The sequence below is a fragment of the Mercenaria mercenaria genome, chromosome 4, assembly GCF_021730395.1.
Source record: "Mercenaria mercenaria strain notata chromosome 4, MADL_Memer_1, whole genome shotgun sequence".
NCBI classification, from domain to species: Eukaryota; Metazoa; Mollusca; class Bivalvia; order Venerida; family Veneridae; genus Mercenaria; species Mercenaria mercenaria.
Genome location: NC_069364.1, coordinates 53,427,541 through 53,550,321, shown reverse-complemented (window position 1 = coordinate 53,550,321; position 122,781 = coordinate 53,427,541). Strand labels below are relative to the sequence as shown.

The following is a 122,781-nucleotide window of genomic DNA, read 5'->3' as shown; positions in this document are numbered from 1 at the left end:
ACTTCTGCTTATACATCACTTGACTTGGAAGCAGACGAAACAGTTTGACTCGATAGTGTAATTCCGCTAACGAACATTTAACATAGATTATATGAGTTAACGAAATTTCGCTAAGACCAAAAATGTCGTCAGTTCACCAGAAAAGAACTATGAGTTATTGGAATATGATACCATGCATAACATTGAAAATGTGTCAGAACAAAATTCAAGTATTGATGTTAACGGTCAAAATGTGGATATGTTTGATGGAATATTATATAATGTGTTACAAAATGATTTGCGCACTACTGTTACCTTTGTGTCGAGACCATTATTCGAGCTATACACAGACAAACTCAAATCGGATTTTGGATTAACAACAGATGAAAGCCTCAAATTCACAACTCATGTCAGTGGACTTAAATGTGATGTGTCAATCGACAAACCTGGTGCATGCATTCATGTGATAGGTACTGGTCATAAGCTTTGGCGGGAAACAGCATTCATTAAAGCAGCTAAAACGCTACTTAAACAATACAAGTGTGAGTCAACTTCATTTATGGAGAATAAACAATTGGAATGTACGAAAATTGAATCGGACCTGAATGTAGAACAAAGAGAAAATAACAACGAAAATATGTGACACTCAGCCAAATTATACCAGCACACCAATTGTTCATAGACGAGATATCCAACTTGACAAACTTATATCTGTTATTGGGACATTAGAAAAGGAAGTGGACTCGCTAAAAAAGGAGGTGACCAGGCTAATAAATGGCAGATTAACACAAAACTGCTCGTATGCATGTACGGTCAACAAACAGCCACCTATGAACAGCAATCAACAAGATAGCATGAGGTCCGATGTAATTGTGCAAAAAACGAGCGAAAAATCTGGAACGCTACAAAAACAGCCGACAGGAACACAAATACCCGTCATCACCAGCAGGGTGCCATTACATCAAAGCGGACAGCCACATAACCAACAGAGAGCGAATAACGCACCAAACAAACAAAATAAAGGGAAACCCCACAGTGCGAGACCAAGCCCGTCAAAACATAGCAACATAGAAACTACCTCAACGTAAAAGGGAAGAATACTCCTAACTGGATCGTCTATTCTGCACGGGGTTAATCAAAAAGGTCTTCAGTCTAATATACACAAACATTCTCGAAGCGGCGCAACAGTAAATTCAGTATCTGATGACATAAAGATGTTCGACTTACGGTCATTCAAGGAAATTATCTTACTTGTTGGTGGAAATGATGCTTCAAACAATTCAGATCAAGCACTTTTTGAACAAGAATACCATAAATTGTTAGAACAAATCAGAGAGCAAAATAGTGCCATAGATATATCAATATGCAAGATTTGTCCAAGGGGTGATACAAATGTAAGAACCTATAACGATTCAATTATGAACATAGCTAGCCGATGGAACATCAGGTGCATAGATACATATACTCCATTCATAGGTAAAGATAATGTGCCAAGTGGCAGATATTACAATGAACAGGATGGTGTTCATCTTTCGTATTCAGGAACGAAACGCCTGTTAGGAACAATAAATCGTGAAATTGATGTTGTGTCCAATTTTGACAAATGTACATTTAAACGTACAAGTTATATACATCGGAATACCAATTATCAGAGAGGATATAAACAAGGTGGAAACTCTTTTCTTAGTTTCGCAAATCATCAGAGAGGTTTTACACAGCAGGGGAACTCTCTTCACTGTGCAATATGTAATAGGAACAATCATGAAACACAGGAGTGCCGATATCGCCCAAGGAGGTTCACGGGGAAATGTTACAACTGTGACACCACAGGACACATGTCTAGAGACTGTTTCTTTAATAAATAGGACATTGGCCACAGTGCCATATCTGACCCAGGTGTTAATAATGAAAATCGCTTTCATATCTTAAATGATCTATGTGTGACATGTGATACACTTGTCCGTAATTGCACCTGTGGATCTGTTACAGCTTTATCTCAGCCGTCACAGCAGGGATCTGTCAATCAGTCAGATAATGATTATATTGATAGTAATATTAATATATCACTTTCCGATGCATATTCTGTTACTTCTAAGAGAAGATCTACAGAATATTCTTTTGATTTAAAATTAAGAAAGAAAGGTTTAAATATTGGTCATCAAAATATTCAAGGTTTAAATAGCAGTGAAAAGTTTAATGAAATAAATTTAATGCTTACATCACCAAATATCAAGATTGATATATTCGGTATTTCCGAAACGAAATTTACAGATGACGTTTTAGACAGCGTACTTAAGATTAAAGGTTATAAGGGTCCTTTTCGGCGAGATAATGTTACCAGAAATGGGGGTGGAGGTATAATTGTTTATGTTAAAGAAAATATTGATGTAAAACGGCGACAAGATCTTGAAATAAATGAAATAGAATGCATTATCCTAGAGGTATATTTGAAAATTCAAAATCGTTCCTTGTTTGCCAAATGTATCAGCACCCATCCGCGAAAGTAGAATGGAAAGAAAAATTCGAAGACTTTGTAGATAATATTTACATGGAAGACAAAGAAGTAATGATATTGGGCGATGTGAATCGAGATTTATTAAATGAACAAATTAACAGCGACTGCTCAGCTTACATAAATTCAATAGGATTAGAACAGTTAGTCTCTGAACCTACAAGAATTACACAAGTAACAAGTACATTAATTGATCATATTTATACCAATTCGCCTCAAAATGTAACTGATGTTAGTGTTCCCAAAATTGGAAATAGTGATCATTTTCCAGTGTTTTGCAACAGAAAACTAAATGAAAAAAATAAATGCTTTACACATGAAACCATTGCATTCCGTAATTTCAAGCATTTTAATGAACACGAGTTCTATAATGAGCTTTTAAATACAAACTGGGATATTATTACAGAGTGTAAAACTGTTGATACTATGTTAAACACATGGAATGAATCATTTTTAAAAGTAGTTAATAAACATGCGCCACTTCAAATCAAACGTGTTAAACGCAAGTATCAGCCGGACTGGTTTACCACAGAAATATCTCAAGCAATACGAGAGCGCGATTTACTGTCACATGATAAAACCTCGTATATATATACAGAGAAACGAAATGCAGTACTATCAATGATCAGACAACAAAGGAAATGTTCATATAAGAATAGAATTGAAGAAGGTAAAAATGACCCGAAAACCATTTGGAAAATATTTAAAGAGTTTGGAACAAATAAAAATAATAAAGATGAAGTCAAAATTCAAAAGATATCAATTAACAATCAAATAATAACAGACCCACAAGAAATTGCAAATAATTTCAATGAATTTTTTGCTACGATTGCTGAGAAAATTAAAGATCCGATACCACTTTCAGATTTTACATGTATTAAGAACCTTGTTAACTCAAAGGTTCCGCCGGAAAATTTCTTTAACATTCCACCAGTATCAGTTTTTAAAGTACAAGACTTTTTGCAAAAACTTGATGTCTCTAAATCAACAGGTCTAGATAATATAGGACCAAGACTGCTGAAAATGTCTGTCCCATTTATATCTCATAGCATTGCATTTATTATAAATCGCAGCTTTAGTGAGGCCTCTTTCCCAACTGTCTGGAAAAGTGCAAAAGTTAAACCAATGCATAAAAACGGGGACCTTGTTAATGTAAATAATTACAGACCTATCTCAATTCTGCCTACCTTATCTAAACTAATTGAGAAACATGTGCATGATACACTTATGAGTTTTTTAACAAATTTTGATTTACTACAAGATAAACAGAGTGGTTTTCGTAAAGCCCATTCAACAGAAACAGCACTTACTCAAATGTTAGATTCTTGGTTGAAAGCTATTAATGATGGTTATCTTATTGGTGCTGTGATGATTGATTTCAGAAAAGCATTTGATTTGGTCGATCACGGAATATTATAAAAAAAGTTGGAACTATATAAATGTAACAAATCCGCTATACAATAGTTTAAATCTTATCTGTCAAAGCGCCATCAAGTTGTGCAAATAAACAACTCGTTGTCAAACAATGAAAATGCGATAACATGCGGTGTACCGCAGGGGTCCATATTAGGTCCTTTGCTATTTCTTTTGTTTATAAACGACTTACCGATAACAGTCGGCAAAACAGTATCATCTACAGATCTATATGCAGATGACACCACGTTTTATGATGTTCAAAAAGATAAACTTGTCTTGAAAACTAATTTAAACACAGCCTTATCTATTTTGGACAAATGGTGCCTAGAAAACGGTATGCAGTTAAATACTGATAAAACTAAAGTAATTTTTATAACAACTCAACAAAAACGCCGCTTTTTGGAAACTAATGATATCGCACTTTCGTATAAAAATGTAATACTTGGACAAACATCTGGTGAAAAACTCTTAGGTGTTTATATTCAACATGATTTAAAATGGGATTCACATATAAAAACTATCTGCAAAAAGTTGTCGTCGTATATTTGGTTGCTATCAAGAATCAAGAGTTTTCTAGACACGAGTTATAGAATTTTGTTTTACAAAGCTTACATACAACCACATTTAGACTATTGCTCTATCATATGGGGAAACACAACGTACACAAATATACACAAATTAATACTATTACAGAAACGAGCGTGTCGTATCATTTTAGGTCCGGAATATAGAGATTTTAACCAAGCATTATGTTCTCTATCAATACAGCGATTTGATCAGCGTCTTTTTTTTAAAAAGGCCTGTATTATGTATAAAATCGCAAATAATTTACATCCCAACTATATTTGTGAAATGTACATGCAAAAACCCCAAGTAAATAATACTTCTTTTACTTTGCGATCAAACACAAACAAGAATTTTTGTATACCAAATACGCACACAGAATTGTTTAAACGTAGTATGCTATATTCTGGTCCAATTATTTGGAACTGTTTACCTATAGAAGTTAAATCTGCTCGTTCATTACAATGCTTTAAATCATCATGTCTCAACTGGATGAAAATTACATAAACTATTACCTTTTTGTTTTCTGATATGTATTTGTTTTATTTTTCTTATGTACATGCCTTTGTATTTTCAATGTACTCATGTTTATTATGCATTATGTTCTGTATATACATGTGTTTTCTTCTTGAGAGGGCCTCATGGAAGATTAGCATCAGCTAAATGAGCTACCCTCTATAAATAAAGAATTTACTTACTTACTTACTTACTAAGACAATGCTAAGCTGGTCAAACATTATAAAAATAGATGTTAAGGTTTACTGTTTCAGTGTAAATACTGTAACAATAATTGAACTCTTCCACTCGTTTATACTACATGATTTTATTACATGTATTTGTATCGCTAGACAGATAACGTAGCGATAGCTTACTGAAAATTTTAAGAATTTAAACATTAACATTTGAAATTTTAATAAGCTGACATTTTTATGAAAACGTTCAGTACCAGGAACTATTATGTTCTTTTTTTTTAGATAACATGTGTAACTATAAAAAGTCAGGATAATAAATGCAAAATTATTTCTAAATGATTTGCTATCAACAAAGAATCTATAATGTCTTTTATTTCCAGTTGTGATTTAAAAAAAAGATATTGCATTGTGCAATCGTCTACATTCCGATGAACAAAGTCCATCATGTTGTTGTTTTTTTGTTGTTTTTTTTTTAAATACGGAAATTTACTCCTGTTGACTACATTGTCTTCCTAAGTCCAGTCAATAGTATATTAATGCAATAGTTACATGCTGGTATACAATGTATTATTAATTAAATATAAACGGAACAATTATAAGTGCCTAAGCTGCACTGAATACGTTATTTTCTACAAATTATATGCATAAAGATAGATACAATATCTTTTTTTTTGTACACAGACAAATTGGAGTATAACTATTTATCATATATCTATTTTATTTATCCATTCTTTTACGTTTATTTGCAACAAACAATATCCTTACAATATATGACCTATTGAATGCACGTACGTATACCAAAAAAGCTGTATTTTTCCAGTATTTGGACGGTTCAATATTTTTATGTTAAACATACGATAAAACCCGAATCGCGTGAAAATGTTCGGAATGTAATTATAAATCGGATGAAGTAGGCGCTTTATCTATAGCGTTTGATTATGGATGGACAGATTAGTAAGCTTTACAATGAAACTCTCGTTAATACATGAAAGATAATTCTTAGCATATATCCATATACACAAAAGAAATATTTACGCACAAGAAACAGTGTCTGTAAATAAAGATAAAATCCAGAAATTACATAAATTATACAGCACCACCGAAATATGTTTAACACAAAACACGAGTCATGAATTAAAAGACTTGAATAAACGATTACATGTATAACTGGTGCATTTTTCAGACGTTGGTATCATTTGAAACCATACAAATTCTTATTGATACACTGTCTTCTATATCTTATCTGTAAACTTTTACATAGTAACACTTCAAAATGTGGTCAGGTTAAATCAAATACATGTAGTACAAATAAAATCCATAATATATTCCACTATAGAAAATCCTGAAAATGATTCTTTGTAGACTAAAACTAAAAACATTGATGATTTAATAGTGCCTGTTTAGAATTCAACTGTTATGCAATGAGTTTTAGAATAACACAATGTACTTATTATCTTCCGTTTTTCCTCAATCAACTCAATTCTAGCAGTAATTTATAATACTTCCTCTGACCTTATGTACTTGTGTAGCTAAGATGGTCAGTCAGGTGATTCACCTGGATGGAACAAACTGACCGTTTCTTGACCTCACTCGCATTCATGTATTTTAAGGAAGCTCCTAATAAACCAGTTAAACTGACCGTCAGACCATCTGACCTTGTCCTGCTGCTGATCTTATCACTTATCTCAATAAAACGATCATTTCTGCTGTAAAATGGCAATTTAGACGTCGAGCCAGTATTCAGACTAATGAACAACAGATGTAAATAAACTATCGAGACTGTATTGTATACCAGGCGTCAACTTTTCGACAATATTTTTTCTTGCACAACTTACTCTACAAGTATCATAATCTGTTTTACTTCATAAACAAGAATGTAACATGTAACAGCATTTAAAATGTGTTTTACCAGTTATATGCGCACTGAACAGATATTCATACGCTGTTTAATATCATTAAGATTACGTTAGGTTGTATTTAACATTTATGAATATTGTCACACTCTTGAAACTTTCAAAACCAGTGAATCAGGAAATATTTAATAGACTATTTTTCATTATTTATAGTACGTCAAAACTGCAGTTTGATAAGAACAAATATTTTGCTTTAGAATTTGTGAAGTTTGTAAGAAATCAGACTTTTAAATTTCCCTTAAGATATTGTTAATTGTCAATCATGTTTTTGTTAAATTTTGACGACAAAAACATTATTTTGTTATAATTGCTGTGAAGTTTAAAAAATGGATAAATTAAATGATCATCAAAACACAAAACTTAAGTACATCTGGAACGTTGAAAGTTTGATATGTTATATTAACACTATTTTCTTTTTCTTATTTTTTTCTTTATCTTATAGTGAATACATTGTAAGTTAGAAATAATCTTCGGAATCTCTGAACTATAATTATAAATAAAGTATGTAAGATTCCTCAGGATCGGAGATAGAGGTTATAACCATTGTCTAATTTACGTGATCTTGTTCATGGCAATAATTAAGACTTAATTTTATAAAATCAGAAATATAATTTACTTTATATTCTAGTATAAACTTCTAAAATGGATCGTGAAAGTCAAAGTAATTACATGATTTTCTTATATAACATTGTCGCCGAATTTTTGTATTCTGTATATTCTATATACAACACATCGTAACTGAACTAACTGAACTAATTAAGTCGATGATAAAAAAAAAATTGAACATTAGTTTCTCTTGACCTCTGGCAACAGTTTAGACTACTCGTCGGCAAACCATGTAATAAATGCACACTTTTGCCTGAAATACGGACAAAGAGCAAAAAATAAATAAGTAAATAAAATGAAATAAAAAAAAAAAAAAAGAAAGAATTTAAACTATAGGCAACCTTTGCTTTTTAAATAGTTTAACATACATTTAACAATCTAATATTAAATTCTTGGGCTAAAAAGTGTTATTAATTATATTGAGTGAATAAAACGAAGACAATTTTATAATCATGTGACTGATTTCTGCCGTCGTTATGGCCCCGCGCTCAACGTTGCCCCAACAAATGTGACCAAGAAAAACGAGGCCTTGCCGAATGTCGCCCCACAAAAATCGCCCCGCTGAATATCGCTCTGCCGAACGTCGTCCCTACGAAACCTCACCAAGACTGCCTTTAGGGCCGAGACTTTGCATTGCACTATCCGTATAATAAATGAAATATGTTATCTTACAGCAAGGATTTTTTATGACTAAAACGAAAAAGAATCTAATAGTACAACAAATAATATTCACACGGAAAAAATATTCACAGGCAATCCTGTTCTACAAATACGTCCATAATGCACTAGAAATGCAAATAATGTTGTCGGAAAAATAGATATCACAACACTGAGAGGTGTATGTTAACACTACAAACGACAAAATTTGCAAACACGATTACCCTATGAAATAAGTTTTACAATATAATGGTTAGGTTTGTTCAGTTAAATATCTTTCTTTGGTGAATATCACAGTTATATTTAACTCTTTTCGGGTTGATAAATCCTGATATCAACCTATGAAAAAGTCGATAATTGTATAATGTTGACTTTATACAGGTGGCAGTGTTATAACGGCATTCAATTGCGTTGAGTTAGGTTATGTATTTTGCACGTTTATGTAATCCCGTAAAACAACGTTTTTAATCGAGAAAATTCATATTCTATAAGGATTGCAACTTTCATTCGAGCATAAAAATGCAATGCTGTTTCTGTCAATTTTCGAGGAAGTTTGAACAGGAGATAGAACGTGTGTTAACAGAGAGATTCTTGCGCGCACGTGCTGTTTAAACACCATTTTTATATATGCGTGCCCCGTGACAAAGCGTGAACATAATACGGCCTCAAAACGGATAGCTCAAAAGAAAATGACGTCAAGATGAAAAAATACGGCCCCAAAACGGATAACTCAAAAGAAAATGACGTCGACATGAAAGAACAGCTCCAGCGCATTTCATGAAAATTTAATGACGTTTAGAGATAATGTAATCATTTCCCCCCGATTTTTTTGCAAGAATAGTGTAAGCGCATCGTGTTATAACATCCTCAGAATCCTTCAGGATATTTAAGTACCCTCGCTCAACGGGCTCGGTAACCAAATCACCCTTTAGGATTCTGCAGATGTTATAACACGAAGAAACAAATGTTATAACACAAAAAACCATGCGTTATACGTACAATATGATTGTTTTGTTGTTGTTGTTGTTGTTTTGCTGGGTTTAACGTCGAACCGACACAATACAGGTCATATGACTACTTTCTAGCTTTGATTGAGAAGGAAGAGCCCAGCTGCTTTACAACGAATGATTTCATTACGGATGGGCACGTGGTAGAACCACCGTCCTTACGGAAGTCAGCTGGATGGCTTCCTCACTTGAAGAATTCAACGGCCCGAATAAGGCTCGAACCTACATCGGTGAGGGGCAAATAATTTGAAGTCAATCACGGAGGCCATCATACAATTTAACTAACTTGTAATAAGTTAAAAATATGCACTAATCTACTATATAAATTGTTTATTAGACGTCCTTTTCAGCACTTGAGTCAAACCCGATGGTGTGTGGGCGAAGGTAAAACTACACTAAACGCGAGTCCGACGTACTTGATATTATACTATTTGTATAAGGTTCTTTCCATATCTATTCATATTCTGATTTGCAGTTGTTGACAGGGTCCTTTCATCAAAGGTATATACAAATGCAGGACACATTCTAGACCACTTTCGTTACAGATCGCATTTGTAACAGATTTCCTACGCACGCGATCGCATTCGTAACAGGTAAAATGTGTTACGAATGTGTTTGTCCATCATGGGGGTTGACATGAGAAGCACAAATGTATCATGTTGAGTTTTAATACTGCAAATGTTTAATCCGCTGATTGTCATCGCAACATTAACAAATAACTGCCATCAGCACCATCACAAGTTAGCGTCGTCGTCATCGACGTCACTGACGTCACAAAATTAATTGAGCCGCATCATGAGAAAATGGGCCTTCGGGAATCTTTGAGGCTTTGCGACCAGTGTCGGCCCAGATCAGCCTTCGCATCCGCGCAGTTTGATCCGGGCCCAAACCGTTCGCTGTTGTTTCAAAGACGACTTATTCTACCTGATTATGAAATTTTCTGACCCTAATTCAGATGCATAAATGCACAGGTCAGCCTTAATATACACTTTCGGGAAATTCACGAAAATGTCCGAAAGCCAATTTTCCCATGATGTTACTAAATTTTAATTATCATTTCTGCATCCATTGTCACAACCACTATAATATGACTACAACTTCAGCCACTTCTACTGTACCTCGACTAGCTGAAATGTAGACCCACATGCTCAGGTTACTGGTTCGAACCCGGTGGCGACATACATTTGTAGCTATATCCGTGAAATGTGGAGTTTGTGCGTTCGTGCAGTTATATATATAGGTTCTTGTCCTTGGTATAACTTGCCCAATAAAGTTCAATGGGACACATTTCATTTGATGCATCCGTTGTTGTCAGTATAAGTATTTTGATGTTTAAAGCAATGCGAATTGACAAAGATAAACAAAACGAAAACGAAAAACATATCGGACGCCGATGACATCCGGATCAGATTAGTAGCCATAAGCAGTCTTCGAATTGTCAAGCTAGCCACTATTTAAAAAAAAGAATATTTACATAAATGTATATATACCCGATGTTCTATGGAAACAAGCTTTTATAAGACTATGTTAGTTGAGACTGTCTTGATCTTGATTTAGCATTTCTTTTGTTGTTGAAGCGATAAAACAAGCTTTTTGCCGATTACAAAAATTGAACAGGGATTGCGTGTGATGTGCATCTTCCCCTTTAATCATACATATTCATATATTCATGAATTTAGTAAAAATGAAATATTACAAACCAAAACCGATATAGGAAATTTATAAGTGACATGCACATGTAGTACAATGCTATTTTGAACAGACCTGTCATGATAACGGTATATTTGCCAAGTTTAATTGCCAGATAACAAACTAGTACCAAGATATTTACCTGACCGGAAATATTCCCTCTAATCAACAAGAGGGTCGTCATGGCCCACTATCGCTCAGATGAGTAATATTACACTATATCAATGATATCTCGGTTCCTTTCGAAAACCTGCCAGAACAACTTATTCGTCTTGGAGTTATGGCCCCTGAGTTGGCAATAATTACTGATTTTGGCCTTTTGGACGCGATAGAGACAATACTTTTTGTTTATTTTGACTAAACTTGCACACAACTTATATATCTATAAGATCCCGGTTCCTTTGAAAACAAAACCCGTATTACACCATTTCACTTGGAGTTACGGCCCCTGAACTGGTCAAACATGCTGATTTTATCCTTGTCAACACAATGGAGACTACATTTATTATTTGATTTTTATTAAACTAATATAGGATCTCACTTCTTTTTAAAACAGCCATATCTCGCCATTTGTCTCGGAGTTAATAGCTGAAATGGCAGTTTGCTTATGTTAGTCATGTGAACACCCATCATATCTATCATTTAACTATAACAACATCATTTGTTCTTGAGTTATGGCCTCTAAAATGACAAATTTTGCTGATTGTAACATAATGAACATGACAGAGATCACATTTATTATTTGATTTTGACCAAACTTGCATTGAAGTTATAAATCATAAAATATCTAGCTTTTTTTCCCTCAAAAAGTAGCCATATCACGCTATATGGCATAGAGTTATGGCCCCTAAAATTACAGATATAATAACATGTATATAGAGGATATAACACGAGTATCTTTTCATATTGAATATATACAACGAGTTGAATGAAATGATAAAATGCGAGGCTCTGTCGAGCATTCTATCAATTTTATTCAACGAGTTTATTAAATTCAATGTGGAAAGTCACAAATGTTATATTCTTTTTATCACATGTTTTCTTTTCCTGTCGATACATGAAACATTCTACGTTCTTTTACTATATAAACAAGTCAGTTTGACCGACGTCTCCTATACTTTAAACGACGTCGACGTCAAAGCTTTATTACACTAGTGTTCTCGTATTATCTTTTTTATGTAATGACTTTATTTCACTCCTGCGACATCAAAGATGTGATAAATATAAGTTCTGTGTAAGCTTTGTCAAATCAAATAATAAATGTAGTCTCTATCGTATTCACAAGAAAAATGTGAACGGACGGATGGACGGCCGGAAGACGGACGACGTACAGAGCTTGATCACAATAGCTTACTTTGTCACTTCGTAGAAGTGAGCTAAAACATGTTACAAATGTTTTCCAGATGTAAAAACGCAGCTTTTGTTCCTTTTTTTCCGATCGAAAACGACATGTGACAAATGTGATCAGATGTCACTTCAAAGTTCGGCACCGATCACATTCGTCTTAAAAACTGTACTTGATTTCTGTGACATATGCGATCTCATTTGTAGCACTCAAGATGTGCGTCGGATATTTTTCATGATACTAAGTCGATATCATATAAATATTGCATTTCTGAGAGGTTGATATTTATAGGTTATTAGCTTTGTATCGGGAATATGCACGAGTTCTCAGCGGAAATATTGCACGACTTTAGGAGTATGTAATAAGAATTAAATATCAGCTCGAGATATATGAATATGAGGCGTCAGTTGAGATATGTATACACATATTTCGAATGTTGGACATTTTTCATATAACTTTAAGAAATACAGTATTTATTTCATTATGCCGAAAAAAAGGTAAAAATATTTACTGGAAAATCAATATAATTAGTCAAATAACTGATTGAAAGAATCACTGAGATGTCGATTATTAACACCCAGTAAAATAAAGTCTAAACTAAACAGTTGTGTAAAACGTGGCGAATTTGTTTCTAAATACTAGTACATAATATGATGTGAGAAGTTTACGTGACGAGAAACCCCTATTTCAGCGTTGCGTAGATGCCAAAAACCGACCTCAGCTTCAATGATAATTCTAATGAAATTTGCTATTGAAATTAAGGAGATTCGGCGCATTTACATAACTCTAAATCTCCCCCTTCCCACCCATTTTTCGTTGCAGTTCTGCTAAAATGTTAGAGAAGTTTACCAAAATCTACCAGGGGCTTATCAACTGGGCAAATAGCTGTAACTTTTAATATCTCATAAATCTCCGTGGCCTGCTGTGCTGACTGACATCACCTCATTAAATGCCTGCTGTTTGACCTTATTTTGATTACATGTTTTATGCGTTTTTACTAATCATAGCAGAAACAGGATCCAGAACTTTATAGAATTCTTATATAGGAAATGTTTTTTTTTCTATTTTTAATATTATTTCCAGAATGCTATAAAATAAATTTGTTATTTCTAACAGGTGAGTAATTATATATATATTTTTGTATTTATCAGTTATATTCTTGAAACAAAATGTATCGTGCTAAACAATTGGCAGTACAGTTATTTTCGAGGAAGTATTTTTTAAAAATTAATTTACAATAAAACTAAGAAAATTAGTTTAAATATCTACCTGTTTCACCAGAGGGTTTTTCCGTTTTATAGTCTTACTTTTAATACGACTCGGTACTTATGTTGTTACAGGAGGCGATACATAAAACGGTAAATTCAATTTATTCCCCGATTCTTATTATGTGACTAAAACTTGCGTCAGGTGGCTTAAAGTCCGTGGGCCAGAATGTCCGTCTAATTGTTTCAATAAGTGTACAAAAAATAGATAATGCATTGGGTTGAACTTGTTTGATGAAACTTTCTATATTTTAAATATATATATATAAAACAAAAACAACATCAGGTGAAAATGCATACCATTTTGATTTTTGCCTAGATATGAGAATGTAAGAAACTATATATCCCGAAATGACTTAAAAAGTATATGGTAAGGTTAGTACAACTTGGTATACTGATAGAAGGCACGCAATTTAATTTTTGCAATTTGTGTGCCTTGTCGTGAGAAAACTTTAATAAAACAGCTCTGGTAATAAAGTGTAAAGCATTTGAGGGAGATCAATGAAGGAACCTTTGTTTACAGCTTGGTACACACGTAAGGCATTTAAAATATTCTGTGCAAAAATTATGAAATTTTGATAAAGGGTCATACGACAAAGTGTTTTGGTTTTATATAGACAGGGGATATTTAGAAGATAGTGACTATAAACCCTTACATGCCTGAGTGAGACCAGTTTTTCCCTACCCAAGGGACAGTGTTGAATGAATAACCGAGCGTTAGCGAGTTTTTTTTTATCAAAACTATGCGAAGAGTAAGGAAAACAGCTGCCTTTCATATTCAGACATGTAAGATAATTTTCCTTGCCTATCACGTTCAAAATAGATCGTGGTGACAAGTAAATTTCGGTATTTCCTTACACTATTTTTATAGTTTATGACGTCATAATAGTGCCAGTACTGTTTGACGTCACCAAAGTGAAGGCTGTTTTAGACAACGTTTTTTAAACCCCCTATGGAAAGACAGGAATATTCATCCCTGGCGCATGCTCAATCAAATCTATACTTTCCCCATTAGGTAGGCAAGGAGCTCCACCTTTCGAAGAAAAGAATAAGAAAAAAAGCTTCCGTGCGTCAGAATCGCGTCATTAATGTTTTGGTTAAAGTTTTGCGTGAAAGTTCATATCTCCGATACTGCTGCATGCATTTGGTGGAAAGTTCACACATGTCTTCTATGTTATTATGTGAGGTCACTGGCCAAGTCCCATAACTGTTACCTGTATATTACCAGATTTATGTTCCTTTTTATACTTAGAAAATAAATTAAGTTAAAGTTTTGCGTGTGAGTACATATCTCTGTAACTAATAACGATATTTAATTGAAACTTCACACATGTCTTCAATGCCATTAGATTTATGTAAGACCACTGACTATGTTTTATAACTCTGACCTACATTTTAGCAGAATTTTGCCCTTTTTTGTACTTAGAATATTCTGGTTAAAGTTTTGCATGCAAGTACATATCTCTGTAACTACAAGATATACTTATAGTATCGCGATATTTACATACCGATGAGAGTATGTTCCAATATCCACCAATTTTATGACAAGATTATTTTTAATGCAGCTTTCAAAAGAACATACTGGAAAAGCAAATAGTATCATATCCTCGCTTTTAACTTAGTGCCTAATTAAATTATATTGGTATTGAACGCATACAAGAACGTAGTCTAATGCTGTATATTCTAATTTATCTATAAATCTTTCTTCTCCACTTCCTTACAACATGCTTTTTGGTTGATCACTACTACAAAATAAACGGGAAATGATCCTACCGATCCTTCTACCGTAAAATGCGATGTACAGATCGAAATTTATACTTAGTCTATCGAATTAAAAAATGTGTACTTCCGGCGCGAGCACAGAGCGCCTGACTATGGACTTTTTTGGAAGAATACGCTTTTTCCTTGTGCCGAATAAGTATCCGCATAACTTGTCTGAACCGCAATGTCTTGCTTATTATTACAAATACGGGCAGTGTTGTTTTTTATTCCAAAATCTTCCTTTAAATTGATAGAGAACCGATCCTGGGCGAAACTACGAAAATCGAGATCGGTCCCTCTACGGTAACATGCGATATACCGAATGAGACATTTACTATCGACTTGAAAATTGTGTACCACGGTCCTTGCCATCATCAGACAGTTCTTTTCAAATGTTACGGGGTGAGTTGAAGTCCGATCGATTCCCGATTAACGCAGTGCTTTGTTTTCATATTATCGTGACATGATTGTTTTCTTTTTTAAAGGTTCAGTAACACTTATAAATAACTTACAAAAGATTATTTTTTGTTAATACATTTTAGTTTTAAAAAAAATCTACTTTACTCTAAACATGTTACAATATATTTTTGTGACATTTTAGTTGTTTCTACACGGAAAACAGTTAATAGAAGACATTTCTCTTTTTTACAATATCATTGAACAAAAATACTATGCTATATTTCTGTTGTATAATTTCAACTTAAAAGAGCAACACTACAATTATTTTCTCGGCCAATTTCGTCGGAAAGATTAAATTTCTTGTTAAAATAAATGCTACTTGTGATCATTACATCCAAAGTGCTACTGGACCTTTAAACTATCTATTACTATAACTCCAAAATGGACTGCTAACTGTGTTTAACTTTCATTGATTCACATGCTATACTTAAATTTCAAGTGAGCATTTCATTCAAAATACATTTTAAGTAATACATCAATTGTATCCTTTTCCTGGAGCAATCTGTTATTCTCGTGCAATGAAACCCATTAACAAATAAACTGACCTAATGTTCATCTCAATGTCAAAAGCTGACCATGGAGAAGGGTGCTGGTAATTTGATAGGGCTATTTAAGCCAATCTACAGATGCTATCTGTAACTCTCTGGAATTCCATGTTGTTATAACTTCGCGCTCTGATCAGAAATTCTGTGAGAAATTGAAAGCTTCAGACATTTTAGTAGGAGCAGTAGCCTGGCTTCCTGGCTGCATGGTTACTTTTTTATATAAATACTGCAAGCAAAATAAGAAAATCTTAAGCCTCTAAAATAGCACATTTTATCTGATGGCTGAACCATACCCATGTTTGGAGCCAGGGGCAATAAAAATGTCAATGTAGAAACAACCTGTTGAAGTTACTTTCCTCTTAATGAATAAACATATATATGTAAATAAGAACAAACATAGGGACGGGAGCCAGTCTATAGGAGTAGCTACATTTTAGCCGTCCTGGGACAAAGTGAGCTCTAATCGTTCATAAATCATGTCAATTAAAGAGTATTTATGTACACAAACCTGGGAAAGACGGCAAGGTTGACTATACCGTTGCTTCTTTGGTCAATATCCTGCAATTTACAGCCTGCTTCCGGCGATGATTTAGGATCAAAGTTACACACTTATATACTAGATTAATGGAAATAAGTAACGCGCACTCAGACTTCAACGTAATAGTGTGAAAATGAGATAATTTGGATACAAGGTGAGGTATAAAAATGTTAAAAATTCATGTAATTTTTCTAAAATATTTTGAGTTTGAAATGTTAATGTATTACACTAAAATTCGTTTTATTTTGTGTCGTGAAACTGTGAATTAACGTCATTCAAATCTGGTTAGTATAAAAGCAAATCAACTTAATTTTTGTTAAACGGGTATTAGGACATATTTATTTATTCAGTATTCTAGAATTTCTCAGTAATATGAGTCCATTGTACCACTTATAATTAATACATGTATTCTGTAGAGAAGTTTGACAATACTGTACATTTATATTATGTTGTCTAGGTTTTCAAAATCAGAAACGAAGCAAGAAGAACTTTTCTGAGGCTTAAGTGTTGAAGTTCAGTTGTGATTGTCATGCCCTAGGATATGCTAATGGATTGATGGAGAAGTATATTGATTCTGTTTCATTGCATTTTAAAAACAAAATTACAAATATTTCATTTTCTACAGATTTTTATGGCATGTGTTTAACGAGTAAATTTAGTAGTTCTGAAACTTATTAATTCTCGCTGCTTACATTTTTTTATTTCTGGTTTTGAACAATATTATACCTGAAGCGATTACTTTACTAAATACACAAATTATTAATACTTATCACAAAAACACCTAACTTTATTTCCAGCGCATAAATCAGCCATTGCGTTTCCCATACATTTTTTACTTGAGTCTGAAAAGTATTTAATATTACATGGTCATTTATTTTTTCTGCGAAATATGTATTTTTCAAATTTGTTATTTGCAGTCTGCAATGTATATTTGTTTGATTTTTTTTGCCGTTTTCAACAGTATTTCATATAAGTAGAACTTCACATATAAGTTTAATTTCATTTTTAAACTTTCCTAGTCAAGTTTCTATTTGAAAAAAAAATTAAAAATGAAAAATTACAGAAGAGACTATCGAATTCTTTTACTCGGCCCGCCACTTTGTAGACATTTAATTGATTATTCTGCATGGCTGTATTTGTTCAAATAGGAAATTTTGCGCCAATGTCTGTTTTCCGTTTATTTTTTAAAAGGTTGCGCGTTTTTTTTTTTCAGGAACGTCTGGATTCAGATACAGAAATAACATGGCAGACAAGTACTCATTTAAAGCAAGTGGAAACCTTGAACGTACGTAAAATATGTTATATATCTTTATTTCTTTTTTAAATAGTTGGAATGTTTGGACAAAAGGTTATATAATTTCATAATACTTTAAGTTTTTACCTTGGCGTGTAAAAATGTACATAAATTCTAGATACAATCAATTATGTCCTAAATACAACATCTGAACACTAACAGGCTCATTAAAGACTGTCGTTTTTTTTTGTTTTTGGGGTTTTTTTTGTTTTTTTTTGCTGACAAAATGTATTTTACCTGTCAAAAAAGAATTCTCATGAGTGAAATTTACATTTCTTTTTAGAGTATTAAATTAGTAGAAGTGCACCATATGACGTAAGACCTTTTCTTTTGATAATACAAAGAAAATTCTAAAGCACAACTGACATACTTAATACTTGTTTAGCAATGCACGTAAATTTAACGAAAACGTCAGTATTTAAAATATCGGTATGTTTAAATATGCACTCCTCAGAAGTGCTGAATTTCATACGTGTGTATTTTTATATTGTTTTTAGAGTACGAACAACTAAACCAAGAATTAGGTACACATCATAGGATATTGACGTCAATGGAAACAAAATGTTTGTACTAGTTGATCGCAGGAATATTGATGAAAAAGTTAAAAGGTATGGATATCACGATAGATGATTCTAAATTACATTATTACAACTTGTTACTACATGTATTTCAATATCATGAAACCCTAATTCATAATGATATTGTATAAACATTTGATTAGATTTGTCTAGATACGAGAGGAAAATGAAAGAGTTTAAAGGGATAAAACAAGTTTAAAAATTAGAGGTTAATTTATGTTAGAAATTGAAAAAAAGGAAAAAAAAAGAATGACTAGAATGTTGAATTAAAATCTAACAACTCACAATGAACTTACTGCAACTTTTAAGCGAATTCAAATGCCAGATACTTTTAATATAATTTTCTTATAAATAAGATATTTCTTATCTTAATTCGCCTGGAAAATTCAATGTAATTTCGATAACAGGATTAGGTACGCTTATTGGGAATGGACATTATGTTTGGTGCATTCCTTGTTGTAATACCTGGTTTTAATTATGGGGAGCTTATAAAGGCAGAAAAAAATAAGAGGTGATCAAAATTGTAAACATTAATGTAACATTAATTAGTGATATGTAATATATGGATGTAATATGGTTACTGCTTCCGCTAACCGCCCCCCCCCCCCACCCCCGTCCGTCTTATGACTTGATCTAAATGTTTTGCTGTTAGCTGGCTCTTTCAGTAGGTAGAGCGCAGATTCAGGATAAGCAGGGTAGTCCGTTCGATCCCAAGGTGAGAGGGGTATATATTCATCGGAGTAATTTGATAAAAGACAGTAGGGTTGGTAAAATGTGAAATCTATCTCCTGCAGCTCTGTATAGATCGGAAACTATATCTTTTAGTTGTTAATAGTAACCTTAGAACAAATGTTACATAAATGTATTTACAGACATTCAGTGATGGGGATGAAGTGGAGGTCTTAGGCCTCACCAAATTAAAAAGTTGTTCATCGGATTTGCCGCTCGTATATTTTCAGAAACACAAAAAAAAATTATTTTTTTTGTTTTTGGCTTGCGCTCGCCCCATTGAAAAAAATCAATCCAAAATTTTTTGGTGCGCTACTTTTTACGGACGTAAAAGTGTATAAATGCTTATACTTCCAGTCCCAGATTGTTCTCAAATGGATTTTAATCAAAATAAATACATACTACGCACACATCGTCTATAATAAATCATAATACTTATATTTAGTTGCATTAAAGTTATTTCCCCTTTATGCAGTTACGCCATTTTCTTCAAATGTTTACCAAATTACATACTACAAAAAATCGATTTATTTCATTGAAACTGGATGAAGAAAAACATACTAATTTGTTTGATAACATCAATCTACATTATTTTGGTAAGGGTAAATACTTATTGATGCATGTCACTTATCTGTTATCTGTTTTTTTCCTGTCCAAATGATCAGCATTTGCATACGAAAGTTGGTGGGGTAAGGGATTTACATTACGAGTTGTTCAGGACAGTTTTGATTTTCACATTTTCCAATCATTTAGTAGACTAATGTTAATGCACGTTAATCTCCATTTCAGACTTTAATTGAGACTTTGTTTCAACAAATTTAATATGTTATGAAAGTTTAAAGTTAGAAAAAAGAGCTGTACATAAGACATCATGCTCGACTTTTCTAAATCAGAGCTTTGCCAGTAAAAGGGGCATAATAGTCAGAAGCTATTAAAGTACAGAGCTACTGGTCATTATATAAAACTTAATTAAAAATATTCTATGTTAAAAAGGGGCGTAACTCTGTCTAGATTCAGACTTAAGAGTATTGTTTCTCCTGGACAGTCCTGGTGTAGACTTTGACAGTAAAAAACTGTTCTAAGTTTCAAATCAGAAGCTTTAATAGATCTAGCAACACTCACATAGATATTTGATGTATCAAAAACTTTGTAAAGTAAGCTAAGAATGCTACATTTTCATAGCAGTAAATATTCGATTCGATATTTGATTACAGTGTACTGTATGACAATGTTAAATATTACCTTTTTTCACGAGTTCGCGTTGTTGTGCGTCTGCGGGTTAGATTTTCTCAATCCCTGGGGACTTACTTTTTAATTTAAAAGGGCTATACATTCTATTTTAAGGTTTTTATTAGTCAGTTGAGAGCCAAATGAAGACAAATGTATTTCTTCGCTCTTCGCTCGCTCCTGATTTTCTCAAAAACAAAAAAAAAATATTTAAATTATTTTTTCGCTCGCCGCCTCAAATTTTTCAGAAAAAAATCCGATGAACAACTTATCAATTTGGTGTGGCCTTATCGATAAACAAAGAGTCCGCAGTTCAGGAAATGGTACAGCGCTGAGAGTATTCTGGAAGTTAAGAAAGGTTGGTAATTGTTATTGCATTAATTCATTTCTTATTGCTTGAATCTGTGAAATATCCGCATTTTTAGCTCACCTGTCACGAAGTGACAAGGTGAGCTTTTGTGATCGCCTGGCGTCCGGCGTCCGGCGTCCGTCGTACGTCAGTCCGTCCGTCCGTCCGTGCGTAAACTTTGCTTGTGACCACTCTAGAGGTTACATTTTTCAATGGATCTTCATGAAAGTTGGTCAGAATGTTCATCTTGATGATATCTAGGTCAAGTTCGAAACTGGGTCAACCGGAGTCAAAAACTAGGTCAGTAGGTTTAAAAATAGGAAAACTTTGTGACCTCTCTAGAGGCCATACTTTTAAATGGATCTTCATGAAAGTTGGTCAAAATGTTCACGTTGATAATATCTAGGTCAAGTTTGAAACTGGGTCACGTGCCTTCAAAAACTAGGTCAGTAGGTTAAATAATAGAAAAACCTTATGACCTCTCTAGAGACCATATTTTTCATGGGATCTGTATGAAATGAAATTTGGTTTGAATGTTCATCTTAATGATATCTAAGTCAAGTTTGAAACTGGGTCAACTGCGGTCAAAAACTAGGTCAGTAGATCTAAAAATAGAAAAACCTTGTGATCTCTCTAGAGGCCGTACTTTTCAATGGATCTTCATGAAAATTGGTCAGAATATTCAACTTGATGATATCTAGGTCAAGTTTGAAACTGGGTCACGTGCCACAAAAACTAGGACAGTAGGTCAAATAATAGAAAAACCTTGTGACCTCTCTAGAGGCCATATTTTTCATGGGATCTGTATGAAATGAAATTTGGTTTGAATGTTCATCTTAATGATATCTAAGTCAAGTTCGAAACTGGGTCAACTGCGGTCAAAAACTAGCTCAGTAGGTCTAAAAATAGAAAAACCTTGTGACCTCTCTAGAGGCCGTACTTTTCAATGGAACTTCATGAAAATTGGTCAGAATGTTCAACTTGATAATATCTAGGTCAAGTTTGAAACTGGGTCACGTGCCTCAAAAACAAGGTCAGTAGGTCAAATAATAGAAAAACCTTGTGACCTCTCTAGATGCCATATTTTTCATGGGATCTGTATGAAATGAAATTTGGTTTGAATCTTCATCTTAATGATATCTAAGTAAAGTTTGAAACTGGGTCAACTGCGGTCAAAAACTAGGTCAGTAGGTCTAAAAATAGAAAAACATTGTGACCTCTCTAGAGGCCATATTTTTCATGGGATCTGTATGAAAGTTGGTTGAATGTTCATCGTAAAAATATCTAGGTCAAGTTCGAAACTGGTTAACGCGGTCAAAACTAGGTCGTAGGTCTAAAATAAAAAAAAACCTTGTGACCTCTCTAGAGGCCTACTTTTTAATGATCTTCAGAAATTGGTCTGAATGTTCATTTTTATGATATCTTGGTCAAGTTCGAAACTGGGTCAAACTGCGATCAAAACCTTGCATGTAGGTTTCTAAAAGTAGAAAACTTTTGACCACTCTAGAGGCCATATTTTTCAATGGATCTTATGAAAATTTGTCTGATATGTTCACCTTGATGATTCTAGATAAATTTGAAAACTGGGTCACGTGTAGTCAAAACTAGGTCAGTAGGTATTAAATAGAAAAAATCTTTTGACCTCTCTATAGGCCATACTCTTCATGAGATCTCAATGAAAGTTGGTGTGTAATGTTATCATTGATAATAGCTAGGTCAAGTTCAAAAACTGGTCATGTTCCTTCAATAATAGTTCCTTAGGTCAAATAATAAAACCTCCTAGGTTGATCTCTCTCAGAAGCCATATTTTTATTGGATCTTCAGAAAATTGGGTAATGTGGAGACAGAAGTGAGCGATTCAGGACCATCAATGGTCCTCTGGTTTAATAGACAAAATGCTGTAATAAAATTCAGGATGACAGAAATGTGAAGTCTGACCGGGTCGCGAAACTTGAGCTGACCGGCTTGCTTGACCACATACTCTCTTTACGTGACTATAGTCCGTACCTCGTCCCCCCCCCCTCTCCAAAGAATTGTAAATTCGTTCCTCGGTATTCCAAAAGAACACATTATTGCAACGTTGCAAAGATCTGTTCCAAGCAAACATGCTAAAGACCACTTTTCTGGAGCCAAATTGTCAATATGTATGCGTTCAGTTAGGGACTCGAACTTTGGACTGTCCCTTAAGAGAGAGAGAGTTGACTCTACCGGGATGGGCTAATGGCTGATTACACATATTCTCTCATAAACGTAACGTAAACGTAAAGTAAAATCCGTACCGAGAAAATGATATATCGCGATATTTTATTACAAAAATATATCTAGAATATTTGTTAATCGTGTCTATCTTTATAGGTATATACTAAGATTTTTTTCCATTAAGCTTGGTCAAGCACGATTGCTAGACCATACTTCCTTAATCATGCTCGATTCCGGTCCAGGCTGTATATATTAAACTAATACTTTCATCCCGACACTTTCATTTTTAAAATTGTTTCTTGTAGAGAATATGCTTATCATTTACGGAGAAAGAAAAACCACGCCGTTTTGTTTAACATAATTTTTGTTAAAAAAAAGTGGTTTTATACACAGAAACAAACAAACAAAACACGGGTTGTCCATTTTATCTTCATTCTTTATATTTTAAATATTAAAGCCGCATTATTTTAAGGTGAATGTATATAAAGTGAGATTTAATTGAAGATGGGTCCTAGTAAGTCCGGAATATGGCTCGTATTCGAAAGATAATTGTGATTGTTTGTAAATGCTGTTTACTGGAAATATTGTTTGAGCTTTTTACTCAAAATGTTGTTCTTTTCTTTATATTCAACGGATTGTTTTTTTTTTGTAGTGGCAAGTTAGCATAACCTTAAAAAGAGATGCAGGCAAATACACTGTTGTTAAAGACCACTCTGAACAGAGGCCACCTGCCTTACAGTCACCATGTTTGTTTCCAGTTTTAACATTTATTTAGCCTGTGACTACTCCAAATAAAGACCAACATTTGGGCTCTACTCCTAGGCTCTGTCTTTATAGACAGGGTTTGAAAGTATATGTAAAGTACCTACCCCGAAGTTTATTCTGCATTAGTGCAGTGACTGACCATAAATTTTGGTTCTGTCCGTTCTGTCTTCGTATGTCACAAAGTTTAAATGGGCATATCATTGTGAAACAGCCAATGCGGATTCACACCAGTTCATTGTTTGTGATCAGAGCTTATAATACTTTATTTTTATGGGCCCGCTTTTTACCAAACTTTACATGACTAGGCCAGTGCCTATAATTTTCTCATTGGAGTTATGGCCCTAATTTGTCATTCTCTTACCCCGTATTGGGCAAACTCATTTTAAGCGATATCTGTATACTGAGCACGTGTTTGGTACCAAGTTGCGAAATCTTCTATATTCATGTAATAAACATAAACTTTTATTTAATATGATTTATATTTATCCACAATTCAAGTGTAGCCTGTACCGACTGAAAAGCATAACTGGAGAGATATATTCCATCCCATTTACTTTCATAATCTACTTAAACATGATGTTTAAGCGATGGAATTGTTTATCTAGCCAGTTGCAGCTGGATATTATATCATAATAAGAATAGGTTACAATACATTCCAGAACTCGAAAACTATTCGGCGTGATATAACTGTTGAAAGCAGAGAGGGGCACGCGAAGTCTTACTCCACCAAAGAAGGCTGAAAAATCGCCATATGAACTTATTTCTGCGAGTGACCAAACAAAGAATTTAAACTGAAAAAAAAAAAAAAAAAAACACACAGAAATTGAATGGCGATTTTAAACGCAAGAGAAAGTAAAATCAGTAAATATCTCCAAGGATTCCCTATCAATTAATTTTCTTGCAATGGATGACGTGATCTAACGTTTTTTTTTTTTTGCAGCGTTTTTTTTAGCGGAATTCGCTATTCTCAACTTAAAAATATTTCTTCATCAAAATGTTATACTTGTCCGATCCGTCTTTTCTTGTGTTGAGGGTAAGCGCATTATCATAACATAAAAATTATTCCCTAACTAGCGAAAGTGTGCTATTTTAACATCTTTATTCCAAGGGTTAAATCCTATTCGCTTTAGCGAAATTCGTTAAGAGGGAGGGACGTTTGCAATGTGAAAATCACTCTCTTTTCTCAGAATGCCTTAGCGAAATTACGCTATCTAGATGGGATGAACCATAAACTTTATAGTATTTTTTGCGAGGAACATTGTATAAACGTTGATGATTATTCTTGTCTAAGAAGAAAGTAACGAATTCCTTCAATACGTACATACATTAGAACTCTGATTGAAGTAGCAACAGTCTCGATTTTAATGGTTAATTTACTGCATTTTTTATGGCAAATTGATAATACCGCTTAACAATGTTGTAAAAGTAAAGAAAACATTCCAAAATGTCAGGATAAAACAATTTGTATACCAAATTGGCATGTTTTTGACATAACTTGACAGTATGGAAACTGTCAACTGCAAATGGAACGTGTTAACTGTGTATGTATGTTTAAGAAGTTCATTTTCGGTACTTTGATATAACTGACACGCTTAATCGTCCTGGTAACATTACACACAGACTGAAATAAACCAATTACTGATACCCAAAGATAGTAGTGAAATAATTTGACTTGCACGTGCTTAAAAGGAAATTACTTTTAAAGAAACGTCAATAACATGTCCTATTATTATATCCAGAATGTTTATATAACACTCTGTACTGATTTCCTGAATATATGTTTTAATATGTTCGGACTGTTTGTGACTACCGAGACCGAGTTAGATTATAAACACAATTCAATATTATAAGAACTATTGAATATACAATATAATTGTTTTAAACAAATATCAAATAACTTTGGCGATGCTGTGATAAAATCTAACACAAGTATTCCTTTCCTGTTATGAAAAGCAATTCTTGCAAAATGTTATAGTTGATACTGATATTTACAGTTTACTAGCATTTAGGAGTGACCTGTCGCTTTTATTAATAGATTTGAAAGGTTACTGGAATAATCCACTTCAGTAAAGGGGTACCCTACCTTTATATAACTTATTTTTATAATAAATATTTAAATGACTGCCTCTTCGACAATTAGACGCCGTGGTGCAGTGGTAAGCGCGACGCCTCTAGAATCTAACTTTTGTGAGTTCGAATTCCAGCGGAGATCAATATATATATATATTTTACATTTAATATTTTTTGTTTCATTTTATATTTTGGTAACATACATTTAAAATGATAATAATGTTAAAGATTTATTTTGAATTGCATTACTTGTATCATTTTGCTATTTTCGCATATAACATAGGTTTTTCAAATATCTTTATGATTGTGAATTATTCAACATGGTTGACATAGCTCTTGACGATTTAGTCATTCAACTAGCTGATGACACTTATAAGGAGGAAACCGACGCCGCCAGCGAGTGTGAGGATGCTCCATTGGGCGTGTGTGTTTGAAATGTATTGAATGTATTTAAATTGTATGAATGAAATTAAAAATGAAATTGAAATGATGAAATCAAATGAAATAAAAAAAAAACAACATGAAAAATAAAATAAAACAAATTCAATCATAAAAAAGTCGCCTTGTGTGGGTTTCGAACCCACAGCCTCTTAATCGCAAAAGTTAAATCACTAGCAAGATTCCTCAATTCTACCAACTAAACTATCAGTGCAATGTCAATCTGCTCGGTATTTGAAATATATTTATAGTTTTAAATAAGTCAAATATCTTTCAAACCCTTATTTAATAAATGGAACAGTCTGGAAAATCCAAATCTAAAAATAAAAGCGACAGGTCACTCCTAATTGCTAATACTAAGATATTAACAGTGATTTATCAAAACATAAACAGCGCGTTCAACGGGTTTATCAGAACTGTAAAATTGTATAAACATAGATATCTTCTGTATTTTTAGATTTGTATGAGGGAAGTAAAATCCCCGTTTTACGTTTTGTTTTTGTGAAATGACATTTAAATAACTTGTTGTCATACGTTAACTAGCATATGAGAAAGTTTGTTTAAGACTGACAGCATTATTGTAGGTTATCAACTGAGTCTTCTGCCATGTTGCGGCTTTTTGTATTATAATAAATGGTCAATATTACCGGCTAAATAAATGTGCACCACTGAAAATTTAAAGCAAATACCATATGTACATAATGTGAAGGAAACTTTTTCACTTATTAATAAGTGTCTTTCCGAAATCTAAGAGAAATAATACAGTAACTATGATTATGGGCAAATGTACTTTTTGCCTTACAGTACGTAACGATTGCCAGAAGACAGTCCCCGTTGCCTTTAAGAACTACCTATCAATGGGTATTCAACCTGTTGCGCAAGATGCAAAGAAAGAGGAAGGCTTAGAATAAACTTTCATGCATGTTTGAATTAGAAATGGTATTCTACCATGTGAACTTAGAACAGCTTTGATTGCTGATTCAAAATCCCATTCAACTTATTCCTGAGTGTTCAAGCAGTCATAACTGTTGTCTTTCTCTTGGCTATCTTTTCGCAGAGATTCATAGCACTGAAACGAAGCGTTTTTATATTTTGACTCGCACTTGGCTTCAGTTTGGTTTCGTGATTCATCTCCTATCTTTGAATTTTTCACATTCTCGTAGTTACGTTGGAACCTCTGTATATCGTCAACAGTATTGTAATATGCGACACCTAAAGATTCTAACTGTATACGTTGACTATCTCTAGTGCCTTCATATTCATTGTCTGATTGTTGTGTATTATGTTTCTGGTTTTCATAATAAGCGGAAGAGTTCTGATTCCATGCATGTTCATCATCCAATGTGTGCATGCACTTCGATGGACTTTTCCTGTATTTATTAACATTCCAGCATTACAATAAAATCATTATCATGTTCTTAATAGAGATCAAAGTTAGTGATATTATGTCCACTGATTACAACTGTCAGCGCGTTATATTTATCTACTATGCACATATCAATACGACAATATTTGTACTGAAGTCTCATTGCGATTTGTCTTAAAAACTTAACAAATAAATTATCATAACATTAATAATGTAACAAGAAACCCTTCGTTTCGAGAAACAGATACTTAATTTCTATCATTTCCTTGCATTAAAACTAATTCATTATCACACTTCATGTGGAACTGACCAACTTACCGCCAGATAAAAACTGTAAAAAAGATGGCTAAAGTAATTACAATAACTGGAACCAGAACGTACACGGCTATCATACCATTATTTCCTGAATCTATAAATAGAAAAAAATAGTTTATATCAGATTTTGAAACCCTCTAATCGTGAAAGAGTAGCTCTCTTGACAGTTTTTATTATAAATTTACACTATACAGTAAAACGAATTAAATAATTTGGAAATACAGTGATATCCGGATATAACGTTTAGCATTTTAATTCTATAACGTCTTAGATAATTGTGAATTTAAAATGAATTTAAACATACATAAGATTCTAAACGTACATACATAAGGAGAGGACAACCGTAAGCTGATATAGCTTTCTGTCCAATTCCTTAATTAATTGTTTGTAAATGTTTCATGTATTACTGAAATAAAATATGTTTAAACTAAACGTACATACTTTTGCACACCCTTCAAATAACATTTTGTACATTGTTATCCAGTAAATTTGTCCGACCTATTACCAATTGCGATTTATGTTTTAAGTTAATATTTTGAAGAATTGAATTTGTGATAGAAGAATGAAGAGTAAACGGTATGAATCGGATGATATATAACAGAAAGTGGAAATGTTCCAGTAATACTTCAACAATATCATTTGAATATGACAACCATGTCAAACCTGTCTTGGCAATTTCATCAACATTACATAGTTACATGGTGAATTATTTATTGAGACGCTCTTGTACTCTTCATTCAAACTGTAAATTTGTTTGTTTCTTTTGTAAGGCTTTATCAATCCGATGTGACCATCCGGAGAATATTTAAGACCTGCGCGGGTACCTGGGTAGAATCGCCGAAATAAAAAAGTCTAAAAAGACTAAACTGTCACTACTGATTTGTGAGACATGAAAACAGACATGTACTGCTAATCGCTTTGCCGTAATTGGTCTGGTATATTGTGGTGGTGATTTAGTTCGTATAAATTCTGTCTACTATATATGTATATATATATCCAAAATGTATTGATTGGCAATACGGATATTCAGTAGCGGAAAAAAAGATGAATCAAGATGCCTTGATTTTTTTTACATATTTAATTAAGCTAATCCAAGTAAATTATATAAAATAATGTAACTCAACCGGTTTCACCCGTTTACGGGATCTTCAGGAGTAATACTGTACTGTTGACGTTAGCAACGTCGCTTAGTAACGACGTCGTTTTATAGTAATAAGGGACGTTACTCTTCGGAGTTTTTCAAGGGACGTCACTTTGTAATTATTAATGTGTTATTTTGCATTTAGTTCTGGACAAAAAGTATTAATCAATAATGTTTCTTTTCTCCTTCTTTTAAATCTGTCTGTTTCTTGTAATTTATAAATTGGCATTATTTTAAATTTTTGAAGTAAATCTTTTGAGCATTCTGCAATGTGGCGACTGACTGGTAGAAGAGCGTTTTCCGGATTCCTTATATGTTGATTATGAAGAGTTACTCGATTTCGTAAATTAGACGTTTCTCCAATATAGTCTTTTGAACATCCGGAACATTTCATTGCATATATGACATTTTGTATTTCACACGTACCGGAAAATTTTATATGGAATTGTCGGCCATTTTTGAAGTGGTATTTATTTCCTTCTATCAGACATTTACACTATATATGTATATATATATATTTAGAAAACTCGTTTAGTATGAAGTGTATTCATGTTTTTAGCTGTCTGTACATCGGGCCTTACCGATACACAGCTGTTGCAATACGTAACCTATAAAAGATTTACTTCGTTATTTAAAGGGAACAGATTTTCTCATTTTAAGTGACTATCACTGTAAATATTATATCATATCTTAATGATGTTTTGACCATTTTGAGACACACCGCATGCTTTTATATTTGCATGCTACGCATTTCTGCTACGTTGTCATAATATGACAAATATGACAGTGTAACAGTACGTCAATATGCTTACATGCAGTTTACTATTTCCCTAGAGAAAAGGCATGGTTAGCACCTATCTTTCCGAATGTAAGGATCTTATACGGCTGTTTTACCTCCAAACCCGAGGGACAGCGTTTGATGGAAAATCAAGCGTTAGCAAGCCTTTTTATCCACGTTGCCTCCAAAGTTAGGAAAACACCTGCTTTACTCAGGCAGATAAGTTAGATCATTTTTCGCCTACCGTTCATACTACTGCAACATATACACTATGAAATCATAGCTAGAAACTATGACACCAATATGCGCAAGTTTAACTTATCTTCGTGTCTTTGTTACCAGTGCATTTGTAACAGATATATCTGGCGGGGATATATCATATTTACACTGTCCTGTGACTTAGGAACAGGGCGGGTCTAAGCTTCAGAGCTACGTTTTTTTTCTACTGACCGTTTAAAGGCGTATTTATATATAAGTATTTTGCCTTCTTTATAAGATTATCAAAAGTCTAATGTCATAATGGTTGTATCACTAGTTATTTTCAGATGGATTTTGTGAGAGAAATTATTTTATGCATAAAATAGGAAGGGTATTAGCCTCCTAGCAACAACTTAGGAAATATTCATACCTGATACCGAGTTTGAAGTTACCGTTACAGTTACCGATATTGTTTGTATCCCTGTTTGTTGTATTGTACTGTAATCGCTAATAACTGTATGTGATGGAAGAACAGATGTCTTCATGGAACGTGTCGCTGAATATAACAAACAGAACATGTTTAGTCGGGCCTAACAAGTTGTCTTTGCTATACATTTATATAGAATTGAAAATCGCGAAGTCATAAATTGAACTTTCAGTATGACCCATCACTAATGTAGATATGTGAACACATTTGAGGTAAAATCCGCTCGTAGTATTTGCAAGAAAGTGGACTGGTACGTTAAAGTTTACAAGGCAAAATGTTATAACTATTCTAGCATATAAATTGGTATAATTGCTGTTATTTTCACTTTAAGGGTGTTTTAACAAGAAGGTAAGTGCACACCATATTGAGGTTCCAGTGCTCACACCCTCCTTTAATTAACACCTGTTTTATGGTATGGGTCTCAGTGTGCTGATACTTTATACGACCGTTTGTTAAGAACAAAATATTTAACATTTCGCGAAAAAGGAAATATGATTATATCGCAGGACGAGCTCCATATCTTACCGTGCTGGACACGATTGATTCTGCCTTTGCGACCAGTGTAGATCATGATCATTCAGTCAGTATCATTTTGGTCAGCACCCCTTTTAAAAGCTAATGGTAAATTGACAAGTTCATCACAGAAATTCAGCAGGGTAAGGGTTAAAACATGTTAGATTAGCTTAAAGCTAGGGAAACTGCATATATTATAACACGAAAGAGATGCATTATCCGTTACACAAAAAATTAAAGCTTAAAAAATAGAAATGGCCTCTGTAAAGTTCCGAGCGACTATAAAATTCAACATTCTATACTCCCTCCAAGCTAGCAAACATACATTATCAGTAGCAACAACTAACTAACTGCGTAACTATTGAGTAAAAGCATGATTACTGTAGAAAAAAGTGGGCCATGATGGACCTAAATCGCTCACATGAGCCGCGCTGCTTGCATGAACATTATTGGTAGATAGTTATACGAGGAAAATATCTGTAAAATTATATTGAAATAGAAAAGGAATATTTTAAAACTTTTTACTAAATAAATATGGGCAGGTAATGTATAGGTGTGTGTCGGGGTGTGTGGGTGAAGCCGGGGTAAGAAAGTTGGAAAAATAATGTGATATGTCAATATCAAACAAGAAGATTTTTCACTATGTACAGGGAAAAGTGACTATACACCACAGAGGATATGTTTTGACGAAACAGAATAATTTGTACAATCTTGGTAAAAAGAACCCAGGAAAAATTTGTTAAAAATGTTTTAGAACTGGGCCTGCTGTTTCACACAAGAACCTTTATTAAGTTTCCAATATATTCATATAGAGAAAAGTGACCACGCCCTCTGGTAGCCATGTGTTTTTGACGAATCAGAACAATTTGTAAATCTTCGTAGAGGGTCACACAAGGACCATTTATGTACAGACATAATTTTAAAATCGGATCAGAAGTTTCATATAAAAAGATGTTTAAGCTTCTATTATATACATACAAGGAAAAGTGACCACGCCCACTGGCAGTCATATTTTTGGCGAATCAATATAATTTGAACAATCTTAGTAGAAGGTTTTACATGGGTCATTTGTGTGAAATTATTTTAAAAACAGGCCAGCTGTTTCACACAAGAAGATTGTTAAAGTTTCCACTATATACATATAGGGAAAGTGACCACACCCTCTGGTGGCTATGCTTTAAAATAAATTAAAATAATTTGAAAATTTTGGTAGAGGGTAATACAAAGACCATTTGAGTAAAATATTTTAGAATTGGGCCAGCAGTTTCACAGAAGACGATTTTTACAGTCTCTACTATATATTACATATAGGGAACAGTGACCACGCCCGCTGGTGGCCATGTTTTATGACGAATCAAAATAATAAAAATGGTAGAAGCTTTCATGAGGACCATTTGTGTGAATGAGAGTAGATGTCGTTTGAAGATTTTTCTATTTCTGGCTCTGGCTGTTTGCAACCATGCGAAAGCGTTTGAACAACTTTGGTAGATAACCATCCAAGGAACATCCAGACCAAGTTTCATAAAAATCCATTCGGTGATTTTTGAGATGTCGTTGGGATGTCGTTTAAAGAAATCGTAATAACGGACGAACGGGCAACAGACGCAGCGTGATCACAGTAGCTCACCATTAGCAATTCGGACTCTGGTGAGCTAAAAATGGTGACTCAGAATTTACACATAAAATTCACCGTGATGTCAGACCGATTTCTATACAGAGAAAACTCTTTTAAAGTACAGAGCAATTTAACTGGATGTATTCACCTGATAAAAATTCTGTTTCGAACAAACTTTTTTCTGACGGCATCAAAATTGAGAAGGTTGTACTATACATCGATTCTGTCGTGTCGAATTGTGTTTGAAGAGATGTCGACGCAGGCGTCGCTGAAAAGAACCTTTATATAAAAATGTAATAATGATGTACGCATTATATTTCGTTCTTGCAAAATAAGGAAGAATATTCAAATTAAAAAAACATTGTTACGGAACTGGGAATCAAACAGTAGGTCTGAATATGATAGAAAATGTGGTTTAAGTACACATAAGATTAAACTATTTGACATTGTTTTGATTCTCTCTTGATGTATGTAACAGCATATATCTAAACGATCTCTGTACAAACAAAGGATTCACAGCGTTAAAAGGATGGTTATAAAAGCTTTAGACAAAATGGATAATTATGTTTGTTTGTTTGTTTGTCTGTTTTTCCACAGTAGTACCGTTATGTAACGGTGGGCAGTTAACTACCTAACCAGTGTTCCTGGATTCTGTACCAGTACAAACCTGTTCTCCGCAAGTAATTGCTAACTTTCCCACATGAATCAGAGGTGGAGGAAAATTGATTTAGACACAATGTCTTTTATCAAATCGTCACGGAGAACATACGGCCCGCCCGGAGATCGAACTCGCGCCCCCGCTATTGAGTTAAGCGGGCGGGTAATTACATATGTCACCTTAAACAAATTGATTTAGAAACTGGGCCACTCAATGACAAAATCTGTATTAGAGACAAAAACAAAACAAACAAAAAAACAAAACAAAAAACACCCAAAACTGAGAGAACAAAAATATTCATGAAGAACACTTTTCTTTACCTTTAAAAAGCTGAAGAAATTGTCTTCGTTATTTCATCACTTTCAATGCATTTAATTAAGTCGCTGAAAGCACTTAGAAATGTGACGTCGTAAAACAAATATGACGTAGTCGTACAAATAAATTATGCAACAAATTATGAATATCGCAAACTTAAAATAATATCTTCGGAAAGTTAGAAACAGAAATTTAGGAAACATTGTAAAATGATTTAATTATTATTAACTAGTATTATTGGTCTCATGAATGACTTTTTCTATTAAAATCTGTCCCCTCATGGTGCATTGGGATTTTGGAATGTTGATAAGGGCACATTGAAATGTTGCATTTACTTTGAGGGGCTTCTGTTCATTTTGACTCTATCATTTACAGCTAGAATATTAAGCAAGTTAATTTGTTCGCAGATTAGTGTATTATTTGAAAGAATTATAAGGAATAACATTTAATAACTTATGATTAAAAATGGTTCATGCAAATGATAGCATTGACTAATATTTTTCTTTTTTGCTGAACATATTGTTTGTCAGACCTTTGTTTATAAGACTAAGTTAATACAAATAGCTAATTGTCAATTCGAGATGGATAATTTACATACTAATGACATGAGTCAAACCATCACTAACACAAGCCTGACTGTTTCCTCCAGTAAAGCATGCTGTTATCAATAGGATAAAAATGCCGTGAATCGCAAAGGAAATTGCCATTTAGTGTTTGCAACTTGCAGCATAATCATATCAATTCAGTATATTTCTTTTCTAAAAAATAGCCTTCTGTAAGGATTTTGAAATTTAGTAGTTGGTAAATGATAAGGGTTTGTAAAATTTGTTTACAAGATTTAGCAATAGGTTACTTCCTTTATTAAGTGTACACATAGTTGCATTGATTGACTAACGTCCACTTAATTAAACACGTACTGTACAGTACTGTAATGATATGCTGTTACCTCTCGATACCCGTAAGAAATTGTGAAATGTACCTGTTGGTACACATGTAGGTGTAACTGAAGGTGTCCAGTACTTGCTTCCTTGCACAACTGTACATGTAAATGTTTGGCTGGTGTCAAGACTGAACTTGTTATCACATGAAACATATGCAGAAGATCCAGTATAACATGCTTTGCCGTTTACAACCGTAAGACTTCCACACCAGTTTTCTGAATACAGAAAAGCACACATGATAATGCATGTACAAGTGAAATAAATGTACACTAAAGATCAGTTGAAACAGACTTTTTTCTATCAGCGTGGACTTTTTTTCAGAATTTGTGGTTAATATATCTTGTTTTGGTGAACTAATCCAGTTTATTGTAACAGGACTGACCAATGAATCAACTTGAACAGGATTTAATTGGACGGACAGACGGACGAAGAGTGGTCACAATTCCTGATTTAAATTAACCCAGGTTCATTATTGTATTAAATTGAAATCTATTTTGTTTGGCAACTAAAAGAAAAACCAGTTCAGAGTACACAAATGCTTTATTTTACCTATGATGTTTTACTGCATTTTATCCATGTTAATTATCTGAAATACACTCGAAAATAAAATCTGAATTATAAATTTAGTGAGAAGAAAGAAGGATAAAGGGAGAAATGACCAGCCGGGCGACAATAGGTAAACGTTACCTTGAGCGTCTGTTGATCTGGCAAAAGTATACGCAGAAAATTCAGTATATATAGCAAAATATTCCCGCCGCCAAAATTAGAAAAATCATACTTTGCATGAAATGCAACCTGCTGATAAAATTATCTGAAAAAGGGATGATACAAAAATATCTTTATACTGACTGTATAAAATGACATATAAGTATCAAAATGCCAAAGAATAAAAGTAGCTGTTTGAGAGCTTATTGAACTGCCCTACTTGTATTTACTAATTCAAATAAAATGAAGAAAATGATAAAAGCAAGAAATTCATGCGCTTTTCACTGTAAAAATACAAAAATAGGTAGAAAAGTCCCAGTAGGCTGAACATGAATTACCTACACTTAAAATATCTTTGTTTAAGGCCTTATAACTGCCTAATATGATTATTTAATAAATGGTAAGAGTAAATAGTAAGTAATTGTTTCTAAAAATAAGCATATCCGTTACATTATTAACATTACAAAGCCAGCTAAATAACTTGTAACTAAAGTATTATGTCTCCTTATAGTCGAAACACGACTGTTCTAAATCTGCAAATATCAAGCACTTAGCATCTGACTGTTTAAAATTTCTTACTTTTAGTCTTCTACGATTTTTATAAAGAAAACATAATCAAAGTTAAAATGCTAAAATAACGATATAACAATGTAACCGTTGTATTTGTAAATTTTCTATCGATGTGATGTTGGTATTTACTGAATAAACACTTAAACAGCGTTCCCTGTTCCATCTCTTCCTTTTGCGGAAAAGCGATATTGTTGCAAATTACATTTGTACTGTAACAACTCAGGTTTTATTTTAAATTTGGAACACTGGTACAATACAATTTCAAGAGAATTTTATACGTTTTATTGTTAGTTTAGTCTTAAGCCGAAACGTAGGAGCAATAAAGGTGAAATGTTGTTGTCTTTCTTATATATTTCTTAGGCATACTTCAAGCTTTTAATATAGTACTGCTTGGATGACAGATTTAAAATAATTTTACTCAGTTTAAAATTTATGAGATGAACTGATATTCAAATATTTCCCTTTTCTCTGATATTTTAAAACTGGACTATATTATTGCTCTCATTTTACTACTAAAACGACTGTAAATAGGTTTAAGTTTTCTTGGCAAATTGAATGTCTCAAAATGATTACATAGAAACATATCAGAGAAATGTGGAGCAGACTTTCAAAAGAATCATACTAGTAATATAAAATTTGCATTATAAAATACTAGCCAAAACTATAATAGTGTAGGAAATGAACCAGCATATCATGCTTATTTTGGGGGTCAACTGGTCTACGTCTGTAAACAGTAACTTTTATATACCAAAATGTTTGTCAGGGTCTGCAGAATACGAAACAAAATTTCATTTTAATCAAAATGGTCGAATAATCCAGAAATTCAAGATGGCGTCCAAGATGGCCGCCAAAATATGAGGAAAGTTGTCAAATACACGTGTTGTAACTGGTTATTTATTTGTCTAATTATTGTAAATAAATTTGTTTTAAATGTGTGTATATCGAACATCACTTGACAATCGTATCCATGCATATAAAAAATATTCAAGGTCAAGGTCAATTTCAAGGTCAAAGGTCACCTTTATGTCAAAAATATTATTAAAAGCGTGTAATATCTGCAATTTAATCCTCTTTTTTCGATTTTTCGCCCTATAAAAACTTTTGATTGAAAGAAAACAATAATATCAATATTAAACATCAATAAGGTTGTCCACTGCTGGTAGGGGGATACAGATATGGTAAATTCGAAGTGGTATCCACCAACCTGCGAGGTCACGAAAATCAACATGTACGTTAATTAGATATGTTTACTTTACGTCACAGCCACAGACAACAGTTACTACAGTGCATTTACAAATTAAACTGAAATATGTCGAGGTTGTATACCTAGAATATTTCGAAATACTGGTCATAAAACATACATTTAAGATTTTAATTATTAGCTAGAAGGTTACACGCCACTAAATTTGTATTAGGGGTACATGATGATAAATTTTACACGTGACTATTTTAGTTAGCAAATTGACATAAAATAACTAAGAACTCATCTTATTACCATTATTCTTTTCATGTTACTCACAAAATTGTGTACATATCATTTGTTACATACTTTCATGTATACATATTTAAGACATAAGACGTAAGACTGAACATTAGCGACAGTATTTGGTGAGAACATACAGTACTGAAAAAAATAATTGTAACTGACATGGAAACATTTAATGATTATATTTTTAAATAAACAATTTACATATTAACTTTCTGTAGTGGTGTGTGGCTCATAACATGTGATAATAGCCAGCAGAATAAAGTTAAAGGCATTATTTGCGTGTATTTTCGCTTGCACAGTTACTTCGTTCCGCTGTAGAAGTCATACATTAAACACATGGATATAAAATGCAACTACAGTTCAATTGTTTTGGAAGGCGATTTATTAAAATCACATTCTCTATGTAACCGCGCAAAATTTAATCAGGAATGGATTGTCTCGCAACTATTTCATATCTACCAACTGTCCAATGTAGTCCAATGAGTAATGATTTACCAAATCTAAAGTCATTACCGTTACAGACCGAAATATTTGGCCTACTCTAACACCACATTTGAGGCAGCCGTGAACTTGATCATAAACTTACAAACTTACAAGTTCTTATGCCAAATAAAAACAGTTCATCATACTTTGAATACATACGAATAGTGCAGTAATTAATTAATGAATAATTATCGGCTGCATGTCTTAAATTCACAACTTTTTACTTTACGTGAGGTTTGAATAACTGTATATATCACCAAAGCGCAGTATCATATTGACAATTTGGTTAGCCGAATCAAATCCTAAATATATTTGGTTTTCTAATTGTCAAAGCGCTTGGCCATTTTTGGAATGGATTCTTTACAGAAATCACCTTCCATCAGTACTGTACTGTCAGTACTTTGATTTTGTTATCTACCAATATATGACAGCGCTTACACGTCGTAATTAGAATAATAGCATTTTCTAAAATAGGCAACTTGCACCCGCCATAATGTACATATTTTTAGGTGATATAAAATCAGTGATTCTCCACTAAACATCCGACATTGTGAAAATCCTGCCCCACGTGTGTATACATTTGCTAATACAACTTAAAATATGTTGAGCCATTTATATGTGTCTCACTATCGTACAGGAAGAAAAAATCGGATTAAATATGTGTTTGACACAATTGAGCAAACTACATCTTCATAATGATCTTCATATGGATGATTTTGCCTTGTCTGCCACTCGAATGCACATATTTGTGTTAAAATAACATCACTTTACCCGTATGTATGACAAATAATTAACTTAGTTTTCCTATTTACCTATAACTTTCAAAAATTAAGTGGAAATGAATCTTCCTAGACAAAAAGGCTTTTGCCTAAAATGCGACTGTTAATTGTTTGTCCCTTGAACATCAGACAGATTATAAGTTATCAAACTCAGAGGAAGCCAGAGAACCACATACATGAACATAATATGCTTTAATATTATGTTTTAAAATCCATAAGTTGTTATATTCCACCATGCAACAATCAATATTTTTACCATGCAATTGAAAAAGCAACGATATTGTCTCATAGGCGACGTTATATGTATAGTACTCTAAATCAAAATAGATACTTACTACTTTTTCCAACCGAGTATCATTAATATTACCATACAAGTTTTTTTAGAAAAATTCACACATATTAAACAGTCACACGTTTTTTATATCACTAAATGTATTTGTTTTATAAACGTAACGATAAAAACGGATTATCAGATTTATGTCTTTTTCACAATAAATACGCTATATAGATAGATTCTTTACCAATTTTTATTGATCAAGCCTTTTGTTGACTTTTCCATGTGCCTTAATGAAGTTGTGTGATTACTGTTCTATCACAGTATGAAAGGCATTTTTATGATTGTTTTACTAAACCTGTCAGATTAAACTGAATTTGGATAACGTGGTAGGTGTATTTTTCTAAAGCTTCTTATACAATAATGAAACAAGAGCTTTCATTATTAGGGACAAATGCCTGTGGACCGGACACGAAACAAACCATGTTAACCTTTAACCTGTGTGTATGGCCTTGACATTGGAGCTAGGAGTCTGGTACTTCTGCATGGCATGGCGTCTCATTATGTTGAACACTTATGTAAAGTCATTTTTAAAATCTCTTTAAAGATAGCAGCGTTACATCCCGGAAAGAATTCGGACAACGGACGGGCGGAGCAGACATGATTGCAATTTTAATATGGCCACCTTGTGGGGAGAGGCGGGGGGCGGGGTAGAAACATAAATATTGCATTTACCCAGTAATAATATGTTCTCTTTATATGTCAATATTCAAACTTGCTTGACGTGATTTGCAGTTACATGAAAGAACTGAGCCGATGTCACTATTGGTAACGTATCTATTATTTATTGTAACATATCTATTCCATATCAGTTTATTAAGTAATGTGTTTTACTGCAGGATACGGCAAGATATTCTTTTATATCTCTGTCTAGATTATAAAACCGTAACAGTAGTTAATTTTCTGATATAACTATAACTTATATCTTTATACATCAAAATAAAGGGCATATAGTGACAATGTACAGAAAAAAAAGATTGGTACTTCTATCTTTTAATCTGTGAGAGATATCAATGAAAGATATATATTAAAGCCTTGTCTCAAAACTGGCGGCCATCTTGGACGCCATCTTGGATTTCTGGAGACTCCGACCATTTTGGCCAAAATGAATTTCAGATTGATATACTACAGTCCTTGACGGATATGTTGGTGTATAAAAGTCACTGTTTACTGACGTAGACTGGTTGGGTCCAACTAACCGGTCTTCGTTTCCTACATTATAAGGAGGGACATGCTTGAATCAATTACTTTTACCTTTAATTGTGAAAAACTGTGTATTGCACACTGAATTCATACTAAAATGTATTACATACTTAATCATAAACTCCGTTCAGTTACAGCGGAACCTGAGACGTCAATATTTTTAAAATTTTCTCCGTCTAAATAACAGATTTATATCATTTGTATAGAGAATAAAAGGCTGGTGCCGTGGATGGAGAAACTACGGCTCACCCGATAAATTCTGGAGCCAATCCGGAAATCTTTCTCCATCCACGGCACCTACCTATTATTCTATTTATCCTGAAACCCTTTTTAGGGTCGCTACCTTTAAAACGATACTTTCAGAGTTTATTGTGATGTAATATGAGACGGCAGTATGGCGATATAATTTTCGTGCATGAAGAAATAATTCCCCAGATTTGATAACTTTTCAGGTTTAAAAATACACACTTTAAAGGCATAGTAAGCGGGAACATTGATAAAAGGTTAATATGTAGTTTGCTAATTTATTGAACAATCAAAATATTATTGTTTTTAAAGATTCGTGAATGAATTCAAACAATTGTCTATTACGGTCAGGTCACCGGCCATCATGTCAATATAATTAGATTTAATAACCAACTATATTTCATGAACATGTTGAAGTTTTGGATATTCAACACAGCACCAGAAAACAGAGAATTCATCTGTGTGTTTAGAGTAACAGTGTCGTTTACAACTGAAATGGAGTTTCCCGCAGAATTTGAAGAAACCATACATGGGAGGGGTACTTCCACTGGCACTGTTACATGTACGTTAGGCTTACTTTGACATTCTTGTGCACGAACTTGGTGAATATTAATGTTCAATTTAATTTTTTTATCTCATAGTCACTTCGTGATTCAAGGTTTGGAGGCGACACATCATGTGACAGTGTACAAGAACTTGTACTAGAGCTGGCAGTAGCACATGCCACAGACTGAACAAATGGCTGAGAATGAGATGCAGATTGACATGGTTGAGCAATGCCAATGGCAGGAAGGAAGGCCTCACTGACACTTGAGCAGCTGGCTGAGGATGATGGCCTGTCAGAACTTGGTCTTACAGTGGAAAGTATTCTTGGACACTACTTGTGCTTTTCTTCGGACATGGAGGAGTAATTCATCACAGATTGAATGTTTTTGTGGCCGCTAATTTGCATGATGTCTGTAGGTGCGATTCCCGAATCGCGAAGTTTCTGGACAAGATGCTTGCGAGTTGAGTGATTGGTCAATCGTTTACTTTCATCAAGCCCTCCATCAACAGCCATTATCTTCACTAAACTGCCAAGTTTCTTTTCTCCAAGCTTTATTTTCATGAACCAGGTGTTTCACCATCAGTTTTCTGGGAGCTTGCGCGAGGTGCAGTACAAAAAGGATGATCTGGTTCACAAAATGTTTGCGGTCTTTTACTCTTGTACAATTTGTACATTTCCACTGGACAGCGTTCGGGATCATCATCGGGAGCAGTCGCGAAGATTTGTGGTGTAATCTGTCGCACATATTGGATGTTACTTCCGGTTCTTGTTTTCGTTTGCCTTTCTTGCAGTCGGAGATATTCAATGCCATCTGATCCAGTTTCTAGCTGTATGTCACCCCATCTGAGGAAATAAAATGATACGTACATTCAAAAGTGTGAATTTTGTGTTCTTTAATAATATCTCTTTGGACAAGAAATACAATTTGAATGTTTCAAGATGGATGTATTTTGAAAAATCAAAAGAAGAAAGTTAATAGGTAAGAGAACTTGTATTATAGTTTGTTATATGATGTAGTTAAGGTAGCGGACCTGTAGTGTAATGACAGTCGGTAATTTTATTTTAAAAAATAATGCTATCCCCTAAATATATTGTTTTTTCTGGAGATGCAATTACAGCTGAAGAATATCGAAATTGGAAATTGCCCGATGCAATTATAGGTGCACTACCTTAACATATGAATGAAGACAGCAGCAAAATTATATTTATCGTTTTAATAATATTTTTTAAAGATTTCCAACACATTAGTACAAAATTAAATAAGGTTTAATATGAGGTTGGAGACGATGATTTAGCTATTATTTTACTATGCCCTTTGTACTAGATATTGGTTGAAACATTAACTAATAATGACAAAATTTATTTAACATTCATATCAAAATATCACTTGAATACCGTTCATTATATTACTATATTTTGACTCATGACTATGCCACTCGTTAAAATATACTTGAATTTTAAAATCAGATTCGGGGAGAAAACATAACTGTTTTGCTTGGGGATTACCTCCTTTTACCGGAGGTAGATTTTTATGGGGAAAATACCTAGACGGTGTTCACTGGATGAATGTTTTTTTTTTTGACTTTATAGTTGCACTGAAACAAACATTAAGACAAAATGTATTCCCAGGTTATTTTTAACCTTCTAAATAGGGTCTTCCCATCAGAAAAAAAATCTTTTAGATCATGCAGTTTCCCCCAAAATTGACTTTACATCAGGTTTTGTATTTCCCTTTGCACAAATACAGAGCTATTTTTTCCCAAAACACAGGCCTAGACCCCTTCTCCTCTCGGTAAAAAGAAACCTGATTCCCTATGCATTTTTTTTCATGTAATCAAAATTTTGCATTGAAATGTTTGGCTGAACACAATAGCATGTCAACCTGCGAGTGACATGATAATGTTGAATATATTTTTATTGAATGAGTTTTATATAATATAATTATACATTGAGTCTCAATTGATTCTTCTTTTCTTGTAATAATTATTAAATTAATAAATGTCTGAAAATGCATATGCTACTTTTTTATCGTTATTGTGTTCATGACAACCTTGTATTTAGTACAAAATGCTCCTATAGTTCAATTGGTAAAACGCCTCTGGTTATGCTTTATATGCTTGACTGAGAGATATTCTGAGTTCAAATCTCAGTGGGAGCGTTTTGTCGTTGATCCACAAAGATTTATCCGTAAATTTTAAAAGTATTGACGACAATTGTTTTTATTTGGTATTAGGTAATTTATACCTCAAGTCATAATTTTCCTTGGTTCCTCTTAAGCCAAACAGGATGCAGTTGTTCATCCAAACACTGTTTAGAAGAGCTTTTGCATTCTTCCCACCAAGGATTTCTTTTTGATACAGTAGGTCAATCTCATGGTCAGAAATTGGACTGGATTTCATTGGCTTATTTCCTTTAACAAGGCGCTTTAGTGACTTTTGTTTAGCATACAGTGCGTCTCTGGTTAACTGGAACGCATTTGTCTGTTCAGGAATGATTCTGTAAGGGTATTTTTGCCGTCTTAACTTTCTGTCAATGCTTGAAACCATGTTTGAATGCTGCATGGCTCATATTCCTCGCCATTGGACATTCTTACTGACAGATAAAAAATGTGCCAAATATTCGTCTAATAAATCTGGTTCGATTTCTGTAATGTCCTTATTTTCCCCTTTGGTGACTAAGAACCTTAATTTTATTACATCTGACAGAGTCTTTTTCAGGGTGTTCTTGTTTTCTTCATTTACTATCAATTTTCTTACATCATTAGATGAGATATCCATGAATTCTGATAGTTTATTTGTGGGTTCTGGCCCAATAATTGTTGTAGGTTCTTCAGTTATTATGTTAGTAGGGTTTTCCTGGTTAGTGATCAAGTTGTTTTGGGATAGTTCCTGCACAAGTGACTGTGTGTTAGTATTTTGGGCGTTAGCGTTAGTAACAGTAGGAATTTCTTGGGCTACTGATTCTGCTGGTATTTCTAAATATTGGGAAGTACTAGGAATATTATTTGCAGAACTGCTTTCTTCATTTGTTTCATTCTCATTCATGTCATTGAACAACATATCAATATCAAAACCATGCTCTGTCATAAAGTCAGCATTAGTCATTTCTGTTACAACTGTGGTTGTTTTGTCTTCAGACAGTGTTCTGAGTAAGATTTGCAATTGAGCGGAGTACAGATCTTCCCAAATCACCTCAAATATCCCCTGACTTAAATCATGGGACATCTCTCCTGTATGGATTGACAGCCGACACTACTATTTGTTATTGTTTACTTCTGTTACTCATATACTACAGGCGCTTGCTTCGGGTCAAAATGTGTAACAATTGAGATTATTATTCATTTACAAAAGAAAACAGAACAAGAATCAGATGAACATAATTTTTATTTCATTTTTTTTTCACCGGACAGTGGAATCTGTACTGAAATGCACTTCAAATATGATAATATCTGTTTTGAACGCAGCAAAATCCGGACCTTTGCGACACTTGACAAAAAAAGTCCGGCTAGTCACGTGATCACCTGACGTAGGTCAAGGTCATGTAATCAAGTGCCGTAGATCGATAAAAATATACGGTGTAATATGTGTATGTTATAGATAGATTATTAGATTTCTATAGAAAAATATGAACTCGTTCCTTCGCGGAATAATATTGCGCTCATAAAGTCTCACAATATTTCCGCAACATAACTCGTGCATGTTTCACGACCTATAAGTATAAACAGATAATCAAAACAGAAAATTTCCCATCATTTAACTTTTTGAAATAACACAGGAAAGCTTACCTACACCTTGAGGTACTGTTGTTGTACAAACATTCGCTGTCACACCTGAATACAAACAAAAACATTATGCTTTATTTTTTATTAAAATCTCACCAATTACGCATGTGTCAAAACCTCATAAAATACTAATTGTATTATACACTTTGCAACTTCTTGAATAATAATAATAATAATAATAATAATACAGGTTTCATTGTACCTCGTGCGTAATAATTTCACAAGGGCGCGCAGGGCGGATGAAATTATTTCCTACGACATGTAACCGCACGAGTGTAAAAATGGTGTTTAAACATGGTTTTGCTATAAATCATTTTTATTCTAATATATATTTGATAAAATATGATAGAACTGTTTATTGGCGCATGTATGGCGTCAAACGATAGGTCGTCGCGCTCCTTTGTTTATACACGCCAGGACCCGAAATGGTAATCAACAAGTGATGCAGCACATAATAATGAAAAATTATTTGCGACTAAAAATATTTTTTTTTTATTTTCGAGAAACAACTGCGTCGTTCTTGTTGCTAGGCAATTTCTACTTGTTCCACTTTTTGACTTGTTTCGGTTGTTTTATCGATCCATTAAATCGGGTACCAGTTATGCGACATGTACATCGTATAGCCGTATAAAAGCGAAAATATCGTGCTATCTGCTCAGTCAGCTAGTCTAAATTTGACAGCTAACACAAACTTTAAACGGAAAAGTTATCATATCGCCATTGGGAAGTATCAGTTCCTAACAATGCCACGTGGACGTAGAAGAGCACTGGCAGGGCGTAGGCAAGCCCAAGTATTAGACCATGGTCGCAACCGGCGGAAACCTCGTTTGCCTGAGGCTCGGCAAGATCATGGAGATGAAATTCCGCCACAGGACCCTCCAAGGAGGAATAATCGCCGCCAGGCTCGCAATCGCCGGTAACCTCAGTTACTTGAGGTCCAGGCAGATGCATTGCCGCCAGAGGACCCCCAACAGCAAGACCAGCCGGACGCCAATCCAGGGGCGGATAGAGGTCAGAAAAGGGCAGCGGAGGCGATGGACGAGTTGGTGGACGAACGGCTAGTTCAGAATGCCGGTGAGTTAAATACTATTGATTTTGAACAAATATTACAAGAGTAACAAATGTTAATAATTGTCCGCAAAATCGTAGGGGGTGTGGCGTTACCAATTCGTTTAGCGTCCCGTTTTCTCAAAATTCAGAGAATCAAGTCGGTACAAATACGAGTATCAGCATGGTCCGGTTGACTGATGATGATTTGGCTGCACATGTCCCCGCTTCTTTAAAGCAACAGATTTGTAAAGGGGAATACGTCAATTTATCTTTGTTGCTTAAAGGCGCCATAGAACTATCTGAATTCTGCTCAGGAACAGTGTTTCGGACAAAAGTTTGAATATCGAGAAATGAACAAATGCGTTCATTATCTATATGTCTATTTATTTGTCAACTCATGCCGACATAGTCCAAAATATTAGACGTGTACATGCTCATTTTACCTTCAACATTCATTATTTTATTATTTTACATTTTATTTTCAATCTGCATTGTAACGTCTAAAAGGGCCCTAATCAGTAGAATGTAGCATTTTCTCACACGAAAAATATACGATATACGCAGGTTTAGACAGTCCAGCCTACCGTTATTTATCATATTCTAGTAATATATCGTTTAAATTTACCTTTAAAAGCCCTCATATCCAATATATGTCAATTGTGTACAGTTTTTCAATACACATTCCGCCATTTTTCAAGCATATTCAGCAGGTTATAATATATTTAGAATCGACTTAGACGAAAACAATTTTCCACGTGAACTATTTGCCAACTGATCCAGAGGGAAAATATTTCGTCTAAAATTTATTCTCAAAATAAACTGTGTTTACACAACATTCGGAATAGACCGGCAATGTTGCACACCATAATACAGATACACGGCAATACATACAGTGGAAAGAAACAACTCGATATTTATATATGAAAAGTAACTTTTATTTTATAATTATTCACATGTGCAGTTGAAAAAAGGATTATTTTCGGTGTAAGTAGTGTTCTTTCACTTCGGATTGGGTTATGTTGTTCATAATTTGAAGATTAGAGGCGACATGAAGTGTGTTCGCTTCTCACTACTGTTATACATGGCGATCCGATAAGACTTGACATAACCGATAGATGTCAAAATGTTAAAATATGTTATGTCAGGTCTTATTGATAGGACTAATGCCGACAAGGTTTATGAAATGCTACATTATATGTTTAACATAAGGGAATGCGCTCTTCGGCCCGGGGCCCCTTTTGCTTGGCGAACATACGACGAACAATTTCGTTTGCGCCAAGCTATTACACCAACATCTTGGGCTCGGATCAATAATGAGTTATGGTGGCGCTGTATGCAAAACCCAAGTCAGCCAACTCATACGATCGGTAATTCTGTTTCAAACTCTGGCCAATATACATGTCATGACTATAACAAAGGTCAATGCACGTGGTTTAACTGTAAATTTCCCCATGTCTGCTCCATGTGCGCAGCGGCTCATCCAGTAGTTGCTTGTCCAAAATCAAAAGGGGGGACAAAGTTCAAACTGTTCAGCCGGGTCAATTTCAAAACACTTTTCGTGGCAGACCCTTTATCCGAAGAGGCGGGGGCAGGGCCCAAAGGAAAAACTAAGGAAAGTTCACATGCGTCAGACTTTACCGACTCTGGTAACTGGGATATACATGGACTGGCTAACTCACCCATTACGGTTACTTCTTTGCAAAAATATTTACAATTGTATGATAAAAAGGAAGCAAAGTTTTTATTAGACGGCTTCTTACACGGCTTCCCTGTTCAGTATACGGGTCCTCGGGCGCCACGTGACTCTAAAAATTTACGTTCAACTTCTTTAAATCCAGATATAATAAGAGGGCAAATTAAACAAGAATGTTTAAAAATGATGGTCGGCTATTTGTAAATAAAGAAAGAAGTTTATGAATTTTTCATCTATCATTCATCTTTCATGTAATATTTTTCAAATTGCAAAACTAAACACCGCACTTTAACAATTTAAATGGTTCTCTTTTAATTTTTCGCAAAGGTTTCGTAGGGTATTCAACACTTACAACACTGCTGTTAACGCATTCGAAAAATTGCGTTCCTCTTATGGGTTGTTAAAACAAGTCCCAATTCCGGTTCAACACATCGTTTTATTTGTATCTTATTGCTTCGAGAAAGGCCTATCTCCTAAATCAATCTCAACCTATGTTGGGGGTATTAATTTTTTTATCACAAACTTAATGGATTCTATGACTTAAGTCGTATATTTGTAATTTAAAAAATACTGGAAGGCTGTCACAAAAGCCGCATTACACGTGATAATCGGGCTCCACTTACAAAGCCCGTATTAATAGCTGTGTGTAATTCTTTGTGCCAAGTTTGCTACAACAACTATGAGGAAAAATTATTTAAATCGCTTTTTACTTTGGCTTATTATGGTTTATTTCGGGTCAGCGAGTTAGTTTCTACCAACAAGCATGTATCAGAGTATTACGCCTGACTGATCTGAATGTCGCCAGTGACGAAAGTTATGTAGTTATTCGTCTATGCATTTTTAAAACCAATCAGAATGGAAAACCCATTTTCTTAAAAATACCTCGACAAGGAGATAACACATGTCCAGTATCTGCGGTTAAAGATTTTATTAAAGTAAGGCCGAAAATTCAGCCTCCTTTATTTTGTCATTGTGACGGCTCGGTTGTGACTAGGGCTCAGTTTTCAGCTGTGTTGTCGCAAGCAATCCGTAAGTCTAACCTGGCAAGTGCAAATTATACAACACACAGCTTCAGAATAGGCAGAGCTACAGATCTGGCTTCTGAGGGTTACGCTTTGGAGGTTATAATGAAACTTGGTAGATGGTCGTCGACTTGTGTTAACCTTTACATCCGGAAGTAGGTTTAAATTTATGTTAGGATACGTTACCACATAAATTATCCTTTAAGCAGACGGGCTAAGTACTTAGTTACTCGTCAGAATCCTGAGATAAAAGTTTTATATGACAAAGTCCTGAACTTAGATCTGGTAGATCTATGCCTAATTTGTTCTAAAAATCTTTCTTTACACGATTTCTTTTTTCATACACTTAAATTATTTTTCTAACCTAGATGTGTGGGTGTTGGGAGACTCCATCCCTTACTGGGCAGGCGTGCACACAAAGTCTCAAGATAAACCAAATTTGGGCCTTCAGGACATATCGGTGGCATGGTGGGGTGTCCGTGGCCTATGTTGGAGAGAATTTCGCCACGCAGAGGAAACACAGGTGCTGTTTTCGTCTCCCCCATCTTTGATTTTTATACATCTGGGTGGAAATGACTTAATTTCAGAAAATACCATTGAAATGAGACACATGATTGAAACTGAAATAAATTATCTACGGGACGCTTTCCCAGAAGCTATTATTGTCTGGGTGGACATTTTACAAAGACAGCATTGGTCCGGTTCACTTAATGGTAATAAACCTATAGAGAAAAAACGCAAGCGCTAAAACCAAATTGCAAAAAAAATAGTGACGTCATCTCGGCCAAGTGACATCATTAGGCCAGATATTGATGCGCGGAGACCATTCTTTCGTCACGATGTTATCCATTTAAACTTGGTTGGTCTGGAGTTTTATTTGGAATACATTCGGGACTCAATAATTAAATTCTTAGGAAATTAAAATTCATCATTATTTAATTGCAGTTTAACATAAAGAATTTTGGGGGATAAATTGAAATTTATTGTGGCGGAAAAATTCTATTTGTAATTGCTATAAGGCTCGGCTAAATGCCATATCCCGTCATAAGCACCGTACTTTGGCGTATTGCTTTCAAATCAAGTTCGTGGCTAGGTGGCTCGGGTTGAATAGTTTTTGCCCTCGTGTTAGGCGAAATCTAGTTGGTATTGCTGTATTGCTATTTGTATTGCGTTCTCAACCCTTTGCATGCAACTATGTGCTTACCTTCATGCAGTGGTCCGCATGATAGTTGCCGGCCGTTTGCAGCTACCTACGGGCGGGCGGTCGGTCCCTGTCGTGTGACACCACTGGCTCCGTCGTTGCAGTGCACAGCCATCCTGTTTTTGGTGTACTTGTGTACATCTGCCACGTTACTCGGTGCTTCACTGTTAAACAGTTACCTGTGGGCGGTCGGTCTCTGTCATGTGACACCACTGGCTCCGTCGTTGCAATGCACAGCCATCCGGTTTTGGTGTACTTCAGTTCTACCGTATCATTCAGTGGTGTTAGTGTCAGTTTAAAGTATTTCTTGTATTGCACTGTTAATTATAACCCTGTAGTTTTGTTGTATTGCTTTGACGCGCCTGGTCTCCTTTCGGTTGAACAATTTATCTTTTTGAGCGACCAAGAAAACCCAATCTTAGATACTGCTGTATTTATAAATATGTTTAAATACATCTCATTGCCAATAAGTCATTTGCTCTATATTGTTACATATACATATTATTTAATGTGATGAATAAAATTTAATGTTGAGCATATAGCACAGTGTTTCTTTGTTGTTTTGAGTATAAAAAATAAATATTACAAACTAAGTTAAATACTACTACTTTCAATTATAAACTTGCTGAACGTTTAGACCTTTTTGAATACTTTGATACCATCAGATTGATTAACGAAATTGGATATTTGAAAAAAAAACGCAGCTTCTTTAAAAAGTTTCATTATTATACATAATGGTTCACGACAGTCATTGGCGTACTTTGTCAGAAAATTGTTTCACACTATAAAAGATTAAATTAAATATATATGTAAAAACAAGGACAAGGATGTGACAGACTTTCTTTGTAGGGTTTATATGTAGTTCTTTTGCTATAAAGGGTCGCAACTCCAAACACGGTTTCAATAGAGATACATTTATGTTTCATTTATCACCCTTGTCAGCCAAGTCAATGATATAACAGCGAATTATTTGTATCAATATATCATTTTATTATAGTTAGGCTGTCACTATATTCTCAGGTAAATTCATATAAAAAAAAAAAAGAATTAAATGAAACATTTGACATAGGCTTATAAAAGAACGACAAATGATGGCAGAAATATTTCTTTCCAACAAACAAACAAAATAAAATATAGTAATTGAAAGTATTTGTCTCAGTTAGGGAAACTTATTTCTTCCTGCAAGTTTAAATCATATACACCGTGTCCATCGTGTACGTCGCATTTACGACGGGTACGCTAAATACACGGTATATTGTACGTTCCATTACCGACATTTTCTGTTGATTTTGTCAACATCCTGCATGGTGAGGTAAGAAAAACCACCTATTTTCATTGGTTTAAACAATATTTTATTCAAGAAATACCAAGTAATTACAATATATACATATGGCAAGGGATCAAGCAAAATGCTATTTTCATTGAAGTTCAACGTGTTTAAAGAAGCGATATTTTTATTACGAGCGACAGATCATTCACGCTTCCCATGGTAATCTAATTTCTTCAAACATTCAAGTTAACTGACGTGTGAAGTCGATTTCACTTCTTTCTATAATTATATTTGACAAGTGTAAAAAGTAATGTCGCTTATATAGATGTATCCGTTTTCTTTTTTTGCCGGTATAAAAGATTTAAGTGTTTATTGCTGTCGTAAACACCAATAATAGCTGCTATATAAGTATCTTAATCTTATTAGAAAATGTTTGTCCAATACACGTAATTATAACTTGTTTGTCCGATACACGTATCTTATAAAATATTTTTCGAGGATCGGTGCTCATAAATTAACGAAATTCATGTTTTTGTACATACCTGTATACGGGTTTGAAATGACATGATAATAGTATTGCATTTTCAACATCAGTTTATATTTAATGCTGTAACACTCTCATTAAAAATAATCACTTCCGGGTATACCATACTTGGTGACGTGCATTACTTTATGAAAATTGAATAAAAGTAAATGTTCTTTTCGAAGTGGATACATAAAAAATCGTGTCAAAGGCAATTTGCAAAGGAAACTTCTCGAACTGAATGCATTACATGTAATATTTACACTAACGAGGATGATATCGAAACCAACATATGTTTCAATACCCTTTACGAAAAGTAAATGTTGACTACTGTTCTTATCATAAACATGTTTGATTAATGATACGAATGACGGGAAGTTAACCACACAAGACATCGTATAGCTTTTATTGTTATACCGTATTAACCTTTAGCTTTCTAGCAGCATTGGGATTGGTGCAGACCAAGCAGACCAAAATCAGCCTGAGTGCTGATCATGGTCTGCACTGATTGCTATTCAGTCAGTAAATTTTCAGTGAACACTCCTTTGAATAGTAAGTGGTACTGCTAAAATTAAGTGATTGACCTTTCCATTTTAGAAATTTAGCAGGTTAAAACCCCAAAAGATCCCAAAATAACAGTACAAGCAATTAGGTAAACAAAACATCCTTGAAACAATAAAACTAAATTAGTGACTTCAGCAAAAATACTAACTGAAAACAAATGTGTAGGACAAATGTTACATGTTAATATAAAAATAACATACCCTCAGTAGAATATATCAGAAATATAAGTGTAACAAATTTATTTCCCATCATATTCTCACGTTTTCTCATTTATGAATAATACATGAAAGTTTAAGTACGGAAGTTTAAATGATGTATTTGGGCTTGTGGATAATGTTTATTTAGACCATATTCGAATACCGTAAAACATGGCGATGTAAACACAAAGTATTTGAAAACGATCGTATGATAATTTACAATGCGTTTATTACATACCTGGGTGTATTTATTTGCAAAAGAAAGTCATTACTCAAGTTATTTATATGCCGATATACACACAGCAAAAACTCAAGTCGTGCTTACTAGTCCTTTGTCTCTGTTCACCTAAATTTGTAATAATTATTGATGAATAATGCATGAAACCATCAAAACCCAAACTACACCCCCCGTACCAGTTTTAAATTTTCCAACTTCTCAGAATAAGTGGTTAATATTTTGAAATGGACACCTTTACATGTTTCGGCGAATTTTGATAATTGATCTGTATAAATTGCTACATTTGTTATCAATGGAACTACATGTATGTGGAAATTAACAAAATACTAACAGATAATGTGACCATTAATGATGAGTAATTAAACACCATAGTACGGTGGTATGACATACATGATTAAATTATCTCATGCGCACGACATCTTATATCGAGCGTGCGACATCCTATCTAATCTAATTTAATCTAAAAAAAATAAATGCATGTCCTAAACATACCGCCGTAACATAGCTATTGAGCAAATAATTTATTTTTCACCAAATCGCACTAAAAAACGATAAGAACTTCACATCCGTAGTTTGAAATATATTGTAAATGTTGAACTGAATGTACCTATTTAGCATAGATAAGAAATAAATATGCGGGACATATGTTGGTAGAATTAATGTATTCTTTACAAATACATAACATTAAGTTAAAAAAGCTGTAACAGGCCCGGTACAAACCTTTATCTTTTAGACTTCAACTGTGTAAATGACCTGCACGGATGACATACATATTTTATATTACACCGGATAATGTTCTATTATTTGACTTCTAGTAAATGTCATCTGCTGATACGAGGCATTTGATTGGAACGCGCACCGCTAATAACAATCATTATCACTTGTATGTCATCTTGTTCATGGTAGGTCAATTGCACTTACGGAAACTTACGAAGTTTTGTTTTGTAATGCGTTGCTTAGATACTATTGCTGCGACCAATGAAACAATTGTTAGATCTTTTTACGCGGTAAAATGTGCATAAAATGTGTAAACGATGATTGTTCGAGAGGGTTCTTTCTCTCGCTGCACAAGCGTCGAGTTCCCTCACTTGCTAACGTTAACATGTAGGATTTTTTGAATCGGTCTAAATATAAACCCGGGTAGATAATTATTGTATAGGTAGTACATTGAATTGGATTACATAATGATTGGGTTAATTCAGTTGCTCGTACGATTTTCGAGGATCGGTGCTCGTAAATTAACGAAATTCATGTTTTTATACATACCTGTATACGGGTTTGAAATGACATGATAATAGTATTGCATTTTCAACATCAGTTTATATTTAATGCTGTAACACTCTCATTAAAAATAATCACTTCCGGGTATACCATACTTGGTGACGTGCATTACTTTATGAAAATTGAATAAAAGTAAATGTTCTTTTCGAAGTGGATACATAAAAAATCGTGTCAAAGGCAATTTGCAAAGGAAACTTCTCGAACTGAATGCATTACATGTAATATTTACACTAACGAGGATGATATCGAAACCAACATATGTTTCAATACCCTTTACGAAAAGTAAATGTTGACTACTGTTCTTATCATAAACATGTTTGATTAATGATACGAATGACGGGAAGTTAACCACACAAGACATCGTATAGCTTTTATTGTTATACCGTATTAACCTTTAGCTTTCTAGCAGCATTGGGATTGGTGCTGGTTTGGTTTGTTGGTAGTGCAGACCAAGCAGACCAAAATCAGCCTGAGTGCTGATCATGGTCTGCACTGATCGCTATTCAGTCAGTAAATTTTCAGTGAACACTCCTTTGAATAGTAAGTGGTACTGCTAAAATTAAGTGATTGACCTTTCCATTTTAGAAATTTAGCAGGTTAAAACCCCAAAAGATCCCAAAATAACAGTACAAGCAATTAGGTAAACAAAACATCCTTGAAACAATAAAACTAAATTAGTGACTTCAGCAAAAATACTAACTGAAAACAAATGTGTAGGACAAATGTTACATGTTAATATAAAAATAACATACCCTCAGTAGAATATATCAGAAATATAAGTGTAACAAATTTATTTCCCATCATATTCTCACGTTTTCTCATTTATGAATAATACATGAAAGTTTAAGTACGGAAGTTTAAATGATGTATTTGGGCTTGCGGATAATGTTTATTTAGACCATATTCGAATACCGTGAAAAACATAGCGTTGTAAACACAAAGTATTTGAAAACGATCGTATGATAATTTACAATGGGTTTATTTCACACCTGGTGTACTAAAAATATGTATTAGCAAAAGACAGTCATTATTCAAGTTATTTATATGTCGATATACACACCGCAAAAACTCAAGTCGTGCTTACTAGTCCTTTGTCTCTGTTCACCTAAATTTGTAATAATTATTGATGAATAATGCATGAAACCATCAAAACCCAAACTACACCCCCCGTACCAGTTTTAAATTTTCCAACTTCTCAGAATAAGTGGTAAATATTTTGAAATGGACACCTTTACATGTTTCGGCGAATTTTGATAATTGATCTGTATAAATTGCTACATTTGTTATCAATGGAACTACATGTATGTGGAAATTAACAAAATACTAACAGATAATGTGACCATTAATGATGAGTAATTAAACACCATAGTACGGTGGTATGACATACATGATTAAATTATCTCATGCGCACGACATCTTATATCGAGCGTGCGACATCCTATCTAATCTAATTTAATCTAAAAGAAAATAAATGCATGTCCTAAACATACCGCCGTAACATAGCTATTGAGCAAATAATTTATTTTTCACCAAATCGCACTAAAAAACGATAAGAACTTCACATCCGTAGTTTGAAATATATTTTAAATGTTGAACTGAATGTACCTATTTAGCATAGATAAGAAATAAATATGCGGGACATATGTTGGTAGAATTAATGTATTCTTTACAAATACATAACATTAAGTTAAAAAAGCAATATGTAATTCTAAACTTTAAAAAAATGCAAGTTTAAGTGATTCAACCTATATAACCAGACATTGAATTTGCCCTTGTTTCAGTTTGATAAGAAATTGAACAATGAAATATTTTCCGTCTTTCCTAGAAAAGGGATATTATAGCGTAAACTATCACTGAGTGACAGGGAAATAACTACTCTTGAATTTGTTAAGACGCTAGAATCAAAATTATATCATATCCAGCGAGACTGCAGGTGTGTCGCTGCATTTATGAGAGTAAAGGGTGTCCGCATTTTGCGCAAAGACTCTTGCAAGCATTACAAAAATGCTACTGGGATCGCATGCTACATAAAAACAGCAAACAAACCTCGTCGTAAAGATTTTTTACATGGAACCTATTTATTAACTTGGACGTGGATGGGAGTTTTTGAAAAAAACATTGAATGAGCAATAATTTGCACGATTCTTGATTCAAAATGTTTTCTAAGGTGAAATGTTTCTTGAGTCTTCCTCGAAACTCGGGTTGCTTCTCTAACAGGGCGCTATCATCATATTATATTATATCAAACCTAAATTAAATTAATCATTTGGATGTCTTTTTCATGTCACGCGACGACACAAAAAGAAACCAGTATTGTGCAGTGTGATTTTAGATGTATTTACAGTCTTTTAAATTGTATATAGCAAGACTAGAAACCTACCGTCCAAAAGATCATATCTTTTGTATTGGACTAGAGTCCAAAATATCCACGTGTTTTCGTACTGAACTGGACAACTTCTCTAATGTAATTAGTATTTCGTCTGCATAATCTGTAATTTTGTTATAAACGATAACTTTCTTTAGTTATTTCTAAATGAAACATTTAAGTGTGAGGACTTAGTTCCCGTGCTGGAACATTGTTGTTAAGACCGCTGGTCTTGTTTCCTATTTCAACATTTACATTGTATTTTACCTGAGAATAAAGACCACCTGCCAGTAAATGTTTTTGCTCTTGCAGGGGTTGTTTAATGGACAAGTTTGAATTATTTTAGACGTAGTTTTGTCTTAAAATTGTAATGAGATACAATCTTATGAAAATGAGAGCGACATTTTAAATACTTAGTTTACATGTATATTTTCAGCAGTCTTCATATGGACACCTTTTTGAAACGTACATGCAACTAACTTCATATGGAGAAAATAAAACAAACACATAGTTTTCGTTTTGATTTTGATAATCTGATATTTAATGGTGTAATTACCATTTTTGTTTTTAAATGTACTAAATGAAGCAGATAAGGACTGAAAGCTCTGCCTCAACTGTGTTATTTCATGAAAAGCGATAATGCTTATGCAATATAATTAGTCATAACATTGACGGAGCTAACACTTATGTAATTGGTTAAATATATTTTATGTACAGGAAATAAATATACTCTACAGTAGATTTATAATAACTTTCTGCAGGATCGAATAAAACTAATTTTGTAATTTTGCTGAAATTCCGACAAGTGGCAGGGCAATTTCACTGATGATAACTGACACAATCAATGAACTGACAAAACTAATAGCAGGATAAGGGCAAAGGTTAAATTGGAATAGCAACATTACAACAAGAGGGCCATTATGGCCCTACATCGCTCACCTGTTATCATTGCATTTAAGGACAAGAAGGTCCTCAGAAGAAATATCTAAGTCAAAAGAACAGGAACAACAAAGGGAAGAAATTTAACCAAAAAGAAAAATAGAATTCTTACAAGGTACAGATATGTCAAAATACACCTAAAAGTTGGAAGTACCATCCATGTTGTACCACAGAAAAGTGGTCTCGGTTTTTCCCTACGGCCAATAATAAAAAGTTACTAAAATAAGCTATTTATAGTAACGTGAAAGGGAAGTAATTAAAAAAAATATTGTAAGTGAACAAAAGAAGGATTAGCAAAATAAAAACAAGAGCACTGCAATGCAACGCAAATGCAGAGCAATATACACACAAAACAAAGTCATATGGCCTTTGGCCCCTAAATGCGACCTCGACCTTAAAGTGAGCCATCCGAAACATGCGCTCTGCACGTCGTTTCGATGAGGTGAACATTTGTGTAAGGTTCCTTTGAAATCCTTCAAGGGGTTCAAGAGTTACAGAGGGGAAGGGAAATTGCTAACCAACAGACAGACAGACCGACGGACACCGAGACGATAACATAATACGTCCCTTAGGGCGAGATCTTATTGTGATACAAGTTGTGTGCAAGTTTGGTTAAAATCAAATCATAAATGAAGCTGTTAATGTGCAGACAAGGTCAAAATAGCAAATTCTGGCCGTTTTAGGGGCCATCACTCTGGAACCTATGAGTAAATCTGGCCAGTTTAAGAAAAGAACCAAGATCTTATGGTGATACAAGTTGTGTGCAAGTTTGGTAAAATCAAATTATAAATAAAGCTGCTATTGTGCAGACAATGTCAAAATAGCTAATTTTGGCCCTTTCAGGGGCTATAACGTTGGAACCTATAATGGGATCTGGCCAGTTCAAGAAAGGAACTGCACGGATTGACGACGGACGTAGGATGATCACAAAAGCTCACCTTGTCACTATGTGCAAGTGAGCTAAAAACGTATAACCCCAAAACGAAACCTTTTAGTCTAAGAATATGAATTATTCAGAAGAAATTTGTAGAAATTTCTGTTTAAAAAAGCTGGTTATAATAGGATGATACAGCTGTTAACTGGATATATATATTTTTTATATTTATTTACTACTAATACGGCAGTGGTATCGATCGATTTCGAGTTCAGTGGCGTTTTTGTTCTTTTCATTATTGAACGGACGCTTAGGTAATACGAATATGTATGATTCAGGATGATAATAAGTCTAGCAAAGAATGTTTGACCTGAATAGATATGACAGAACAGATACGTATGAACACTGAAATGTTCCTATTTTATTGTGTGGATTCGATATCCAACAGAGTTGCCGTAACATTTAGTAAGTATTTCACTCTAATCTCAATTAATACATTATTTTATGAGAAATAGATAAAAGTGAAATATATTGCAGTCTAATGCGTATAGTAATATTTTCTTGCAAACAATAATACACATAATTATGGAATACATAATCAATGCGTTTTATTTGCATTTGAAATATGCTTTAACTGTATTTGAAGTTATCATTGTAACTGTAGACCTTGCTTCCAAGAATCTGCTAAGGAATCTTCAAATGCCACAAATAAATCGTGTGAATAGTATTTTGCATTAAACCGAGATTTACATGTAATTTAACTTTAACATCAACTAAGAAATAATATATCTCATTTAGTGATCTGCCGCTGAATAAATAATTGTTTGTGGTTCAGATGCAAAGGAATTATATCACGAGGGAGCAGCCCGAGTGATATAATAATACTTATCTGACTGACAAACAATGACTTATTCAAGAGCAAATCACTAAATGAGATATATCATTTCGATTCTAACACGTTATCAAGGATTTTAAAATACATCCTTGACGACATTCATCAGTATTTTGTCTTTTTCAATTGGTTTCTTTTCTAGCGCGCCGCTATGCCGTTTGACGCTTTCGAGTAATAATTGTGACGTCAGAAAAATGAACTGTTGTATAATAATTTCAGACTTCTTTGTTTAATAGAAATATGAATCGGATCGTGTTAGAATATCAAATAATGTAAGCAAAAAAGTAATGGAAATATGCAATAACTATAAATATCCACCACCCCCTCAGACACACACATGTGCTTGCAAATACAAATGCTTTTATTTTCTAGGCCATGGCAAAATAATAAATAGGCTACTGGAATGACAGTATCAAAGATTTCATTGTCGGAAAAAAACATTCACTCGCTCGCATTTACACACAAAAGAAATCCGATTAAAACGTTTTACTATTGGTGGCCAATCAATTACAGCAAGACGTTTTATAAACAGATTTTAAACACAACTTCTACTTAAAAACAGACCTGAACTCTTCAAATATGGACCCTTTCTGTGGTGAAGGCTTTTTTATTCTCTTGGAAAGTGAACAGAATTTTAGCATTCAATGAAAGTCACTGATAGACTTGAAAATTAGGACACCAACTTCTTCTTCTGTTCATGAACACAACACTCTGGAGAAATAATAGTGTTCTCAAAACTGTACAGTGATGAACTTTATTGATATACTTGTCACTTAAAAATACAAAACATAAAATTTAAACAAATTATTACACTGAAAAAAAATTCAACACTTTTGATAGCCAAGTGATTTGTGAAATAAAATAAAAATGTGGAAAACCGCAGGTCGCCTAACACAACATGGACGAAAATGTCGCAGGCTCGGATTGATTAGTGAAGTGCAAGCTACCTTCCACGCCCTCTAGTCCCAGGTTGAGCAGAACTAAACATTTACACATGTTATAACTACCAGAATGTAATTAAGATACATCTGCAGATGTATTCATACGGCGGTGCACATGGAACCTTCAATGGTGCACACAGTGCAATTCCATGAAAAACGGCGCATGGTCCAAAGATAAAATGATGGCTCTGCCCATAACAAACAAACAAAAAAAAAAAAAACAACTATGGGCAGAACTAAACAAACTGATATTTAAAGAGGAGATCTGTGGATATGGAGCCTGCATATCTCCTATATGCCTTAAAATCTACCCAGGCAGAAATGTTCAAGCTGAAAAAATGAACAGTACACTTTTTACAGCCACCACACGGCACAAACTACGCCGCTGTGATAATGAATTAAAAAAGTGGAAAACCACAGGCTGCCCAACGCGACATAAACGAAAATGTTGCAGGCTCAGTTTGATTGAGTCTGTTCGTCAACGGTAGTGGAAGTGCCAAATTGACTTTAAATCACACCCCAATTCATCTGTACATTAGTAAAAAATCTTTACATATTTTCAGTCTTCTGGCATTACTGCATAACTGTTTAAATATTTCTGGAAACGTATATTCTAAAGTATCAACCAACCAAACGTATTAGGATGTATTTGGATAGAATAATTGCCGCTGAATGTTTAACCTGAGTCCACCCTGCAAAAGCATAGTTGAAGATAATATCTTTGTCGAAATGTCCTGTTGGAACACAGACTATGATTTAATTTTATCCAATAAAATATGCATTAAAAGACTTAAAGTTGTTCATAGCAGTTTACAAGACTGAAATGGTGCACTAGCAGATATTGCTCTTATATTTGACAAAATGTCATTTTTAACAACAAAATATTTGTTATGAATCGAAACGGATTTTATTTTTAACAATAATAACGAAGATTGCACGTATATTGAATCTGCATAGAAGTTTTTGCCTTGAAATATTTTAAACGTTCATAAAATAGGTTCAGAAACAACATATACCGCACGCTTCGTAAAAGATACACTCGCCTTTCAGAAAGTCAAAATTAAAAACAAAATAATGATTAAATTCTCCGTGAGTCCGCCAATATGTTTTTGTAAAATTTCCGACGAGATACATAACAACTTAGCACGGCCTTATCAAAAGAAACCTCGCCGGCTTTTTGACAAGCCGCTGTGCAATCATTAAGCCATTCTGAATAATTCTAGCAAGTAAAAGTTCTTAGCTAAACAATGGGAAGAAAATGCGTACAAAATTAAACATTTCGATCGGACAACTAGTACATGTATAAATTCAAGTTGAAAATAACAATGAATAAAAATATTATTATTTTGTTTTATTAACTGTTATTTTCCACTTTAATTTATACATTTTCTAGATAAAATCTACAGTGGAACACATTTGCATCTTTTTGATCCAGTTAATAAGAATATTAAAAATCATTATACAAAAATTGTAATACATGGATTATTGGTAAAATAAAAAATAATAGATTATATTAATTAATGTGCTGCAATATGTAACGTCATTTGGCGCCATCGTTTATGCAACATAACATGACGTCATTTTCTGTATATTTATGTTGACACTGATGAAGGCATTGAGACAAAACATGTCTAACAAAAAGATATAAATAGAAATATTAGTGTTTGTTTGGATTATTTAAAAAAAATATCAAACAACTAAAAATTATTGCATTGGCCTTACAGATATTATTGACGTTCGTAAAGTTGTAGTGTTTTCATCCGTGCTGAGTGTCATCAATATATAAACAGTTATATCAACAAACTATTAAAGTGGATTTATTTGCTTATCTATAAACTAGAATGTACATTGGATCGGCTTACCGTGCTCTGTTTATTATTACTTATTCACTTAAATTACAAGGTAAATGCTCTAACAATTTTTATATATTATTCTTATGGTGCTCCTACGTGGATAGACTCTGCCGGATACTCAACGTTGAAAAAGGACCCATGGGGTCTATTTTCAATGGGGTCAGTATTTAATGTTACACGCGGCTAACGCACCTATTAAATTCAGCTCCTAATAGGCGTTATAATAAATGTGTGCTTTAGAAGCGTGGCTTGCTTTCCGTACCAATTGTTTTTAATCAAGTAAACAAGGCCAATTTCAGGGGATGATCATTCTGACACAATGTTCACACTTAATATTGTGTTCAAAAATAAGAAAGTTATCGTCGGTTTTCGAACATTACTGCTATCTAATTTTGCAGAAGTACGTGAACAAATAATAATATTATTTCATCTAACACAGCATTTGTGCCAGACGGCTACATTGGATGCTTTAAAGATTACCACAACAGAGTTTTTAACGAGAGGAAAACAGATTTTGACCCTAACAGTGGAAAGAGATGTAAAACGTCTTGTAAAGGACATGAATATAGATATGCTGGAACTGAGGTGACCTCTCATGATATTCCTTTGTAAACGTATATAGTTTTGATATAATCCTGGTTATAATAATTTTACACATACGTTTGTATCTAATTTCATTTTTTTCCATCTTTTAAATAAGAAATTTATTGATAAATATAGAAGAACCATGTTTTAACATGCCGAAACACTATTGATGAGGTTATACGCTTGCGGAATATTTCACGAGGGCGCAACCCGAGTGAAGTATACACGCGGCATAAACCGAGTCGTTTTGTTGAGATATGTTGAAATATGGTTCTGCTAAATATAATTTCAGTTCTAATGTGTCTTTCACGTAAACAAGTTAACAGAAGAAATAATCACTATTTCATGGTGCATAAATGGCGCCAAATATCGTAGACAGACGTGACATCAACGCGTATCTGTATTTTAACAGTGATAAAGTACGGGAAATAGCATGTCCCGCAGAGTGCGTAGACGTCTGCTGATTCATTATTCACGCCTAATAACACATACAGTGTTTTCTTATTAAGTGTATTAAGCATTTTTCCTGTCCAGTCCAGAACTATGTCATCCATGAAGGAATTTTAATATTACTTGGCACAAATGTTTCCCATGATGAGAAGACGCGTCTTACGCAAAACCTGGACCCCTGGCTCAGTGGTCAATGTCACAATTGGAGGTCAAAGGTTAATAGGGATTTCAATATTACTTGGCATAAATGCTCCCCATGATGAGATGACGTGTCATAAGAACCCTGGCTTAAAGATCAAGGCCACACTGTGTGATCAAAGGTCAGTGGGACTTTTTCTTGTCCGGTCTATACCTTTGTCATACAAAACAGGACTTAAGTATCAGTTTGCACAAATATTCCCCTGGATCAGACAATGTATCGTGCGCAAAACCTGAACCCTTAGTGCAAGGTCAAGGTCACACTTGGAACTAGCTCAACAATACTTAAAAAGATTTGAATATGACTTGGCACAAATGCTCACCACTATAAGACGGAGTGTCATGCGCAAGAACCTGATCCCTAGGTCTAAGGTCAAGGTGAAACGTAGAGCCAAATGTCAGATGCAAGAGTGACTTTGTTCAAAGCATTTCTTCTTCATGCATGGAGGGATTTTGATGTAACTTGGCACAAATGTTCACCATCGACCGTGAGGCACCCTTGTTTTTAGAAATACGTCCCTTTGGTGTTACGATAAATAGACCATATTGTAACTTATTTATTACTGATCGTAGTGAAAAATCGAGACCAGTTTTCCGTGGTACAATATGCATGATACATCCAATTTTTATGAGCATTTTGACCTGTCTCTACCTGGTAAAGAGATTCTTGTAGACTAATTTTATATAGAATTTTTGATTTCTCTTTGTTGTTACTACAAATAACTTATGACAACTGTTTTTATAATCGGCCTAAAATGCCAAATGAAAACAAATGTAGGTTTATATATATATTTATAAATTTTAACCCAAGTGTTTTGTTATAACATATGATATATATAGTACAATAATGTTTATACATCATTGACAGATATCAGTTCATTATGTTACACTGCAGTAGAGAAAATTAAGTGCCGTCGAATACTAGGTGACTTTGTATTGCATAGCAATACTTCATTTACTTGTTTATTTAGGGTCATACGCCTCATAACAGAATGTGTCCTTATATAATAATAGTTATATGTTATTATACGATGGGAGTTATATCACTTACTGGTGACTTTCTATGCCACTACTTATTAAGAAAGGCATATCAACGGCTGATTTTGTCCTTATTTCAGCACAACTATCTAAGATATAACGAATTAAAATGCTAAACATATCATTCGGATATTACTAAATTTCCAAATTCTTTTAATTTCGTTTTTATTGCATAAGTATATAAGAAAAGCTGTCCAGAAGGCTATTCTTTCCATAAATAAAGGGTTTCAAAATCTGATCTAAACATTCTGTCTATGTATAGATTCAGGAAATAATGGTATGATTGCCGTGTACGTTCTGGTTCCAGTTACTGTAATTCCTCTAGCCATCTTTTTTGTAATTTTTATCTCACGGTAAGTTGGTCAGTAATGATGAATAAGTTTCAATGCAACGAAATGATAGAATCTGTTTCTCTAAATGAAGGTTTTGTGTTACAGTGTTAATTTTTTTTTCATATTTACAATGAATGTATTTTTTTCGGCCATAGAAACTAAAATGGCGTGGAAATGTTGTTATGCATTTGCAGACAAATCGCAGTGCAGCTTTAATACATATTGCATCGTATTGATTTATGTTTCATGAATAAATATATTACGATGACATATATCATCAGTAGATATAATTAATATCGCCGAGGAAATTACTCATATAGTTACTTACGTTGATCTCCATTAAGAAGAAGATAATGATTTTATTGTAATGCTGGAATGTTATGTAATACAAAAAAGTCCATAGAAGGGCGTGCGCACGTTAGATGTTGAACAGGAATCTAACCAGAACCCTTCCAATTACTATGAAAACCAGACACATAATACGCAGTTGGGTACAGAGAGATCGCAACAGTCAGAGAATGAATATGAAGGTACTAGAGATGGTCAACGTATACAGTTAGAATCTTCAGGTGTTGCATATTACAATACTGTTGACGGTATGAAGGGCTTCGAATGTAACTACGAGAATGTGAAAAAGTCTGAAATTGGAGATGAATCACAAAACCAAACTGAAGCCCAGTGCGAATCAAAATATGATAGCGCTTCGTTTCAGTGGTATGAATCACTGCGAAAAGAAACGCAAGTGAAAGACAGTTATGACTGCTTGAATATTAAGGAATGATTTAATGTACTTTTTGAATCAATTATTACTAAGTTCACATTGTAGCTTACCATTTTAAATTCATACTGGCAATATACCGTCTGTTCGAGATCTCGTAAGTTAATGTGACTGAAGTTGTGAATTGTAATGATTAATACAAAAGCCTGGTTTCATACTCTAACATTGTTGATATTTGTTAAATTTAAATGAAAAAAAAAAAAAAACACACACACAAAATTGAATCATAAATGCGTTCGAGCTTTAAAACGGTCTTAACTTACGCTTTATTTTGAACAGTGTTTCAAGTATATATAATTTACTATCAAAACCTGTCCAATTAAGAAATGATACATTTACAAAACATAACTCTATTATTTAATTCAACATTTGGAATGCATTTTGTTCGCTACCACAATTATCTGTGAATAGATATCAAAGATACAATTTAAATTTAAAAACTTTATACCAAGTGTACCACACCATTTCACGTATGAGAAATACGCTTAACCTTTTGTGTTTGTTGTGTCAAAATCATTTTATTTCAATAATTCACTGCGTAAACATAAAGAAGGAAGTATTTAACCGTATTTAAACGAACGGGTAGTTAAGGCTATTCAACGGTGTGTTTCAACGTTTTACCATTAAAATTAATCAGCTGTTAAGCGGACATATGTATTTTACTTTATTCTACATTAAAACTGTATTTGCTGAAATACGATAGTGGTAGATAACTTTCGTCTTTAGATTATATATAAGCATGTTTGTGTTAATATCAAAATATGTAGTTTACTTTTACACAAGTCTCATTTTAACTTCCTTGTCGTGTGGATAGGAGGACAAAAATGTTGAAAGAGATATTATATTGTGCTAAATGCGTTACTTTCTTTATGTTCATGTGTCACGGCTTTCAAGGTATGTATAATATAGTATATAATATAGCATATATATTTAACAAGTCTCGGAGTTGTTGTGGGTAGTATTTTCACAGTCTAGAGCTGGGGCTTTTGATACTGCATTTTTTAAATTTCAGATTGTTATTTAATGTGAAGTATTTTAGTGAGAAAAAACGTAGTAAAGATTTTTCTGTTCAATTAAATCTCTAGTTTACCTATTTAGCCAAGTAACCTGTTGAAATGGAGTATCTTATCTTTTCTTCTGACAGAGATTAAATTGAATATATAACCGTCGTATCAAAATAAGATGAAGATGTCAAGATGGCCGTTTTTCTTCTTTTTATTTAATATCACCATTAACTCATTAATGTAATGGTGTATAATCAAGCTATCCACGCGCAAATCAAGATCTAAATTATATACGTAAGAGCGGAAAAAAGAATATAACTTCTAGTACACACTAATTACATCACTCATAATTACTCACTCCGTTCCCTTTTAAGCTCGACTATTCGAAAAATAGGGGAGCTATCCTACTCGCCTTGGCGTCGGCGTGATCGTGAGCGTTAGCGTTAGTATGATCGTCACACAAATGTTAAAGTTTGCGTACCACCCCAAATATTTTCAAAGTCCATTGAGATATTGCATTGATATTTTGCATACTTGTTAACCATCATGACCCTAGTCTGTAACAAGGAGGAGGCAACTCTATCAAGCAATTATGGCCCCTTTTCGACTTAGAATATGCTGGTTGTAATGTTAAAGTTTTCCTAATAGTTTATATTATATTATCAAGCACTGAGAATAGTCGAACACGCTGTCAACTGACAGCTTTTGTTTATTCTTTCATTATACTCTAAATTATACAGCGTGCGTTTAAATATGGTAATATTATCTAAGCCACAAAAATCCTGTTTTACAAAATGTATATGGACAGGTTCAAGTAACGCAACTTTAGACATGTAAACACATTTTTGTCTTACTACATCTTTCATTTGTTTGAATGAAAGGCAAACCGATATCATGATCTGTAATAGCAAGCCAAAAAGCATAAAACTACGAACAAAGGTTATTTTACCAAATAGTAATGCATAATTCTATCTCCGGTGCCGCATTTAAGCACCGTGTACCATTTGACATTCCAGTCATATCTTTGCCTTTATATAAGGATCTTAAGTTATATTATGTATAAAATGCCGATGTTTTTGCTATATTTTGCTTCGAAATGGAAAAGACAAAACATTTATGCACAGTATTCAAATATCCTTTAACAATTTTTTATCATAGTAATGCAAAATTTTCACCTTACCTCTCTTGTATGCGTTCTTTTACCAATCAAGCACATATTTTCCAAGAAAAGTCTTCGTTTATCTACAGGTCGGACTTTGAAGCCCGATTGATGATATCCTGTATTAAAAACAGAATAATGTAAAGAAAAGTGAATTATCGACTGTATATTTGTCGACTTTGCTTGATTGCGCGATTAGCAGCTGAGGGTACTATAATCATGTATTAAAGGAACGGGAGCTCTTTAAAGGGTTGTTCGTTAGTTCTCAATAAGGCATGCATAATTTGTGGGCCGTGATGTTATTCTGAAGTTTTAAATGACAACTATAACAAAGCTAAAATATACATGGTATATTGTAAATATAATGAGAAAACAAATCAGCGAAGATGCACGGAAGCAACATAGTAATGTGAAATTGCAGAAAACTATGATAATAAGCACATAATACACTAGACCAATCAGCAAACTGACGGTTACAATTATTCTGGAAAAGTGGCGAATGTTCACTCAGAGAACACTTAAAAATGAGATGATGACAGTATGATTGTAAACGTACTAAGTTGTATTTAAAACGAATTAGTGTTAAAGGACAAGGAGTACAAAGTAAATATAATAGATCGCGTAATCTTTATGCATTACAATCCGAGTACGTACACAGAAGATAGGAAAAATGCAACCTCCGCGCAGGAATATTGTCAAACAGTCATCCCTGACTCCGAGCATATCATAGGACGATGGTAAAAATATGTGACCCTAAAATGGCGATACGCTTGGCAACCCCTGGTAAATCAAATGCTTGCCATAATCTAAAGGCAATCACGACCTTTATGAACATGAACGTATTCAATGTATCTATATCTTGTTGTATATGATTTGTCAGTTTCTCTAATTTTACTCAAAATACTGTCAAAGTTTACATTTTAGCAGGTGTGCGACACAGCACCAGAAAAATAAGTAATTTTAGTATTACTGGATTATTCTGTTAGGTTTTTTTTTTTTTTTTTGCTCGTTTTACAGTCTTACAAGCAAATATATATTATATAACTTTCGAGATACAAACTTTGTACAAAATGTAACACGAAATGAAAAAAAGTATTACTCGGCTGAAATTTAGCTTAATTTATACATGATGGCAGTGCCTAGTGGAACGATAAGGGGGAGTAAAACTGTGTTGGAGTTTTGGAAAGGTGTTGTAAACAGCAGATGCTTTTTTCTATATAACAGATGGCGATACTCGGCTTCAAAATTCTATAGAACTGCTGCTTCACATTCGTAATTGAAAAATCACATAAATCACCCATTTTCGTATATTCCTTTCCGGATTCTGCATACCGGGTTTCATCCTTTCTAGCTCTCTTCACACCGCGAATGTAATGTCATACGATGAGAAAAACAGGGTGAGTGCTTTTCCGACTGCGGTAACAGCTTCCTGACACAAGTTCTCCCATAACGTTACCATGTTCTTACTGCGACATATATCCCTGCGCACTAGAATTCGTCCTGTCGGAGTTACATAAGATTGCAAGCGTCGTTAAGATTGACCAAGCCAATATGTCACGGTCCAATGGTTGGCGCAAAAGTCAAGGATCGGACTTGGTCATGTTAGGGGAAATATGTGAGGCAGCTAGTTAGCTCAGTCGGTTGAACACTAGCAAATATCCGTCTGTCCTAAAGTTTGGCAAATTGGTACTTTGCATACTGAATATTTTTTCGTCCGTGCATTAGTCAGATTTTCTCCATGTTTCTTAACAGAAAATAAAACTTGCACTAACTCCCATAGTTAACTTCCGGTTGATGTAAGTATCGTTTAAATCACATGTAAATGCAAAAATGTGTATTTGCAAAATAAATGTGCTACGTGAAATTTTCAGATTAAATAAACAAAACAAATGTGTAAACAAAACTATCTGTAAATATTGGGAAAACAAAAGTAGTTGCTTCTAAAAATGGTGGTAATCTATATTCAAGAGAAAAGTGGTATTACGATGGTAAGCAAAATGAAACTGTTAGTGCATTTTCATATGTTGGCTTAAATTTTACGTGTAGATTATCATTATATAAAATTGCGGACTCTATGGCATTTAAGGCTAAAAAGGTATTAATATCCATATTGAATAGGATGTATGAGATGTTGCCTATGACTTATAAAACAATTTTTTTAAATATTTCATACTAAAATCAGTCCAGTTTTGCTGTATGGGGCTGAAATCTGGGGTATGGAAAAAATGGAATGCATTGAACGTGTACATATATATGCGTGCAAAAGGTTTATGTGTGCGCCTTTAAGGTATTAGGCCCATAATAGAGTGTCTCCTTTTTGAAGGGTATTCAATTTCTACTATAAACCTACCTTGACTGCAATTTTCAGGGGGGCGTAGGTTCAAGCCCCACTGGGACCAATTTTTTTTTTCCTTATTTTTCTTTTTTTCTAGTAAGTTTTTACTTCTTTCAAGACTTGTTATTCATTTATTGTACAAAAGTGGAAAATATTCATTTGATAAGCGATTTCTTGCTGTTCAAAGTGAATTTACTTCTGAAATAGAAGGGGTAGAGTTAGATATCTTTAAAAATATTGAGTTACGTGCGGTAAAAGTTCTCTATTTTGCCTTCATTCTTTAGATTACATATTGTGGAAGAAATGTAGGTAGGTTTTACTTCTGCCCCACAGTTGTTTTTGAATGAAGTGAGCAAAATTCAAAACAGACCCGCAGGATTCGACCTTAATTTTTCAATGTTGGAGATAGAATTCTGTCTCATTAAATCTGTTAACTTGAGGCACCCTAGAAAAAATGATACTGAAACTTCTATTTTTTAGTTTTATAATTGTTTACCAATAGTATGATGATTCTTTCATAAAACATAATGGTATAATGAATTCTCTGCAAACATTTTGGATAAAAGCTGCCACTTTTTGAAATTTGTCTGTACTTGAGCTTGATGAAATACCATAATTTACACAAAATTTATAAAAAACGACACGGTAAAAGTTTTTAAAAATTTGCAACAAAGTGCGGAGCACGGTCAAGTGTAAGAATATACCAAGCAAATGCCATTTTTTAAACATTACTATTAGGGGCCTAATACCTTAAATTCATTCAATGCCGTAATTGTAGGTGATTGCGCCAGATATCCAATGTATATTACCACTTACAAACGTTGTATAAAGTTTTGGATTAGAATTTTGAATATGCCAAGTGATAGATATGTAAAAGAAACGTTATATTATGCTTACATGTTTTGATAATCTAGGTTACAAAAATTGGGTTACGTCTGTTAGATTAAATCTCTACAGAAATGAATGTGGTTATATTTGGGAAAGCCAAATTTTGCAGAATCTAAAGTTATTAATGATGCAATATGGAAATAGATTAATGGACCAGTACCTATAAATATGGCAAACAGAGTGTTTTGAAAATAGAAAGCTGACTCTATACAGGGGTTTCAAACCTGTTTAAATTCGAACCTTATTTGGATTGTATGGATGTTTTAAAATTCCGAAAACGTATTGTATCCTTACGAGCATCGTCTCACAAATTAATTATTGAAAAAGGCAGACATATTGCTTTAGCCAAAGAATTACGTTTTTGTATACATTGTAATGGAGTTGTAGAAGATGAATATCACTTTACGATGAAGTGTCCACTGTACGATGGTATTCGCAAAAGATATATTCCGCAAAAATATTATGATAACCCAAGCCTTAATTTTTTCCTGTTGATGTCATGTAGCAATGAAAACACAATGAAGAATTTGACTGCATTTATCTATCATGCCTTTGAACTAAGAATAGCAATTATAATCTGTTTACCTTTTGAAATGTAAATTGAAAAAGTTTGCTCAATTAACTTTTGATATTTGTATGTAGGTTAACATGAAATTGATGCGTAATTAAATTTGAATTAATTGTTACTGTACATGTTACATGACTAGTGTTAAAATATGCTATTTCTATGTACATACTGTGTCATGACGATGTATATGATGTAAGCTATTGATATGTATATATGTTATGTGTATGGGCCGGAGGCCTTAATGCAAAAATAAATAAACTGTAAACTGTATACTCCTCTATGATTTCACATTCAGAATAATTTCTAAGGAGATTTCATCACTTCGATTTAAATGTAAGTCTGTTAAAACTGCACACTCTTTCTGTTTGTTTATGTTTCGCCTACATGTGTACACGGCTGTATTGTCTGGGCAGGAAATTAACCAGAGAAGTTAATGCAAGCTTTTTCTACAAAGTTTATGAAAATATGATATACACAGAGTGTCTCTGAGATGAGGAACGTCGATAAAATGTACCTGGTGCGCGATGGAAAATATACTATCAATTGTTCAATAATGCATAGTACCTATTTGTCGAACTGTGCATTTTACAAGAGAAATGTGCGAAATGGGCTATAGTATATTCTCCTGTTCACGGTCATTGTTATCATAGTATACACAGGGTAGGGTTTAAATTGAACACTGGCAGTTTCTTTCAGATCTGGTGCCAGTAAGCTGAGAAGGGTAATTGCGTACACGAAGTTGTAGTAGATAATACATATGGGCAATTGTTGTTGTTTTTCTTAGTATACCGTGTATTACCCTTTGTCTGGGAATCAAGGCATCAGAAATTGCAGTAGAAACTTCCAGCTCGACTTACGATAGCTAAGTTTATTTTAAAAACAGCACATTTGTATTTGGAAAATTGTAACTATTTAGCTGACATAAGTTTTGTATGATGTATATAATGTCTTCGAGAGAATGAAATTTAATTTTCTAATGAAACAGGCTAGATATAAAAACCTTGATTTTCCTTAGGTTTAAGTCACACGGAAAATAATTTTTGAGCAACAAAGTTGTGAATATTATTTAAGGTATGTGTAGTCCCCAAAATAATACCACTAACGTAATTAACAATAAAATGTTAATATCACGATAGGCGAGGGGAAAAGATTCAAATTCGGACAATATTCTAGCTATACAGTGACCATTAACTGCCATTAGTTAACAAGAATGCCTTTTTGTGATATTTCAAACTGAGTGAAAGTAGAAAACTAGCAAAAGTACACGATTATATTGTTAGATGTCTATACATGTATGTCTTTCACAACCTTTGTTTTGAAAACTAAGCAAAATTTAAACAAGTTCAGAAAAGCTACCGGTACAAAGTACACCCTTTTTGTTTTAGAAAAAATGCATTGTTTCAAATGGTTTAATTTCTTCTAAGAAATGGCTTCCCTAGACTGCAATTTTGATGAGGGACCTTGTAACTGGGTACAAGATAAAACTGATGCTTTTGACTGGCTTCGAGAATCCGGATACACTCCATCTAGTAGGACTGGACCAAAATCTGATCATACCACTGGAGGTAACTATTCAGTTATGGAAATTGTAAGACATATCAATCACGGAGATATCATTATGACTTTAGAAAAGTGTCATGGTGGAAATTCAGTATTAAATTCCTTCTTCTGACATTGTCCTCTGAGAAACGACAATATTCCCCACACAATGCTGGTCATTTGATAATTTGATGTTAGTGTTAAGGTTAAATTATTGTAAATATAGGACTTCAGACATGTTGAATTATAAACATTTTTTTTCTTCACAAATCTCGCTGTAATAGCTAACTGTGACAGTTTGTGATCATTCAAGTACAGGAATTGCCGGAGACGTAGAGTGTATAATATAAACTTGAGTAACAAAACAAAACTAAATATTTTTTTAAATGCGGTGATACGTTTGTATAATCTATCTTTTCTAATTTTGAATGATAATGTCAATAAATCAGTTGACTCAATTAAATAATTTTCCAGCAAATGTTTTGAGCTTTCTCTTTTCAGTGTAATAAAAATGAATAATGTTTTTATGAGAGTGTGATATGAAAAATATTTACTCTTCGAAGTATGAATATGACCTCGGCTTTAGCAATTTTATATCACAGTCTGAGGAATCCAATATTTATATAATGTAAACAAGGTAACACATAATTTTTCGGATGAAGTCATGACTTTTGAAATACATTGATCGAGTTTGTATTCTGTGTTATATCTAAACTGCCACTAACTACACATCTGTCCTATGTCATTATGTAAATTTACATGATTATTGTTTTCACTAGATACGTACTACATTTACATCGAAGCTAATGGTCAAAACAAGGGAGATATAGCACGGCTAAATAGTCCAGAGCAAAAGCCAGGTCTCTATTGCTTAGAGTTCTGGTACAGCATGTATGGAAGGTATATAGGGACTTTGAACGTGTATATCAAATCAGATGGTGGCAACGAAAGTGTAATTTTTTCAAGAACTGGCACCACTGGCACCAGAGATTGGAAAAAATGCCTATAGGCATAGATATACCGTATGGATTCAAGGTTTATTTTTTTCACGTTAACTTACATGACTTTTTTGTTGGTACATCTGTTTCGTCAGAAAGTGTCACTTTGAATTATATTACATAACCATGAACGTCCAAAATACATTAATACATTAAATGTTAGTAGTTAAAGATTCCCAATGTTGGTAAAGTCGCAAAATAGCAAGGACTTTTTACAGAGTATCAAACAATGTCTTCAAACATATATGACTTACTTTTGCCGATCCAGATATAAAAGAGCCTACATTATTCGTTGAAGAGCAATACTATTAGAAATTGGGTATATTTTGGATAGAAGCTAGAAGGTAAGATTTAGTCCAAGAAATCCGTGCATAAAAAAGGGGCGAATTGTGCACCTTCTGTGAAAAGCATTAAACTTGGCACGGTAGTACATAAATATCATACGCTTCATTTAAGACTGGAAAAGGTTTGTGGATTTCTAAGATGGCCGCCAAAAATCCAAGATGGCCGCCAAAATATATACCCTTTTATAATCAAGACAATCATATAAAGACGAAAATCATTATGGTCGTTATATTCCAAGATGACCGGCACTATGAATCTATAGATTCGCTAGTGACACTTGATTGTCTCTTCTAAAGTATATAAGCCATGTTTTATATATTGTCCAGACTAAAACACACATTATCTTTATCTTACCCCTATATTATCTTGATGTATAAAATAACCAAAAGTTAAAACAGTACATACCTAAAATGTCAAAGGACAAAGCTCAGAAATTGATTTCAAAATCATTCAAATTTAATTTTTTGTTCTTATTAATAAATGTTTGTCAATATGAGTAATTGCTTGTGATTACAAAGAATTGTGCAACAATTGGCTCAGATAGGTAAATAGCAGGTACTTGTGAGGTCGATAATGCCTATGTTAGTGTACAAGGGAAAACAGTTTTTATATTGATATTTTTTCAAAGAACTGAGACGAAAAGTAAAAAAGGACTTTGCAACATAGACACAGAAGTATAGTTGAGATAATTTACTAACAATAATAGTATAAAAATACAAATTCCAGTCCAGATGTGTATTAAAGGTATATAAAAGTTGTAAACTACACATTTAATATCCAAATCAATAAAATTGAAAAATGAAATACAGTTTGTAAATGTATGAATTTGAAAGAACTATCAAGTACTGAATTTGTTCTATTGTCAAATAATTGTTTTGTGTATAAGCAAGCCTTAATTTGTGCTACTTATATACCCATTAATTTAAACAACTTACCCACCTGCTGTTATGTATTATTACTGAAATTACTATACCATTGTCTAGAACTGTTTACATATTCATTCAGCAGGATCATAGAATCCATTCCATATCTGTCTAAAGAATTCCGCGGAAGCCAATGCTAGGTGGTGTGATGTGAGTTACGCTTTCCATTACCTCTTATGTACAGACTCAGTCAAACCGAGTCTGATTTTATTTTGCTTAGTTGTATTCTATGCGTCCAAAAGTTCTTATAGATTTTATTACTACAGCATATAATTTTGCAATATGATATTTAAAATAGGGAAAAAATAATCTCTGCATAATGCTTGGCTTCTACTATTGAATAAGCATATCAGCAATCGCAAAACAGATAGAGCGGAATAGGCCAATAACATACGGTGGGCATAACCGGATGGACTGTATTAAAAAAATAGTCGCATGGAAGCCTGTTTGTGACCTCTAGACAATAGTAGATGGACGATTGCACACTATACGTTCAGACTATGAATCAGTAGACATCATGTTGTTTTTTACATTTGACGTCACCTAAGTGTTCAAGAAGGCTACCCTTTGACATCTGAGACGTTGTCATGCTTTCAGGAAAGAATCCACACAGTCCTGTTTCTGCCCAGTCAACTGAAAAATTAAATTCGTCCCCGGTTCCCTCCGCGTTGGGTAGTTTGCGGTCAGAAACAATTCTAGAACTACTGTCAACACTAAAGAATCTGTCTACGAGTGTCACATTAATTGAAGCATCCAAAATTAATCTGGGGCTGCAATTCTGAACAGACTGAAAACGGGTCCCACTAAAGCGTTTATTGAGTATTCAACCATACATGTAAGGTTCTATTTCTGATTCTATCTCTGATTACTGCCTCACGCCTCTTGCGAGTATTATAGGCAGGGTGCACTCCGGGTGTTAGTGAAGATAATAGTAAAACTGGAAGAAGACTTCCAGGCATAGTAAGAATATAAGACATAGCATGGTTGTTAAAATGTTAAAAACAGTAGAATAAAAGAAGATTAAAAACAACTGCCATATTTAATACTGGAACAGGGCCACTGCCTGCTTGAAGGATTCAAGATTGGACAGAGTCGCAATATGCGGGGGTAACCTGTTCCACAGGACTGTTTTGTGGGGGAAGAAGGAGAATTTAAAGAAGTCCGAGTTGGCGTGAATTTGCGGAGACTGAGGGGTGCATCTGTCTGGTTAACCTGGTTGGGACTTCTAAGTAAGTTGGGAGGGGGATGGCTAAAAGATGGTGATAAATCTTGTAAAACATGACCAATTTGGAGTCAAGACGTCTCTTCTCAAGTGTGCTCCAGCCTAAGGTGTTCTGTAGGTCCGTTACGCTTGTGTATCGTGAATAATCATTTTTGACCCATCTGACTGAAAGTCGCTGGACCATTTTCAGCTTGTGTATATTAACCTGTGTGTGGGGGGGGGGGGGGGGGGCGGGGGGGAGGTTTGGGGCGGGGGGGGGGAAACCATACAGATGATGCATAATCTAATTGTGGTCTGACCAGTGTTTTGTATGAAAGTGCTTTGACCTTTTCGTGTTTTGTTTTGACGTTGCGTTTGAAGAAACCTAGTGTTCTGTTTGCATTTGTTGTTATTCTGTTGATATGTGTGTTCCAGTTGAGGTCGTTGCTGATATCGACACCAAGGTATTTTGCATCCTTAACTGGGGATAATGTTTGACCATGTAGCTTACAAGGAAACTGGATGGGCTTTCTGCTACGTGTGATATGGAGGACCTGGCACTTTCTGGGGTTGAATTCCATGTCCCACATTTTTCCCGAGTTTCTAAGTTTATGAGATCGCTTTGTAACCATTGGCAATCTGTGAGGGAGGTAACTGCAAGGTACACGGCTGTGTCGTCTGCAAATCGCCGTACCTGGGAGGTGACTGTGTCAGGAAGATCGTTTATGTACAATTGGAAGAGCAGGGGCCACAGAACAAAGCTCTGGGGGACCCCGGATGTGACAGGAACTTGATCAGACATATGTTGTTTAATGTTGTTGACCTTATCAAAGGCTTTACTGAAGTCTAGCAGGATAAGGTTGGTTTGTTTACCTGAGGAAAGGTTCCTTGATATTTCACTAGCAAGTTCTATTAGCTGGGTCTCACAGGACCGTTTTTCTCGGAACCCTTGTTGCAGCTCATATAGAATGTCGTGTTTGGAGAAGTGTGTGGATAGGCTAGAAGCAATAATATGTTCTAGGAGTTTGCATAGAACACATGTTAGGGATATGGGACTATAATTTGCTGGGTCACTAGTATCACCTTTTTTGAACTGAGGGGCTACATTTGCCTTCGTCCATTCAGCTGGGACTATTTAGGGATCTTTGGAATATCAATGATACCATGTCAAGGATCTCATATCGGAGCACCTTAAGAACAATGGGCTTTATCAGATCTGGGCCAGCAGCCTTATCCACCTTTAGGTTTTGGAGAAGTTTCAGGACACCTCTGGGGTCAATGACGATATCATTCATAATCGGGTATCTGGTTTTACCTAGGGCATTCTTACATAGTTGGGTCAGTGAGAGTGCAGAAACCCCCGGATAAACAACCAGACTGAAACTGTTTATTCAAGATGTTTGCTTTTCCAATACATTCTGAGTTAATTTTACCAGTTGTCTGATCTTCCAAGAATTTTCAACAAATGTTGCATTATATGTGAAATCTTCTTGTAGGATATTCTCATAGCTGATCAGACTCCATTTTTTCTGTTGTGAATAATGGAAGAAACCAGCACTTCCCTTGAAAGCAACATCGGGGCTTAGAGTATGGCATCTGCGATTTCCCAGGGAAGTGTAATATTGTCATTATATGAGTAGTTTATTGTCTTTCGTATGACAGAACATGTGCACCAGAATTATCGTGTCAATACCGCCATAATGGAGTTGTAAACACATAAGGAACAGTTTCTATTGGCAGACTTACTGCGACATACCAAGAGAGGGGTAATAAACATTGTTATTTGTCTGTCTCCTCAATAATCATATTGTAAATGTTTCATTAATTGCTGCAATGAAACATGTTTAAAGTAAAATGGCAGGTTAAATCCAGGGCCAGTCAATGACAGAACATATACCAACTTAAGCAATACGAGGTTGGGTGTGCATTTCCGAAGTAAATCGGTTCCTTCTAATTTGTTTGGCCATCTTGGATTTCATTGGTCATATTTATTGACTTATTTACTAAATGTAAGTTTTGGACTTTTATGAGCATATTTTGCCAATCTTTATACCATACTAGTAATGCAACGTCTTACAGTATTCACACAATATGCTCTACTGACGCAAGATTTTCATGAAAAAATATTATATGGCGGCCATTTTGAATTTTATTGGACATATTAAATTTATTTATTCAGTGTCAGTTTTACAATTGTTTGAGGAGCGTATAATACAAATGTATAAACTATCATGCAATGTTTCAAAATTTTCACACAGAATGACCAAGTCACGCACAATTTTCATAGAAAAATAGTTTGTGGCAGCCATCTTGAAATGTGTTGGCCATATTGAAATTGTTTATCCACTGTTAGTGTAAAATTGTACTATTGTACTGTATTGAGTAGTGTACTTCAAAATATATGTTCTACCATTTTGCACAATTCGTCCGTTGGAAGAGCGATTTACATGGAATAATTATTTTCCAAGATCCAAGATCCAAGATGGCCGCCATATTTGATTTTTTTTCTGTTTGCATACAGAGCATTTCTGTAGCTTAATGTTACTTTCTGCTATAATTTTTCTCGCCATGTATACAATGCTAGAGCATTTTTTACAAAAATGTTAACTACGACGTCCATCTTTAATTTTGCCGGCCATTTTGAATATCTACAACCGGCTTCCCAGTCGTAAATGTAGGTCAATACACCATGCCAAGTTTCTTATTTTCACAGAAAGTGCACAATAATTTCACCAATTTCTTAGACTAATTTCCCGGATGCACAATATTACCTCAAACACAGCCATAGAGCCATGCATCGCAAAGTAAGCCAACAGTATATAAAAGGATTAGATAATAAAATGGCTCATGTTACTGTTTAGTATTTTACATTGTTTAAACACTGATATAGTATCATTTTATCTAGTGTGTATAGGTCACTGTGAAAGCGATTATACAAGCACAGTAACATCACAAATAACAAACGTCAATTCCTACTCAAAACAATATACATTACGGGAAAAATACTATGCGCGCTACTAGTAGTGTTATAAAGTAAGTAGTACCTTTTACCTCCATGCATGATAAAAAAACAATGTTTTAGATATAATGTTTGGTTTAAAGTACTTTTGAAACTTTGAAGGTTGTGATAGAGGGTATACGTGGCGACGGTAACACGGGTGACATTGCTGTGGATGATATTTCAATGACAAAAGGAACGTGTTCAGGTACTACATATTTTGTCTATGTCTTGTATTATTAGCTGTTACAAGGATTGAGCTATCAGAAATGACGACTGAACATACAATCTGTGAATGCGAAATGGAATTTACAGGCAGCTATGATGAACTTGGTTCAATATTTTAAATGATTTTGAAATTAATATTTTTACTCGAGGTAGTTTTATTGATTGTTTGATCGTTTATTGTAACATTAAGTAAATATTGGCGTTAAGTTCCATGACGTTCAACACGCCAGTTTACTTTAAGTGCACTCGTTTTCATACTTTTGGTCACTTGAAGAAAATGTCAGCTGTCAATAAATGCATTTTATTTCTTTAAATTCAGATTGCGATTTTGACAATGGATTTTGTCATTGGACACAAGTTGATAATGATGATTTTGATTGGACGTTAAACGAAGGACAAACGCAAACATCAAACACGGGGCCTTCATCCGATCACACTTCTGGAAGTATGTAATGATTTAAGCATATCATAGCAGAATAAATAAATAAACATCAGTGAATTGAATTCCTTTTGGATGTAAAATCACACAAATCCAAACATACATTTCCGATAATCACTGTCACATTCAGCACTTGGACCATTTATAAACAAACGTCAGTACCTGTACTTAATAAAATAGTGCATACGTTCGAGAATTTTAATTAAAAACCGTCATTTTAATCCAAATTGTCCTCTCTTGAATCTACGTTGATGGAGCTATACGTTCGATTCCGTGTTCATGTGACTTTATACTACAGTTTTTATATTTAGATGGCCGTTACATCTATATCGAATCAAGTATCAGAAGAAGAGGAGATGTTGCATGGCTTTTGAGTCCATTCCAGCACGCGGGAAAGTATTGCTTCTCATTCTGGTACTATATGTACGGAGAACACGTGGATAGATTAAGAGTAGGACTGTGGTGGTATATAAATGGTACAGGGCAAGCATTGTTTAGGACGACAGGAAACCAGGGTAATAACTGGATTCCAGGAAACATTATCGTTAAGTCTACGACAGATTTTCAGGTGATTAAAACGTATTACATGACATTTGCATGAGTACTGTAATATTGAATTGCTAAGCATTTTTCTGTTATTACCTTATTCCCTTTAAACAATCGTTGATATTATTAAGTTGGATCTTTGTATACAATTACAGAAAAAATAAGAGAATAATTCAAATCTGATGAGCTATTGGTTTGATGCTAACTCCTATTAAGAAAATGTACATAGTCGAATAAATTGTGAATAAGTATTCACTAAGTTACTAGGGAAACAGAATATGCAACGAACAAACAAATTTATGTAGTTACCATTGACAGTTCATGTATATTTCTAGACAAATGTATTTATTATAACCATAGGAACTACACTTATAACTTCGCCCAGTTTTGTCTATATTCATGTAAATAAAGCATACATTTAAGGAAAGGGTTTTTTCGTTTTTTGTTGTTGTGGATTTTTTATTTTTGTTTCTAAAAATAAGTATTTCCATTAGAATAAGTATCATATCTTATGAAATACTTTCAAACTGAATATTTTCTTTAACGTACAATACTTATGAGAAAATAGATAATATTATTCAAATAAATAAGAACAATTCACTATGAGGTGGCAGTGTAATATAATTGTTAAATGAAAACATTTCAGAAATAAAAGCAACTGTTGTTTTGTTTAAGTACTTTCAAAATTATATGCTCTGCAAAAGACAACATAATATGTCAGCAGGACATGCAATGAGTTTGGTTGCAATAAGTCATACCTTTAAGCGGATATAGTGACAATGACCTGACTTTGAAAGTGACCCCAAAGATATAGGCAATTCTTTGCCTCTAGGCAAGCTTTGTATGCGCCAAGTTTGGTCTACAAATAGATCTTATTATCATATTTTATAATCTTATTCATTTCATATGGTGATATAAGAGAATTTTCTCCATATAAGAAACCTAGATAATAGGTTAAGCAGCAGTACCTCAAACCTAGCTTAAAGTAAATGAAAACCAATTTCCTGTTTCATGACAGAGTGTAAGTGACTAAGCAGAGAAATATTTGTACTTAAACGTCTTAAAAGCAAGGTTGGCTGAAATAGAAACATCTTACGGAATGATGTTATAATTTTAAATGTTCCGATGAATTAAGACCCAATAGACAATGACATGAAGAGTTAGCATGGCTTTACACGCCTCAACACGTGTATCACTGAAGGTTCCATGTTCATCGCCGTTTGAATACAGCTGCGGATGTCTCTAAATTGCTTTTTGTACTTTTAGCATGTGTAAATGTTGAGTTCTGCTCAACCCGGGGCTAGAGGGCGTGGACGGTAGCATGCATTTCCACTACCGTCCATGAACAGGCTCAATCAAACCGAGCCTGCAACATTTTCGTTTTTGCCGTGTTGAGCGACCTGTGAAGTTTTGAGCTACTTTTCTTTATTTTTTTTAATCAGCTTTATATATAAACACTTTTAGTACGTTCAAGTTCATAGTGAGTTTATTGATAGAGGCATCTGAGCTACACAAATTTCATTTAAATACACATTGATTTTTTTATACTGCTCTATAACTGTGTAGTCAACAAAACATGTTCACTAAAGACGATAATGTTATTTTCTACAATCCAGGTTGTTTTGGAGGGAAGAATTAAAAATGCAACGTATCGTTACGAAGGAGACATAGCAGTAGACGACGTATTGATGACGTCCTGTCAAGGTTAGGTGTTAAAATTCATTTCGATATTTACTGCATACTTATGTTTTATTTAATGAATCAATGTCCCTCATTAACTTTCACGTTCCTCGTAATTAAAGGTGTTTGACACATGGATTAACAACAGAAAGTATCATCTTTACTCTTTCTAGTAGAACCAGAGGGTGGATCCAAGGTCTGCACTCCAACCTAAAATCCAGTATGCATACATTTTTGATCTCCTAAGATTGAGACACCAGTCATTTTGATAAAATCATCTAGTTATCTTCTTCCCTCGCAAGTTTTTGTATCAGTAGTTTTATCATTCCTGAAGTGCTGGGATCAGACAGTGAAATTAAAGTTCAATTTAACTTTAGAATATAGACGTTTTGTCAAATATACAGCCGAAACTATGTCAATTAAGTATTAGATTGCACCATTAGAGGTACTGGTATAATTTCAAATATTTTATACAGGACATACTTCCGATACCCTAAATACTTCTAGAGTCCCTATACTAAATTCTGACTCAGCCCTAAGAAACGTTTCTATTTATATCGACTTATCGTTATTAGTTGTGGAAGTTGATGCAACTTGGCCTGGGTGTTCCTTGCATGTTTCTCTACCAAAGTTTTTCAAAGAACTCTGGTCCGTGCAGAATGTAAAAATTGCAGAATTGAATCCAAAAGAAAGAAATTTAAAAATCGAAATCACAAGGGACAGAGTGTGGATTTTTTGTTCCGTTTTTTTCTGAAACCCTTTATTATGAAAATATCTTTAAATTTCTTCTCTTCTTTAACATGAAGTCCAAAAGCTTCGACATTTGGTATGCATCATTGTGTAGTAATTAACTAATAAATTTGTTCTAATCTTACCCTTTGTATCAAAACTAGCTCCACTCCAGGGTTCGCTTATTATACACCCAGATACAAGTATATAGTATAGTCTATAGCTATACTGGATTTCGGTCCGTACGTCGGTACGTCCGTACGTATATCTGTAGACGGAATTTGTCCGGGCTTTTTCTCAGCAATTATTTGTCAGATTTCCATCAATTATAATCAGTATCAAGCCTAGTTGTGCATGTGCGAAGTGGGTTTCATTTGGAGGATTTTACACTTAGTAATGGCCCTTTGTTAAACTTTTCTTTATATGAGCCGTGCCATGGGAAAACCAACATATTGGCTTTGCGACCAGCATGGATCCAGACCAGCCTCCGCATCCGCGCAGTCTGGTCAGGATCCATGTTGTTCGCTTTCAAAGCTTATTGCAATCAGAGAAATTGCCCAGGAATGTACAGGAAAAAAGTTGTCCGTGATATTTCTCATCAATTATTTTCACAATTTCTATTAAACCAAGCCTAGTTGTATATGTACGAAGCGGTTTCCATTTGGATGATTTTTCACTTAGTTGTGACCCTTTTATTATTTGTTTTTCATATGTATATGCATTGGGAAATGTTTGTCCGCGCTATTTCTTGGTTCTGCCAGACTTTTATCAAAACTTAGAAAATCATTGATACCAAGTCAAGTTGTGCATGTACCAAGCACGTTCCATTTGAATGATTATTCAAGATGTTTTTGCCCTTTATTTGTTTCAAATATGAATAGAGTTACTTTGGAAAAACACTTCAATAATATTCTAACCTATTTCATATCTGTTAAGTATAGGTAGTTGATGACCCTAAGGATTACATGGTCCCTTTGACCATGACTTTGACCTACTGATCTTCTTTCTTCTTTTTTAAGATATTGCCATAAAATTCTGACCCCTTGTACAGTTTTGAACACACATCTTAAAACTAACTTTCAGTGACCAGTATTGTGACTTACTGACCTAGATACTTCTTTTAAGGAAAATAATTCAAATTTGGAGATCTTAAACAGTTTTACACAACTATTTTGTGCATCTGTTGTACATTTACTCCCTGTACAATAACCTATACCTTTGCAATATGTCATGTATTCAATATCACTATTCCTCTGATAATAAGCTGCTGACTAGGGATATTCATCACCATTAGTGATAGGTCCTGTTTATATGAGAAAACCATCAAACATCTAAAGCCCAAAAGCTTATATAACTAGCATGTTGCATTTTGTAGAGTCCTCAAACAAGTTTATTCGTTCATGTCCCTGGGGTAAGCATTTGCCACTAGTTTTACATCTAGACTTATAGGAAAAACATTAACAATCTTCTTTCCTAATTTTGGAAGCCAAGGGCTTACCTGTTTGGTAATAGTATCGCCTAGTGGTTCTCTTACAAGTTTGCCCAAATCATGACATAAAATAGATAATTATAGAAAAAAATATTAAAAATGTTACAATCGAAAATTTGAAGGCCTGAAGGTTAGATATTTGTCATGTGTCATTGTGTAGTACTGTTCAGCCAAATGTATCACATCATGCATCTAGGCTCAGAATTGACCCACACAGACGAAGACTTATATGAGAAAAAAAATGAAAATAATCTTGGCATGTAGCATTGCGATTTAGTTCTCTCCCAAATCTGATCAAATATGCCCTTTTATCAATATTTGCCCTGCCCTGTGGTTCGCTAGTTTTACAAAGACTTGTATGGGCAATACTTTAAGAAAAAAAAACTTCTTGAGATTACATATTATGTTTTACCATGTTTTGTGTTCCTTAACCTAGTTTACTAAATTAATTTAATGCCCCTTGAGTCAAAATTGGTTCCGCCTGTTGTATATATTACACAAATTTTATATCTTATTTATTTCATATAATACAATTATCCTCAAGCATTAAGCTTATACAACTTACGTTAAGAAATTTAACTACCGATTCAATAACGAACAAGTTTATGCTTATTATGAAAATTAAATATTTGCAAAAGAAAAAGAAACGAAAAGAAAAATAACGGGCATGGTCGTTACACTGTCACAAACGCATTCGTTGAATATAGATTAAACGGAGGAATCTGGTTATTCATCGTAGCCAGAAACCTAACACATGCGGACCTCTATTATATGTTTAAGTTAGCTAAAGTCTATAGGGTCATTCTGATTACACTTGTGTATTGTACTTACGGCTTTCAAATTCTTGTATAAGATGCAAATATAATATATCGTCAAGTGATAAACCTGGAGCTTAGTGGTTTAGTAAAATCCTGTAACTTTGAGAGAGAGAGAGAGAGAGAGAGAGAGAGAGAGAGATTAAATAAATGTTCAAACTGTGTCAAACGTTTATTGGTAAACCTGATCTTTTTCAATGGTAGCATAAAATAAAAACAATAGCGGTGTACATTATGCCTGTGTAGTTCGATATAACATACTCGATAAAGATAATTCAAAAGGATATTGTTAATCAATAACAGATACTAGTCATCTGTTTTGGTCACTTGTTTGTGGTTATCTAAACATAGCAGCCTTCTGAGTCGCTATCTCCTATTCCACTAGAGGAATTGTTTGTAAAATAGAGAATTGTGGGTATATACAAATAGTGCGCGCTTGATTGGTTAATATTAGATATTTCTCTTGATGGAGCAGAATAAAGTATGTTGTAAAAAAAGAAAATGTACGATGTTAAAACTATATCAAGATATAGATTGCAGATTAATAAATCAAAATTTATTTACCTGTTTAAAATAACTCTAACTTAAATTAAGTATATATTTATCGGATATGCTGTGAATCTTCTCCATATTTACTAAGATGTTTTACATAATTTGATTAATAAAAGAGCATAGCCGCATAGTGGATGAGGCTACCTTTCAAATTCATTGTATATCTGTTTGAGTTGTTAATCTGCTCTATCACTGGTGTATAGTCTATTTAGTTTCAATTTGTTTATTTTGCAACTATTTACATTTTGATGAGCTACAGTATTTTTTGAATGTTGAATTTCCATATATGTTTGACTTTTGTGGTTAAGCTTGTTGACTTCGAATCAATTATCCCTCACCGCTGTTAATTTGAAAGTTTTTTTCACATGTAGAATTATGTTTTTTAAAGAATGCCGTCAAGGTTATCTAAGAAGGCCGGTGGTGCTACCTAAGGTGCTCGCTCGTACCTTAAATAATGTCCGGATAAATATTAGGGTCTATCTTCACTTTGAAAAGCTAGAACATCGCCGTATGGGCTATCATGTGTTGGTGTTATGTTAATATCACACTAGCCCGAGAATCCAGTTTAACAAATTCTATATTCTTTTTCTGTCTACAAAGTCAAGTTACTCGATTAATGGCAATTTACACTTACGCAAATTCAGTGGGATTTTTAATGCGTAGATAATATGTATCACTCTTTCTGACAACGCAGGAATTATCAATGACTTCCCAGACTTATCAAAAACAAAAAATATGATTACGTAATATGTGTTGATATATTTAAGGCTTATACCATGCATATTGATGAATTTACTATGTTATTACGTCATAAATGTACGCTTTCGCCTTTTTTGACTCCAATTGTAGAAATAAGTTAGATGAATTATCAGTGTTTTTCGTGTAACAAATTACATCAAAATGAAATGTAGAATTTTCTAGTTTATGTCCTTTTTAATTCTGTGGAGTAAATGTATCGTTTAAATATCTTTCAGACTGTGATAATCCGATACCAAATCATGCCGTCGCAAATTCAAAAAACTTTGAATACGGTTCAGTGATAGAAATAACATGCAACATGGGTTACAATCTTACAGGAGTAGCACAGATGGTTTGTCAGGCTGGTGGCACTTGGAGTTCCCCTCGACCAGTATGTAAACCATACGGTATGTTCATTATAACGCAACGTCTGTACAAAGAGCAGTATTTATCGATTTGTTATTTCTTTGGCATAATTTTAGATATTTGTCTTTCCCAATCTTGAAAGAAGAGACAATTATTGTCTTTTGAAATTAGCCAATTGTAGCTTTGCTGCAAGAATGGCTACATTCTTATATCTCTGCGTTTGGGATGTAGAATAAATGTGCCCTCCGTAAGCATTTTAATTAATTTACACAGAGCCTTTTTACCTAATTATTTAAAAATGTATTTCATGAAGAAATTGGGATTATAAGTTACGTCTAAAAATTGAGCTATATGCTTGTAGTAGCTGAAACGGCTGTTGAAATCCGACAACCGTCAATGGAAATATTTCGAAAAAGTATCGGTGTAAGAAACTTTATTATTTCTTTTATGTAAGGGTTATGATTTACTTACCGATTTCAATAATTTTTCAAATATCATCATTGATTTCTTAAGGCTCGTCAGCACGTGCGTTATTATCAGTTTGTGAACCAGATGGTGCCTCTTTTCATTCAGAGAATATGTTTTGGTTTTAACTGCCAATTTATATGATATTTTGCTGGAAAACTGAAATAACTTTTCCATTGAAGCTCATTTTTATAATTGACCAGAGAGCTTGTACTTTCAAATCAATCTTACAAAACAAATTCAAGCACTTTATCCATCTTCCTTTTCTTCTGATACAATTATGATTTGAGGAATATGTTTATTAAAGCTCTACATTGTAAAAAAAAAATCTGTTTCAAACGTATGTATGTTTTATTTTTAATTACATTTCGCGTAATTAAAAAGTTCCACAATGTAGATCTATATGACATTGTCCATATTGATTGATTTATTTGCCATCGTATGACTATATAATATATATATTGTTCTCTGTGCTTAATTTTTCACAACTCGCCAAATATCAATGAGATTCCATTGTTTCTTACAGTATATTCAGTTTGTTATTTTGAATTATTTAACAACAAAACCTATTATCTGTTACTATATATTATTAAAATCAACCTTAAGAAAGACATTTATGCTACCCGAATTACCTCTACTTGGCATTATTCTAGATTTTCTGGATAATGAAGTTACGTTTCCAATTCCTGTTAATCAAACGTGCGGAACTAGTTTAATGAGGCGAATTATATGCGATACGGGGACTTGGTTTTCTAAATTTTGTACGAAAGTTTTTTTATCGTAGGAACCTCTGACGCATTCCGGACGATAAAAAAGCTGTTTCACAAAAACGCTTAAAATTACCTACCAAGTGCAGGCATTGATTTCTTTTATATACGATTTCAGACTATGCAAATACCAATTGTTATATTTAAATTCCATTTTGTTACATTGTAATCGCTGATTTTTCATGCAGTTACGAAACCTATTTTTAGAACGTGAAATTTTCGTGGATATTTTTACCATGCGTTAAAAATCTCCCAAAACAAAATCAACAAAAGCGATCGCAGACTGTAGTTTCGAGATTTCGGTAAGGTATTTTGACAGTAACTTACCAAGCGTTAATTATTTTTCCACATAATCGTTGATCGTTGATCAATTCTGTCTCTGCTTCTTACTATACGCCCGACATTGACAAACACGGCCCGACATTGTTTACATCAGCAGATAGATGCCTTTGCATTCGCCGAGGTTAACTGTGTCAACAGGTTTGCGAGTCAGCCTTCATATCTTTATTCTTTTCTTTTCGGAATTTAGTCTATACGTACTTTAATGCATTTATCAGTTGTTAAAATCTATAAGATTATACTTCTAGAAATTTTGTAATGAGTTTGTCCCGCATTAAAAAAGAAGATATATATCTTTCATAACACAATGCATATCATTACACAGACATAAGAGGTTAATATACGGGTTGGTTGTGCCTTTTTGCAATAATGGCAAACCTAGTGTCACGAGGGCCATTATTAAATCAGGTGTTCCATTATGGCTAGAAGGCACAACCAGCCGTTCATTGACCTTTTTATTATATACCATCGCTTCATATTCATCTAACTTGGTATTTTAATTTTACATATTTTTCATTTTCTACAAACGTATAGGGCCTAAGCATTATCTGTATTGAGTTTATCATTAACATAGCCATCAATATTTGACAATCGATCTGAAAATAATTCAGCACCCTTTCACCCGCCATAATGACGTTGCTACATAACGTCAAAGTCAGACCGCGCTGACATTCCGGTTAACTAGGTCCATTATGATTATGGCACGTGAGGAGCACTGCGCCATTATGGATTCGTCAAAAGAGGCCGTAATGACCGTTTTAAGCGGCTTTTTTGTTACTATTTATAGTAACGTATATAGTAATAAAACAGCTCATATTCCGCTGCCCGCCAATCATCCGGGTTATATAAAATTATGCAGTGTACTATAGGGAACAGAACTGAAAATAGAAATAAAGGAACAGGGTAGTTTAAATAAAGATATTGGCATAGAAAATCAGCTGCAATATCAAATGACGCTATCAATATAATTTTAAGAAGAATTAATAAAAACATAAAGTAAAAGTTATTTACGTGACAATAACATAATTTTGCACGTGCGCTCTATCTAAGCTTAGTTATTTATATCAACCGCAATTAAGTGTTATTAGTATGATAGCTATTGATGTAATTTCAATGTGTATGCAAAGATTTTTCAGCAATTTTGTTCTGAATTAAGAGAGTTATGATATGTTCAAAACTGGCTTTGTTCAAGAAAGGTACTACACCGTTATAGAAAATGAAAAGTATGGAAAAGTTTTATCCCGTTTGATATGTTCTTCACATAAACTAGCGAGTGAAAAGGGGAGACTTTTGACAGAATTATCACGAAAACCACAGTTATCATTTCAAAGTTTGGAATGAGTAGGTTGTGGAGCTATATTTTTTAGAGCATCGACATTGTGTTGGGCTCATACGTTAATGATTTGCTTGTCATAGGATTTTCAGAGGAATACTCCGAGGAATCCAACTTTTGGAAAACAAATTGCTTTTGATCCAGTCGTTTGTCTTTCTGTCTCTCTGTCTTTGCCATATTTTATATCCTTTTGAAGAATTTTTGAAAAACTTTACAGAATTAGATACAGTAATAAAGCGACCTACGGAATGTAATTGTAGGCCCTTTTGGTTCAAGGATGTCGAGTAGAAAGTACTTGGTGTCCACTCCATATCTTTTTAACTCCTCGAACATCTTCTTTTTTTATATTTTTGGCACAAATATTCCTAACAATGAGACAATGTGCAGGTCACAATTTTCACCTGCATCGAAGTAAGTTCAAATGACAAGATATCATGTCTATTGTGCATTCCTTTGTTTCTGATTATATTCAGATTAAAGTAATTTCGTTTTATTTGTTTTAAGGAATAATAGTTGTGCTACATGGGCATAAGTGTTCAAAGTTGTAAGAGTTTAGTAGTTTTGAATATATGTGTTTAAGTGATACATAGTAAAGTTGATACTGAGGCTTAATTTTGTAGTAACGTAATGAAAAAAAAAAAGAATGTACTGTTAGAACATTGCTTAGGTGTACATAAATAATAGTATAAATACATGTGTCAACTTTGTTTTCATATTCCCGTATAAAATGTATATGCTGTAAGGAATTTTGGGCTTATCATACCGTTAGATGACTACGTTGCCATAATTGGTGTATTTTCCAGATTGTAAGCATAGAAATATATCTAACGGAGACTTTATTGCTCCGAATGGCACAACATTCGGACAAACAGCTTCACAAGTCTGCAGTAAAGGATATACATTGAATGGGGATACAGCTGTAACTTGCACGTCTTTCGGATGGAACGGCACTGCAGGAACTTGCACTATTGTCGGTGAGGAAAGACTGACTTCCAGTAGCATTAGTTTCTATTTATGTCCTGTCTATTACACACAGACATCAATAAAAAGATGAATCTGTGGTTAATACAGATAGATGCCCAAATAATTGAAATTTAATCTGTGTTAATTAACAAGGCCCACCCGCCTAGCTCCCGCCCCCTCCCCGCACCCAAAAAACATAAACAAACAAAATTAAATGGCAAATAGTATTCAGGGCAAGGGCAGAATTCTGCGTTTTGAAAGCACTTCCCGACGAACTATTTTAAAAAAGCGTCGACATATTCTGAACAATAGGAGATGATACACCTGCCCCATTTATTAGCAACGAAGATAATTTGAAAGATTCATGCTGGTTTATTGCCCAAGTTTGCATAGTTTGTCTCCGCGTTTCACTTTGTGTTTTATAAAAAAACTATTTTGATACTCCTTGTAACTTGCACATCTTTCGGATGGAACGGCACTGCAGGAACTTGCACTATTGTCGGTGAGGAAAGACTGACTTCCAGTAGCATTAGTTTCTATTTATGTCCTGTCTATTACACACAGACATCATTAAAAAAGATGAATCTGTGGTTAATACAGATAGATGCCCAAATAATTAAAAATTTAATCTGTGTTAATTAACAAAGCCCATCCGCCTAGCTCAATAGGGTTAGCGCAGATCGCGGGGTCGTGTGTTCGATCCTCAGGCGAGGCATATGTTCTCCGTGACGATTTTATAAAAGACTTTGTGTCTAAAATCATTCGTCCTTCGGGGGCCTCCGTGGCCGAGTGGTTAAGGTCGCTGACTTCAAATCACTTGCCCCTCATCGATGTGGGTTCGAGCCTCACTCGGGGCGTTGAATTCTTCATGTGAGGAAGCCATCCAGCTGGCATACGGAAGGTCGGTGGTTCTACCCAGGTGCCCGCTCGTGATGAAATAATGCACGGAGGGGCACCTGGGGTCTTCCTCCACCATTAAAGCTGGAAAGTCGCCATATGACCTATCATGTGTCGGTGCGACGTTAAATCCAACAAAAACAAAAACATTCGTCCTTCATCTCTGATTCATGTGGGGAAGTTGGCAGGTACTTTGGAGAACATATTTGTACTGGTACAGAATCCAGGAATACTGGGTAGGTTAACTGCCCGCCGTAACATAACTGAAGAACTGATTAAAAAAGGCGTTTACTACCCCCCCCCCCCCCCCCCCCCCCCCCCCCCCCCCCCCAAAAAAAAAAAAAAGGAACATGAACAAACAAAATTAAATGACTAATAGTATTCAGGGCAAGGGCAGAATTCTACGTTTCGAAAGCACTTCCCGACGAAATATTTCTTAAAAAGCGTCGACATATTCTGAACAATAGGAGATGATACACCTGCCCCATTTGTTAGCAACGAAGATAATTTGAAAGATTCATGCTAGTTTATTGCCCAAGTTCGCATAGTTTGTCTCCGCGTTTCACTTTGTGTTTTATAAAAAAATCTATTTTGATACTCCTCGTAACTATTTGACTACTATAGGAATACGACTGTCGTATCAAAAACAGTGATATGGGTATGGTACTGTCAGCGATAATGAAACATGTGATGTTTATAATTTTTGTGATTACGGAGATTCGTGATCTAGGAAATCAACATCTTCTTATATACCTTATTATCGTAACATCAGTCTTTAAGTGAAATATGTTATCTGTAAAATGCATCACGTTAGGCCCATTGTTGTTTTATTTGCAGTTGCGCTGCTCTTTAAAGTATTGCATACAATGATGTTTTAAATTAAAGGTGTTTTTGATATTTCACTGAAAAATACAAAATTTAGATACTCTCTATGGCTTCGATTTTATTGATTTAATTTCTCACTAAATAATGCAATGCCTGTGAGCATGTACATACATATAAAGCATACAATTTAAACATCTGACCAATGTGTACAAGTTATGACAAGCATGCGGCGTAAATGAAAACATCTATGAAAAACAGGGCGTGAAACACTTAGTTATAGTTATCGGAAAGCTTTTATTTCCGTCTTTTTGTAACGTTACTTGAGACAAAGGTAAATTACAATTACTTAAAGAATGCCCTAATAAAATTGCCATGTTTTATGGTCATGTGGTCACATATTTAAATGCGTTTTCACAGACTGTGGTAATCCGACACCAACATATGCCAATGTGAATTCAACAAACTTCGAATACGGTTCAATGGTAGAAATAACATGCAACACGGGATACAATATTACAGGAGAGTCCCTGATGGTGTGTCTGGCTAATGGCTCTTGGAGTTCCAGTAGTCCAACCTGTGAACCATTCGGTACGTTGATACTTATTTATGCGTGTTTAAAGTCTGAAATGACTTAGATTTTATTAATTGCTCTGTAAATGATTTACATATTTCTATGTGAACAATGTGACGAACATTGAACTTTCACCAATAACTGATATTTTTAATTTTATTTGATAAAGGGAGGACTTGTAACACACAAATTCAATATTATATCACCCCTAAATGGCTGACAGTGATAACGAGGTATACTGTATTTAGTCCTTAAAACGCTGTGAATTGCAAGAGCCTTGTGGCATTGGTCAAAATCAGTGTCGAAGTTTAAAATAAAAAAGCAGATATTTCAATTTCACATACGAAATTGAATTCATTCTATTTAAAATCTACTTCTTGACAGCACAAATACATGTACAGTAAACATTGCTCATCACAGTTACAAAGGCTGCGGTATTAGTATTGACATTTTACTCAAATACACATGTCACGTTTTTTAAACACGTAAACAATAGTTGTGGCCAAATATTCACTGAAAAAGTGATCAGACACAATTTAGCTTGACTAAGATTAAAGATATATTAAAAGATTAACAAGAACCTTCACCGAAGTTCATTTTGGAAAAGTACAAGGCATAGCAGTAACTCCTTAACTGTTGAAGCTGAAAGATATTATGTGTGTCGGGGCAATGTAAAACCCAGCAAACAAAAACATTGAATGAATTAAAATGACTAAAATCGTATCAAATGCATCATTTGTAGGTGATATTAAGTATAAGTAACATTATATCCCTAATAACATTGCCATTTTGTATGGTCATGCGGTCACATATTTAAATGCGTTTTCACAGACTGTGGTAATCCGACACCAACAAATGCCAATGTGAATTCAACAAGCTTCAAATACGGTTCTGTGATAGAAATAACATGCAACAAGGGATACAATATTACAGGAGAGTCCGTGATGGTGTGTCTGGCTAATGGCTCTTGGAGTTCCGGTAGTCCAACATGTGAACCATTCGGTACGTTGCTACTAATGCATATGTGTTTAAAGTCTGAAATGACTTAGATTATATTAATTGCTCTGTAAATGATTTACATATTTTTATGTGAACAATGTGACTGATATTTTGAATTTAATTTGATAAAGGACGGACTTGCAACGCACACATATAAGTCACCCGTACATGCCTGTCTGAGATAACGAGCTATTCTGTATTCAGTGCTTAAAATGCTGTTGATTGCACGAGCGTTGTGGCATTGGTCAAAGTCAGTGACGAAGTTGAAATATAAAAGCAGATATTTTATTCTCACATATGAAAATGAATTAATTTTGTTTATAATCTACTTCTTGACAATACAAATACATTCACAGTAAACATTTTGCTCTGGCGTTATAATTTGGTGATTAATTTGGAAGAAATTATAAGTATTATAAGTAGGGAGAACTGTTTATTAAACACATGTGTTCAACATGTGGAGGCAGCTGTAATTTTGTTTGCTGTTGCCTTGGCAGTTGACCTTATGACTTCAACAACAGCTTGGGGACATTTACTGACTGCTAGGAAATCTGCTATGAAGTTTCAAGGCCACTTTTCCAAACATTCCTCAAATATTCATCAGAGGCAACTGTACTTTTGTTTGCTGTGACCTTGACAGTTGACCTTAGGACTTCAACAACAGCTGAGGGACATTTACTGACTGCTAGGAAATCTGCAATGAAGTTTTAAGGCCACATTCCCGACCGTTCTTCAAATATTCATCAGGAACCATTTTCAATCTCAAGATCACAGTACTCTTGACCTTTTACCTGCTAACCTATATGAAAATAAAGGTCATCTAGTGACTATAGTATATAGTCTAATAGAGTTTAACAACTGTGTGATAAAGCGTTCTTAAATTTTTGAGCGGAAAACGTTTTCTCAAGGACATTGTGACCTTGTCATTGGCCTACTGACCCCAAAAGCATTGAGTGTCATCTTCTGTTCACAGGAAAGCATCTTATGTACATTGCAGCTTTAAAAGGATTCTTCAGTAATTGTGCGGAAACCATTTTAGTGGTTAAGTCACTGTGGCATTCACCTTTGACTTACTAATCCGTAAACAACAGGGACCATCATCTGACCAAAGGCAGTCATCCTACGAAGTTTAACGCCCGTTGGCCAAAGCGTTTTCAATCATTGGGCGCTAATCACTTTTAAATTGCCTAGTTCATTGTGACCTTGACCTTTTACCTACAATCCTTAAACAATAAGAGTAATCTTTTGACCACAAGCAATCATATTTTGGACTTTGATTACTGTACGCCCTAGCTTTCTCTTGTTATTGACTGGAAACCAAATGGTCTATCAGCTAACCACCAAACTAACTGGCCAACAATAAGCGATTCATCAAAGAAGGTCACAAAAGCACCCCTGTTACAAGCAATAATGAATATATATACGCATGTATTTACCTATGAAGTATCATCATTTTTGTTTATGCATATAAGCGTTTCAAGTTTATTTAATTAAACGTATGTTATCGAGAACTTGTAAACATATCGGCATTATTTCAACCTTTTAAAGGGCAAACTATACTATTTTGGTCAGGAAATTATACGGAAATCTCAGTTCTGCAGATATATCAGTTTTATAGGTGAATATTTGAAACTTTAACAGAATTTCGAGTGATACCACGTGATCGATCTTTTTTTTTACTGCACATTATGCAAACTAACACTCAGTGGAGTACGTTCTAACCATAGCGCGTGATGTTACTACTTTCGTCTAGCATTTGTATTGGAGACTGATTAGGCCGTATTAGGATAATTGTGTATACACTAAAATAGAGTCCAGGAAGCAGGAAAGAGAGGTGTTCAAGTTAAATCTGAACACTTTACAACACGTTAATGTTCAATTATCTTTTTATTCAGTGTGGGATCATATACAGTAACAAATCATTCCGAAACGCTCAGAAGAAGACGAGAAATTTGCATTAATAGTTTATTAGGTCAGACTCTTCCAACCGTCCTTCGATCAAATTTTAATCATTTTACGATTTTTATAATGTGCTTCTGCAATCGTCTCCTTGTCATAGGCTATTTAGAGTGCGTACAGAGACCATGGAATCGATTCAACGGAAGTAATTAAATTATTTTAATTAAAATGTTGTTGAAACCTTTTCTGTATAGCATTAAGTGTTTACTGTAGTTATTGCTTTGAAACGATACTACAACCTGAGCAAAAAGAATTGCAGCAAACTAATCTTGTTTAACGATTTTTCTTTTCTCGTGATCATTGTTACCTTTTCTTATATAGCGATCCTTTTTGTTTTATCAGATTTCATTTTTTCATGTCTAGTTTGTTGACGTATGTTTCCCCGTATACTTGATACAAGCAGTATTGTCTCTTTAAACTATTCATTGTACTGATTATCTGACACATACCCTATACACAGATTGCGGAAATCGGACACTACTCAACGGGCAATTTTCTGCTCCAGAAGGAACAACATTCGGCCAAACTGCCACGCATGTCTGCAATATCGGTTACTTTTTGGTGGGAGACACAACTGTATCTTGCACAGACTCTGGATGGAAAGGCATAGCTGGAATTTGCGAAATTGAAGGCATGTACATTTCTATCATTAGTGTTTAAATCTCGTAACGTTCATGTTTATTAGACACCAACGAAAAGTGTGGACTGGCTGGATTGTTGTTTTTCATACGGTGTGATTTATTTTCATGAGGGAGAAAAATTGAAAATCGTTAAATATGAACTTGAAACAAAAACACAATACTGAATATAGAACAATGAAGAGTTAATATGTTTGTTTTTATGTACTAGAATAGCCCGTTAAAATACAAAAGGGAACTTAATTTTTAATATATGTTTACTGGAATAGTACTTTATCTGAAAAACTGGAATAAGTTAGTAGGTACTTGAACAAATAATGATTCTTGGTTTTATATCCTACATATCCTTATGTGGTGGATGAGAGGTGTTTGTATAAGATTGTTTGTTTGTATTACATTTAAATGTCATATATTATTCCTTCTTTTCACCATTTCATCCATAACACTGGTTTGTAGGACTGGAGAACTAATCTACTTCTTAGAAAAACACCGCCATCATTTCTTAGCACATAATAATTCCATGAGAAAAGGTACCAAGCATTAGAGTATTAAAACTATATTCACTCCAACATTCAAATACTCTAAAATACCGAACACAACACACACATGAACTTGCAACATAAAAATAGTTTTTCTTTTTAATTTTTAATATTTTCGGTCATGGCAACTTTCAAGTTGTATTTGGCAAAATTGGGCAACGTTTTATTCAAAGAGGGCGATCATTAATTGGTTCAAAATCCCCAGTGGTGTTCGTGCCACGCGCCATTTCAGTGCGGTGTCCCAGTGTGTACCATTATTTGTTTGTTTTGTCTTATGTATAATTGATTTAATTGTTTTGTCTATTTCTGGATAAATGTCAACAAATCAATCATCCATAAACTGCATCATTCCAACAGGGTCTGGGAACCAACCACATATAAAGTAATTTGAATGTGCCACTTAAAGGCAAAGAAAATCTCCTATATAAATTACCCTCCCCCCCCCCACCCACCCCCAAACAGGATCCTGTCTGGTCCAGTTTGATAAGGGTCTATAAAACCCCTGTAGACTTTACATGTAGTCCATGTCAGAGGAGCACAAATTTTATTGATATGTACAGATGGTTATTACCTGTGTTTATTGATTGATATATATGCAGCATTTTTTTCAGAATATACACAAAATTATTATAGTTGATAATATACTAATTGTAATTGCTCAGTCATGTTGAGTAATGTCCTGACCAATTAAATTATAGCTCTTACAGCAAAGCAATTCTCACCCTTTTATTTAATAAAAAATAATATAATTATTTAAAACTGAATAAGAGAAATGACAAGTATTTTTTTGTTCAATTATTATGATCTTTTTATCTCAGTTAGATAATTTTATTTAAATTTATTAGAAATTAAAGAAGCGTTCAGTTGCATTTTTAATAAATAAAAAAGAAATATGGACAGAAGGATTTTATATATTAAAAATGCATTCAGGCGACACCACGGGAAGGCGCTTCTTATCATGGCCCACACTGCTTTTGTTTGTTTTTTGTTTTTGTTTTGTTTTGTTTTGTGTGTGTGTGTGTGTGTGTGTGTGTGTGTGTGTGTGTGTTGTTTTGTTTTTTTGAAATCAGAGTCCACATATCACACTTTATTTCCATTTGTGGTTCATGTATGGAATGTTTCTTGGGTTGGGAAGCCACGCCCTACACTTTTCTAAAACACACTTAGGCATACGTTCTCGTTTGTGCCATGTTGTGGTAGACTTTCTGGCAAGGGCCTTCTTTTGCAGAACATTTTCTTTTATTTATAATAAAATCCAGCAATAAAAAGATATCATTGTTCAAAATACACATGATTTATTACTTATAAAAGGTGCCTGAATGCAATAATGAGATATTATTGTACTAAAACTTTATTTATTAAAAAATAAAAAATACTGTTGTATCTTATCACTTTGTTTTTTAGCCCTAATTTAATCGGGCTTTCTAAACTCGTTATAAAGGTGAGAACTGGTTTGCTATAAAGGTGAGAAATATCACATGCAATCTATGTACTGCACAGTAGCTACACAGTAGCTTATAATGATAAACAGAAGCTAGTCTATCAATGGTCAATTCTTGTATATTGGCCCTTACCGCCAATACGCAGACCGTATCATCCCCATAAGCCACATACCTCGCATACCAGAATCAATGTCTTTAAAAATTAGGGACTGACCATTTGAATTCCTAGTGGGCGGGGGCTGGGGGCTGGGATTTTACTTTGAGCCAAGAAATTCATTTTGCCTTCTAAGAAAGTCAGAACATTTTTTTTCAAAACTTGAAAACCACAATATTTTAAGAGTAAACCAAAAATATATTTTTCATTATATATTGTTATACTTTTGTTATTTATCAACTAATAAGAAGGTTAAAGATATAATTCTGCATTGAGTAGTTTGCTTAAGTACACATGAAATAGCTAAACGCGAGTCTCTTTGATTAAATTTTTACATAAGCACAGTCATATACTTCTCTAACCAAAACTGGTTCAAAAATATGCTTTTAATGTACAAACATCAAAATTATATGCTTGACGCCTAAATAATAAATGAGCCCTTAGGGGCAGAGCCAGCAGAAAATAAACTTTGAGGAACAAATTAGGGGGTTCGTGGGCATGCTCCCCGGAAAAAATGCATTGTAGAATACCTCTGGTGCATTTTGAAGTATTTTTACAGATACAATGTCCCCTCCCTTTGGAATATGTATAATAAATTATACCTGTGAAAATCTTGCGCACGCCCGAGCCTCTCGACCTGTGTGACTTTAGTATAAATTTAGCGTAAATTCTAGGAAAAAGGTTTGAAAAAGTTCACCTATGTTTTTAATAATAATTGTTTTTAGGTAAAACAAATGTCAGAACTATCTATACCTAATGCAAGATACAAGCAGTCTGGTGGGTAGAGAAAGGGGAAAAATCAAAATATCTTGTATAATTAAAAGACAATGGGTTTGTTTTCTAGTCTCTTCTGTGCTTCAGTTTAATAAATTAATATTATACTAATGATACCAGGTTTGCGAACAATTCTTTTAAAATGCTTTGAGATCTGAATTCTAGGCTTTCAAAAGTGTATGCTTGCAGTTTTAAGGAACAATGGAGCGTTGGATGTACCCCTTAGATAGTGTATACGCAGTATTATATATGTATGAATGGATGGATGGATGGATTCGTTTTTACAAAATATTGCGACCAGGGGAGGGGAGTAAGTGGGGAATATGGAGGGGGATCCCCATCCTGCGATATTTTGGTATTTTGAACACTAAGTCCTGCATTCTGCTGAGTTTTAAGAGAGAAAAAAATCTGCCAAAAACTAAAGTTTCACAAGTTTTTTAACTGAAAAGAAGTTTTGCTTTAATTTGTTTTATTATAAAGAGTTAAAAGTTATAAATGTTAAAAAGACCCTTGTAGGATGTGGTACTAAATATTATTTTGAATATTTCAAAAGCCAAATAGTGAATTCTAGTCAGCTTTTAGGATAAAATTATCGGTATGGTTTTACCAATAAGAAAAAAAAATATTACATACTCAAAAGATGGTGCCCCCTCCAAAACCTCCCTGCTCTGACGCCTATGTATACAGTATAGATTACTATTCTTATATTGAAATTATCAGTATAACATATTGCAGTCAAAATTACACCATACAACTTTAATACTTCCAAGCCAATCTCGCTTCAGCATTGTTCAATATTTAAACGTAGATGGAAGTGCTGTTGTTCCTTAGGAATAACTTTTCACTTGGTTTCCTTTACAGAAGGCATCTTATCATTTAACAAGAGTGAAGCTTGCCGCAAAAGACTAAACGTTTATTTAGAGCACATTTTGAACGATGGAGGGGCTGAGGGTTGAGTGGGTGTGGGCAGATGGAAGTTGTTTTTGAGCGAGGAATGTTCAGTAGATTAGTGTTGGATGAGAATGAAACAGTACTGAGAAACGCAATATAGAAGTGAAAATGAAAATATATCAAAGTTAAAATAGAAATGGGAGACATGTCAAGAAACTGAGGTCGCAGAAACAAATAATATACAAAACAGAGGTGAGGTATGGATGCGGTATGAGGACAAATTAGTGCGGTGTGGGGACGGGAATTCTTTTGACCGGGGGTTGGGATGGAGGGGTACGGTGGTCGGAGATCGGTGTGGTATACTAAAAGACAATATCACGAAACACAAGGAAGTGCACTTTCAAGTAAAACTTGCTGGAAGGGGCGGGAAAATAGGATTGACTGGTTTAGAGAAAATATCAAGGAACATTAGAAACTTAACTTTAAAAAAGATAGAAATGTTTATAGTGTGTGATGTGGGTTGGCGAAAGGATGTTGACTGGATAGTGAGACAACTCGAGGAACTCGCTCACAATTGTAAACAGAATTTTGTTGAGGAAAAGGCTTAGTACAAAAAGAGACATAATTTCATCAAAATGAAAGCAGAGTGATGAAATCTATTTCACCAGTTGGTATTATTATGGCAAAGAATAGTATAAAGATTCATTCAGTACTCAGAAGATTCTTTCTTGCTGACAATCTCGTACAGAATATTTTTGAAGCAAAAAGGAAACAAATATAACTAAGTACAAAAAGGGACAAATTTTCATTACAATATAAGCAGTTTAGGACCTATGTGATTCAGTTTGTATTATCATGGCAAAGAAGTGTGTGAATTGTGTTAAAACACACTTTGCAGTTACTGCGAAACTAATGTGCTGACATCGCAAACACAATATGGTTGAAACAATAGAAAAAAAAGTACAGGGACCTAATTTCATCAACTTGAAAATGAAATCAGGAGTACTTAGGCTTATGCAGTTTAGTTTGGTTTACCACAGCAAATAAGCTTGTGATGTTGATGTGAGTTTTAATGTACTCTTACTGTGGTACTACCCTGTCGGAAGTTGGGAACATAACTTTGTTTAAAAGGCCCTAGTAAAAAAAATCGGCATCATTTCAACTTAACGCAAAAGTTATGGATCGTATGCTATTACTAGTTTTATTTTAGAAAACAAATGTATGCTGTATGAGAAATAAATGAGATATTGTCTTGCTGAGAATCGTTAACAAAGAAGAAAGTATCTACACACGGCGCCTAAATCTTTAATATAGCAATAGGTCTCTGGTGACTTTCGTCGTTGCTAGCTTAGACTTATCCATGTGTAGTAGATTTGATTATTCAAAACATTTATACTAACAATGAAATAAAAGATTTATAAACTTACAGGTGTTACATAATCACTCCTTCAAGCGAGTAAAACTTTGAACATTACATTACATATACTCTGTTATAATTAACAGATGCAGACAACGATGCTCTAATCGCAGTCTACGTTCTGGTTCCAGTCACTGTAATAATTGTAGCCGTCCTGTGCACAATCATATTTGTAAGGTAAGATGTTACCTAATCCCCCCCCCCCCCAAAAAAAAAACACCTATAAATCGGTTTTAATTCGTGTATAGTCTATTATGATATATTTTGTTTCTTAGGAAGCACTCCAATTAAAGTTCAGTTGTGTTTATTTAATTCTGAACGTACATGTCTTACTTAAAAAAAACAGTGTGCGCTTCACATTATTATAGATGTTCTGTTTAATATATTCGAAGAAGATTTCCAAATTGCAAGAAAGTGTCCGAGAGTAAAAACGAATCTCGCAAGAACCCTGTAATAACAGCTGCTAATAAAACATACACTGGACTAGCTCTCGAAAGTCAAAACCACATAAACCACGCATATGAGGACGGATTTATACAATTAAATGATGAATATGCAACAATTACCGATGAACAAAATGTAAATTCAGATAACCTTTATTATAATATTGCTGGCGCCACAGGAACAAGTAAGGAGCATGAAGAACATAACTATGATCACATGAAGGAAACAGCAGCACACTTCGTAGATGAATCATATTCACATGTATCGCGAAATAAAAGTGACACAATATTTGAGCCTAGTTACAATACGACACTGCATCTGGAGGCAGGAAATGCCCCTCTTCGAACACACACGCAACCTGACATGAATAGTTATGATCTGCTCAATATCAACAATTTTAACGAAACTGTAAAGCAGCGAAATGAAACAGAAAATGCCGAAGAATCCGACTACGACCCTGCACATGCAGGCGGAATTGATCACCCTGCATTGGATGAGGATGAGTATTCCCATCTCAACAATACGAAAACGAAACAAAAATGTCTAGCATCATTAAACAGTGGCAATGATCATACATTTAAAAATTCCAATGTCAATGAGAACATCCGAAGAACAGAAAAGAAAGTTGAGATATCTGAAGCTGGATATGAACTAGAAAGAGGTTTTGCGTCGCAATACGAGCTTCAGGATACAATTAACGACGACAGGCACTACTTCGTGTTGGAGGCAGAAGAAGTGAGGGACGAAAATAATGGTTCTGAGAACCACGATTATTTTGTTCTTGAGAAAACCGAAAGCTAGAACTTCATTACAAGAGTTGTTTTATCATATACTTGTTACCATCGTATTCGGTGTAGATAGTGTAGTTAATTATCATATTTTTGAGTATATATCTAAAGATCTAAAAGTTGTGACACCTGATTTAGATTTTCTCATTCGTATAACGATAGTGTGTGAGTGATCAATATACTAGCTCTGTATGTATAGAATGAGATATAATGACAGTATATTAAATTCATGTTATCTTGAAATATTGATTCATAGGTGTTATCAGAATTTTGTATACTTTTATTATTAATCCAATTAGAAACAGTTAACTGTATATAGCAATTCGGACCTTTTATTGTGACGAATACTTACCTTGATTCATAAATTACCTTCCCTTTTTTACGTCTCCGCCATTTGCACAGATTTTGCAACAAAATGAAGTCAACTTCTTCAAGTTTATTTTTCATATTAGGTATCATGCAATTTCACGATTCTTTTAAGGATTTGCAAAGGAATGTTTTAGTTTATGTATATTTTAATGTTTTTGTGTGCATTTTGCTATTTCGAAGTCGAAAATCAGTCTCTGTACGTAGACGTTCATGAAATTCTAACGAGCAAGAATACGCTCTATTAGTATAGTTGTAAAGGTATTTTAGCCAATCAGAATGGTTGTTTGATTTACTGCTGGTGCTAATCGGGTATAAAAGGGGGCTTGCGCACGGTTGAACAGGCGGCTGGCAGTTGGTCGTTGACGTGAGTAGATGATGAGTTGTCCTTGCAAGAGTCGGATATAAGTAGTGTTAATATTTATTGATGCGCAGAAATCTCAGAAATCTGGCATTAAAAATATTTCATTGCTTAAGTAAGACCTCTCGGGCAAACGTTTGATAACAGATCTATTTGGATATAAGAAATATATTCCAAAGACTTTTGGTAGTGTGACGGTTAATGGGATGTTCTCGGATGTGTTTTTCTAGTTGTCCATGTAAGTGTCGGATCAGAGCAGAAAATAGACAAGATCTATTTAAGATTTATAAAATACGCATTCCAACGTTTAAACCTAAGAAGAGTTGTTTGAGAGCTGGAAATATTTTGAGAGTTTGAAATGTTTTACATGTTAACTTTATGATTAAATCTGTTCAGATAAATGTTGTTTTGACATTGAAATTCTAATTGTTTCGATAATAAATCATTTCTTGGAATATAAGTCAATCATTAGGTTAGGAAACCTGAGGAAAATCAATATATTTAAAAAATTGAAATCATTAGGCAAAGAAGCCCAAGAAAAATTATTATTATACATATCTTAAGTTATTTAAGGAACGCTCCTGTTGCACGCTACAATATTAGCACATCCATATTGAATACCACTGTTTGCATACAGTTTGACTGATTCTGTCGTCACGTAGATATGTTATCATATTATATATTGTCTGATTCTTAGTAAATTTCGGTGCCATAATGTAAAGGGGCATACTCCCAGATATATCATTTTGTTCGGAATTTAAAGAAGTATACTCTTTTGTATGTAAATTGGGAGAAAGTGTATATATTGATGTAGTGAGTTCAAAGCAATATTGCTTTATGGAAATACGAGTGTAGTATGTACAATGTGTATAAAAAGTCTTAAAAGTTCAAGTGTAATATACCTCCAATTCAGTTTTCTTGATTTTAATACTCTAAAGATGAAAATCATCGTATTCTACTGTTACTTTGAAGGCCTCTTTGTTTCGCAAATTATTTTCTAGGCAATGAAATGCACATGTATTGTACTTGTCTATAATGATAATTTTGTTCCATGATCAGTTTGTGCTATGATGGACACTGACTATTTCGTAGCGTCTAAATATGTCTCTGAGAATGATAACTATAACCGTTTCTTATGAAATACATTTACTAACAAATAAACAAGTTTCATGCTGGTAAATTATTCATTTTCAGTACTGTAGCTCCGATATGGTATCATGTTATATTTCATAGAATCATCCTACTTGTTACATGTATATTCAAAATTAATGTATCTAAATAATAATGTATCTACATTTGTATCACAAAATAAAATATATAAACATCACAAACCTTTGATTATTCTTTGCTCTTTAAATAATTATGTATATAGCAAATGCGAAACTTACTGTCCAAAAACACCATATTTTTTCGTATTGGACTAGACTTCAAAACATACATATGTTTTCGTACTGAACGGGACAATTCTTCCGATTCTTAAATGAAAAGAGCCATTCGCGATTACTTCCCTTGTATACAGCGTTTCGTCTTCAAACACTAGTAAACTATAAAAAACGCGATAACTTTCTTATGTCTGAACAAAACGTATGTGTGAGCACTGAATTCCTTAGTAAAAACATTTACTAATCCGATGATCATGGTTTCGGTTCAAACTTTGATGAAAAGTTGTTTTCAGTTTTTCTGTTGTGCCAGGTGGAAGAACATCTAACATTAAATGGACAGACCTCCAGGTCGCATGATATCAGAAAATCTTCGCTATTTTTCTTAAGAAGGCTTTGAAACTTAATTACTGACAATTATTTGTTATGGAAACACATACGAATAGTTGTTTTACTAATGTTTCCATTCAAAATTGAAGATCATTTATTACGGGGTACCAACGGTAAACTACTTTAATACTAAAACAATACATAAACAATCACTAAGTACGAATTCGTCCGTGGTTTATTGGTGAAAATGGTAGGAAAGTTTTTATTATCGATGCAACCAGAGTTACATTCCTGGCTCAGCATAATTTTTAGTATTTTTTCTCTTTTTTTGTTTCTATCGGGTTTAAAGTCGCACCTACACAGTTATAGGTCATATGGCGACTTTCCAGCTCTGATGGTGGAGAAAGCCCAAGGTGCCCCTCTATGTATTATTTCACGGGCGGGTACCGACCTTTTTAAAAATAGTTTAGGGACAAAAAGTCATATTCTAATGTTCATAATATGACCAAACTTCAATTTTAAAGAAAGATCAGCCAAAACCTGCAGATATACAAATGGAAGACGGAAATTTACCCGAGCTCATAGCTGTAAAGCTTGTTGCAGGTAACAAATTTAATTACCAACTGGAACATAATATTATTTGTGAAACAGACACCAATCGCATAGAAAATGTAACAAATCTTAGTGATGAACAAAATCCTAGCAGTCAATCTTTGGCCAACAGAGAGCAGTTGAATAACAATCAATCAAAACTATCCTGTAAAGTGTATAATTACGCTTTCCATGTACCAAAAAGAAAACACCAGTGTCACACTTTTGCTGTGTTCAATAACAAGCAGGAAGAATATCAGTTGACAGAACACTTTTATCAGGAACATACCAAAAGGAAAACCAGAGGTAGAGAAGAAAAATGTTCTAAACAAGACAAGCCATCCACAATCCTACGTTTCACCTATAAGCAGTTTTTAGATTCTGTGTTCCCTTGTCAGCCAAGTTTGTTATAAAAAAAGTTAAGTTACTACAATTTGTTGTTCTACCTTTTTTTCAAAATTCAAGTTCAACATGTAAGTTGTTGAATGTAACTGAAGAAAAAGAAGTTTTTCTTGTGAACTTTTGAAGTTTTGAACGTGCCTATTGACAATCATAAAACACTTCCTACACAGTAATATAAAGCAGATGTGTTTTATTCTGATTATTGTGCAGGTGAATATTGCAACAAATCTGTTGTTGTAGCATTACTACATGCAACAGCATACATACAATTGAACAAAGGTTTTAAGAAAGCAGACTTATGCAAATGGAGCGTGGTAAAAATTTTGGGATAGAATGGTGAGAATGGCACAAAAGAGATATCCTTACGTTGTAGTACATTTACCAATGAGAGATTTTATTGACATAAAGAGTATAATTGTAAAGAATAGATTCCCCCCCCCCCCCCCCCCCCCCCCCCAGAATGCTACAGAACTTAAGGGACAAAAAGTTCCAGTGAAAAAAAAACTAAAAGAATGAAATTTCAAGAAAACGAACCTGTAAATATTTTATGTTAAATACAATTTTGATGACTTACTATTCCACTGTATAAAACTGAAATCATTTAGAAAAGGAGCTTCAATAAAATCTGGTTTAATGCAAAACTCCCCATCCTCCTTCCAGCAAGAAGGAAGGACCTTCTCTCGCTTTGTTCTGCTGGAACAATACCTTCACAATTCCACCAGTATTTCAAGTATATTCATTTTGAAAAATACATAAACCATATAAAGATAAGAAGAAATGGGATGCCAAAGCAAGGGAGCACAAATGCAAGGGGAACGGATGGGGAGGCGATAGGGGGAATGAGGAGAAAGAGGAAAGAAACGCTAACAACAAACAAGACAACATACGCAACACAAAGTACAAGACAGATAGAAAACAAGTTGAAAATAGGGACACCGCCTTGGAACGGTCAGTAACCTATATAAAGGATATTGGGGGTTTAAACGCATTTAGGGCATGCCAACCTCCCACTTACCCTATTTTCAACAAGTTAGACAACACAGTGTAACTAAAATCTTTCCCTGCTGAGAAAGGCTCCAACATTAGTGAAAAAATACCAGATCATATTAAGCAAAACATAAAATCATGGTAAATCTAAGGTATAATTACACCAATGTAATCAAAAAATTGTCTGAAGTCAGAGCATCAAACCTTCTTTTGCGTTTTTCTTCACTATCTGAAAAATGGAGTTATACCGTTATTGCATTAACCCATCGATTTATGTCAAATCAAATTGTAATTTGCCTTCAAATGAAAATACAGTTCCTGATTTTGTATTTTTGTTATTTAAGATATTCTTAAATCTGGGTAGCTATCATATAGTCGTGTTGGTTCAGTTTTGACCTTTAAACATAGACGGTTTAGACGAGTACACAGACAAACTGACGACTTGGACAACGAGGAACTCCGACGACGCTACAGATTTGGATCTGAAAATTTGGACAGACTAGAGGACCTCATTGGGGATCGACTTCGACATGGGACGAACCGTAATTTTTCTTTGACTGCACGACAGCAAATACTGATAGCACTCAGATTTTTTGCATCTGGGTGCTTTCTTCAGTTAATAGGGGACACATTTGGTGTCGACATTGCCACTGTGTCCCGGACAATTACCAGGGTGACGGACGTTTTATTTTCACTGAAGGACGAATACATAAGATTTCCAACGACGGATGACGAAAGACGGACTGTTCAACAGGGATTTTATAAAATAAGACAATTTCCCGGCGTTGTTGGTTGTATAGATTGCACACATGTTAGAATATTTCTCCGCCGAAAGATCAAGAGGCAGCTTACGTAAACAGAAAACGATATCACTCCATAAATGTCCAGGCCACTTGTAATCACCGCGGTATGTATACTGTTGTATCTCACAATGGTTGCCTCCCTTCCTACCAGGGGTTCCCTATGGGGTTTGAAGTGTTGACAGAAAACTTTTATTTAATACAACTTCATTTCATTTATGACTATGTGCAAATGTTGTTGCTGTGTGATATTGTTTGTAGTGTAATTTTTTTTTAAATAATTGTTGTCAAATGGGAAAATTCACATCTATCTATGATGTATTTATTAAAATGGGCCGCGCCATGAGAAAACCAACAAGGTGGTTTTGCGACCAGCATGATCCTTGCTGTTCGATAACGTTTTCTCTAAGGCTTAAAAAATGTTTGTTTCCGGTATCCCGACCTACCTGAAATTTTTGGCCCGACCTTAAATGTTTTTATGGCCTTGGAAAATATTTTTTTCAACATTTTTTAACAAGAAGTTGCAAAACTGCACTTAAATTTATGCTTTAAACATGACCCTTTTTATGATTTTAACATGGCCAGTGATGTTAGAAATCATCTAACCGATGCTCTAATAGCATAACCCCCTTATGTGTATCCATTTTTAGACACAAAAATAATTGCCGAACAGTCTCCCTTAAAAAAAAATAAAAAAAGGGAGAAAATTTCCGACCTACCTACCCTAATTTTTTTAAGCATGTTACCGGAAACAATTTTTTAGGCCTAATTGAAATCAGCTTTGAAGAACCGCAATACTGAATTGTGATAACTGTAGCCTTTTATTTTTTATTCATGATGGTAACTGATTTACACAAAAAAGTACTAGTAAACAGTTTCAAATTCACAGTGACCTAATATATATAAGGCCAGGACACATTGTGTTGAATGTCTTTAAATGCATTATAATTGAAATAATATCAGCCGCACCATGGGAAAACCTACGTAGGCCTACTAGAAATGTTACTGCGTCCAGCATGTGCGCAGTCTGGTCAGCATTCATGTTGTTCGCTAACGGTTTCTCTGATTGTAATAGTCTTTGAAAGGGAACAACTGGGATCCTGACCAGACTGCACGGAGGCTGGTCTGGATCCATGCTGTCGCAAATGCACTATGGTGGTTTTCTCATGGTGCGGCTCAAATTGAAAGCAATAAATACAGGGCTGAGTTTAGACCGTATTTTAGAACTACGCTATTTATCTACGCTTTAATAGCCTAAGGCGCTATACTGAAAAAGATTGACTGAAGAAGTTTGCAGATTAATTCATGCAGCGCCTTACTTTTCTACATATCATCTTAAAAAAAAACAACGGTATTATACAAATCATGATTATCAGAATGAATTTCACGCAGTTCATGTGGGACAGAAAAGTACGTCACTAGGTTGTGGTGGGTCTTAATGAACAAAATGTTTTTAATTGTCTGGACTTGAAATCAAACCATTTTATTGTTATGGAACAATTTGGAGCACCTAAGATATAGATGGCCACAAATAAGCTGATCGTTCCCAATTTAAAAAGAAAAAAGAAACATCAGTGACAGCGTTAAAAATGATAGTTTTCATTACAATAACCATTTAGCTACCAACCAAGTCGTTTTCAATATTAACACATTCTCACACAATACTAATGAGTTCAAAGTATCAACGGTACAGACATTTCTTTCTGAAAATGCTGAATTCGGCCATTTCAGACTTAAAATTCGCTGACTAGCAACCCATGCTTTGATTTGCAGTTCTCCGCGGTACGTATTATAGCGGAGAACATATGTCTTAACACGGCGAAGCACAAAATCATTGAACCATTTTGTTTGTTTGTTTTGGGTTTAACGCCGTTTTTCAACAGTATTTCAATCATGTAACGGCGGGCAGTTAACCTAACCAGTGTTCCTGGGTTCTGTACCAGTACAAACCTGTTCTCCGCAAGTAACTGCCAACTTCCCCACATGAATTATCAGAGGTGGAGGACTAATGATTTCAGACACAATGTCGTTTATCAAATAGTCACGGAGAACATACGCCCCGCCCGAGGATCGAACTCGCGACCCCGCGATCCGTAGACCAACGCTCTTACCTACTGAGCTAAGCGGGCGGGCTTGAACCATTTTGTGCACGGGATTTTTAGCGGGTATTTGGTAGCGAAGAAATCAATTCTACGCAAGTTTCTGTACTAGTTACATCTACTTTATGCTATTCAAATTCACAAATAAGGCCGAAAAAGATGTAAATACGCTCATTATATCAAGTAAAAATGAAATAATAATCTTAAGAAATGAACATGCTTCTGAACAGATTCCGTAGTTTCAGTATCCGAGGAGTTGAAAAACTCCGCGCATGTTACGGATCCTCGTTTCCTCAATAGAGGTTTTTTTTTTCGTGTATGGCCAGTATTTCTTTGACGAATGTAGCTTTAACTAAAGCATGTTGTGATGGGAGACTGATATTGTAGAGCTTTAACGAATATGTACTACGGTTAGTTTCCGATATATACATGTACCTTATGTCCTCCGTGTATTATACACTTTAAAGCTGTTTGTAAGGTACATGAAATTATATAAATAATTTATTTATTCAACCATTATGCATCAATTACAATTGCATTTGTTTATATTGTGAGATCAATATACATGTTTGAAATTGTTATGGGTTGTCTCCCCTCTCATCTTGCCATTACAATAGGTGTTTGTTATTTTGTGGGTAGTCTTGTTAAGTCTAACAATTTACAACAGCTACTACAAATAATATTTTCCGAACAAGATATCAATGTAAGAGCTGCTAAAAAATAAGTTTCTGAGAAAAAAAAATACTTTTTCGACTCGTAAATATTCGGCCACCCACTTTAAAGCTTTTTTTTTTTTCGAGCAAGATGCTTGGAAATGCATCTGTGTCATCACAAACACTTGCGTTAGCAACAAAGACGGCAAAAAAAAAAAAAAAGTTGAGGTAGAAAAAAGTTGTCCTACCATAAAGTTGTGTACTCTTAACAGCAAATATTTCATATGTCTCGCGGGTCGCGTGATGTCAACGCACGTGCTCGTTTATGCTGAGACCCGGCTAGGGTTAATTCAAATCCGAACTTTATCACACGAAAAGAACATGCGCTTATTAGCATAAAACGCGTTAAAACCAAGTAAATGAATACATTGTCCCTCAACACCATTGCATTTCCATGTCTACGTTGTTTTTCACGTTGACGTCATTTCCCTTTGAATTATCCATTTATACTTTGCCACGGAACGCGCATATATAAAAGTATCTGATAACAGCACGTGAGCGCGAGAATCTCTGTTAACACACGTTTACTCTCCTGTTAAAACACCCCCGAAAAGTGACAATAAAAGCAGTTTTATGCTAGAATGTGTAGTAAACAGTGACGTAAAATTTAAATACGTCATACCGGTGTGAGAAGAATGACGGGCGCTTTGTCTTTCTTACTGTAGCTGGTGGTGTGGATGTGAAAACGAACGCTGAATTATTACAATAGTTTAACCTTCTACGTGGAATTTATTTATAAGGTACGTAGATTTAATGTCATTTGTTCTATTATATAAGATAGGAGAATGTTTATTCTATTCTCTTTTCAATGGAAATCGAGCAGAATCATTGACGCACAACGGTAATATGTGACAGCGACACAGTATGTCAGTAGGGGGATAGATGTATTCACACAATTTCTGTATTTTTAAAGGATTCTTTTCAGTACTTGTCTAGTAAATCTGATGTAAGTAGAGTTTCAGAGGACGATTTTTTAAGAAGTCGACAACCCCTCAAAACGCACTGAAAATATATCATTAAACGCACATAAATCAGGCCCAGTCAATGGCCGGGCTGAAGGGAACCGTGTCCCGCCCCCAATGAGATGAGAAGTGACCTAATATTTCTATATTATTGTCTGGGATTATTTTCTAAATGTAACTTAACTGATGTTTGAATATGTCTAAATTACGTCTGAATAATTCTGGATTCATATCTGAACATTTAACCATGTCTGAACACTTCTGAATTGATCTAAATGTTTCTGAATAATGTCTGAATATTACTGAATTTATGTCTGAACATGTCTGAATTTTTCTGAACAGTTCCAAAATTAGCACAGAGGGGATTTTCAGACAAATTCAGAAATGTTCAGCAATGACTCAGATAAAAATTCAGAAATATTCAGATATTTTTTCATGTGGGTTAAACAGTGTTTGTTTTATATTACTGCATATTTTAGGTTATGGTACGAATTGAGATGGTTAGTTACCTGAAAGTGGCCAATAGTCAATAAGGTATGTCTTTTTGATAATTGTAAACTTTTCCTTACACATTTTTTTATAAAAAAAAAAAGAAAACCTGTTGAAATAAAGGCTTCTCATGTTAATCTGTAAAGTTTTTACCATCTGTCTACTTTCATTCTACTGTAGGCTTATAAAACAGGTATATAAATGAGGACAAAAGTATAGACAGATGTCAATACATGTAATGAAAAGTTTGAACAATTTAGTACTTCCATTTTGAAAAAAAAACACAATAACATATTAGAATTTTATTTAATTGCTGAATATATTACAGTACAGGTCAGAGTATATACAGCTTCCCTAAATGTTGAAAGACTGAACAGTTTTCTAATGCAGTATTTTGAATTTAAATTCTTTTTTTAGTCATGCAGGATTGAATATTTCATTTCAGTTAGAGATAACATTTTTTCAGTAGTTTGCATCTTTACATTTGAAAGCAAAATAGAGATTTATCTTTTCTAATTTAACACTTCACATTTTTACATGGAAAGCAAAGATATAATTTTATTTTTTATTCTAGTTATATGTACAATAACTAGGTTGAAGACAACCAAGGACAATGAATGATACAGTAACAAAAGTGCATGCTGGAGCATCAGAAATTACAGACTTTGGAATAAATATTTGCATAATACACATTTAATGAAAGCAGTGACATGCAGATAATTGAAATTGTTGAAATACATTACCAGTGTTGTGTTTGGATATAAGCTACAAAATGGGTACTGATTCTAAATTCTTTTTTTTTATTTCATAACTTATGGATAATAATAAGTTATCAAACTGTTTAATTTATCACTATCCTACATCATTATTTTATGTAAAATGGTTTTGGTTGTATCATATGTGTATATAATATTATAGCAGTAAAAGTTTATTTTTGTGTAAATATCTTGTTTCTTTTTCTTTCTTAAATGGAACATTTTGTGACCACAATCTGTCAACAAGTTAATATAAATGCATCAAAACCACTGAAAAGGTATGAAGTTACTTTTCACATGTTCCTTGAATAGTGTTTAGTGTTTCTAACTTGTATCTGAGGCCATTTTATATCAATTACTGGCATAATGGTAAATTTTCTTCACAAGGGGTAGGCAAAAATTTATGTTATTTTTATTTCAAAGGCAGATATTTTACTTTATCTTTATTAGAAGGTGCCAAATTAAGGTTTAAAGAGAAAAAAATGACATGTGAAAGATAATTTTGTCAAATTATTTTATTTTTAAACAATAAGAATTGAAAGAAAATGATTTATTACATTGTTTATAGAAATATCCCATAGATGATCTTAGAAAATGGGGTTAGTAATATAAGGCTTAAAAATAGTGACTGGGAATTAATTGATAATCAAGCAATTACTTTAGTATGGCCTAACATACACTTCAATACATATTTACTGGCAATGAGATGCAGCTATATGATAAATTTACCATAGTCAAACCTGTGCTAAAGACCACCTCTGAACAGAGACCACCTGGCTCTAAAGACCACATGTTTTGTTTCCCATTTTAACATTTACAATGTGTTTTAGCCTGTGAATAAAGACCACCTCCCAATAGAGACCACATTTTGGCTCTTCCAAGGGTGGTCTATCTAGACATGTTTGTCTGTATACAGTTTTTGTAAATGGTGATTTGTTATGAGAAAAAAAACTGTAAATATAAATACAGTGTAGTGTCTTCCAGGCAGCTGCATATATTTATAGAATCAGCTCCAATAATTATTTCATTTCTGTTGAAGTCATAACTTTATTTCACACAAAGTAGCTAATATATTGCAATTGTATGAATTCTAATGTTTATTGTGTACACAACTGAAAATGCAATGGATTTCAAGACAATGAAAGGAATTTATGATAATACACCAAATATTGACAAGACTTACAGAAAGCAGTTATTGATCAATAACAGCAGAATGACTTTGCCTATGATTATCAAAATTCATAACAGATAATAGATGATCTCTTTCTTTAAGGTGACTGTATGTTAAATGTCAAAATCACATGTCTATGTACATTAGGTGATTACACTGGGTCAGGAGGTCAAAAATAAATGTCACACTGACATATAAGATAAACACTGATTTAGGGTATATGAGTTAGAGAACATATAAGATTATTGTCATGCTGCCTTATAGCATAATGCCTATGTTCAACAGATTACCAATATAGTATTTTGCACATAACTTATGTCAAAGTTTAAATTCAAACCATACTGAAAAAATGTAAGTTACATCCCCAGTCACCACTGTAATGGATGTTATCACAATATAACATAATTCTATGATTATGATACTACTTAAACATTATGTATTCTCCTGTTTATTTTGATCAGGGCTATTCACCAGTATAAATGCATCATGGCCAGGCAGTTCCCATGACAGCCATATATTTAGAATATCCAGTGTGTGCAGATACATAGAGGCTAGGCACCAAGGTATTTTTACTGCCAAAACCAATTATAATCTTGCCAAAAAAAACCCAACAAACATTCAATATAGTTATGAACACAGATAAATGATAAACACGAGTAAATTTAGTTTGTTTTCATTTAGTTGCTCAGCACAATACTGTTAAATACACTGAAATATTTTTCATTATAGACCATCATTCACACTGAAATGATTATGATTACAAAAACATGTTTTCTATAGTTTTAGAAAAAAGTGTTCTGCTAGGAGATAGTGGATATCCATGTAGGCCATTTCTGCTGACACCCTATCTCAACCCAACCAGTGAGAGAGAAGAGAGGTATTTTATTTCCTTTTTTGTTTTATTTCATCATTTCAATTCTGTTGAATTTTTGCCATTTTTACAAATGTGTCTTTGTACACTGTAGCCACAATATTGTAGTAAATCAAGTATTTTGTGAACTCACAGGTACAACAGGGCACACACATCTACAAGAAATGCTATAGAGAGGACTTCTGGAGTGTGGAAAAGGAAATTTCATGTTTTGCATTCTGAGGTATTTTATATGATGCATCCTTGATTCTACTGTTTTATTGCAAATGCTAACCTTAGGTCAGCATGTATGATATTAACGTGCATTTTAGCATACATTTTTACTGAAAGCACTAAATAATTAATATTTCTATAAAGGTAATGTGAAAAAGAGTCCTCAGTCTACTCAATGTTCGAGTCATGACTTTTTTTCAGGAGAAATGCTAAACAACATTATCATTATTTTGTGGTTTAGAATATTTTCTTTAAAAAAATGTATTTATCTTTGAACTACTTGTTAGGGTTAAACTTTCAGAACTTTCTGCCTGCCTGCTTATAACGCAATACTATAGATTTGTGTTTTAAGATCAAAATAATGATAAATGAACAATTGAAACTGTACATTTAGGTTCGAATGAAACCAGCAAAGGTCAGTAGAGTGATTGTGGCCTGTGCAGTCCTCCATAACCTGGCCATACTTTGGAATGAACCTGAGCCACAGGAGCCTCAAGATGATGATGAGCAGCCTCAGCCAGACCAATACCAGGGACCTCAGGATGGCCGTGGAGTCAGAAATTATGTGACCAACACCTTTTTTAACATGTTCTGGAGTGACTGTGATTTCTGCTATGCATACAGCATATTGCATTACAAGGAAATAAAATTAATTTGAAAATTGTTTCATTGCTTGTTTCTTTCTCTTATTCAGTTCATCACTAACTCATTGAATAGTTTTGACAAACACAAAAGTATCTGATTACAGCAGATTTTTATTTATGTTGAGCACTTCAGCTTATACTGAAACAAGTACAGATAAAATTTAAATTGTCAAACAAGCAAACAATGTATTCAAGTCAATATAAAAGTCACTCTTCATCTTTTTTTGTACACAATGCATCCAAGACTAAGGACAACTTCGGAATGTTCTCTCTAAGTTCTCTGCATAAGGCTGTCTGTTCTTGTATGAGTTTGAACTTTTCCCTCTCATTTATATATATGTATAGAGACTGTGTAGAACTCCATTTGTAGCTCTTTAAGACTTTTCTGTGGCCTGTTACAATAAATGAATATACATGTATTTATGCAGTGTTCATGTTAAGATTGTGTTTTCTACACTTGAATGGCACATAACAATCATGCATGACCCTCAGAATTGAAATGAATTGAAGGTTTCCTTCACTCCTTCCTTCAAAGTAAGCTGTCTATCTCCAGATATGAATGACACCTGATATTTAGAGGCTGGCATAATCACTCAGTTTTGTGACTTTAAAATGGAGTTACATACACTATTCACTCGGTGAAATTTCTGCTAAGAAAATATTTAAAGAAAACCATACTAAAGTTTAATCTAGGGGACTTCTGTTTTACCTAAATTCCACATTCTTGGGTATTATTCATGGATTATCAATGTGATTTTAGAGGACTTACAAAACAGTAAGAAATTTTGAAAAATTATATATACAAAATTTTGCAAATCTGCAAATATTTGAATGTGTTACCTACATTTTTGTGAAATAGTTGACTAGTTCATTTTGAGGTTTTGAAGACTTGTCACAAACAAGGGGCTCTGAAATAAGGAAGAAGACATATTATAGGCTGTTTAAAATACATACATTTTACTTGACATAGTAAAAACTGTCAGCTGGAATCAAACCTTTTTTTTTTCATTGATTTGATTAATTAGCTACCAAATTGTATACACTCAGAATATAGATTTGTACTGGTCAACATGTATTAAAAGAGTATTGGCAGTTATATTATGCTTACCATATCACATAGGTTACATATGTATGGACTACATATACACACATTCCAGATATAAATTTATGCAATATGAAAATTGGAATTTGGAAACTCATTTCTGATTATCAAATAGGCAAATTAATTTTTGTTTCAAGAAATCATATTGAAATTAATGAGAAGCAATGTTCCTTACAGCCTGATTCATTAATGGACTGTCCTTTAAACTGAAATTCTTACAGGAAACCACAAGACGAGTGGTTTCAAAGATGTATACACTATATATAATGGATGCAAGACTGGAAATAAATACTTTGTATTCTTAAAATAAGCTTTATTTTGTACATAATTATGTAAAATATATTTTTATCATCAAGTTTCAGTACATGTGTTGCATATAAAATTCAAAATCTGCTTTTATAAGTTCTCATCATGGCATCTGAAGGTGCAAAAAAATGAATTGCAATTTTTTTTATTAAAATTACCTCTATCTGAAGTACTGCTGCTTGGACATGGTGCTGCTGAAGCCCTGCTGCCTTGAATTGGTGCTGCTGACTTTGCTGCTGATGATACTGAAATATTCAATGGCTGATTCAAAACAAACATCAGTATTCAAAGGATTGCTCAAGAAAACTGAAAACCTTATGTATTGAACTTACTAACTTTTGTAAATGATATTGAAACAGGAAAATATATTTTGCTCTTTGATCCATTGCAAATACTTTGAAGGGAAACAAAGGTTATTAAAGTTTCTCACTCAGAATATAGATTTGTACTGGTCAACATGTATTAAAGAGTATTGGCAGTTTTGTTATGCTTACCATATCACATAGGTCACATATATATGGACTACATATACACACATTCCAGATTGTAAATTTATGCAATATGAAAATTGAAATTTGGAAAATGATTACGATTATCAAATAGGCAAATTAACTTTTGTTTCAAGATATCATATTGAAATTAATGAGAAGAAATGTTCCTTACAGCCTCAATCATTAATGGACTTGCCATTAAACTGAAACTCTTACAGGAAACCACAAGAAGAGTGGTTTCAAAGATGTATACACTATATATAATGAATGCAAGACTGGAAATAAATACTTTGTATTCTTAATATAAGCTTTATTTTGTACATAATTATGTAAAATATATTTTCATCATCAAGTTTCAGTACATGTGTTGCTCATAAAATTCAAAATCTGCTTTTATAAATTCTCATCATTGCATCTGAAGGTGCAAAAGAAATGAATTGCAATTGAAGTTCAAATTTTTTTTTATTAAAATTACCTCTATCTGAAGTACTGCTGCTTGGACATGGTGCTGCTGAAGCCCTGCTGCCTTGAATTAGTGCTGCTGAATTTGCTGCTGATGATACTGAAATATTCAATGGTTGATTCAAAACAAACATCAGTATTCAAAGGATTGCTGAAGAAAAATGAAAACCTTATATATTGAACTTACTAACTTTTGTAAATGATATTAAAACTGGAAAATATATTTTGCTCTTTGATCCATTGCAAATACTTTGAAGGGAAACAAAGGTTATTAAAGTTTCAAGTTTCAAGTTGTTTAACTGTAATGTATAGTCTAGATATATTGATACCAACATTGTAATGAAAGTTTAATTACTTTTAAGTAATTGATCTAGATTCTACAGGTACTTACTTTCATCTACTTTCTGCAACTCTTCAGCATTAATAACCATACTAGGAATTTCATCTGCATATGCATCCTCTTCATCTACACCTGGTATTAAGATGTAAAAGTAATTAAGGAACTTAACAGTTTAGAAAAATATCATTACTGCAGCATACAGTATAGAAAATATTATGGTGACAAGGATGTCCCATGATAATTTTTTGTATTAGTATATAAATAATTTCGGTTCATTTAGATTTCTTTTTCATCATTCATGGTAGCATTAATGCTTTAATTTAATTAGCAAAATCAGCTGTTTTAAAAACCCCACAGGTAGCCTCAAGTACAAGGGAGATAACCTTGCCATGTTCAATTTGATTGGCTGTTGCTATAGTGCGTGTAAATAATATTTGTTTATAGATGATGGTGCCAGCATCAGTTAACATTTGACACTATTAAAGTTTAAATGGTTAAATAACATTAGATTCTATGCCTGGTTACATTTACACATCGATTTTCTTTAGAATTGTAGACGGAAATCTACATAATTTGAACATATACATAGCCTTTTGTCAATACTCACGTTAACTTATCGTGACAGTTTCACAGTCAGTAGCTCCCGGTATCCCGTGAAAGGAGGCTGAAGAACAGAACATACCAGTGTAATGAAGTATTTCGACCCCCATAGAATAATGACCCCCGGTCATTATTCTATAGAAAAAGTGACCCCCGGTCACCAGCGGGAAGTTAGCAGTAGAACAGTAACAGCAGTAACAGCAGTATTACTGCTATTACTGCTATAACGTTCTAGCAGTAATAGCAGTAATACTGCTGTTACTGCCGGAACGTTATAGCAGTAACAGCAGTATTACTGCTACTACTGCTGGAAGTTATAGCAGTAGCAGCAGTATTACTGCTATTACTGTGGTAAAGTTATAGCAGTAACAACAGTATTACTGCTGTTTCTGTTGGCAGTTTTAGCAACAACAACAATATTACTAATGCTACTATTGGTTGGAAGTTCAGCAAAGTACAACATGAAATAAATCTTATCAATTTATGCATTATTGGCCATCGAAAAAGTTTCAAAGCTGTTCTTTTTATAATATTTTTGTCTTTTTATGTCTCAGGAAACGGGCTTCAAGCCCTCTTGCTGCTGTTATTCACAACTTTTATGCAGGTTTTAGGATGCATTTTACGATATCGATTATTGTTGGTATGTTTGTTCAAAAAGTCCTACATATTACATTGCCGGCGGTTGTTCAGGATACCAACGGCATCATATTTTTAAAAGTTTTTTTTTAATGTCCGAAATGGGCTCAAATCTTTATTACTGTTGTAATTCACAGCGTCCAGTGGGATTTTGGGATGAAATAAAACAGGTTGATATACTGCTGGTATGTATGTTAAAGTAACAACACATTTACCATAGCCGACGGATATTCAGGATGCCGACGGCATACGTCCAAAGAAGGCCTCATCGCGAAATTAGAACTTGTTTTCATACTCAGTTAATGCTTTATTTTGCACCGAAATGATGCCCTTAAGCCAATGTTTGGTCATCTTAGGTCATTGTTGGGGTCTTTATAAGATACGAAATGAAATCAGTTTCAGCTCTTTATGCATAATGTTTCGACAAAGAATTGTGAAATGTCCGGAAAATCTGAAATTAAAGCATTTTATAGGTGTACGGAAATGGGCTCGAATCCTTGTTACTGCTGTTATTCTCAGCGTCCAAGAGGACTTGAGGATGAATCAAACCAGGTGGATATACTGCTGGTATGTATGTCCAGATAAAAGTATATATTTCATTGCCGACGGATATTAATTATACCGACGGCATACGTCCAAAGAATACCACATCACGAAATTGAAACATGCTTTGGTGGTCAGTTACTGCTGTTTTCTGCGCCGAAACGATGCCCTTAAAACAATATTTGGTCATCTTAAGTCATCATTAGGACCTTTATGAGATATAAAATGATTTTCGTTTCAGCAATTTGTGCATAATGTGCCGACGTCGAACAGTGTAACGTGTTGAAAATCGTAATTTAAAGCATTTATCAGGTGTCCAAAAATGGGCTCGAATCCTTATTACTGCTGTAAATAACAGCGCCTAGGTGGACTAGAGGATAAATAAATACATGTTGATATATCACTGCTGTGTATGTCCAAACGATAGTATATATTTCATTGCCGACGGTGTTTTAGGATGCCGACGACATACGTCCAAAGAAGACCTCATCACGAAATCGAAACACGTTTTGGTGCTCAGTTACTGCAGTATTCTGCATCGAAACGATGCCCTTAAGCCAATATTTGAGCAACTTAGGTCATCGTTGAGACTTTCATCATATATGAAGTGAACTTAGTTACAGCAATTTATGCAAAATGTGCTGACGAAGAACAGTGAAATGTATGAAAAATCTTGATTTTAAGCAATTTTTAGGTGTCCTTAAATGGCCTCGAATCCTTGTTACTGCTGTAATTCACAGCGTCCATGAGGACTTGAGGATAAATCAAACTATGTGGTTATATTGCTGGTATGTATGTCCAAATAAAAGTACATATTGCATTGCCGACTGATTTTCAGTATGCCGACGACATACTTCGAAAAAACGCCTAATCACAAAATGGAAACGTATTTTGCTGCTTAGATGCTGCTATATTCTGCGCCTAAACGATGCACATGAGACACGATTTGGTCTCCTAAGGTCATTGATGAAGTCTCTGTTACATACAAAATGAAATTAGTTTTAGCAGTTTATGCTTTAAATTACTGTGAAGAACGGTAAAATATGTTGAAAATCGTAATTTTAAGCGTTTTTTAGACGTCCAAAAATGGGTTCGAATCCTTGTTACTGCTGTAATTCATAGCGTCCTGAAGGACTTCAGAATAAATAGAACCATGTGGATATATTGCTTGTGCACATGTTCAAATGCCGAATGCCGACAGCATACGTTCAAAGAAGACCTCATCAGTAATCTGGAACATGTGTTGGTGGTCAGTTACTGCTGTATTATGCTCCGAATCGATCCCCTCAAACCATTATTTAGTCATCTACTGTCATTGTTGAGGTCTTTATGAGATATAAAATGAATTTAGTTTTAGCAATTTATGCAATATGTGCCGACGAAAAACAATGAAATGTGTTGAAAATCGTAATTTCCTGAATTTTTCATGTGTCCGAAAATGGGCTCGAATCCTTGTTACTGCTGTAATCCACAGCGTCCAGGAGGACATGAGGATGAATCAAACTATGTGGATATATTGATATATTGATAGTATGTTTGTCCAAAAAAAAGTACATATTGCATTGCCGGCGAATTTTCAGGATGCCGACGTCATACGTCGAAAAAACGCCTCATCACAAAATTGAAACATATTTTGATGCTTAGATGCTGCTGTATTCTGCGCCGAAACGATGTACATGAGACACGATTTGGTCTCCTAAGGTCATTGATGAAGTCTCTATTATATACAAAATAAAATTAGTTTTAGCAGATTATGATTTATATTACTGCGAATAACGGTACAATCTGTTGAAAATCGTAATTTTAAGCGTTTTTCAGACGTCCAAAATTGGGCTCGAATCCTTGTTACTGCTGTAATTCACAGCGTCCTGAAGGACTTGAGGATAAATAAAACCATGTGGATATATTGTTTGTGCTTATGTTCAAATGATAGTATATACACCATTGTCGGCGGATTTGAAGAATTCCGACGGCATACGTCTAAAGAAGACCTCATCTGTAATCTGGAACATGTTTTGGTGGTCAGTATCTGCTGTATTTTGCGTCGAAACGATCCTCTCAAACCATTATTTAGTCAT

At 34.1% G+C, this 122,781-nt stretch overlaps 3 protein-coding genes across 3 annotated transcripts; 1 reads left to right on the top strand and 2 right to left on the bottom strand.

Moving 5' to 3' along the window:
* Positions 1 to 27,594: 27,594 nt before the first annotated feature.
* LOC128556636 (uncharacterized) lies at positions 27,595 to 52,962 on the bottom strand. The gene is made up of 7 exons (XM_053542205.1): positions 52,585 to 52,962; positions 45,065 to 45,109; positions 34,963 to 35,139; positions 33,159 to 33,278; positions 30,826 to 30,951; positions 28,282 to 28,372; positions 27,595 to 27,967 (listed from the first exon to the last, which is right to left on the bottom strand). Exons 1-7 carry the CDS (start codon positions 52,652 to 52,654, stop codon positions 27,595 to 27,597), a joined length of 1,002 nt encoding a protein of 333 aa, XP_053398180.1. The 5' UTR covers positions 52,655 to 52,962.
* A 12,624-nt stretch (positions 52,963 to 65,586) lies between these two features.
* Positions 65,587 to 96,850, top strand: LOC123552886 (sushi, von Willebrand factor type A, EGF and pentraxin domain-containing protein 1-like). The gene is made up of 12 exons (XM_053541216.1): positions 65,587 to 66,239; positions 72,724 to 72,864; positions 73,618 to 73,873; positions 79,427 to 79,511; positions 79,851 to 79,976; positions 80,282 to 80,538; positions 82,133 to 82,220; positions 86,756 to 86,926; positions 90,593 to 90,763; positions 92,892 to 93,062; positions 93,877 to 94,047; positions 96,464 to 96,850. The coding sequence occupies exons 3-12, from the start codon at positions 73,838 to 73,840 to the stop codon at positions 96,661 to 96,663; spliced, it is 1,476 nt and encodes a 491-aa protein (XP_053397191.1). The 5' UTR covers positions 65,587 to 66,239; positions 72,724 to 72,864; positions 73,618 to 73,837; the 3' UTR covers positions 96,664 to 96,850.
* Positions 96,851 to 116,548: 19,698 nt separating this feature from the next.
* On the bottom strand, positions 116,549 to 119,061 carry LOC123532871 (uncharacterized). The gene is made up of 5 exons (XM_053542204.1): positions 118,976 to 119,061; positions 118,598 to 118,684; positions 117,790 to 117,876; positions 117,068 to 117,131; positions 116,549 to 116,615 (listed from the first exon to the last, which is right to left on the bottom strand). The coding sequence occupies exons 1-5, from the start codon at positions 119,013 to 119,015 to the stop codon at positions 116,549 to 116,551; spliced, it is 345 nt and encodes a 114-aa protein (XP_053398179.1). The 5' UTR covers positions 119,016 to 119,061.
* Positions 119,062 to 122,781: the final 3,720 nt, after the last annotated feature.

What these genes read in the sequence shown, in the direction of transcription:
- LOC128556636 (XM_053542205.1), bottom strand. Translation starts at nt 52,654, where the DNA reads ATGAGAAAACGTGAGAATATGATGGGAAATAAATTTGTTACACTTATA. An exon ending in ACCTACATGTGTACCAACAG is followed by an intron (nt 33,279 to 34,962) that starts GTACATTTCACA and finishes GGTTCTTTTCAG; the next exon opens with CGACGCCTGCGTCGACATCT. An exon ending in AACTTCAAACTCGGTATCAG is followed by an intron (nt 28,373 to 30,825) that starts GTATGAATATTT and finishes TTCTATTTATAG; the next exon opens with ATTCAGGAAATAATGGTATG.
- LOC123552886 (XM_053541216.1), top strand. Translation starts at nt 73,838, where the DNA reads ATGCCTATAGGCATAGATATACCGTATGGATTCAAG. An exon ending in ATCCGATCACACTTCTGGAA is followed by an intron (nt 79,977 to 80,281) that starts GTATGTAATGAT and finishes TTTTATATTTAG; the next exon opens with ATGGCCGTTACATCTATATC. An exon ending in TCCAACATGTGAACCATTCG is followed by an intron (nt 94,048 to 96,463) that starts GTACGTTGCTAC and finishes CCCTATACACAG; the next exon opens with ATTGCGGAAATCGGACACTA.
- LOC123532871 (XM_053542204.1), bottom strand. Translation starts at nt 119,015, where the DNA reads ATGGTTATTAATGCTGAAGAGTTGCAGAAAGTAGATGAAA. An exon ending in CAGCAGTACTTCAGATAGAG is followed by an intron (nt 117,877 to 118,597) that starts GTAATTTTAATA and finishes TGAATATTTCAG; the next exon opens with TATCATCAGCAGCAAAGTCA. An exon ending in CAGCAGTACTTCAGATAGAG is followed by an intron (nt 117,132 to 117,789) that starts GTAATTTTAATA and finishes TCCTTATTTCAG; the next exon opens with AGCCCCTTGTTTGTGACAAG.